This window comes from Schistocerca gregaria, chromosome 5 (assembly GCF_023897955.1).
Source record: "Schistocerca gregaria isolate iqSchGreg1 chromosome 5, iqSchGreg1.2, whole genome shotgun sequence".
In the NCBI taxonomy this organism is placed as follows: Eukaryota; Metazoa; Arthropoda; class Insecta; order Orthoptera; family Acrididae; genus Schistocerca; species Schistocerca gregaria.
This window is the reverse complement of record NC_064924.1, coordinates 414,688,854-414,833,032: the sequence shown is the minus strand read 5'-3', so window position 1 is coordinate 414,833,032 and position 144,179 is coordinate 414,688,854. Positions and strand designations below refer to the sequence as shown.

Genomic DNA, 144,179 nt, shown 5'->3' with positions numbered 1-144,179 from the left:
GCGAAAGGCAAAGGTCCAGAGTTCGAGTCTCGGTCGGGCTCACAGTTTTAATCTGCCAGGAAGTTTCATACCTGAAAGTTCCTAAATGCAATGTAACATATACCGTAAAGTTAAAAGGAAGTCACACTTGATCAATGTCCGCGTCACTTTCCATTTTTAACCAGACTTAACGTCTGAGAAAGAAAAGATAATAATAGTAATAAGGGTTGAAACGACACGACATGTTGCAAAAAATGCTTGACATTGTGCTGTCAGTAATAATATTTGCATGCAACGGGTTTAGTTTTTAAACCATCTTCACGTCTGGTATGTAGACCATATATGATAATGAAAATAAAACATGAAATCCACAAATGAAGTAATAACAACCAAATATTTACGAAAGATATTACAGATGTGGCATATATCATACTGGTCTTGAGATAATGATAACGAGAAATAGAGGCACTACCGCTATGATCAAAAGATATTTGATAAAACAGTGTTAACAAATGTAGCCAATCAGGAAATTAGCGGGAGGACTCAATGGAAAAGTAACAACAAGCGATGTGTAAGCTGAAAGCAAAAGAAGCCAAAGACTAAGAGTCAATAAAGAATTAAGTGCCAAATCCAAGTATGTTGTCATTAAACGATTACGTAACTAACGAATCACATGTCTTGCTATGTACAGTTCTAATTGTAATTAATGTTTCACAATTATGAGAATGAAATAAAATATAAAATTAGTGACGTGTCAGATTTAATAATCATGAAAATACAAAATGGTTTCAACCTTTGAGTAAGCACAAATACAAATTAACTTGATTACAAAAATTTGAGAGGATTATAAATATAGTATAAAACTAGCGTAGTTTTTGAATCGCTTGAAAAAAAAATATAGATCACGTACATGACGACACACACTTAAAATTGTATGGATAAAATAAAAAGCCAGTAATCTGAGAATATCATTTAACAAAAACCTGGTGAGGATTTATTTTGTATTTTTTCCAATCGATGCAAAAGTTATGCAATTTCCTACTACTTCTGTGATCCACTTAAATTTATGTTATCACTTTTAATTAAATATTGAAAATTATATTGTGTTTTCAAGTTCATTAAATCTTATAAATCTGAATCCAAGAAAACAATACCAATCGCCGTAGTCCTACACTCCAGCCAGAAGATGGAGTTACATTCATTATATATCTGTAGTTTTATGTTTTATTTCGTTCTTATTATTGTGAGATATTAATTAAATTTACAACTGTTAGCTAGTGCGATCGATAATTACATAACGCTTTAATGACGACATTCTTAGATCTGGTACGTTATTCTCCTTTGACACGTTGTTGCTTTCAGCTAATATATTGCTTACTATCACTTTCCCTTTCAGTCCTCCTGTTAATTTCACGTTCAATCAAGATATTAACAACTGATTGATGTAATGTCTTTTGAAATTTCATGTCTTTGTCGTTAACTTTATCTCAAGTACTTGTGTGACAGATGAAACACCTTTAATATTTTTCGTGAGCATGTGGATTTCACATTTTATTTTCAGTTTCACATATGGTCTGCCGGCTGCGGTGGGCGAACGCTTCTAGGCGCTCCAGTCCGGAACCGCGCGACTGCTACGATCGCAGGATCGAATCCTGCCTCGGGCATGGATGTGTGTCATTTCCTTAAGTTAGGTTTAAGTAGTTCTAAGTTCTAGGGGACTGATGACCTCAGATTTTAAGTCTCATAGTGCTCAGATTGAACATTTGGTCTATTTTTGGGTGTTACATAGCTTCCTTGAAGATAGTTTAAAACTGATACTGGTTGCAAACAAATATCCTTCTAGACAGCACAACGTCTTGTGTTTTTAACTTTGTACCTGCTGCAGATTATTGCCTAAGCAAAATGTTGAACACGGAAGCCACTAAATTCATTCAAACGCAGTTCGAGCCCATGTCCGGCAGGGATTTAGCCATTATTGCTGCCGGAGGTGGAAGCTTGCTATACTAAAATTTGCACCTGTTGCAAACCCGAAATCACCTACAAATTTAATCATGTGTTCTTACCACTGTGCTACAATCACACAGTAAGTGAAGTTCCGTTATTTGCTATCCTTATTGTCGTTGCGGATTTATTTACAGCAACATGCTTAACAATTCTTTGTTCCGAAAATGTCTCACTAAGGATAAACATAATACAGATGTTAAATCTAACTCCACATTGGGCGCCGTATATTATGTCTACAGTGCACAATGAGGCTTGACTTTTTAGGATAATGAATCCCTACGGCCTTTATTCTAAAGGCGTTAAATTAATAAAGTGGTCTGGGTATCAGGCTGATTACTGCAATTTAGTTAAAACATGTGATGTGACAATTATGAAAGATGAATGGCCATGAATGTGTTATGGAAACATAGCATACCAGGTATTCAGACATTAACACTGACGTTAAATGGTCGAACTGAACCTGTGAAAATAAGTATAAACGGCATAACAATACCTTGAGTTACAAGCCGAGAAAAAACAATTATTGGTGGTTCATATTGGGAACATTAGAGATGCTTGTTATATCCATAAAAATCATTGTATGTGTGTATGTACGTATGTATGTTTCACATCTCCCGTTAATCCAACGTATTGATTTCAGTCAAACGTTGTATACGTATCACTGTCTACATCTACATTTACATTTATACTCCGCAAGCCATCCAACTGTGTGTGGCGGAGGGCACTTTACGTGCCACTGTCATTACCTACCTTTCCTATTCCAGTCGCGTATGGTACGCGGGAAGAACGACTGCGTGAAAGCCTCCGTGTGCGCTCGAATCTCTCTAATTTTACACTCGTGCTCTCCTCGGGGGGTATAAGTAGGCGGAAGCAATATATTCGATACCCCATCGAGAAACCCACCCTCTCGAAACCTGGACAGCAACTTACCAAATATCCCTGTGACAAAGGGCGCCGCTCTTCTTTGCATCTTCTCTATCTCCTATGTCAACCCGAACTGGTACGGATCGCACACTGATGAGCAATACTCAAGTATAGGTCGAACGAGTGTTTTGTAAGCCACCTCCTTTGTTGATGGACTACATTTTCTAAGGACTCTCTCAATGAATCTCAACCTGGTACCCGCTTTACCAACAGCTAATTTTATATGATCATTCCACTTCAAATCGTTCCGTAAGCATACTCCCAGGTATTTTAGAGAATTAGCTGCTACCATTGTTTGTTCCGCTATCATATAATCATACAATAAAGGATTCTTCTTTCTATGTATTCGCAATACGTTTCATTTGTCTATGTTAAGGGTCAGTTGCCACTCCCTGCACCAAGTGCCTATCCGTGGCAGATCTTCCTGCATTTCGCTACAATTTTTTAATGCTGCATCTTCTCTGTATACTACAGCATCATCCGCGAAAAGCCGCATGGAACTTCCGACACTATCTACTAGGTCATTTATATGTATTGTGAAAAGAAATGGACTCATAACACTAACCTGTAGTACACCAGAGGTTACTTTAACGTCTGTAGACGTATCTCCATTGAGAACAACATGCTGTGCCTGTTTGCTAAAAACTCTTCTATCCAGACACACAATTGGTCTGTTATTCTGTAGGCTCTTACTTTGTTTACCAGGCGACAGTGCGGAACTGTATCGAACGCCTTCCGGAAGTCAAGGAAAATGGCATCTACCTGGGAGCCTGTATCTAATATTTTCTGGGTCTCATGAACAAATAAAGCGAGTTGGGTCTCACACTATCGCTGTTTCTGGAATCCATGTTGATTCCTACAGAGTAGATTCTGGGTTTCCACAAATGACATGATACGCGAGCAAAAACCGTGTTCTAAAATTCTACAACAAATCGATGTCAGAGATATAGGTCTGTAGTTTTGCGCACATGCTCGACGACCCTTCTTGAAAACTGGGACTGCCTGTGCTCTTTTCCAATCATTTGGAACCTTCCGTTCCTCTAGAGACTTGCGGCACACCGCTGTTAGAAGGGAGGCAATTCTTTCGCTTACTCTGTGTAGAATCGAATTGGTATCCCGTCAGGTCCAGAGGACTTCCTTCTGTTGAATGATTTCAGTTGCTTTTCTATTCCTTGGACACTTATTTCGATGTTAGCCATTTTTTCGTTCATGCGAGGATTTAGAGAAGGAACTGCAGTGCGGTCTTCCTCTGTGAAGCAGCTTTGGAAAAAGGTGTTTAGTATTTCAGCTTTACGCTTGTCATCCTCTGTTTCAAAGCCATCATCATCCCAGAGTGTCTGGATATGCTGTTTCGAGCCACTTATTGATTTAACGTAAGACCAGAACTTCCTAGGATTTTCTGTAAAGTCGGTACATAGAATTTTACTTTCGAATTCACTGAACGTTTCACGCATAGCCCTCCTTACGCTAACTTTGACGTCGTTTAGCTTCTTTTTGTCTGACAGGTTTTGGCTGGGTTTAAACTTGTAGTGAAGCTCTCTTTGCTTTCGGAGTAGTTTCCTATCTTTGTTGTTGAACCACGGTGGGTTTTTCTCGTCCCTCACAGTTTTACTCGGCACGTAACAGTCTAAAACGTATTTTATGTTTGCCTTGAACTTTTCCATAAACACTCAATATTGTCAGTGTCGGAACAGAAATTTTCGTTTTGATCTGTTAGGTAGTCTGAAATCTGCCTCCTATTACTCTTGCTAAACAGATAAACCTTCCTCCCTTTTTTACATTCCTAGTTACTTCCATACTCAGGGACGATGCAACGGCCTTATGATCACTGATTCCCTGTTCTGCGCTTACAGAGTAGAAAAGTTCGGGTCTGTTTGTTATCAGTAGGTCCAAGATGTTATCCCCACGAGTCGGTTCTCTGTTTCATTGCTCGAGGTAATTTTCGGATAGCGCACTCAGTATAATGTCACTCGATGCTCTGTCCCTACCACCCGTCCTAAACATCTGAGTGTCCCAGTCTATATCTGGTAAATTGAAATCTCCACCTAAGACTATAATATGCTGAGAAAATGTATGTGAAATGTATTCCAAATTTTCTCGCAGCTGTTCTGCCACTAATACTGCTGAGTCGGGAGGTCGGTAAAAGGAGCCAATTATTAACCTAGCTCGGTTGTTGAGTGTAACCTCCACCCATAATATTTCGCAGCAACTATCCACTTCTACTTCACTACAGGATAATCTACTACTAACAGCGACAAACACGCCACCACCGGTTGTATGCAATCTATGCTTTCTAAACACCGTCTGTGTCTTTGTAAAAATTTCGGCAGAGTTTATCTCTGGCTTCAGCCAGCTTTCCGTACCTATAACGATTTCAGCTTCGGTGCTTTCTATCAAAGCTTGAAGTTCCGGTACTTCACCAACGCAGCTTCGACAAAAAAAAAAAAAAAAAAAAAAAAAAAAAAAAAAAAATGGCTCTGAGCACTATGGGACTTAACATCTCTGATCATCAGTCCCCTAGAACTTAGAACTACTTAAACCTAACTAACCTAAGGACATCACACACATCCATGCCCGAGGCAGGATTCGAACCTGCGATCGGAGTGGTCACGCGGTTCCAGACTGCAGCGCCTAGACCGCACGGCCACACCGGCCGGGGCAGTTTACAATTACAATACCGATGGCCGCTCCGTCCCCGCATGTCTTGACTTTGCCCCGCACTCTTTGAGGCTATTGCCCTTTCTGTACTTTTACGAGGCTATCTAAACTAAAAAACCGCCCATTCCACGCCACACAACCCCTGCTACCCGTGTAGCCGCCTGCTGTGTGTAGTGGACTCCTGACCTATCCAGCGGAACCCGAAACCCCACCACCCTACGGCGCAAGTCGAGGAATCTGCAGCCAACACAGTCGCAGAACCGTTTCAGCCTCTGATTCAGACCCTCCTCTCGGCTCTGTACCAAAGGTCCGCAGTCAGTCCTGTCGACGATGCTGCAGCTGGTGAGCTCTGCTTTCATCATGATAGCGAGACTGGCAATCTTTACCAAATCAGATAGCCGCCCGAAGCCAGAGAGGATTTCCTCCGATCCATAGCGACACACATCATTGGTGCCGACATGAGCGACCACCTGCAGATGGGTGCACCCTGTACCCTTCATGGCATCCTGAAGGACCCTTTTCACATCTGGAATGACTCCCCCCCCCCCTGGTATGCACACGGAGTGCACATTGGTTTTCTTCCCCTCCCTTGCAACCATTACGCGCCTGACTTTGGAGCTCCCAACTACCAGTAAGCCCACCCTCTGCGACCGCCCAGATCTTGAAGACTGAGGGGCAACCTCTGGAACAGGACAAAAGCAGCCACGTCCGGCCGAAGATCAGTAATAGCCGGAGACAGAGCCTGAAACCGGTTCGTCAGACATATTGGAGAGGCCTTCAGTTCAGCCCATAGGAATGTATTTCGCCTCCTGCCGCACCTCGAGACGACCTCCCACTTTACCACAAGTGAGGGGTCAACCTCAATGTGGGCAGTATCCCGGGCAGCCACAGTCGTAGTCCGATCGGGGGATGCGTGGGACGAGCTGGCCGTCCCCGACAAACCCCCATCCGGACCCCCACAGTGATGCCCATTGGCAACAGCCTCAAGCTGTGTGACCGAAGCCAACACTGCCTGAAGCTGGGAGCGAAGGGATGCCAACTCAGCCTGCATCCTAACACAGCAGTCGCAGTGATCTGGAAAGAAAGATTGTGGGTCCTAAGCAGCATCTACTTCTTGAAAGAATACGGGCGGGGGTGAAAAAGAGGTGCCACAGAAGCATGATTCAGGAACGCCTGGAGAAAGTTCAACAAAATTGTATACATACGTGATTCATTATTTGTATAAAAATACTATGTGGGTAAGATACCCCTACTATTCCTAATGGTAGAGAACGTTTGAGATGTGAAAATGTTCGGATATGACCTGATGGTATTTCTTTCCTTTATTTACTTGATTTTGAATACTAGAAAAACAAGAAAGACCATTAGTCTCCTATTTGTACTGTTCAGTGCGTCAACAAGGTCGCGAGAAAAAATACTGTAGCAATTCATCGGCTTTGTTAGTTAGCTTAGATGACAAAAATAATGTCACGTCGGTGCATGCCACAGAAATACTTAAAACAACATTTGAAAAAGAAAAGGAAACAATGTGACGGAATGAGAAGAAATGAGATGAAATACGTACCCTGTTGCAAATGTAAAAAGTGTTTCTTCCGCATTCATATCTATAAGGTTCAACAACTCGTTGTCCACGACATTTTGCATAGCTCTTACCCAAGATTTCCTTAGGTTCAAAATGGTTCAAATGGCTCTGAGCACTATGGGACTCAACTGCTGTGGTCATCAGTCCGCTAGAACTTAGAACTACTTAAACCTAACTAACCTAAGGACATCACACACATCCATGCCCGAGGCAGGATTCGAACCTGCGACCGTAGCAGTCTCAGGGTTCCGGACTGCGCGCCTAGAACCGCGAGACCACCGCGGCCGGCGATTTCCTTAGGGATCAGATAAATCGATGGGGTGAAATTTGCTACAGATGTCGATAAAATATGTGTAGAAATATGAGTGAAATAATTTTGTCACGCTTACGCGAGCGCAGGTGCGGACCAAAGGATAGTGGGCTTATAAGTTCTCGACTGTAGCAGAACGAGGCGTAAGAAAAGGAGAAGACTACTTCTGGTTGGTAGAGCACGCAGTGGTGAGACCTCGAGCGAACACCTGACCCCTGACCTAGATCTCCCTTATCTTCTGCTCTCTGCGGCGAAACTCGCGTGACTGGATGTAACTCACAACACCGTCAACGTGGGTGTTCGTGTGCACGAGGAAGCAGTGGTAAGCATTAGCAAGGCTTCCGTTTCAAAACAGCAGCAGTGAGGAAAATTGACTCCTCCAATACCCCAACACAAGACCACTCTGTATAATAAACATTCTCCCAGGTTCCAACAGCACAGAACGCTCTCACCAAGCACTCCCCTGTTCATGCTCTTCTTTTTGCACATAGTTTACTCTCGTATGTTCTCGAGCCAATGGAGTTTCGCGTCAGGAACATATGGTTTGCATTAGGTCTACTTGCTGACATTTTGTTTCGATCATCCGTCGAACAAATTCGTCTAACAAAGAGTTTCTAGCTTTGGCTGCCAAGTGTTTCTTGCCATGGAAAAATCCTTCTAGGTGGGTCATCATCTCATCGACAACGTAGTGCCTAGTAATATGTTTACTGTATTTGAGCTGCATTCGTTCTCCAGAGGCTGACGTTCCCTGTGGCCATTGGATGGTCTAGGATATAGAGCGATATGCCAACACAAATGACGACCAACAACGAGCGGGATGTTTCCTGAAGGAGGAGGAGGAGGAAGTTAGTGTTTAACGTCCCGTCGACAACGAGGTCATTAGAGACTTAGCACAATCTCGGATTACGGAAGGATGAGGAAGGAAATCGGCAGTGCCCTTTCAAAGGGACCATCCCGGCATTTGCCTGAAGTGATGTAGGGAAATCACGGAAAACCTAAATCAGGATGGCCGGACGCGGGATTGAACCGTCGTTCTCCCGAATGCGAGACCAGTGTGCTAACCACTGCGCCACCTCGCTCGGTGTTTCCTGAAAGACCTTTTCTTGTATCAGTTGCATTCATTACTTTCCCTAGCACTGTCGTAGTCATCCGAACAGCATACAGTACCTATATCATTGCATCAAATCATGACATACGCCAGCAGTCTATTATATCACTCCACTCCTAATTTTGTACCACATGCACAGATTTCTGTCTCCGGAGCACGGAATTACTACAAGTTTCTTTCTTACAATCACAGAACGACTGTCGAAACGGCAGATATTAAGAAAATTGATCACTGAACAGAAAAATCAACCCAAATCGCCTAACGGAGGAAAGTCATCTGATGAGACAATATACTGCATATTTGATGAAACACCTATACGATTCTCTTATACGAAGCAAGTATTCGCTTTCAAACAGGTTTATAGTAGGACGCTGGAGGAACAAATCGTAATTCCAATTGACTGAGAGAAGGGGCAATTCATCGTTTTCTGGTCCATTAGCGGAGGTGCGTTATTATAGTGCTCTATATCTGACGTCAGTCTGTTTATGAATTATTGTTTTATGCTGACGATAAGGTATATGCTCAAGTAAAGAAGAGTAATATACAATGTGTGAATCAGGGGAAAAACAGAGATAAAATGCCAAGAGAGTGACTGAATTAAACATGACGCAAACCAGGACGCAATCTTCCTCTTCTGCCGTTCTCCCTTTACATCAGATTCACCGATGAGATTGTTAGAATTATAGCACATGTTGAATGGAATGACAGGCTGCTGAGATCAAATCAAAAAACACGAAAGTATTGAGGAATTGTAAGATACATGTTAGCGATAAATGTAACAAGAAAATTCAAGACCGCGATGGTAGACAAAGTGAGGCATGTCTGCTGACACTTGGCTGGCGAATTAAGGAGGACGCAATAAGTATATTAGCACAAACAAAAACAGGCGGCCGCTGAGGCCGAGCGATTCTAGGCGCTTCAGTCCGGAACCGCGCGACCGCTACGGTCTCAGGTTCGCATCCTGCCTCGGGCATGTATGTGTGTGATGTCCTTAGGTTAGTTAGGTTAAACTAGTTCTACGTTCTAGAGGACTGATGACCTCAGACGTTAAGTCCCATAGTGCTCAGAGTAATTTGAACCATTTTGAAGAAACAAAAACAACATTTTGTCAAAAGAACTCTACTGTTAGGTTGTTGCATAAGTTCGTATCGTTTTTCTTTTGCAAGCTGGTATTGCGGTTGCTATGCGTTTATTCACTGTTGTTATTTCAGAATACATATTGTCATTTTGTCATTTGATGACAGTGTGTGGAGCTTTGGACGCTGGAAGATGGGGAGCCAAGTGGAGAAATCGGAATTTCTTTGAAATATTCTTGTTTAAGTTCAATAGAAGGGCGACGGAAGCGGAGGAAGCCAGAAATATTTGCGCCTTGTATGGAGATAATGAGATTGAACAGAGCACGGCAAAAAAATGGTTTACTCGTTTTCAGGAGGATAGTTTTGACTTTAGTGAATCTCCACTTCCAGGAAGACCTCCCGAATTTGATAAAAAAAGTTTAAACGGATTAATCCACAACTATCCCCGTCAGCGTACTCGCAAATTGGCAAATGCTATGAACTGTGATCATTTCACCATCGTGCTACATCTGCTTGCAATTGGGTTAAAAAGTCGGTATACGAGTACCAAACGCTCTACGCCAAAATCACAGAATTTAGGGGGTGGCCACATTTATGCATATTTGCTTGCTCATCAGTTGGATCGTGAATAATACCAACCATTTCTATCCTGTCGTCGTAATTGGCGACCAGAAATGGTCTCTCTGTGCTAATATAAGAAAAATAAAGGAATGGTTGAAGCCAAACAAAGCAGCAAGTCCTCGTACTAAGAGCTGCGCGGATTCACAAAAGGTTTGTTTGGCTCGTAGATATGCACGCCTGGGCACAATCATGGCTCTGTAAGCAACCGCAAATATTTTGCAGTGAAGGTATTACCAGTAGGATAAATGTATCAACAGTTATGTGATAACTTTTGAAATAAGAAACAGTTTACTTACTTTTCCACCGGCCAGAGTGGCCGAGCGGTTCTAGGTGCTACAGTCAGGAACCGCCCGACCGCTACGGTCGCAGGTTCGAATCCTGCCTCGGGCATTGGTGTGTGTGATGTCCTTAGGTTACTTAGGTTTAAGTAGTTCTAAGTTCTAGGGGACTGATGACCTAAGAAGTTAAGTCCCATAGTACTCAGAGCCATTTGAACTTACTTTTTCCGTCTGTCTTGTTTTCATTTGACTGTCCTTTACATTTGCTCTTCTTTCACGGATAAAACTATGTTAAGCGCATGCTGCTTGGCATGGAATCCCCATCTCCATCTACATCTACGTTCACACAGATACTCAGCAAGCCACCGTACGGTGCGTGGCGGAGGATACCATGTACCACTGCAAATCACTCCCTCTCCTGTTCAACTCGCAAATAAAGCGAGGGAGAAATAACTCTCTATATGCCTCGGTTTGAGCCCTAATTTTTCGTATCTTATCTCCGTGGTCTTAAGCGCAATGTATGTTGGTGGCATTAGAATCGTTCGGCAGTAAGCCTCAGATTCCGGATCTCTGAATTTTCTCAATGATGTTGACATGAGAACTTCTCATATTACAGTTTCCATGTCGTTGCTTAGTAATAATTTCAGATGCGCACACGCAAACATATGTGAGGGTAATACGGAACGCCTTGCTGATCCCAACGGCCTCGTATCACTAGCAGTCGAGATGACAGGCATCTTACCCGCATGGTTGTAACGGATCGTGCAGCTACGTCTCGATCCCTGAGTCAACAGATCGGGACGTTTGCAAGACAACAACCATCTGCACGAACAGTTCGTCTACGTTTACAGCAGCATGGACTATCAGATCGGAGACAACGGCTACGGTTACCATTGACGCTGCGCCACAGACAGGAGCGCCTGCGATGGTGTACTCAATGACGAACCTGGGTGCACGAATCGCAAAACGTAATTTTTTCGGATGAACCCATGTTCTGTTTACAGTATCATGATGGTCGCATCCGTGTTTGGCGATATCGCGGTGAACGCACATTGGAAGCGTTAATTCGTCTTCGCCATACTGGCGTATCACCCGGCGTGATGGTATGGGGTACCGTTGGTTACACGTATCGCTCACCTCTTGTTCGCACTGACGGCACTTTGAACAATGGACGTTACATTTGAGATGTGTTACGACCCCTGGCTCTACCCTTCATTCGATCCCTACGAAACCCTACATTTCAGCAGGATAATGCACGACCGCATGTTGCAGGTCCTGTACGGGTCTTTCTGGATACAGAAAATGCCCTGGCCAGCGCATTTCACTCACCAATTGAAAACGGCTGGTCAATGGTTGCCGAGCAACTCGCTTGTTACAATACGCCAGTCACTACTCTTGATGAACTGTGGTATCGTGTTGTAGCTGCATGGACAGTTGTACCTGTAATTGGCATCCAAGCTCTGCTTGACTCAATGCCCAGGCGTATCAAAGCCGTTATTACGGACAGAGGTGATTGTTCTGGGTACTGATTTTTCAGGAGCTATGCACCCAAATTGCCTGGAAATGTAACCACGTGTCATTTCTAGTATAATATATTTGTCGAATGAAACCCGTTTATCATCTGCATTTCTTCTTGGTGTAGCAGTTTTAATGGCCAGTAGTGTAGCAGCGTGAGACAAATGATAATTGACAGTCTCGTTGGAGTCGTACTAGTACACGTAACAGCAAAACTGCAGGAAATGAAGAAGACAGCTGAATCGGCATCGAAACACTGTGCAAAGTACAGAAACAAAAGGTCAACAGAACACCCGGATGCACACTACCAATGGAGTACTTGCTGCTACCTCCTACGGTACGACAGGATCTCGAAACGCACCAAGTGCTGAACCAAATATGTTTCTTGAACGAAGGCTCCCGGTTTTTCTGATTTTTATTAGCTGAGGACTAGAGCTAGAGTTTTTAGCCGGAGTATTTCAAATAACTTGATAGAATAATAAGTGAAACTGAAAAATATTTCATCTGGCTATAATTTACTGTTATAAAACGGCTTACCTTGAAAAATGTGTAGGTAATTTTGGGGTTCAATAAAGCAGAGGTATTGCTACAGCAGAACCAATTGACGAAATAGCTGCTTTCAAGTCCAGGTGAGAGATTTGATAAAGAGCATTGATACGGCGCCTCATTTCGATATTTTGAAACTTAATTGAAAGTGTGGGTAATGAGATGGTAATGCAAATAATAGTAAAAGCTGGCTGTAAAATTTAGCTATTTTGTCGAAAGAATACGATAACACAACTGATTTACTTCAGTGATATAATAAATGAGTTTTCTTCGCTCGAAGCAAGGAAATGCAAAGTTAGATTACAATAAAAAGTCAGATTGTGGAAAGGGATATTTCTTCACCTCGTAATGCACTATGAACGTTTTATGATGAGCATAAAATACCTTTATTACACAACATACTAAAGCCAACGTAGAGTAGCTGCCACAAATAATGACGTACAGATTTTATTTTATCTAAAATTTGTAATGTATTTACGACAATGATTCATTTAATTTGTTGTGTGCAGTATTTTTCATCATCATCATCTTGAACAGTCTGCAGCCCGAGGCTGGGTCTCTTTGAAACACAAGCCACGCCATCTAGTCCTGTTTCTCCCACCATCTTTCTTTGTCCCTTCTGATCCAGTCCTCGCCCCTTTCTTCAACACACTCCTCCATAGCTTTCACTATTTAATGTATCTTCTTAGAAATCCTCTTGTTTGCCATAGCACATACCATCTTAGCCTTGGTGTTTCTATCCTGCTCTGAAGAGTCATATTTCATTACTTCCCTTATCCTTTCATTCCTCACCCTGTCTGTCCTTGTTGCTCCTCTCGTCCTTCTGAGGAACTTCATGTTTCATGCCTGTAATCTGTTTTCATGTCTTTTCTTCATTACCCATGTTCCAGATGCATTGGTCAGTACTGAGATGTCGTAACGTCTCCGTATTACGTCTTTGCTTTATTGTGGGACTCTTTGTTCCAAACAAGACTCCTAACACTTACTGGGAATGCTTGCGCCTGTCTGTGATGTTCACTGATCTCTTTCCCACTTCTTCCATTTCCTCTATCACATTTTCAAAGTTCTCATTTCGCGAGTTGGTCTATCTTTCTTCGTAGTTGTAACCAGGACCTCACGTTGTTTACATTAAATTTCATTCCACGCTGTCTCAAAGTTTCTTCCCAAGCTTCCAGCTGCTCCCGAATCTCCATCTCTCTGTTTCCCCATATCATGAAGTCTTCCGCGAACACCACTGATTTCATCTTGTCTTCTCCAGTTTTTTCTGCCATCTTGCTCATTACCTCGTCTACGACTACAATGAAGAGGAGAGGTGGCAATCCACTGCCCTTTTTCACACCACTCGTTTGCTGGAACCAATCCGCCCTTTCATTTCCCGCTTTGGTTCAAATGGTTCAAATGGCTCTAGGCACTATGGGATTTAACATCTGTGGCCATTATTCCCCTAGAACTTAGAACTACTTAAATCTAACTAACCTAAGGACATCACACACATCCATGCCTGAGTCAGGATTCGAACCTGCGAGCGTAGCGGTGGCGCGATTCCAGACTGAATCGCCTAGAACCACACGGCCACACCGGCCGGCTCATTTCCCGCTTTCACACAGCTTGGACACCCACAGTACATCTGCTCCATTCTGCTTGTTGTCTCTTTTGCCACCGACTTCTTTTTAGTGCTTTCCAGGCTCTTCTTCTACAGACGCTATCAAATGCCTTCTGTATATCGAGAAAGGCCGTTGAACTCCGTACGCGGTGGTGTCGCCATATAGCGACCCAGCTGGGCCGCTATAGGATTTATATCAGGCGAATTTCGTCGCCGAGAGATCACCGTGAGTTCACTATACTGCTCCTGAAACTATTGTAGCATGGTTCTGGTTCAGAGAGAAGGACCGTTATACTGTTGAAAGATGACATTGCTGTCGGGGAAGACATCAAGCATGAAGGGATGCAGGTGGTTTGTAGCTGTCAGCGTGTCTTCGATCACTACCACAGGTCTCATGCAAGCGCAGTAATACTGTTCCCACCAGAATGCATCCGTTGCGTGCTACACGTTTCAGCCGTCGTTCACCTTAATGCCGGCGTTCAAGGAGGCGACCATTGACCTAGTGGAGCAAAAATGTGATTCACCCGAAGAGCCGAAACGTTTCCATTGATCTACGGTCGTACACCGACGGCCCCATGCCCACAGCAATCGTAAAAAACGATGTCGTTGGGTCAACATGTGAACACGTACAGGTGGTCTGTTGCGGAGCTACACGTTTAACAGTGTATAACGAAGCGGTGCGCTCCGAAACACTTGTGCGTGCAACAGCGTTGTGCTCTTTTGGCGGAAGCGTCACAGACCAGCATCTATTCTACTATACAGAGCGGACAAACGTCCAAACTCTACCTTCTGTGAAGAGTCGTGGACGTCCAACCATTTAGCGCTTAGTGGTAGTTTTACTGCCTGTTTACCTCTTTCCGTAGATGCTCATGACAGGGCACGTGAACATTCGGCCAGCATCGCCGTTTCCAAAGTGTTCACAGAATCTGTGTAATAAAAATCTTCCCTCTGTTAAAGTCGCTTATCTCAACGTATTTCACCATGTGCAGCCCATATATTCGCTAGGATGATCCCCCGTCCGTGTTTGCTCCGCTTACTTCTGTTACCGCGTCACATACCTGCAATGCCACCATGCTCGATCCAACATCGCGTTGGGCGGTGATCTTAATGTTTTGGTGCTTATTACTGGATGTTATGCGTTGACGAAATTATAACCTTATGAAATCATCGATTCTTTTATATACACTGTGCATATTAATAACCGACATTTCGATTACAGCTGCAGACACTCTTCATCAGTATCCTATAAGACCTATACCTTAGTATTCTAGGGTAGTCAAAGCTAGTCATTTTCTCCTTAATTAGGTCCATTTTTAGATTGTGGTGTGCGATGCTCATCAAGTATTTGATAACCATCCAGACTGTGATTAATGAGCAATATTGTTTTAAGATATCGCAGCATAAGTGCATTCCAAACGTATCCAGGTTTATTTCTGAATAATAATCAGACTATTTGTCTACTAACAGAAACAATAATCACATTATCTACTTTCTTTATACAGCTTCTTTCTTTACGAGAAAAATTAATACTAAGTGATATCGGGAATTCGCATTAACTTCACCCGTTGCTAGCAAACGACACCCCCACCACCACCTCCATTCTGGAGCTGGTGTGGCGGATATGTCGATGCTGTTTGCTGTATTTAACACCAGCGTCTACAGTTTGGCTAATTTAGATCTACTGCAGTGTGAAAGATTAATCCTCTCAAAAATGCGTGCGTCGTGACTAATGTATGTGTGAAATCTTATGGGACTTAACTGCTAAGGTCATCAGTCCCTAAGCTTACGCAGTACTTAACCTAAATCATCCGAAGGACAAACACACACACCCATGCCCGAGGGAGGACTCGAACCTCCGCCGGGACCAGCCGCACAGTCCATGACTGCAGTCTTGATTAAAATATTTCTCCGTGATATACTTGTTTCGCGAAGAATACTAACTTGTCGAAGTACGCAGAGGAGCGCCGGTGAAGCTTAGTAAGAAGGAGAGATGTAATGGAGGAAATTAACCTGCAATGGCAGATCATGAGCTGTTCCCGGATAGCTCAGTTGGTAAGAGCATTGGCAGTTCCGTGATCGCTTCCCAGTGAAGCAGTTTTAATCTGGCAGAAAATTTTAGTCAAATATGATTTTCAGGAAGCTGTTTTTTTCCGGCTCTACACAGATCAAAATGAGTCTTACATCACCTCGTTTCTGAGAGTTCCGGAACCTGTTCAGAAAATAGGAACAGAGATCAAGATAAACATCATTTCCGATCTTTTTAATGCTCATGAAAAAACACATTGCATGATGTAGCACCATACAGCGAGACCTTCACAGGTGGTGGTCCAGACTGCTGTACACACCCGTACCTCTAATACCGGTAGCTCTCACACTGACGCATGCCTGTATTGTCGCGGCATACTATCCACAAGTTCATCAACGCACTGTTGGTGAAGACTGTCCCAGTCGTCAACGGCGACGCGGCATGGATCCCTCAGAGTAGTTGGAGGGTCACATCGTCCATAAACAGCCCTTTTCAACCGATACCAGGCATGTTCGATAGGGTTCATGTCGGGAGAAGATGCTTGCCACTCTAGTCGAGCGATGTCGTTATCCTGAAGAAAGTAATTCACAAGATGTGCATAATGGGGGCGAGAATTGTCGTCCATGAAGACGAATGCCTCTCCAATATGCTGCCGATATGGATCCACTATCGGTCGGAGGATGGCATTCACGTATCGTACAGCCGTTATGGCGCCTTCCATGACCACCAGCGGCGTACGTCGGCCCCACATAATGCCACCCCTAAACAGCAGGGAACCTCCACCTTGCTGCACTCGCTGGACAGTGTGGCTAAGACGTTCAACCTGACCGGGTTGCCTCCAGACACGTCTCCGACGATTGTCTGGTTGAAGGCATATGCGACACCCATCGATGAAGAGACCTTGATGCCAATCCTGAGCGGTCCATTCGTCAAGTTATTGGGTCCATGTGTACCGCGCTGCATGGTGTCGTGCTTGCAAAGATGGACCTCTCCATGGACGTCAGGAGTGAAGCTGCGCATGAAGCAGCCTACTGCGCACAGTTTCAGTCATAACACGACGTCCTGTGGCTGCACGAAAAGCATTATTCAACATGGTGGCGTTGCTGTCAGGTAGCGGTCATCCACTGCAGTAGTAGCCCTTGGGCGGCCTCAGCGAAGCATGTCATCGACAACTCCTGTCTCTCTGTATCTCCTCCATGTCCGAACAACATCGCTTCGATCCACTCCGAGAGCCCTGGACACTTCCCTTGTTGAGAGCCTTTCCTGGCGATCGAACCTGGGTATGGTTGAACTACAGGCAACACGAGCCGTGTTCCACCTTCCTGGTGGAATGAACTGATCGGCTGTCGGGCCCCCTCAGTCTAAAAGGCGCTGCTCATGCATGGTTGTTTACATCTTTGAGCAGGTTTAGTGACATCTCTAAACAGTCAAAGGGATTGTGTCTGCGATACAATATCCACAGTCAATGCATATTTTCAGGAGTCAGGGAACAGGGGTGACGCAAAACTTTTTTTGATCTGTGTAATTACAAGAAGTTATAGAGCGGGCAGATGAATTTAAGTGAAGTAAGTTATTTCAATCTAAATAATTTAGAGTACTTGGGGTAATTAAATCAAATAGGCCTGTTACATTCCGAAGGATTTCCAGAAACTACCTCGACTCGGCGTTCTTTGACGACACTAGGCAGCGACCCTCGCGGGGATATGAAAAACGCTTCAACATCTTTTGCTATCTCTACAAACAAAGTGCTCCAAATTTTGGCTTTCAGAAGTCCTGAATATCGAGGAATTTACATTACTTCCAGAATGAATTTTCACTCTGCACTAATGTGTGGCTGATATCAAATTTTTCTGGCAGATCAGATCCGTACGTCGGATAGGGGCTTGGACCACAGATCTTTGCCTTTTGGGGGCAAGTACTCTAATAACTGAGCTATCCAGGCAAAATAAACTGTTGGAAGCAAAGCTGTGAGGGCATGTCGTGAGTCATGCTTGGATAGCTTAGTTGGTAGGCCCCTCCTTCGAATCCCGATCAGGAACACAGTTTTACTTTTCCAGGAAGTGTAATTTATAATCTTTCAAAAATGTTCCAATATGAGAAATCTTATGGGACTTAACTGCTAAGGTCATCAGTCCCTAAGCTTACACACTGCTTAACCTAAATTATCCTAAGGACAAATACACACACCCATGCCCGAGGTGGGACCTGAACTTCCGCCGAGATCAGGCGCACAGTCCATGACTGCAGCGCCATAGACCGCTCGGCTAACCCCGCGCGGCATTTATATTCTTGTTATATACATACTGGCTACGTCTCCTACTGCAAATGATAAAAGTTATGCAGAAAATTACGATTAGGACGACGCCCAAAGTCTCAAAAATCTTTTTCGATTAAGGGACGATGGCTGCTTTTGGTGCGGTATGGAGTGATTGCAACAATACAAATAGCCAAAATGATAATAACCTATCCCACATATAGTTGGAATGAAGGTTAGTAGGTAGCAATTTCTGTGAAAACTGTTTACACAGACGTTTTCTGGATGTAGAGCAAATTCATGCTGTAAAACAACTGTCACTAAACTGTTGAAACCGAATTTTCAGCCATGTTTGCAGGCACGAAAATACTAACCCTTTTCAATGGGAAATAACAGATTCCTATTCTTTCCTCCACAAGAAACCAATAAAATTAATTCTCCTACACCTTCTGCCATAGAAACCCAGCAAAACAAACAATCTTTAGAACTGTGAGCTCATCATAAGAGCCACGATGAAATGTAAATGGACCCTCGTCGACATAGAGCTATAGTTTCTCCGTTAATAGACCCAGACGAAGGTAATTGCAGGTGTACCCTAATCGTCGGTTTCATCCATGTAGTGAAAATTACTTTGTTGTGGAGGTGTAAGTTTAAATTTGATAGGGCACAGAAATTCGATGGTTGGTGAACGAAGAGAAGAAAAATTGTAAAAGGACTTGGCTGGGAGAAACAAATGAAAGGAGAGCACGCCTCGTAGAAATGTTGCGTAGAAGACAATTTGTTCATTGCTAACACCTATTTTAAGTATTATAAAGGTCGTAATTTGGTTGGAAGAGACCTGAGGTTACACCAAGATATCAGAAAGATTTTTATAATGCTAAGACAAATAGATAATAAGACAAATAGAAATCAAAACTGCAAAATGTTTCCAGTGACTGGTATGGATTTTAATCATAATTCATGGTTTATGAACAGCAGATCTAAATTGAATAAACTGCATAAAAATAGGAAACTAAGTAATGGGACTTGCATAAATAAAAGAAGTAGAGCTTATTGAGGGCTTCAAATGGGTTGATTGAAAGGGAATACAATATAAAACCAATAAGTAGCTTTGAGAAAGGAAATAGTAAAGGTAGCAGAGGACCAAATAAGCAAGAAGACAAAGCCCAGTACAAATCCCTGAATCACACAAGAGGCACTGCATAGCACTGGCGGAAGGAGAAAATTTTAAAACGCAGCAGAAGCAGACAATGTGGAATATAGATGCCTAAAAAATAAAACTGACGAAGTACAAAATGGCTAAGCAGGAATGGCTGTAGGACAAATACGAGGCTGTAGAAGAAACTAAGATTAGAGGAAAGGCAGATGTCGAATACAGAAAAATTAAAGAGACCTATGCAGAAAAGTAGACTGGCAATGGCAAGAAAAGCGTTTCTGAAGAAGAGAAGTTTCTTAACATCGAGTATAGATTTAAGTGTCAGGAACTCATTTCTGAAAGTATTTGTATGGAGTGTAGCCATGTATGGAAGTGAATCATGGACGATAAATAGTTTGGACAAGAAGAGAATAGAAGCTTTCGAATTGTGGTGCTACTGAAGAATGCTGAAGATTAGATGGGTAGATCACATAACTAATGAGGAAGTATTGAATCGGATTGGGGAGAAGAGAAGTTTGTGGCACAACCTGACCAGAAGAAGGGATCGGTTGGTAGGACATGTTCTGAGGCATCAAGGGATCACCAATTTAATATTGGAGGGCAGCGTGGAGGATAAAAATCGTAGAGGAAGACCAAGAGATGACTACACTAAGCAGATTCAGAAGGATGTAGGTTGCAGTAGGTACTGGGAGATGAAGAATCTTGCACAGGATAGAGTAGAATGGAGAGCTGCATCAAACCAGTTTCAGGACTGAAGACCACAACAACAACAACATGCAGAAAAGAGATCTACACTCCTGGAAATGGAAAAAAGAACACATTGACACCGGTGTGTCAGACCCACTATACTTGCTCCGGACACTGCGAGAGGGCTGTACAAGCAATGATCACACGCACGGCACAGCGGACACACCAGGAACCGCGGTGTTGGCCGTCGAATGGCGCTAGCTGCGCAGCATTTGTGCACCGCCGCCGTCAGTGTCAGCCAGTTTGCCGTGGCATACGGAGCTCCATCGCAGTCTTTAACACTGGTAGCATGCCGCGACAGCGTGGACGTGAACCGTATGTGCAGTTGACGGACTTTGAGCGAGGGCGTATAGTGGGATGCGGGAGGCCGGGTGGACGTACCGCCGAATTGCTCAACACGTGGGGCGTGAGGTCTCCATAGTACATCGATGTCGTCGCCAGTGGTCGGCGGAAGGTGCACGTGTCCGTCGACCTGGGACCGGACCGCAGCGACGCACGGATGCACGCCAAGACCGTAGGATCCTACGCAGTGCCGTAGGGGACCGCACCGCCACTTCCCAGCAAATTAGGGACACTGTTGCTCCTGGGGTATCGGTGAGGACCATTCGCAACCGTCTCCATGAAGCTGGGCTACGGTCCCGCACACCGTTAGGCCGTCTTCCGCTCACGCCCCAACATCGTGCAGCCCGCCTCCAGTACTGTCGCGACAGGCGTGAATGGAGGGACGAATGGAGACGTGTCGTCTTCAGCGATGAGAGTCGCTTCTGCCTTGGTGCCAATGATGGTCGTATGCGTGTTTGGCGCCGTGCAGGTGAGCGCCACAATCAGGACTGCATACGACCGAGGCACACAGGGCCAACACCCGGCATCATGGTGTGGGGAGCGATCTCCTACACTGGCCGTACACCTCTGGTGATCGTCGAGGGGACACTGAATAGTGCACGGTACATCCAAACCGTCATCGAACCCATCGTTCTACCATTCCTAGACCGGCAAGGGAACTTGCTGTTCCAACAGGACAATGCACGTTCGCATGTATCCCGAGCCACCCAACGTGCTCTAGAAGGTGTAAGTCAACTACCCTGGCCAGCAAGATCTCCGGATCTGTCCCCATTGAGCATGTTTGGGACTGGATGAAGCGTCGTCTCACGCGGTCTGCACGTCCAGCACGAACGCTGGTCCAACTGAGGCTGCAGGTGGAAATGGCATGGCAAGCCGTTCCACAGGACTACATCCAGCATCTGTACGATCGTCTCCATGGGAGAATAGCAGCCTGCATTGCTGCGAAAGGTGGATATACACTGCACTAGTGCCGACATTGTGCATGCTCTGTTGCCTGTGTCTATGTGCCTGTGGTTCTGTCAGTGTGATCATGTGATGTATCTGACCCCAGGAATGTGTCAATAAAGTTTCCTCTTCCTGGGACAATGAATTCACGGTGTTCTTATTTCAATTTCCAGGAGTGTATATGAAAATTTGGAGGTGCGGATTCATATAGAGACACACTAGGCAATACTAAGCCTCTTACTTATCCAAAAAGACAGGATGAAAAAGGTAAACCTGCGTTTATAGAATTTATAGATTTGGAGAAAGCCTTCGACGCTGTTGTCTGGAATACCTAAAATTCCTAAGCTTGCTGAGATAAAATACTGGGAGCGAAAGGTTATCTATAACTTGTATTAAAGGGAACCTGTAGTTAGAAGCGTCGAAGAACATAAAAGGGAAACAATAGTTGAGAAGTGAGTGAGACAGGTTTGTGGCCTGTACCCAGTGTTATTCATTCTGTACATCGACGAAGCTTTGAATGAAAGCAAGGAATAACTCTGGCAGGGAATTAAAGTTCAGAAAGAAGGAATTGATGTTTTGAGCTTGTACTGATGAAATTGTCATTCTGTCGCTGACATCAAAAAACTTGGAAGATTATTGAATGGAACTGATGGTGTACTGAAAAAGAGTTGTAATGTGAACAACAAGAACAGCAAAACAAGAGTAATGGAAAGCGATCGATGCGATGCTGATGGTATTTGATTAGGAAATGAGGCATTAAAAATTGTAGATGGGTCTTGTTATTTATGCCCAAAAGTAAGTGACGACAGGAAATAAAATGCAATGCCCAATAGCAAGGAAAGCGTTTCTCAAAAATACATATTTGTTGAGGTATAAGAGAAATTTGTGTGTTACGAAATCTTTTCTGAAGGTATTTGTATGAAGTGTAGCACTGTAGCCGGCCGCGGTGGTCTCGCGGTTCTAGGCGCGCAGTCCGGAACCGTGCGACTGCTACGGTCGCAGGTTCGAATCCTGCCTCGGGCATGGATGTGTGTGATGTCCTTAGGTTAGTTAGGTTTAAATAGTTCTAAGTTCTAGTGGACTAATGACCACAGCAGTTGAGTCCCATAGTGCTCAGAGCCATTTTTTTTTTTTTTTTTTTTTTTTTTTGTAGCACTGTACTGAAAAGATACTTGGACTTGGACAACAAACAATTCAGACAAAAGTAAATAGAAGCTTTTGCACTTATGTGCTACAAGAAGAAGGCAGAGTCCGCAGCTCGTGGGCGTGCGGTAGCGCTCTCGCTTCCCGGGCCCTGGTTCCCGGCTTCGATTCCCGGCGGGCTCAGGGATTTTCTCTGCCTCGTGATGACTGAGTGTTGTGTGATGTCCTTAGGTTAGTTAAGTTTAAGTAGTTCTAAGTTCTAGGGGACTGATGACCATAGATGTTAAGTCCCATAGTGCTCAGAGCCATTTGAGCCAAGAAGGCAGAACAGTAGATGGATAGAACAAATAACTCAGGAGAAGCAACAAAAGATTCGGGTATTACAAAATAGTGAGGTAATGTGGCATACCAGCATTCCTTCTCTTTCAGGTGCTATTGCTTCGTGGGAACGGCGTGAACTTCTTCTCGGGACTCCCATGATTCTCTGTAATGAGTGCGAGCAGTTTGGTTCGCTCTTGAATAAATTTTGTAATTCAGTTTCTGCAAGTAAGTTTTCAAAATATTGTATTCAATAATACATGTGTGTCTTGGATGCTAAAATCCTGCAGTTTGCGCTGACGAATTTCACCACGAACGCTCCCCTGCCAATGTCCTCAATACTTTACAAGTGTCAGTCGTGGTCAGAAGAGTGTTTTGTGTAGATGTCAGCACGTTATGTCGAAGGTAGCTGAATGCTAACGTGGGCAAATTGTTGCTAATCGTAACCAATGTACTTCCGTAACCAAAGTGTGGTAAGCGAACGTGACTGACGGTGGTTCAAAATGATTATGACGAAATATAAGAGGATAGCAGCTTTAAAATTCGCTACAGAACCGAACATCTCCCTCTCGAATTCTATCATGACCATAACCACACAAAAAGATCTCCATAAGCGCGGTACTGGTTGGCGAGCTAAGGTTCGAAAATTACCCATAAATTATGCAAATGCCCGTAACGTGTTGCGGAAGTCACAAAATCTGGAGTATGGAGCAGCGCAAGAAATTAATTTGGTCACTCGACTTTTGTCTCACATAGTTTCCAACTTCTGGCCGAGTTTATGTCCCAAGAGTGAAACATGCCGGTGATCGGTGATGATTTTTGCACCGCTTTCGCTATGTGCGCTCCGTGGTTCTACTCTGCAAGGACGCATTACTGCCCACGCTGATGAGGTCCATCCTATGTTACACAGTTAGTTCCTCAGTGGTGCTGATGTCTTCCAAGACGACAGGGTTCCTCTTCACATTGGTCGCACCGTGATCTCCTCTGGCCACCATAGTCTCCAGATCTCAGTATTATTGAGCATCTGCTTTCTGTTTTGAAGAGAAGGGGCGTAAACGCTATACGCCACCACCATTACCTGAAAGTGCCTCTGTTTGTCAGGAAGAATGATGATAAAACCATATAGGATCTGTATTTACCCGTTCCGAGACGAATGAAACCTGTTTTGAATGCCGACGGATTTTATACGCTGCATTAAATATGGTGATATGTTGTGATATTGGTATTTCCAAATTCCTGCACTACAGCAACCGAAAAAGATTTCCAGTAGAGGCAGAAGAACTGGGACATCGTTTACACCAAACTATTCTCTAAAAACGGGACTCTTCATTCTTCTGACCGGTCCGATGTGGCTCGCACCGAATTCCTCTCTTGTGTCAACCGCTTCATCCCAGAGAAGCAGTTTTGCCCGAGCGGTTCTAGGCGCTTCAGTCTGGAGCCGCGCGACCGCTACGGTCGCAGGTTCCAATCCTGCCTTGGGCATGGATGTGTGCGATGTCCTTAGGTTAGTTAGCTTTAAGTAGTTCTAAGTTCTAGGGGATGATGACCTCAGATGTTAAGTCCTATAGTGCTCAGAGTCATTTGAACCAGAGAAGCACTAGCACACGACGTCCACAATTATTTGTTATATGTGTTCCAATCTCTGTCTTCCTCACAGTTTTGACCCTCCACAGCTCCCTCCAGTACCGTGAGAATTATTCCCTGACGTTTTAACAAACGTCCTATCATCCTATCCCTTCTTGTGGTGAGTATCTTCAATGTGTTCCTTTCTTCGTAGAATCTGCGACGAACCTTCTCATTTATTCTGGAGCACCACATCTCTGACGCTTGCATTCTCTTCATTTCCGGTTTTTCTGTAAAGTTAGATTCACTGTCATACAATGCTGCGCTCCGAAAGCATATTCTCAGAACTTTCTTCCCCAAATTAAGGCCGATGTTCGATACTAACAGACTTCCATTGCCATGGAATGCCTTCTTTGCCTGTTTTAGTCTGCTTTTCATGTCTTCCTTTTTTCGACTATCATGTGTCATTTTGTTTCCAAGGTAGCCAAATTCCTTACCTTCGTCTACATCGTGGTCACCAATTTCGGTAAGTTTATCGCTACTCATCATTACTTCGTCGTTCTTGCGTTCACTCTTAGTTCATAGTCTGTACTCCTTAGACTGCTCGTTCCATTCAGCATAACTTATTTTTCACTTTCACCGAGGATAGCAATGTCATCAGCGAATCTTATCATTGATATCCTTCCACGCTGTGTTTTAATCGCACTCTTGAATACTTTTTTATTTCTGCCATTGCTTCTCTGACCTAGAGATTGAACAATGGGGATGAAATATTACGTCTCTGACTTATACCCATTTCTGTCTGCGCAATTCTTTCATTGTCTCCCAATATTATTGTTTCTTTTTGGTTCTTGTGCATATGGTACACTATGTGATCAAAAGTAACCGTACACCCATAAAAAATACGTTTTTCATATTAGGTGCATTGTACTTCCACCTACTGCCAGGTACTCCAAATCAGCGACCCCAGTAGTCATTAAACATCACGAGAGAGCAGAATGGCGTTCCGCGGAACTCACCGACTTCGAAAGTGGTCAGGTGACTGGGTGTCACTTGTGTCATACCTCTGTACGCGAGATTTCCACACTCCTAAACATCCCTACTTCCACTGTTTCCGACGTGATAGTGAAGTGGAAACGCGAGGGGACACATATAGCACTAAAGCGTAGAGGCCGACCTCGTCTGTTGACTGACAGAGACCGCCGACAGTTAAGAGGGTCGTAATGTGTAATAGGTAGACATCTATCCAGACCACCACACTGGAATTCCAAACTGCATAAGGATCCACTGCAAGTACTATGACAGTTAGGCAGGAGGTGAGAAAAATTGGATTTCATGATCGAGCGGCTGCTCATAAGCCACACACGACGCCGGTAAATGCCAAACGATAAACGATACCTCGCTTGGTGTAAGGAGCGTAAACATTTGACGATTGAACTGTGGAAAAACGTTGTGAGGAGTGACGAATCACGCTACACAATGTGGATATCCGATAGCAGGGTGTGGGTACGACAAATGCCCGGTGGACGTCATTTGCCAGCGTATGTAGTGCCAACAGTAAAATTCGAGGCTCTGGTGTTATGGCGTAGTCGTGTTTTCCATGGAGAGGGCTTGCATCCCTTGTTGTTTTGATTGCCACTATCACAGAGTAGGCCTACACTGATGTTTTAAGCACCTTCTTGCTTCCCTTTGTTGAAGAGAAATTCGGGGATAGCGACTGCTTCTTTCAACACGACCGAGCACTTGTTCATAATACACGGCCTGTGGCGGAGTGGTCACACGGCAATAACATCCCTTTAATGGACCGGCCTCCGCAGGGTCCTGACCTAAATGCTGTAGAACGCCTTTGGGATGTTTTGGAACGTCGACTTCGTGCCAGACCAACATCGATACCTCTACTGAACGCAGCATTCCGTGAGGAGTGGCCTCCCATTACCCAAGAAGCCTTCCAGCACCTGATTGAACGTATGCCTGCGAGAGTGGAAGCTGTCATCAAGGCTAAGGATGGGCCAACACCATACTGAACTCCAGCATTGGCGATGAAGGTCGCCACAAACTTTTAATACGTTTACAGCCTGGTGTCCGGATACCTTTGATCACATAGTGTACATTACCCGTCTTTCACTACAACGTACTCATGATTTTTTTTCAGAATTTCGAACATCTTACATCTTTTTACGTTGTCGAACGCTTTTTCTATGTCGACAGATTCTATGAGCATGCCTTATTTTTCTTTAGTCTTTCTTCCACTATCAATCGCTACGTTTGACCTGTCTCTCTGGTGCTTTACCTTTCCTAAAGCCAAACGAATCGTTATCTAACAGATCCTCAGTTGTTTCCATTCTTCTGAATATTATTCTTCTCAGCAGCTTGGATGCATGAACCGTTAAGCTCGTTGCGTGATAGTACACGCACTTACCTGGCATTTCCTTGCTGTCTTCTCGACTGCGTGGATGATTTTTTCCCCAATGTTTGACATACGTCCCCAGGCTCACAGTTTCTACGCGTCAACTTGAGTAGTCGCTTGGTTGCCACTAAACCCTGTGACTTCAGAAATTCAGTCTTCCGGATGAGTCTCTTAAACTTCAGCCTCGTCTCAATCATTATTAATTTGTGCTCCTGAGTATGGCTTGCAATCCAATATCTAATTTGGAAATCTGTCTGATCATGATGTAATGCAGCTGAAATCTTTCCATGCTGGATTCTGAAAGCGTTACCTCCTCCTCCTGCGATTTTTGAATAGAGTATTCGCTATAAGTACCTGAAATTTACTGCGCAATTTAATTAGTGTTTCTCCCTTCTCATTCCTACTTTCAATCCCGTATTCGTTAGTAACTCTTTCTTCTGGTACTTTCCATGATATCGCGTTCCAGTCCCCCATCATTATTAGATTGTCATCTTATGATCCGTCATATACTTTCAGTATCTTTTCATTGTCTACCTAAGCTGTTGTTGTTAGCCTTGGTTTGCTCTCGATTCCCAGTTCTGAACTGTTCGCCATACATAAGTGAGTTAGACGTCGAACCAATTGAAGCAACAGCCCAAAGGCGAAAACTGTTCTAAGGCAGAGATCTCCTCGCGAATATACAATTTACTTCGCAGGACGACTCAAATGGCAATGATGGATTTTTCCTTTCTGATGTATCGAATTAGTACCATTCGGAAGACAACGATGCTGAATGTGTGAAGTTAAAGAGAGATTTGGATGAATTGTTTGGCTAGCGCTCTGTGGACCCAGCTTCAGTGTGCATGTGCAGAAAGGAAGACTGCTTCTGTGATTTCTGCAAATTAAAAAAGCAAAGTTTCCTTACTAAACAAGGAAAATGTATTAGGAATCGTTTTACAGATAATATAAGATAATGTCTCTTATTACATCTTGTTTCTCTTCCGAATGTAGTTTTTCTTATTTTATTTTTTTGGGCTGTCTATTCCAAATAACCCGACTGTTTTATTTGACATATTTTTCATTTAATTTATTTTTTAAGACAAAAATATTGCTAAATTATTTTTTTCACAAAACTTAACCAATCAGAGTTGGATTTTGGCTGTGGACGCAAAAGCAACTGAGGCTATAAGCGCTGCAATCAGATTAAGTTTGAGTCTCTGTAAGTTTTGAAGTTGGATATTTTAATGATTCTAGTCTTAAGCTAAGGGGGGTAGGACGTCAAACGGGCCGACTTGGAGCAGGAGAGGCACCACAGGACATTTTAATTTCCACTGTCTATACTTTTAGAAATAAATTCATAAAACTTTGTCAGCATGACAAGGAAGATTCAGGATTGACTCTCATAGCAGTGGAAGTTCAGAAACATAATAAAACAATTTTTTTACGTGTGAAATTTCTACATTTTTCACTTATTATTGGCTGCATTTGTTGCTGTAGGTACACTTTTCTTCATAAGTTAGAGAGATTCTTTGATGAATTTTGCACAGCATACTTACAGGTGTGTGAAACTCTAGAATTTATTTAATTTATGAAAAAATGAATGAGGTGTTACATTTTAAACTTAATGTTCAGAAGAAACTCGAATTTTATAGTTAATTATCTCAATTTTTACCACAGTTTTTTATAGATTTGGAAAATTCCAGAGTTTCATACACATGTAAGTATGGTTTGCATGCTGTGCAAAACTCATCGAAGAATCTCTCTTACTGATGAAGAAGAGTGTACCTACAGCAACAAATGAAGGCAATAGTAAGTGAAAAAATGATGAAATTTCACATGTAAAAAAACTATTTTGTTTTGTTTTTCAACTTCCACTGCTATGATGGTGAATCCTCAATCCTTCCTGGTCATGCCGAGAAAGTTTTATCAACTTATTTGTAAAAGTATAGACAGTGGAAATTAAAATGTCCTGTGGTGCTTCTCCTGCTCCAAATCGGCCGGTTTGACGTCCTACCCCCTTAAGCTCACAAAAGTAAATGGATTTCCATAGTACCCGAATTTCTATATTTGTTCGAATTATGGTAGAAGGAAATTTGTGGCACGACTTGACTGAAAGAACGTGTCTGTTGGAAGGACGCATCTTGAGACATCAAGGAATGGTCAATTACGTAATGGAAGGAAGTGTTTGCGGAAAATATACGGAGTAAAATTGTGGTGGGGGAGCAAAGCTTGAGTACTGGGTGTTACAAAAAGGTACTGCCAAACTTTCAGGAAACATTCCTCACACGCAAATAAAGAACAGATGTTTTGTGGACATGTGTCCGGAAACACTTAATTCCATGTTAGAGCTCAGTTTAGTTTCGTCAGTATGTATTGTACTTCCTCGATTCACCGCCAGTTGGCCTAATTGAAGAAAGGTAATGTTGACTTCGGTGCTTGTGTTGACATGCGACTCATTGCTCTACAGTACTAGCATCAAGCACATCAGTTCAAAATAGTTCAAATGGCTCTGAGCACTATGGGATTTAACATCTGAGGTCATTAGTCCACTAGAACTTAGAACTACTTAAACCTAACTAACCTAAGGACATCACACACATCCATGCCCGAGGCAGGATTCGAACCTGCGACCCTAGCGGTCGCGCGGTTCGAGACTATAGCGCCTAGAACGGCTCGGCCACTACGGCCGGCCAGCACATCAGTACGTAGCATCAAGCGGTTAGTGTTAATCACGAACGTGGTTTTGCAGTCAGTGCAATGTTTACAAATGCGGAGTTTGCAGATGCTCATTTGATGTATGGATTAGCACGGTGCGTGGCACGTTTGTATCGAGACAGATTTCCAGAACGAAGGTGTCCCGACAGGAAGACGTTCGAAGCAATTGATCGGCGTCTTAGGGAGCACGGAACAATATAGCCTGTGACTCGCGACTGTGGAAAACCTTTAACGACGAGGACACCTGCAATGGACGAGGCAATTCTTCGTGCAGTTGACGATAACCCTAATGTCAGCGTCAGAGAAGTTGCTGCTGTACAAGGTAACGTTGACCACGTCACTGTATGGAGAGTGCTACGGGAGAACCAGTTGTTTCGGTACCATGTACAGTGTGTGCAGGCACTATCAGCAGCTGATTGGCCTCCACGGGTACACTTCTGCGAATGGTTCATCCAAAATGTGTCAATCCTCATTTCAGTGCAAATGTTCTCTTTACGGATGAGGCTTCATTCCAACGTGATCAAATTGTTAATTTTCACATTCAACATTTGTGGGCTGACGAGAATCAGCACGCAATTGTGCAATCACGACATCAGCACAGATTTTCTGTGAACGTTTGGGCAGGCATTGTTGGTGATGTCTTGATTGGGCCCCATGTTCTTCCACCTACGCTCCATGGAGCACGTTATCATGATTTCATACGGGATACTCTACCTGTACTGCTAGAACATGTGCTTTTACAAGTACGACACAACATGTGGTTCATGCACGATGGAGCTCCTGCACATTTCAGTCGAAATGTTCGTTCAACAACAGATTCGGTGACCGATGGATTGGTAGAGGCGGACCAATTCCATGGCCTCCACGCTCTCCTGACCTCAACCCTCTTGACTTTCATTTATGGGGGCATTTGAAAGCTCTTGTCTACGCAACCCCGGTACCAAATGTAGAGACTCTTCGTGCTCGTATTGTAGACGGCTGTGATACAATACGCCATTCTCGAGGGCTGCATCAGATCATCAGGGATTCCATGCGGCGGAGGGTGGATGCATGTATCCTCGCTAACGGAGGACATATTGAACATTTCCTGTAACAAAGTGTTTGAAGTCAGACTGGTACGTTCTGTTGCTGTGTGTTTCCATTCCATGATTAATGTGATTTGAAGAGAAGTAATAAAATGAGCTCTAACATGGAAAGTAAGCGCTTCCGGACACATGTCCACATAACATATTTTCTTTCTTTGTGTGTGAGGAATGTTTCCTGAAAGTTTGGCGTACCTTTTTGTAACACCTTGTTTAATGAGCATTTGAAATGACGTATGTTGCAGTAGCTTTGCAGAGGTGAAGAGGCTTACACGAGATGGACTAGCGAGTAGAGGTGAGGGCAGGAACAGGAACAGTTCTAGGGTTCAGGAGGTATATCTTTTAGAGAGACACACTTTAGAGAATTTTGCAGAACAAAACCAATCGTGCCGTTGGGTGCCTGCGGAGGTCAGGAACCTGTGACGGCTGCGATGACGGGTGGCACGTGGCCTGCAGTGCGGGCACGCACGGCGGTGCGTGTGCCGACACCGTGCCTCGGCCACGGCCGGCGCCCCCCCTCGCAGCCGCGGCCGACGCTATATATAGGGCGGCGCGCGGCGGCCGCGGACCCAGTAGTGGGCTGTGTAGCTGCTGGCCGCTGCTGAAGACGCGACATGCGAGTCCTGGTGCTGTTTCTGTGGCTGGCGGCGGCGTGCGCGGCGGCCGGCGTCGGCTCGGGTCTCGAACCCACGGCCGAGCAGATAGACGCGCTGCTCTCCAACAAGCGGCTCGTCTCCAGATACGTGCAGTGCCTGCTGGGCCGCAAGCGCTGCCCGCCGGAGGGCACCGAGCTCAAGAGTGAGTGGCGCGCGCCCAACACACCTCCACTGCACTCGATACTTTCCGGCAAGCGCGAGAGACACACGGGGGCAGGAACGGAGCACTAAGTGTCAAGCGACAGGTCAACTTTGTCTGACAATACTCCACGCATACATAAACTTACGTAAATTTTCTTTTCATCGGTCTCTTGACTGATTTGATCCTATACGCCGCGAATTCGTCTCCTGTGCCAAACATTTCATCTGAGGATAGGACTTTCAATCTACGTCCTGAATTATTTGCTGGATGTATTTCAATCTCTGTCTTCCTCTGAGCCGGCCGAAGTGGCCGATCGGTTCTAGGCGCTTCAATCTGGAACCGCACTACCGCCACGGTCGCAGATTCGATTCCTGCCTCGGGCATGGATGTGTGTGATGTCCTTAGGTTAGTTAGGTTTAAGTAGTTCTACGTTCTAGGGGACTGATGACCTCAGATGTTAAGTCCCATAGCATAGCGCTCAGAGCCATTTGAACCATTGTTTTCTTCTCCTGACATTTTTACCCTCTACAGCTTACTTTAGTACCATGGAAGTTATTCCCTGTTCTTTTTGCAGACATTCTATACTTCTGCCCCTCTTCTTGTGAGTGTTTCTCACGTCTTCTTGTCCTCGACAACTATACAGAGAACCTCCTCGTACCTTAATCACTGCACTAATTTTCAACATCTTTCTACAGCACCTCATCTCAAAAGCTTCGATTCTCTTCCTTTCCAATTTTGCCCACAGTACATAACTCACTTCCACGCAATGCTGCCCTGTGCTCCAAACGTACATTCTCAGAAATTTCTTCCTCAGATTAAGGCCGATGTTTCATACCAACAAGAAGACTTTTTAACCAGAATTTCTCACCACTGCTCTACATAAAATTCCATGTCCAGGCTAAACAAACTGCACAAAATTTCGTTAAAGTCCTTCTATGTGTGTTGCTGTATCTTCTTAAAAATTACTGTAAATTCTGAAATACTGACACAACCGACGCTTCGGTCGTGTTAAAATGGTCTTCTTCCGCGCTGATCTTAAGAATGGCCTCTGCGTCTTGACCAAAATGTAGGTTGTTTTAGTATTTTAAGATTTGGCGAATAAGATGACGCGGCAGCATACCTGGAAGCGTTTTAACGAGCCTGGCACCATCTGAGGCAACCTACATGTTTCCAAACTACAGACAGATGTAATTTTTTCGTACAAATATGACGTACTATGTCAATTTCTCAACAATGTCTTGTTGTCTATGCACTATCTTTCGTTTCACATGGTAGTTTTAAAAATAAATCCGCTACAGGGAGCAACAGAATAAAATAATTCTTTATGAGACATATTTTGGGAATATTGAAAACTAGTTTTGTCAGGAATGTGCAATTTTCGTAGATTTAGTATGTCCCCTGCTCCCCACAATATCGTAAGAACTGATGCATAGTTACACAGTTATCTCTATCACCTGTGACGTAGCTGAAGCCGATGCCGCTTAACATAGTTTCCCTTCTCCTTTCACTTGTACATTATCGAGTTACTCGACGTCCAACGTATTCTCAGTATGTAGTGTCTCCTCCTCTATTACGACTATCGTTTGTCTCTCCTTTCCATCACCAATAAATTTGACGACTTCAGCTGAAAGCCGTCATGTCTGTCTGCGACGAAATACTCCACCACTGTTTTCCTGATTGCACTGCGTGGTAACGAAGCCCACTGTTTTGAAGAACCGCAGTGTAACTAGACCTGAACCCGTCACCAAGTCCCGCTCCGACGGGCACTACAGTTTGCTCCGTCTAGTAATAACTTTTACGCGTGCTATTTTGTTTTGATCCCACCTAGTACCTCTTAAATATTTCAATCTGAAATATAAACGAGTGCTACACGTACAACAGAATTATATTATTAGGAGATAAAATAATGCAAATACGAATCCTCACATCAGTTTTCGAATGTCGTGTGTTACCCTATAGTAGACACTGATTTCGCCTCCGTAGATGCTCCAAAGCTCAGTTGAGCATTATCCTCATATACGGCATTCGAAAAAAGAAATGTTAAAGCTTGCTGTCTGATCTGCACTGTTTTAATTAGAAATCAGTCCCTAAAGAACGATTCACGTTGGAATTTGCAGGGAGTGATCCAAAGTAAACGAAACTAGCGTGATAACACGGGAATTTGGACGGCAGTCCCCCCTCCCCCATGCAAGTTCAATGCATTAATCTATATGTGGGAGCAAGATTAAATTCTAATGGCACCTGCTCTTTACCACTAGAAAATCTCGAAAGACGATCTGCTCGTGCAATGTCTCTATACTGGTAATGGGCTGGTGTAAGACTGTGAATACAGTTATTTACTTTAGAGTCTTGTAAAAAATAGAACTTATAATTTTAAAATCTGTGCATACATACTTCCAGTTACAAAACATATACGCGCATCGACGCAATGAAAAAGCTCTAATGCGTTCCTATTAGCACTGACTTTGCTCTCGTTGGACGCAAAGGCGTACAGCGATATTGGAACATTCATTTCTGGTGGAAATGATTAGGGCAATTTAACTAAATAACTTGTATTATTGGGTTGTAGAGTACAATCGACATATTAGTTTCAAGACTCGGACTAAATTAGTTCGAGAACTAATAGGTACTATTGATTGTACACGTTTAGATAGAATCATTCAGGCACTCACAATAGTTTTAGGAAACTGTTCAAAATCCACATCAAGAACACAACGTTGCCTCTACAGAAGTAGGAAACCGCCAAAACGCCACGTTAGGGTGGACTCTCTATTAACCGCGTTAATTCAGAGTGTTAATTTTGTCCAGGTAAGCCACAACCTGTCTCTTCACTTTCATCTCCTGCTATAAGAGCAGATTTTCTCAAACTGATATAGTGCAACTTACAATTATAGTGACAACGAGAATGAATTTAGAGAATTTCGAGTTGAAAAAGAAAGGTACAGACAATATTTTCTTTCCTCGCACAATGAGCAAATGGTACAGACACCGTGAGGGAACATTAGGAATACAGATCTAGATGAAGACTAAGTAATTTATTTTTCAACGTAAAAGGTATGACGTTTGTTAATGCGCAGTAGACTGCGTATGATCCAAATAATTTTGCCATGTACTTAAATTTTCGAAGTAGAGACCCTAAGTGTGTTACATTTTGGCACACTAGTATATTCACACAGTGACGTAGATTGTCTGTGTGAGAACTACATGAGATCCGTCTTTGCTCCCAAGACAACTCTAATGTTCAAGAAAACAGACTTTGCTTTCACTCCCGTGGTCCCTAAGCGAGAACAATATTATGCATTGAAAAGTGAACTATTGACATCCTGTCAAACCAAGCTTTGAAACGCTTTCACATTTCCGATGCGTGGTAATGTGTTTGACTGCTTATAAACTTACAGGATAGTCCGCCTCCGTAGCTGCGCGGTCAGCGGGCAGTCTGTTGAGCAAAGGGGCCGAGTTCGATTTCTGGCCGAGTCGGAGATTTTTTCGGTTTGAAAACTGAGTGTCCTTACGTTCGTAGCGTTATAAATGACGTTCCACTGTTGAGGTGGCTGTATGGGCACGTCCCGAAAGCTAACAAATTAAAGAAAGGAAACATCCGCGCCAAACTTAAGCTACTATAGAGACTCACGTAAGTGTGGTGAAATATGGATGCTAAAGTGGAAAGCTGTTCAGTTTTGACATCTTCCTTTATCATCTATTTAACCAGTTAGTTCAGTATTTGTGTGATAGTGTCATATAACTGGTAAAAATTGCCGACTGTCCCTTCTGATACGTACATTTTCAATATTTTCATTCAGTACCAGTGCACCACATCAAGAAACCTGATTGCCTTCATCAATTTTCCCCTAAAATCCTCCAGTGCCTAGTGAGAAACAAAAAAATTACGGTTGATTGTGTACGACGGTATTCATGTGAACATTAGGTTTCGTAGCAGCTCATTGATGTTAGACTCGGACTGGATGATGCTGGTATGTTCCAAGAAACACCCCCTTACCGTTATCTCAGTCATAAGACAGAGGCCTGAAGCGGTTCAAAAAATGGTTCAAATGGCTCTGAGCACTATGGGACTTAACTTCTGAGGTCATCAGTCCCCTAGAACTTAGAATTACTTAAACCTAACTAACCTAAGGACATCACACACATCCATGCCCGAGGAAGGATTCGAACCTGCGACCGTATCGGTCGCGCCGCCCCAAACTGAAGCGCCAAGAACCGCTCGGCCACAACGGACAGCCATTCGGATTAAAGGAAGGAAACTAAGCAGTTAAGAGGTGAGTTGCAAGAGTTGTTACAGTTAGCTACGGTCAACACCCAAGTATTCCGAAAATGATCCATGGACTCCAATGAGAATCTCAGAACGGAAAAAGACGTTCCTTTCGCAAAACACTATTGAGAAAGCTTAGAGAACTGGCATTTGCGATCGACTGCAGAACGATCCTACTGCCAACAACGTACATTTCGCGTAAGGAGCGCGAACACAAGGAAAGAGAAATCAGGGCTCGTACGGAAAGCATATTGGCAGTCGCTTTTCCCTCTATCGATCTGCTGAGTGGAACAGCAAAGAGAACGAACAGCCTTGCTGCAAGGCACTATCCATCATGCACCATATGTTGATTTGCGAAATATATATGCAGCTGTAGAGTTATCAGGATCGTACTTATCCGTTCTGAAATATTGCTGATTACGGTGGAAGGTGACTGCTACTCCGAAGACAGCTTTACACCGGAACTCAGAATAATCGTGGAATCCTAATCCAATTAGAGCAATTCGAATTTAGATTAATGTTTTGTGTTGCTATTAATTATCCTAGTTCATCATCAAACATACCTGACATTGTTTGCCATTTCGGGTCTGCAACAACAACCTCGAGATGGCGTATGGACGACAGCATATTCATCAAGTTAAGACGCTTTTACTGAGTTTTCTGACAGAGAGACGAATGGTTTTCCGTTCAATTTTCTCTTGTCTGCACTAAATTTCTCCCGTGGACGTTGCGGTTCTGTGAAACATTGACAGAACGTGAAATGTCTGTGGTTTCCTCGCAGTGCGTTATGTAACGCCACCAACAGCTTCTTCTGATCAGCGATCGAGGCACTGAGCCGTGACACACAACACAGATGCTGGGCTCTTGTTTCAGTGTTTCACAGCGCACCTTACAGTCAAAAGCGACAGAGGTATCGCGACCTTGTCTGGTTGACGAGAACTCGTACCTCCTCATCTTAACATTACAGGTGAAACATGAACGTAGACTATTCATTCGCAGGCTCAAAGAGAAGAAATGATCAAGAAGTCGAATCGAAACTGACGTATTTAAAACACACACATTATGCATAAGTTTTTTTTAAATGTGTGAGCGCAAGCATCGTGAGGTTGTCTTTCAAACTTTCAAACCCTTTTCTTCCCCATAACAATATTACGTCATTACATTCTCGGTTATCAAATGCATATTCGGATGGAAGCTGTCGTATGTGTCGAAATTTTTCCTCAGCAAGTGAAACTTACTGCAAAAGGCACATTATTTTTTGGAATGTTGTTATCGTTCTACAACAGATGTGCTATAATGGATTAGTAGGTGCCTATTTTTGTAAAACCGACATTTGTCCGAACAAATCTGATAAAAAAAGTTTTTCATTAGGTTTTGCCATCCATCCAGAGGGATTACTCGTATTCCTGAAAGTACCGAAAACGAAGACGTTGTAGCGTCAAGATACAGTAATTTCTAATGTTTTACAATGTATATGTTAAAATATTTGACAACCTGTATTTCATCACTTGTCATTTCTTTCATTTTCTAGTTCATGCGGATTGTTGTTTGATAGTATGGTGTGTCATCTGCGACATGAGTTCTTTTAATGTCCTTGAAATTTACGGACTGGAAGTGAGAAATTCTCCAGTGATGATAAACTATAATATTGTCTAATACACTGATTCTTCTTTAATTCCCTGTGTCTGGCCGACAACCTGAAACTTCCCCTTAGAAAATTAACAGTGAGGGCACTGGAAAAGCTCTTACGTTATTTCATTCAGGAACAGCTGAGTAAAACTCAACTTATACAGACAATTTTCTCTTCACTTATTCTGTTCATCACTTAACTGACAAACAATATTTTAGCGCAACGCAGTTTGACTTTCAATAATCCCTAGAAAAGTATAAGGCCTGAGTAACAATAGCTTATACCTTTCATGAATCACTTACTTCACAAAAATCTTTGTTACTGAACTACTGCAATATAGCGAGCGCCAATACTGTCAGCTAAATAAAAGATTCTAACTGCTGAAGGTACTAACTAGTAGTAGGCATAGTTAGCAGATGAAAGATTTTGACAGAGAACAAACAATGTATTTAACTTAATAGTGTTCAAAAGTCTACATCTACGTCTACATTTATACTCCGCAAGCCACCCAACGGTGTGTGGCGGAGGGCACTTTACGTGGCTCTGTCATTACCTCCCTTTCCTGTTCCAGTCGTGTATGGTTCGCGGGAAGAACGACTGCCGGAAAGCCTCCGTTCAAGCTCGAATCTGTCTGATTTTACATTCGTGATTTCCTCGGGAGGCATAAGTAGGGGGAAGCAATATATTCGATACCTCATCCAGAAACGCACCCTCTCGAAACCTGGACAGCAAGCTACCCCGCGATGCCGAGCGCCTCTCTTGCAGAGTCTGCAACTTGAGTTTGCTAAACATCTCCGTAACGCTATCACGCTTACCAAATAACCCTGTGACGAAACGCGCCGCTCTTCTTTGGATCTTCTCTATATCCTCCGTCAATCCGACCTGGTACGGATCCCACACTGATGAGCAATACTCAAGTATAGGTCGAACGAGTGTTTTGTAAGCCACCTCCTTTGTTGATGGACTACATTTGCTAAGGACTCTCCCAATGAATCTCAACCTGGTACCCGCCTTACCACCAATTAATTTTATATGATCATTCCATTTGAAATCATTCCACACGCATACTCCCAGATATATTACAGAAGTAACTGCTACCAGTTTTGTTCCGCTATCATATAATCATGCAATAAAGGATCCTTCTTTCTGTGTATTCGCAATACATTACATGTTAAGGGTCAGTTGCCACTCCGTGCACCAAGTGCCTATCCGCTGCAGATCTTCCTGTATTCGCTGCAAATCTTCCTGCATAATATATACATATCAGTTCATGACACCCAGTCTTACAAATTTCCTTTTTCTGAGGGACACACGTCCAGGTCGTCCGCTCATAGTAACGTCCCAAAACTCTGGCATCTCTCTCCCAACGCTACGCGCTGTTCACATCCAACTGCCCAACACTACATTACCGAATGCTCCAACAATGAGTCCAACCAGCCACAGACTGCACACCGCGCAGTCAGCGATTTTCATACAGAGCACTACGTGGCGTTACCAACATAAAAACCTAAACAGCCTACTTACAAACCTACTTGAAAATACATCAACTGTGAAACTGTTCCTTCAAGCAGTTGTGCGTATCTGCGGATGACAACCAAGAAATATCGGCAAAGTGATACCTCTCAACTTCCTTTCGAGTTCATATCATGTACCCATTACTGCAAGTAATGCATTCTCAGGCTTCTGAGAGTGAGGAGTTGAGCACTTGTGGCGTACGCGATAACAATCTGTATAAATTTACAACTGAGTTGAAGGACATCAGTTGATAATCTCCCACAGAAAATGACGTCATTAGAGACCTCACAGAAGTTTTACCACGGCAAGGGGAATCGCGTACGTTTCAACGAAATCATCCTAGTATTATTCGTCTGAATCGATTTAGAGAAACAGAGGAAAATCGAACCTAAGTGGCATCACGGGGACTGGAACCTGCAAGTCTAACGTCATCCACACACACACACACACACACACAACTTCCTGTGCGCTAACCACTGCTCTACCCCTCTCGAAATGTGAATGCATTTGTTAGTGAGGGTACAAGTAAGTTGGTGAAATTATAGAAATGACCTGTCGCAATGACGAAGTCTGAACGCGCGTATCCCGATGATATTTGTCTGCTCGGCCAGAGAGTAGGACTTTCAAACGGCGGGCCCAGACGGCACGCAAAAGCTGTCAGGCCGCCTGAGCCATGGGCTGACAGTCGTCTCACAGCTGCCGCCGCTTGCTGGCCATTCCGGGCAGCGAGAAGACAACTCCTGCTTCCAATTAGAACCACTGCCTTACTGGGCGCCTCGTTAACCAGAGGCGGGACGGTATTACGAAATAACTCGGGGAACGCACCGTATTTTTTTCCTGGACGAAGTCTTGCTTTCATTACAGAAGTTGAAAGACATGGAGATACAGGTTACGCAATTGAAGATTTTAGTCGAGGAGACGAGCTTCCGTTGCGTTTTGTCTATTGTTCTCATTTTTGCTACACGTATTAATCTCCAGCGTTGTAATCGAAATTGGAATCAAGGCTATGATTGTTTGCTCCTTAAACTTGGTTTGAGAGGATGGTTTAGATGTATGTTTTCCTCCCCATATTAGTGAACAGTTTCTGTAACTAATAATCCTGACAGTGACGTGCTTTCGCAGACGAATAATATTAGTGTTAAGAAACCACCGCAGTCGGCCGGAGTGGCCGAGCGGTTCTAGACGCTACAGTCTGGAACCGCGCGCCCGCTACGGTCGCAGTTTCGAATCCTGCCTCGGGCGTGGATGTGTGTGACGTCCTTAGGTTAGTTATGTTTAAGTAGTACTAAGTTCTAGGGGACTGATGACCTCATAAGCTAAGTCCCATAGTGATCAGAGCCATTTGAACCAAAACCACCGCAACTGTTGTTTTAGGTGTATTTATTAAGCTACGAGCGGTTTCGTTTCATCGGACATCCTTTTGGTTACAAGATTACAGAAATATGCCAGTTCCAGAATTTAAAAATGGATAATCTCCCACTGAAATGTTGAAAGGTACTTGGAATATTTCGTAGACTGCGCTCGGTATAAGTGTAATACTGGGTTGAACGACCACTGTAGCGCTGTTATGTTGTCCTGCACCCAACACATACAGCTGTGGTGTTTTTCTTCTCATTCAGTTTCTGAGCAATTTCTGTCTTTTTATCGACTGATAGACCATGTTCATGAAGGGCGAACGGGAAAAAACAATATCCAGTAGCCTCAGAGCCGTAGCGAAACGTAGTAGTTTACGTAACTGTTCTGTTAAATACAAAGACGTTAACTCAGAACATCCTTTTTATAAAATTCAACCTGTGATATAGATCGTGGTGTTTACATATTCATGGTTGCTATAACGGATATGTTACAACCAATGTAGTTTACCTTTTATGTTATCATAAAACTACGTTACGTTTGCAGATGAAAATGTGTGTTAAGTCTGTGTAACATGTGGCCGAATGCTTGAATTTCAGCTCATTGCGGGAGCACTCTGATAAATAAACACATAAATAAAACAAACACACAAAGCTGACTGACGCTCTATATATTAATGCATATGAACACCACAGGAAAGAATGTAGCTAATGTAAGAGGTTATTTCCCCGCGTTTTTAGCTGCTTACTGCTTTAGGAAACAAGTCATTCTGCGTCTGTGTCTATTGTAATTTCTCTTGTTAGTCCTTTAGCAAAATATGTATAGGAGATAGAAGAACAGTTTTGCGACCTATCTGATTTTGACCAATAGCTTTTAGCTGAAGAACTCCCGATAAAATTACACGTGCACGTGAATAAATCTTCCGTATGAGGACATCCATCTCCGCCCCTAAAGGTCTCTTTAACACCAGGACGTAAAGCCCTAAGAATTCTTCTTTGCTTACTTTGGTCAGCTTCAAACCTAGTGGTACAACTCTGATTTCGATCAATCTCCTGCTTGACTCGGACTTAAGAAGGATTCATACAGTGGAGCAATACTGAAGCAGAGATCGCACGAGAGTTAGGTGTGTTGTGACCTCAGTATCATACACTGCACTGTCTCAGTGTCCTAAATAAACAGAAGTCAGCCCTTCACTCATTTAACAGCCGATTCTTATCCTTGTTACACTGTACATCACTCGCAGTATTACCTGCAGAATTCCCATTAATATCCGGGGCTCTATCAGTAGTAAAATGGAAATGCCGGTGGCTAGGGTCTCCCATCGGGTAGATCGTTCGCCTGGTGCAAGTCTTTAGAGTTGACGTCACTTCGGCGACTTGCGTGTCGATGGGGATGAAATAATGATGATAATGACAACACAGCACCCAATCACTGAGAGGAGAAAATCTCCGACCCAGCCGGGAACCGAACCTCGGCCGTTTGGTATGACATTCCGTCGCACTGACCACTCAGCTACCAGGGTCAGACTCTATGAATAGTGGTATAACTGTATGCTGTAGCACTCTTTACCCTGTTTATACGCATTATCTTCCATTTATCCACAATGAACATAAATTACCACTCCTATATCGGTTAGTTATGATTAAGATGCAGTTACTCACGGAGGTCTAGTGTGGGCTGTCATTATCATATGGCAGCGAAACTTGGTACATATGCTAACGCGTTAATGCGGAACTGATGTACAATAAAAAAATTAATTCCAATTTTGGCCACAAGGTGCAAATATGGCACTGTACACCATCTCGCAAACTTCCCTCTTGCTCATATTGAACAAACTGTGTAAACGGTAGTTAATAACAAAATTAACAATATAACTTTCTCATTTGTTAGACCTTTCCTGCCCACGTCTCGTTCGTAATTCATTACATATGGAAACATTTCTATACGTATTTCTGGTACTCACAGCGTCAGATTTGCAGCTGGTGCCCAAAACTGGAACAATTTTTTTTTCATCGTACATGGAACCGCATTAACGCACTACAATGTCTACGAAGTTACTCTGTCCTATGATAATAACAGCCTACACTGGACTTCTATGTGTAGCTGCACTTTAATTATAACCACCCATTATTTATCGCTCTCTATTATTTTCGTGTATGATTGCTCAGTCTGCTTGACAAAATATTTGTGTTTTTACATAACATTGTTTTCGTCCCCGATGTGCGTTCGCCGTCGAGGTTTCTGAACCAAGTGTTTAAAATGTTTTTTGTTTTTTGCCATCACAGTTACAATTATGTTTACAGGTAACCGGTTTCAACCGCCTGAATGGACCATTCTCGTTACTGAAGCTGTGATACGTCCTCACAGGATTTATGAATATTTGTAACTACCATACCAAACATTCGAAATTCCTGAAAAGTTGGAAACCATAGTTTGAAGAATGTGTACTACTGAAATAAGAATCTTTCCATATTTCCTCTGTCTAGTACTTCGTAGTTGTCTGAGCTTCATATCTAACCAATGCAATCTTTAGGATGTGTTGTGAATGATACATGATGACGTGGATGCAGACGGAATGGCGCGGAGACTGGGTACTTCAAACGATATTTCTTATATGGGATTCAAACCATAGTGTCTCTTACTGACAGACCTTCTCCTTGCTTTCTTGATGTAATTTTTAAATTAAGACAAAACTGGATTTTCATTTAGAGGGTCTTTTCTTTAAAAGCTAAACAGCTGCTTGAAACGAGACCGCAGGTAAATTCAGGAAACGTAAGAGTCCCTCTTTTTTCAGTATACACGAAAGTGTTGCAACAATTTAGGGACATAATACATTGAATTTTTCAAACTGTTTCTTTGCGATTCACACTCTTGGCTACGTAATTCAGACTACAGTTACATATTCTCAGCTCAGCTGCCAAGTAAATTCATATATCGTACGAAAAGCGCTATTTCGTTGGAGTCTCACTTCTTGACAACTTTTTATTCTTGGGGCGAATGATGCTATGATTAACATTTGCTAACAGGGGTCAGTCTAAAAGAGAAAGAATTAAGACAAAGACACTGTTATAGGGATATGAGAAAAATACGAAAAGGATGGGAGGAGGGCGGGAGAAGAGAGGGCACAGAAAAAACTTCATATTGGCAGTAGAAAATTAATTAACTGCATTGTCTTTATTGTTCACTTCAGTTTACTGAATTTAGTGTGATTTTGTTTCTGTGGCAGAATTCAATTCTTCCCGCCACATAATGTTGCAATGAGATGCCACCCGCCTGCGCGTCTTATGATTTTGTATGCAATCAATTCTAATGCAGTCGCAGCATCTCTGCACTTACACAGTCCGTCTAACATCGTTCCATAAGTCGTCACAATAGCACTGGGTCTATAGCGGTACGGCCTCGTTATTGCTTGTTTCTGTTGTTTCTAAGACCAAGCTGAGGAATCAGTCACTCAGTTTGACGGATGTGGAATACCGGCTGAAAACCACAGACCAGTTGTTACATCAGAGCAGCGGACGAGCATTCGATCTGGTGCCGATTGGCTTCACTCTCTCACAATCTCAAGTGCTTCGTGTGACGCCCTGAGGGAAATTGTGAATCACATTTCCTCTACTGAACAAGTGCTCATACGTCTGAAGATATGCTTTTTAGAGCCCAGGTTTGCTGGATATTTTTTTCTTGTTTTGGTCCATATTAACGCCTTCCAAAACATGGAAAACAAAGAGCTTGCCTTAGGAGAGACGTGTTACACATTTCTGAAGATAAGCAAGTGCTCTTAACACTTAAGGAATGCGTTTTAGAGCTCATGTTTACCAGACTTCTTTACTTGTTTTGGTGTAACAAGCCTGTTACCTCAGCTTGTATAAGTATTTTTGAAACACTCCATATATATACAAAATGTCCCTCCTAAGAGGCGTCAGGCTCATTTTCTCTTGAGTGTATGCAGGAATTTGCAATTTCTTTTTCCGGTATGTGGCTGGAGCCGCCCCAAACAAATACTGCTCATCACGTCTTTCATGCGGCGCACACTTTCGACGGAAGACGTCACTCTGTTTCCCTTTACGAAAACAAATCTTTTTAAACGAGAATTTTACATGACCATTCGATAGAGCAATCCAAAATTATGTAGTGCGATATTCGTTTTGTCGAAATGTATTAACAGGGACATTAAAACACGAAGACTAAACCGTAATACAACAGCGACTGAGCAGCACTGTTGCATCACGGTAGCTGTCAGCGCTTTCCGTCGACAGTGGCCATCGCATGAAAGAAGTAAGCAGCAGTATTTGCTTGGGGCTTCTTAAAACGTTATTTTTAAGGTTTTCTGGGCGCATTTTAAAAATGTGAATACAGCGCTGGTACTGGTAAAGAATGAAGTACTATCATACAGCATCTACTTTAGACCGAGCGATTTTCTACCAAAAATTACCTGCATGTTTCGTAGACAGAGCCAAGTAACGTACGTACTATTAATCAAAACAAGTTGTTGCCTCACTGGAGAAAGCGCCAAGGAATTGCGTGGGGTGCGTGACCGAACTTTCGGTTCAGACTGTCGCAATTAATGCCAATGAGCGGCGAGCCAGAGGCAGTTGGCGGTCAGCCATAATGTTATACGGGAACCTGTTGGACCACTGCGATTCCTTTTGCGTTCCAGACTACGTTTTCCTTAAATAAGTCGATTTCTGCACTTGCAGATATGTTACCACCTCTTAAGTGTGGACGCCTGTGCAGTAGCTGTTTGCCGCTTTGGCCGGCCGAAGTGGCCGAGAGGTTCTAGGCGCTACAGTCTGGTGCCGCGCGACCGCTGCGGTCGCAGGTTTCAATCCTGCCTCGGGCATGGATGTGTGTGATGTCCTTAGGTTAGTTAGGTTTAAGTAGTTCTAAGTTCTGGGGGACTGATGACCTCAGATGTTAAGTCCCATAGTGCTCAGAGCCATTTGAACCATTTTTTTGTTTGCCGCTTTGGTTGATTGCTGACAATGAAAAGTTTCAGCGCTGTTAGTTACATGGATTTAGACTTGCGTTTTCTATGTGCACATCATGTGTTTTGTTCCTGAAACGCCTACACGTAACACTGACCACACTACTATGGACGCCTATGGGCTCCCGCTCTGTAAACAGGGTGCCGAAAAGGAGTGGTCAGTAATCATAGTTATGATAGGAACGATCATTAGAAGCAAAACAGTGTAGTAAATATGCGCTTTGAAATTCATAACTTAAGAGCTATGAGCACTTTTTTCGGTGAAAGAGATGGGTCTCACATAGCGTAGAAAAACAAATGTTCATAGCTCTTAATCTATGCACCTTAGAGCCCCCGTTTCCTTTACTTTTTTCTGGTTTTGGTCCATGCCACATCTCATAATGTCGAAAGCAGAGAGCTCGCAGTAAAAGAGATTTGTGTGTGAGCATGAACAAGAAGTGGTTGTAGCTCTTACGGTATGCATTTTAGAGCCCATGTGTATGGTGCATTCTTTTGCTTCAAATTATCGATCCTGTCATATCCTACAACATGGACCAATCCTCCTGGGACATCCTATATAGCGTTGTGATTAGCGCTAATTTCAAGGAAACAGTACAGACTGTAATCACTTACGAAGTCAACTAAAGCTAATTTTACTTTTACCTCAAATAGATGGCGCAGAGCTCTCATTACAGCATAATGCAGATCGTTTCTACAACAGTATAAAATGTGATTGCAGTATAGTGACTTATTATAAATACCAATTCGCTCGAAAAAAGCCAGCTAATACTCGGTTCCTGGTCATCTGTCCATGAGACAGTTTGATGGTAAACAAGAAAAGCTCAGGAGAAGAAGAATGAAATAAAATGTAGTTATTTTTAACAAATATTCATTTTAGGTTGCGCTACATCCAAAGTCCGTCAGGTGAGTAGAATCTATTAATAAATTACGGCTCTACGGCTCTCAAGGTATGATTAGTTAGCACAGAAGCGAAACACTTGCTCTCGAAATTCCGAAAACCTTCACCACCAATCGATTAATGTGTTAAGATATTGCAACCTTTAGCGTAATGAGAAGTGAGAGTAAAATTAGAGAAATTATGACAGTATAACAAAGCCAGTATAACAGCCAGTTTTTAGGCCACAAGTGTTTTTAAATGAGCCAGTCTGATGAATAGCGTTTATAATTCAGCAATTGGTACTTAAAATTGCTTAATTTTTCCATACAAATGGAAAATCCATGGGAACGTGCGTAATGCTTAACAAAGAAGCTCCTTTCTTATTTTAATTCAGGTCTATTTCGCTTACTACCAGAAGAGATTCGTAACATTCGGCGGTTGTTCTTTGCCCTTTTCAGGATGATTAGTAAGACAAATCCATCTTACAGTCCAGTAAATGTTGCCCATACTATTTCTGGCAGATAAAATTGACTTCACTATCGTTTTTGCCAGTTCACCTGCTTCCATCATGTCTCTAACTGTTGATTTGTTTCCGGCGTTAAGTAGTTGGTCGACATATCATCAAGATACTAGTTGTTCAAAAAGTCAAACCATTTGTTTGCGTGTTTTATTTTAATCAGAATTCAATAAATCCTGCATCTGTTTTGCACAGAGTAGTCTCATAAATAATTCTTCATGTAAAATGTACCGCACTCTTCTCCCAATAAAGATATAGAGGCAGGTACTTCATACCCTTAAATTAAGGATCGTACATGATCTTGTGAGCTTCCTCGGAAGGTTTTGTGACGCCCCTTGTTTAGCTCATCAAGACAAAAATAGTAAAACTGAATTCAGCTCTTTATTTCTTAAATATGTTTTCAAAACAGCCACAAATCGCACTTTGTACTTTTTATTATGACCCGTTTCGCTCTTCAAATGAAACGGAGCATTATCAGAACATACGGTTTAAAGTTGGCTGACAGCATTAATGATTGACTTTACAGTTGGCTGACAGCTCTAAAGATTAATTTGGCTGTACTATCGTACTTAAACTTACGTTTAAACTACAGTAGTGAACGATGATACCGGCACTGACAGCGACAAAGATGAAATTGACTCAATTTGAAGGCAATCTTTAATGCTGTCAGCCTACTTTAAATTGTGTATTCTGATGATGATCTTGTTCATTTGAATAGCGAAACCGTTCATAATAAAAAAATACATAGTGTGAGTTGTGGTTATTTTTGAAAAGTTAGTTTTAACAGTGGCTCCCCTGCAGACAATGCCTGCTCTTGGTACGTTTCTTAAATGTTTAATATGGAGAAATAGTCCCATTACAAACCTTTAGTGAGTACGAAGGATGGTAATATTTGTCATGAACACAGGGAATAACAGTATGGGATCAGAATATGTCACTTAGTTGTCAGTCTGACTTGCATATTACTGTTTATTAACGACCAATTTCCGATGGCATTCATCTATTATCAAGTTTCAGATGGTGATAACGTCACTACGTGATCAGAGAGATGTTAAAAAGTCTTTGAATAAGCTGTAACTTCATCACTATTTGAAATTTGATTCTGGATTTATTGGTTTGGTACTCATGATACGTTATTTCGAAATATATATCATCACAACAATTTTTTTTAAAGTACGTATAATGACACGGGATTTTCGTACGTAGTCCCCAATGCCTTGGAATCTAATGCCGTACACAGAGAAGGCAATACACCATTCCGAGATGTCAAAGAGATAACGATCAAATAAAGTGACGAAATGTCACACTGCACGTGTTACTAAGGAAATCACTCACATTTGAAATCAGCTATTTCTAATTTCACTACGCCATTGAAAAGCTATCACAGACAGATTGCGACACAACAGAAAAACAGAGTTTTATGAATTACATGAAATGCGATAATTAATTTTCCGCTTTATTGCAAATACCCCGTCACTCGAACGAAGCGCAGCCTAGCTTAAGCTATGAAATCCGCCTACCGAGAGTCCTGCCTGCAACACGCTTCACAGCACTGCTATGTTGGTGCAGGCGCTGAGACTCGCAGGCACGGAACGCTAATTGTCCTCCGTTCCTTTTGTTTCTGCTCACTCTCACTTCGTATCCTAGTCTCGCATTGTTTATTTTTTGCTTTTATTTATTGCCTGAAGCTAGCGGTAATAGCGACAGTTCGAATTCCTTTTTCACATGAACCTTATTGCGCCCAATCTAGTCACTTCAGCTGTATCTTGTTCACATTGGACCTTACGTCATGCTAACTATAACTCAAACAATTTCTCTTAAGCATCGAGATAACAACTTGGTGTTTCGTATCCCTTGTTTCCTGTTTTCCATAGGTTACGAAACAGTATTAATAAAAAAATATGTCTATTTTCTCAGGAAACTTCTAACAGCGCGATGTTATTTTTGAGATTGGAGTATATAAAAGAGAAAAAAAAGTGGAATTTTTCCAGTCACAACCGTTTCTTCATTGAAATCAAACGAAAGTCGTCCTTTCTTTCTGTAAAAGAGGGCATAATTTATACAAACTCTGTAAGTCCAGTTTAGTAAATGTTAATTACAGCGTTTGTTAAATGGTATAACAGCATTTTTCGAATCATATATCTTCTACATAATTCTGTGTAACAGAGGCTAAAATATAACGTCTCGCACTCAGTGCTATCTTTGTGGGATAGCGCTGTACCTCCGTAGCATGAGGACACAGAAAGAAGTCAGTTGTGCCTTTTTTCAAATAATCATCCCGGCATTCAGCCAAAATGATTTAAGAAATTCAGGGAAAATATAAAATCTCTGAAGAAATCAACGATCATGTGAAACTCAGATCTCTCTGTTAGTCCAAAAACGCAGAATGCAATGGATATCGGCATCCTAGGAGATGCTTCCGGATGTTCTTTACTGTCTGATAATGAAAACAACGCGAGAGTGTAGAATATCAGCCCAGTTTCTTGACTGTATGGAAGAGTTTCTAGGAAACAGAACACATCAGGCTATTCTTAACAGAGGACAAAACGCAGAAGTACTTTCGGGCGTGACTGGTACTGTTCACAAGATACAGCATGGTCCATAGGTAGACAACTACCCTTTTAGACTATTTTTCGACCATGACTGTCTTAAGAAATATGTAAAGGTTTCTTTAAAAAATTACGCCTACCAGCCACAAACTTTGTTGACTATTGTTTTACTTATTTATTTAGCGACATGTTTCGAGGGAATATCGCATCTTCAGGCTAAATGGCATTACAAAAACAACTTTACAATAAGCTCGTACTGATGTTACATAGTCTTTTCGTAAATGCTTTGGTTATCCTGTGGGAGAAGAGAAAACGTAGTAAGAGGCGATGTCGCTTTGGAAGCTGGACTGATGTTTGTATGAAAATGTTTTGTAAGTCAGCGACCAAGGAAGCAAAGAGAGCCGCGAAAATGGAAACACCTCAGCGCATCACAACTAGACTGCCACATCATAAGAACACAGCGAGTGACTTTTACAAATTTTTTCATGCAAATATCAGTTCTGCTTCCAAAGTGAGGTCGCCTCATACTAAGTTTTCTCTTCTTCCACGGGATAACCATAGCATTTACGAAAAGACTATGTAACATCAGTATGACCTTATCGTAAAATTGTTTTTGTAATGCGATTTACCCTGAGGATGAGGTATTCCGTCGAAACATGTTGCTAAATAAATAAGTAATACAATAGTCAACAATGTTTGTGACTGGTAGCGGTAGTTTTAAAAAACCTTTACTTATATAACTACCCTACTAAAACAAACAGAAATTCAGTGTCATGTAATACGAGATTGGAGAGAGAAAATCCTGTGAAGCTGTTTTACCAACATAGTGGTCAATCTTGAAGCCGCATTTAGGACGGGATTATCAGTTTTCAAAGGGACTAATTCCTGAGTATTGCTCTACATTCCTGGATCTTTCGCAGGTATAAATGATACATAAAATATAAAAGATACAAAGGAGATCAGTGCGTTTCGTCACAGGCTTGTTTCGTTTCACAAGAAAGAGTCACATAGATGTTCATCCAAGTTAGTAATAGGTACAACGAAAGGGTCGTTGCGTATAACGTTACGACTTCTTCTAAAATTCCGGAAGGGTACGTTCTTAGAAAAGTAAAGTAACATGTTGTATTCCGCTACATACGCTACAGGCCACTAAAAATATAACAACAGGAAAGAAAATAAATAACGAAATTTTTCTAATCGTGTGTATATACAGGGTATAACGGCTATAAGCAGAGATTTTTCTATTGGTGACCGAGGACGGTGTACTGAACAATATTATATATTTTCTTCATTTGAGGACTAATAATTACACGTCATATGTTTACAGGCTGCATAGTACCTCCAAGAACGCGGCAAAAGAAGCCATTAATGCTGACTTTCCCCTGAGCGGTGGGTACGGTGTTGAAGTGTGGATGCACGGGCACAAAACGGATAGTCTACACTGGCCGTAGTAACCAATTTAGTGGTACAGTTACGGCCATGCACAAAACATCGGGTTGAAAACTATGTGACGTGATTGTGGAAAGACAGTTGACACAGAGAAAAAACAACCAACACATGAGGTGTGTACATTATAATGTACTATATACAAAAACATCTGCAGCTATACCCTTTACTCCTTGTATAACAGAAAGGATGCATGATCCAATCTGTACTTGTGGTTATCGAATACAGAATAAGAAATGTATCTCTGGAGACAACAACAGCTCTAACCAGGTAGTTACTCAGTGTAACAGATCTCTGATGAAAGATATGTGTAGGTCGTATCACACTGCTTCAGCTCTGTGTCAGATTTCATCAATCATAGTACGTGGCCAGAGGTGGAGTGTCAGCCTCTCGGCAACAATAGACCAGACGGTTTCAGTAAGCGAGAGCTTTAGAGAAAGTGCCGGACAGGACAATAGTCGAACACTCTCTGATTCGTGGAAGGTCATGGCAATGAGGGTAACAAGCGGTCTTCTGTTATCTTGTTGAAAGATGATGTCACAAAAATCTCGAAGACAGAGCACAGTCAGCTGCCTTAACAAGTCAGAAATGTTGCAGCGGCCACCAAAATTGAGACCCTGTGTGTCCTTGAGGATGACTCTCCTGAACCCATTGTTACCACACATGTACAACAGTCGAAGGATCCCGACCAATGCGAGCAGGAATATCGTGCAACGATAGACGGCAGACTCCACAGCCTCATCAGTGCTGAGAAAATTTTTATTTAAATTTTTTATATTTTCTTCCATAATTTGCTGATTAGCAGCACCTGAAACACAAGAAAAATGTTTAAAAAATCATTCATTCCTCCTAGTCCAACAAAGGGATATCCCCCACAGGGGACGTTACGTCTCAAGGTACACTGAAGTTCCACAAATCATATTTAATTAAGAACATTATTTTCACTTTTATGGATGCTTTATTTATTTAAATTACTACAAAATTAGCTTTTATTGTTACAAAATTTTACTACTGAACAAAAGAAATGTAGATTAGAAAAAAAATCGGAATACAGTAGGTCTACCATAATCATTTATTTCTGATGACAAATTTAATTCATTTAGTCTTCACAGCTCATGGTAAAGCTTGCAGCAGTTGCATGTATCTTGCAGGCAGACGAATACTTTATAGGTGGAACATCTCATGCGTGCCTTATTAGCTGAATACCCTGGAAATTGACAGCAATTTTTGGTAACCGGTTGAGGAAATTCTTGTATATGGAGAACGTTTTTGGTTCGAAGGGCATCAGGAGGGTGATCAACTCTAGATTTTGAACGCTTTGATGATGTATTTTCGAAGTCAGGATCATCATCAGATATCACTTCAGGTACACGTGTATGCCTTCGATATTCCTCATACTTTTCTCTGAACTGGAGGCAGTCTAGAACGCCATTCTTCAATGTACCCAAGACAGCTTGATCACGTCTGTATTCTACCCATGAAGCACAAATAGCGAAATCAATGAAGTGCATAATCATTCTTATAGTCCATTTCTTAGTTCTGGCACTTATTCTATAATATCGGATCAACCTTTCGAGACTTCTTTTCTTTTCTGCACCAGAGGCAACATTTATCAACTGGATTTACTTTTTTTCTACTGGACACGAACATAGGAGGGCGATTGTGGAACCACTTCACTACACAAACATGGCCATCACTTTTCATTGAGTGATCAATGGATCCCTTACCATTTTCCGTCACATCCTTGTCTATGATAGTTTGGAAGCTTTTACAGTTCTGGAGTTCTGTAATGTTCAGTTGCTTGACACTCAGCTTCACTGTGCAGTTGGTCTAAAAGCGACTCCGATGTGACATAACGGTCCACGTATATGGTCACTCCAGGAGGAATAGTCGCTGTCAGTTTTAGAGCAGTTTTTCCACCTACATCCAAATTCTCATATCGATTGTCGGTCACTATAGTATCACTTTTCCCTTGGTAAAAGAAGAATTCAAAAGGAAGGCCATCAATTGAAGCAAGTACAAAATTCTTTAACCTACAAGGGTTAGGTTTCAATCTTATGACTTGTGTTGCTGGACTGTGACCCCAAAATGGAATCATCTGTTCATCAACAAAAACGTCAGTGTGCTTGGGGTTCAATCTGCAACCATTCCATACACTTTCAAGAATAAGTTGTATTTTCCAAAATTTATTATTTTGTTTTACTTCGGTGGGACACTTCATCATCATCAACAAGTATCAGATGTTTTCTAATTGTAAAATATCTGTCACGGCAAATGTGTTTTAGCAGTACCTTCCACCATAGTCTTTTTGGCCAATACATTCTAATCCTAGGACAGCACATGTATGACATCTCACTTCATCCACAGTACATTTCAGCTCTCTCCCAGCATTTTTAAGATACCTTCTGTTTGTATATTCGGTATGGGTGCTAAAAATATTTTCTGGCAGATATTTACTCACATAGCCATGAGGTGGAACGTTCACACCGGCTGCCACTTGTTCCTCATGTTCAGGTGCAGGCGGTAAAGGGAAAAAATCCAAAGTCCTTTTCCAAAATGTCTTTTCGGTGGTGGATTGACTAGAGCAGATTCTTTCAGATCTGCTATCGTTCCTGTCTTCAGTTTCGTCTTCTTCTTCATTAGCTATATCTAATCCATGTTCATTACTAACATGGTGATCTGGATCTTTACAGATATCATCATCATCATCATCATCATCTTCACCATGATCAGAGAGTTCCAATTCACTAACATCTCCATCAAATGATTCATTTAAAATATCTTCAATGAATCTGAGGAAAAAATTTCCAGACTGGGCCAAAAACTGTAAAATTGTTCACCTGTAAATTACAATTTCCTGGAACATAATTAATATTAATTTATTATTCACCACCGAATACAAAATGAACAATTAAAACATCATTTTTGTAAAAAAAAGATGAAATATATTTTGTTGACAAATCACTTTATACATTCCTCTTAAGTCCTAATGTCCCCTACAGGGTACAGTGGAATTTCAATACATTTTTCAAAGACATAGTCAGAGCGTGGGAGGGGGGAGGGGAGGGGAGAAGGAAAATAAAGAGAAATTATAGTTTTAAATAATTATTATCTGACTATTCATTTACATTCTCCAATATAAATTATACTGAATAAAGTAATAATAAAATGTTTACAAAGAGCCTCTCCTCTGAAAATAAGCTTTCTTCTGTCAGCCATTTTGTATTCTGCCTGGCAACAATGTGATTCAGCACAACGATGACGAACCGCTGTTGCATGAGATGCTGCCACTCTGACCTTCCTAAAAACACTTTTCAGTGTTGCCAACATCATACCAGCTCGGGGTAGAAATTTCGAATAATGCTATGTGTTATGTCCCTCATGGGGGACACAAGGACTGAGGACGATAAGCCACGATCCTGCCGCTGTCGAATTCCAACACTTACTAGTAGAAGCTTTTCCTTATTGCACGAGGCCTAAAACCATTTTCTCACAAAGAACCTACATTCGAACGCCGTTTCTGAATAAGAAACTCACTGTGCAATTTTATCTTACATGTTTTATTTTTTATATTTTTATTTAACACGGTTTGATTAGGGCCATCTCGCCCCTCTCTAACAACGGTCCAGGGTCTCACAAATGCAGCATCCATTATATCACAGTTACCTAAGAAGTAACAATATTACCATGACAACTTGTATCAAAATTATTTGAGTGTCTGAAGTGGCAGTGCGAGTAAATTATTGACTACAGACTAGCAAAGTTATTATGGCATTACTTGTACAACTGCAGTGACAACAACAATAATAACAGTAGTAATAATAATAGTGATATTAATACCAATTGTGACAGAGGTGCATATAAGAAGAACTTGTAAGCGAACAACATAGGTGTTTTCTGATATACCTAGTTCTGAGAAAAGGAAATTTAAGGAGACACCGTGGGCTAAGAAGACTCGATCGGAAAGAAGGATGTACAAAGGTAACAAGTGTGTACAGGAACAATGACAATCCGTGTCGTTACCTTAGTAGATACGTCACTACCTGTCTTTTGCAGCTAGAGATGTTATTTAGTTTTTTAATAAGAGTAATGCGGGTGGTTGTTCCAGAGTCGGATTCCTGATTCTGAGGACGCTTCCGAGAAGGAGGCTGAACGATGAAATGGAAAGAAAGTATTTTTCTATTATGGGAATAGGCGTTACTGCCATTTTGTTCAGACAAGGGCGTTAAGTCTAGGAGAGACATGACAGTGTTCATCAGTAAGACAGTAGAGATGACAGAGGGTATGAAAATATCTGCACTTGCCTGCACACAGTTAGGATAGCTGTCCATGTGATGGTGGAATGTGATCAAAGAACCAAATATCGCAGATATAACGAACACAGGCATTGGTAACCAGTTGCACGCAACGTGACCCTTCTTGAGAAAGGCCTTGCAAGATAAGTAAGTGTTTGTACAAGTTTCTTTTTCAGGTCAAGAGGAAAAGTTTTTTTTTATATTTTTGTTGTGCTTGGAGAAATGCTGATACCGTCTTGCATATTACAGTTAACGTGCCCAGTCCAGCTTAGATTTTCATCTTTCGTTACTCCAACAGTCTTTGCCGAAGAAGAGATGTTCATTATTGTCCCATCTGGGGTTGAAGATGGTAGGAATTCCCGATATGTCGAGCTACTGAAACTAGAGAAAGTATCGCTTTAGTTTTGGATTGGTTGAGCGTTAAATCTTTATTTTCAGCTCCTTTTGACAGTGCACTCAGGTCGGTTCTGAGATTCTCGATAGCTGTTTTCAGTTTTATAAGTCAATATTCGTTAACCTCACCTAATTACTTTTGCTAGCACCAACACTGACGAACGCGTATACAATATAAGAGAAAAAGACCAACGAAGGAATTATCCACATGGGACGAAAATCGGTATAGACAACACATAATTACAATTTAAATTGATGATTTATGCAAGAGAAAGATCTTCACAAATTGAGAAAGTTATTAACGCTTTTGTTTCGCCTCTGGACCTTACGCAGTTGTTCGGCTTGGTATTGGTTGACGGAGTTATTGAATTGCCTCCAGAGGGATTTAGTCCCATATTTTCTCCAACTGCCACGTTAGATCATCACGGTTCTGAGTTGGGGCCCTGTCCATAATGCTCCAAACGTTTCACCTACCTTGCTGGTCAAGGCAGGGTTTGAAAAGGACGAAGACAAGCAGTACGCCACGTCGTTTGGTGTATCTCCAGACACGTCTACGCTGGTCATCAGGGCTCAGGTCGAAGCAGGGCTCGTCACTGAAGACAATCCTACTCCACTGAGATTCCAGGCCGAAGACGGCTGGATATGCTTCGAAAACCAGTGGGATAAGAACCTGACTGTCTATGCCACATGACCCGACAACCAGAAATGATGGTTTAGGGTGCCATTTCATTTCATAACAGGACCTCTTTGGTTGCCAACAGCGGCATCCTTATAGGGCAGCGGTACATCGGCGATATTCTACGATATTCTACATCCAGTTTTGTTGCCCTTTATGGCATGTCATCCAGAGCTTACACTTCAGTAAGATAAAGACCGCCGGCACACGACAGGAGTTTCTGCTATTTTTCGTGCTTGTCAGCCCCTACCGTCACCAGCGAGGTAGCCGTATCTCTCTCCAATTGAGAGAGTTTGCAGCATTATCGACACGGCCATCCAACCAGGTCGAGATTTTGACTATGTAACGCGTATTTGGACACAATTTGGCACTACATCCCGCAGGAGGACATCCAAAAATATCAGTCAGTGCCAAGCCGAATAATTGCTTGCATAAGGGCCAGAAGTGGACTAATGAGATATTGACTTGGTCAATTCGTGAGGGCCTTTTTTTTTTTTTTTAATAAACCATCCAATTTTCCTGAAGTGGTTATCATTTGTTTTTCTGTACACGTAAATCACATCTACCGATTTCCGTCGTGGTATGTCGTTTAGAGTGTAATCACTCACTCGTACTACTATTACGAAAATTTTTGTGTGCATATTTACTATCCATACAGCACCTTTTCCGACCAACTTTTCGTGTCTCTCCCCAACTTCAGGGACGCAGACGAGTCCATTCTTTTGGGCTCATGGACTCAGATTGCGTCTTGCTTTTGTTTTCATCGGAAGTGTATCCATACGCTAGACTTCTACAAGGTACGAGAAGCCACGTTGGCCCCTCCACGTAATACGTCTTCCGCCCACATTAGCGTACCCGCTTCTCGCCTAGGAGCTTCTCCAGTCGCTTTCCGGAACAATGACAAAAATGTTTGCCTCACACTCCCTTGAATTCTGATGCTCCGCTATCTTGAAAACTACAAAGCTATCAGACGACAGGTTCAATTTATATGCGGAACTGTCAATTAACTGAACAGTTTCACGGCATATATTCAAATCGACTAAATGGTTTGTTTTTTTTAATCTTAACTTCAGTTATTATGTAATAGACTCTTACACACACATACACACACACACACACACACACACACACACACACACACACACACACACACACACACAATAAAAAATCTACCCATCACGAAGTAATTATCCGAATGGGATGTAAATAGGTAGACGCTATGTATGTGTACAGGCAAACAGATGATTACATTTTCAGAAGAAATGGATGATATAGTCAAGAGAAATGGCTACACAAATTGATCAAGTCAATAAAGCGATAGTCCACCTCTCGCCCTTAAGGAAGCACTTATTCGGCTTAGCGTCGATTGATATAGCGGTTCGATATCCTGTTGAAGTATATCGTGCCAAACTGTGTGCGACTGGTAAGTTAGAGAGTCAAAATCTTGAGCTGCCCCTAATTCTCCGAACGTTCTCAAATGAGGGCTGATTCGGCAACAAAAAGGCCAGGTAGGGATTCGCGAGCACAAAGACAAGCAGTAGAAACTCTCGCCTTATGCGAGAGGACTTCTCCAGATACGCCTTCGGTCTGGAACCTCACCGACTGGAGTAGAACTGTCTTCAGTGATAAGTCCCGCATCGAAATGAGCACCGATCACCAACGAAGACTTGTCTGGGGACTTCCTGACAGCCCACCATATGGGCCATCAACCAGGAGCGATTATCTCGAGTCCATTTCGTTTCATGACAGGACACCTATGATTGTGATCCGTGGCAACCTTGCAGCACAGAGATACGTCGACGATACTCCTCGCCACGTTTCGTTGTTGCCCGTCATGGCAAGCCATCCAGGACATACTTTTCAACAAGATAATGCCCGCCCACACATGTCGATCGCTTCTCTGCTTATCATCGTGGTTGTCAAACAATACCTTGGCCAGCAGTATCACCACGTCTGTCCCCAGTTGAGAAACTTTGGAGAATTATTGCCGGGTCCTCCAATCATCTTGGGATTTTGACCATTTAACGCGTCAATTGGATAGAGTTTGGCACGATATCCTTCAGGAGGATTCCAATAAGTTTGTCAGTCAATGCCAAGGCCAATGACTGTTTGCATAAGGGCCAGAGGTGGACCAGCGAGTTATCGATCTGCTCAATGTCTGAAGCTCTTTCTCTTGAATAAATGATCCCATTATAGTCAGAGCGTGGTGTTGAGGGGGACGGGGGAGGGAATATCATTGCTACGTCTGAGGGCTGTCAGAAACCTGGATAGAATTGTTAATACTGTGTGTAAAAGTGAGAGAGAGGCGGAGAGACAGATGGACTGACGAAGGTAGTATGTGTCACTTCGTTCTTTTCGATCCATTAGTCCTTTCCTTTTGAGACGAGTAGTAATACAGCCGTTCGATTGTTCGTAGCTCCTGTCTGAGCCCTAGAGAGACTGTTCTAATGGAAGTTGGGCGATCCTGAGAGCCGGATGCGGCGACAGTATAAGGTGGTGTATTTGTACCCGCTGCGCGCCGTTAACACAGGATTTATGGTTGCGGTGCTCGAGAAGGACGACGAGGAAATTGCGGCGCTGTCCTTGGTCGTCTGCGGCCGGCCGGACAGGCGTGGTCTGGTGAAAGGAGCGCCGGGATCGCCCTCCGGACAAACTGCACCGCATTCCGTGGCGCGGCCTGCCTGCCGATCTGTTGCAAGGGCACTTCCTCCGTAGCACACGGCTGCCGCGATCACACCTACATCTGTTCTCCGTAAACCGTCTTACGGTGTGTATCGCAGGGTACTCTTTGTGCCACAGTCCCTACGAAGGTGTCCATCTTAATCGGACAAATATTCTGTTTTTTAAGTAGCTTTATCCCGCGAGTAGTTGAAGGACTTCCGCATATTCTCATCTACCTCCGCTGCACGAGTCTGACTGAGGTTTCTTAGATGAAAGTGGCTTCCACCAATGTGTAGCGAGGACGTGGTCATCACACGTCGCTTGTCGGCTTGGAAGAAAAAAAAGTCAATCTGCGTCAGTGTGCTCCGCTTGGCTTTACTGGAATCAAGGCGTGTTTCGCTCGTGTGTGATACGGTATGATAACGAGCGTGGCTGCATTAACATATACTTAGGGGAAAGCGAGGGAGTCACGCATGAAAGCAGCAAGTGGGTTGTATTGACCAAGTCATCATAACAAGCATATACAGCTAAAATAGTGCAACTACTTTGAACAAAAGGTGACATATGCAGATTCAAGCGACGAATGAAAATCGGTGCCAAGTCCGGGATTGGAACCCGTGTCTCCTGCTCACTAGCCAGATCCGCTGACCACTACACCACCCTGGCACAGTGGGTTTGCACGACTGCACGAAGTACCCTAGCACGCCTCCCTAAACTACCATTCACACCTCAGCTCCCTTGGTGTTCTCCCTAAACTCAAATGCCTTACTGGCCATTAAAATTGCTACACCACGAAGATGACGTGCTACAGACGCGAAATTTAACCGACAGGAAGAAGATGCTGTGATATGCAAATGATTAGCTTTTCAGAACATTCACACAAGGTTGCCGCCGGTGCCGATACCTACGACGTGCTGACATGCGGAACGTTTCCAACCGATTTCTCATACACAAACAGCAATTGACCGGCGTTGCCTGGTGAAACGTTGTTGTGATGCCTCGTGTAAGGAGGAGAAATGCGTACCATCACGTTTCCGACTTTGATAAAGGTCGGATTGTAGCCTATCGCGATTGCGGTTTATCGTATCCCAACATTGCTGCCCGCGTTGGTCGAGATCCAATAACTGCAGAATATGGAATCGGTGGGTTCAGGAGAGTAATACGGAACGCCCTGCTGGATCCCAACGGCCTCGTATCACTAGCAGTCGAGATGACAGGCATCTTATCCGCACGGCTGTAACTGATCGTGCAGCCACGTCTCGATCCCTGAGTCAGCAGATGGGGACGTTTGCAAGACAACAACCATCTGCACGAACAGTTCGACGACGTTTCCAGCAGCATGGACTATCAGCTGGGAGACCATGGCTGCGGTTACCCTTGACGGTGCACCACAGACAGGAGTACCTGCAATGGTGTACTCAACGACGAACCTGGGTGCACGAATGGCGAAACGTCATTTTTTCGGATGAATCCAGGTTCTGTTTACAGTATCATGATGGTTGCATCCGTGTTTGGCGATATCGCGGTGAACGCAAATTGGAAGCGTGTATTCGTCATCGCCATACTGGCGTATCACCCGGCGTGATGGTATGGGGTGCCATTGGTTACACGACTCGATCACCTCTTGTTCGCATTGACGGCACTTTGAACAGTAGACGTTACATTTCAGATGTGTTACGACCCGTGGCTCTACCCTTCATTCGATCCCTGCGAAACCCTACATTTCAGCAGGATAATGCACGACCGCATGTACGGGCTTTTCTGGGCACAGAAAATGTTCGACTGCTGCCCTGGCCAGCACATTCTCCAGATCTCTCACCAATTGAAAACGTCTGGTCAATGTTGGCCGAGCAACTGGCTCGTCAGAATACGCCAGTCACTACTCTTGATGAGCTGTGGTATCGTGTTGAAGCTGCATGGGCAGCTGTACCTGTACACGCCATCCAAGCTCAGTTTGACTCAATGCCCAGGTGTCGTATCAAGGCCGTTATTACGGCCAGAGGTGGTTGTTCTGGGTACTGATTTCTCAGGGTCTATGCACCCAAATTGCGTGAAAATGTAATCACATGTGAGTTCTAGTACAATATATTTGTCCAATGAATACCCGTTTATCATCTGCATTTCTTCTTGGTGTAGCACTTTTAATGGCCAGTAGTGCAGCATTGTAGACGCTCTATAACTGTATTGGGATAACACCTCACAGTCGAACGAAATGAGTGATCTTCCTTGAAATGCAGGGAGAGGTGCTTTAATGAGATGAAACTGTATGGTTCCAGAGACCTTTTCAAGTCTCAAACATGCATGATAGATATATGCAGAGTTAAGAGACGAATGAAAATTTATACAAAGGCGGGATTCGAACCCATATCTCCTGCTCACTAAACAGATACACCAACCAGAACACCACCTTGGCGATCGATGGTGAGGTGCTACTCCAGTACAGCTGGAGAGTCTCCGCAAATGCTTTTGGAGTTCAGTGAAAATATCATGTGGTCTGAAGCATAAATGAGAATTGGGACTGAGGACGGAGGCTTGCTGGGGTAGCCAATACAGTTGTGCGAAGCCACTCGGCTAGGGTGGCGTAGGGATTAGCGCATGGTTAGGTGTTTGAGACTTGAAAAGGTCTCTGGAACCATATAGTTTCATTTGAGAAGATATTACACTCCTGGAAATTGAAATAAGAACACCGTGAATTCATTGTCCCAGGAAGGGGAAACTTTATTGACACATTCCTGGGGTCAGATACATCACATGATCACACTGACAGAACCACAGGCACATAGACACACGCAACAGAGCATGCACAATGTCGGCACTAGTACAGTGTATATCCACCTTTCGCAGTAATGCAGGCTGCTATTCTCCCATGGAGACGATCGTAGAGATGCTGGATGTAGTCCTGTGGAACGGCTTGCCATGCCATTTCCACCTGGCGCCTCAGTTGGACCAGCGTTCGTGCTGGACGTGCAGACCGCGTGAGACGACGCTTCATCCAGTCCCAAACATGCTTAATGGGGGACAGATCCGGAGATCTTTCTGGCCAGGGTAGTTGACTTACACCTTCTAGAGAACGTTGGGTGGCACGGGATACACGCGGACGTGCATTGCCCTGTTGGAACAGCAAGTTCCCTTGCCGGTCTAGGAATGGTAGAACGATGGGTTCGATGACGGTTTGGATGTACCGTGCACTATTCAGTGTCCTCTCGACGATCACCAGAGGTGTACGGCCACTGTAGGAGATCGCTCCCCACACCATGATGCCGGTTGTTGGCCCTGTGTGCCTCGGTCGTATGCAGTCCTGATTGTGGCGCTCACCTGCACGGCGCCAAACACGCATATGACCATCACTGGCACCAAGGCAGAAGCGACTCTCATCGCTGAAGACGACACGTCTCCATTCGTCCCTCCATTCACGCCTGTCGCGACACCACTGGAGGCGGGCTGCACGATGTTGGGGCGTGAGTGAAAGACGGCCTAACGGTGTGCGGGACCGTAGCCCAGCTTCATGGAGACGGTTGCGAATGGTCCTCGCCGATACCCCAGGAGCAACAGTGTCCCTAATTTGCTGGGAAGTGGCGATGCGGTCACCTACGGCACTGCGTAGGATCCTACGGTCTTGGCGTGCATCCGTGCTGCTGTCCGGTCCCAGGTCGACGGGCACGTGCACCTTCCGCTGACCACTGGCGACAACATCGATGTACTGTGGAGACCTCACGCCCCACGTGTTGAGCAATTCGGCGATACGTCCACCCGGCCTCCCGCATGCCCACTATACGCCCTCGCTCAAAGTCCGTCAACTGCACATACGGTTCACGTCCACGCTGTCGCGGCATGCTACCAGTGTTAAAGACTGCGATGGAGCTCCGTATGCCACGGCAAACTGGCTGACACTGACGGCGGCGGTGCACAAATGCTGCGCAGCTAGCGCCATTCGACGGCCAACACCGCGGTTCCTGGTGTGTCCGCTGTGCCGTGCGTGTGATCATTGCTTGTACAGCCCTCTCTCAGTGTCCGGAGCAAGTATGGTGGGTCTGACACACCGGTGTCAATGTGTTCTTTTTTCCATTTCCAGGAGTGTATGTGTCTTTTTTTTACGATCTGCCGAGAGATACTGGAGCAGTGTGGTGGCTTAGGCAATGTCACCGAATAAGTAGTAGAGCGACAGTCGTGGTTATACGTAATTTGATACGTGATCGGATTAGCAAGCCGGTATCTTATTCACCAATGTCTTTTGCATTTTGTATTAAAAATCCACGTTATGGAGCAGGTATTTGCATGACTTTGCTAAGAGGACAATGTAAATAATGTAACACTGATTGATCGTTCTGTGATGAAGACTTGTGTTTTTGGGATCAAGTAGTAGCCCTTAAGCTCAGAAAATAACTCCATGTTTTTACTGCTGTTTCGTTGCTTTCATAAATATAAATATAAGTTATTAAACTACTTTTGCAACACAGTAGCACTGAACAGATTGCCATACGACGGTACCTGCAGAACCGGCTTTTAATTCGTTTGATACCTCAACTGAAACCACTTCGTCTCCGAGCAGTTTGCTCAAATATCATTTTCCACCACCAGTAAATTATTTTCAGATCACAGAAGGTGAGTTTGTGTATATAGTTCCGGGGTAACAGTTGCTGCATCGTCTCTCTATTGTGTTCTCTGACAACGATACATTACTAGGTCACCATAACTAATAGTGGGTCATTTCGGATACCAAGACAGTTTCCCTTGCGTTACGTATGCCTGCATGTGATGAATTATTCCTGAAACAGTCAGACCACGTAGTAGTATCACTTCACTTCCTTTGGGTTTTATTCACTTGTAAAGAGTGAATCTTTAATCAGGGAACTGAAAATGGAACTTTAATGTCTACTGCTATTAGTGAAGTCACATTTAGTGTAACAGGCATCATACATCTTCATCTTTTTCATATTCCAGACGCCAATGGTACTCGGGAAAAGCGATTGATGATAGCCTCCATAAGAGGTTGCATCTTTATAATTTCGTGGGACATGCACTTCCGGCCATTAAACTTGCACCAATAAGAAGGCGCGTTACAAGAATTTTTTTTTCCTTTCTAACACACCTCAAGAACAAGGTTGGTAATGATTGAGGGAACTCTGACTGCATAACTGTTTGTCACGGACATCCTGCAGCGAATGAGTTACCTCTCATGCGACAGTCACGTGGTACCATTTTTCAGCGGGACGGTGCCCGTCCACATATAGCACGTGTCTCTACGAACTATGTGCATGCTGTTAAGGTACTCCAGTGGCCAGCAAGATTCCTCTGTGTGTCCCCGATAAAACATGTGTGGAATCCTCTCAGACATCAACTCAGCCTCAGTTCTACTATCCAAGATATCAAGGACCAGTTGCGGCAGTTGTGGGCCTGCTTTCCTCAGGAGAGGATACAACAGATTTTTGACAACCTTTCCTACAAAATTTGTGCATGCATCGATGGAGAGGTAGTGCATCGTCATACTGTAGGCTCATACCGCCAATTCTTTGTAAATTTGAGCCGATATTGTGGTAATTTGTAAGATACTGGGACTTGGAAGTCGCAGCCTCACTGCGTTCGATAGACATGGAACGCTCGACTCTCGAAGGAGGAAATATGAATATTACTTTCTGCTTTGACAACAGTAGGTCGCATGAGAGTAGTAGAACGTCACATGAAAGTAGTAGAAGTCACGAGTGAATGTAGCGCAATGTCCGTGTCAAATTCTCGTACCTGGAAGCAGCTGATTCCCCGTTTGAGAAGGAGAGTTCCCCAGCGGTGGGATCGACATTTTGAATCAATCTATTCGGTGGTGTACGGTAAGGTGCAAAGAATCGTATCCTGCAACTATTCGCCCTGGTGAGCCCTCATTTGCGAGTAATCGACGAATCAGAATTTCGAAATTTCGCGTAATGCTTATAGCTTTAAAAATAGTTATAACTGAGTGGTATGATAGTGTAATGATTTCACATGCATAAATTTTTTGGTTAGAAACACGTCAGATATATTGTTTTTTTTTTAATTTTTAAAATCTTTATCTACAAGAATTTGATTCAGTTAACTGTTTGAAACACGATTTCTTTAATTTGTATTTCTTTCCACATCAGTTTAACTTCTTCAATATGATTTTGCCCATCACAAATAGTTTTCCTGAAAGCCTGCGAATGTGAAGACAATGGGATTCTTTATAAATAACTTTCTGCTAACAGTCACCGTTTTTTAAATTTATGTTTTACACGACTCGTTTCGGGAAATGATTCCCATTTTCAAATGAGTATTTCTTTCTACTGTTCCATTTTTTCGTAATGCTTTCGATGTGAAAGATATAAATTTCTTTATATATTGTCGTTAAGTCACCAAAACAAAGCAGAACCTCGCACATCGAAAGCATTACGAAAAAATGGAACAACACAAAGAAATCTACGCCTGAAAATGGGAATCATTTCCGAAACGAGCTGTGTGAAACATAAATAAAAGAAAATCTTGACTGGTAGCAGACAGTTAAGAAAGTTATCTATAAACAAATCCAACTTCTTGTATTGCACTTACTTTTTCTATCTTTTTTTGCACTTCGGTTCTTTATGCTTATGAATTTAACTATTTTTTTATCCATAATAATGTTCAAACGTCTTAAAATGCCGACCTGTCGGTTAAAAAACAAAAGATGAAATAATTTATTTATATTGAATGTGCAGTGGTGTTAAGAATGTATGTATATCTATTTGGGTGGTAATCATTATACAATCATTTAAAATATAAATTCTTATTGTGTTGTAGACGAAATAACTGGATGATGATTTAAATGAATGCAGGGATTATAAGTAAAACGAAGTCCAAGCAAAATGAGAAATATAAACAGTGAATTCAATAACATGAACGAAAACGTCAGATGACAAAATGGAAGCAATTAAATCGAAGATAACACATAACACTAATCAAAATAACACGAACAAGCCTTCCAAGTGGAAAAAAAAGTGGTAGCAAGAAAAATGATAGCAAGTGATGTATTTCATACGAAGACAAATATGGCGTGACAACTAAACAGAGAAAATTACATTTAAACCAGGTAACTGAATAAAAATAATGATCAAAGAAAGGCATTGCGATAAAGATTTAAAAACAAAGCAATTGAGTGTACCTGACAAGATTCGAACCGACAACCTTATGAATATGAGGTTAGTACCTTAACAATTACGGTGTGCAGCCAGTCTTCAAATTGTTGCCATATTTAAAGCTATACAACATCACGTGCAAGTCTGGAACTTTTTCATCGTCTACTACACACAAATGAGGGCTAATCATAGTGAAAGGCTGCAGGGTGTGAACCCTCGGACCTTAACCTACATCACCGTACAGAGTGTTTCAAAAAGTGGACCGCAACGCTGCTGATCTCTCCTTGTTAGTGACACACAAAAATGCCTAGAATTCTACTGGCAATTTGGATTGCATCCACATCATAGCGCGAGAAATTTCTTTCACTGTGGCTGCGAAAATTCTGTGACGCTGTCAAAGAGGACAGTGAAAACAAAGAACACGTGGTTTGACAGTACAAAATTAAATATCCACTAGAGCATAACATCTGTTGTGTGCTGGACACGTAATCTTACGTCGGAAGGGAACTGCGTCCTTTAGTCAATACGATTTTTTACTGTTACGGTTTTGTAGGGAGGTGCGTCATATTATTGTTATTTATGATAGTGCCCTCACTGGTTGTCGACAAATTTTTAGAAGTAGATGAATCCCACATCGTCACTAGCAGGTATGGAAGCGGACTGTTACTTCAGAATGGAATAGAACACATCTGGGTTTTTGGAAGAATCGAGTGGAAGTCAAGAAAGTGCTTAATTTTACTTGCGTATACCAGGGGAAAGAAACGTTAGTACCACTCATTAAACATTTTATTTGACCACTTACGAAGCTTTTCTGAGGGAACAGCTTGTGTAAAGTAGACATGGCTTAAAGCCAAAACATCTGCACTTCATAATGGCCTATGGCCGAAACTGCAATAGTGGAAATAAAAAGTTTAACAATCACTAGCGTAAAAGTGACGGTTTTCAAGAAATTGAGGGAACTGATTATGACTTCGTCCAACAACTCATCTGTACACACTGAACACTAAACGTCTTTGGAAGTCACTTAAATCGTCTATTAAGAAGGATGAGAGACCTGGGAATTGAGATGAGCTGTAAATATTTCAGTTTTTTGTATCTTCACAACTTACGACTATCTGGCAAATCTCTCTCCTATGAAACTCTTCCAGCTTTCCTCAAAAAGTGTCAAAGTGTATCCTGGGTACGGAAAAAAAAGGAATAGTACCCATGCCTGCATTGCCCATTGCCTGCAATGCTGTGCACGACAACTATATACCTCATGAGTAATGTACGTGATATTCATTTCTCTAATAAATTTTCCTTAGTGAAAGTACTTTTTACTTCTTTTTTTCTAATGACTTCCTTTCTCAAAACGTTCGTCTTGTGTCGCCTCTGTTGTCAACATCTCGAGAGTCGAGCGTTCGTAGTATGGCTGCGACTTTAACGAGCAACTTTCCTTGGAACTTACCAACATTGTTATTACGGAAATAACATCATATCTTCTCTCAGCCCGTTAAGTATCATTTCATTCATTCTCTCCGTCCAGGTGCTTCACCTTTTTGTCACGCAGTGTATCTCTAGTTTCTCCATAGTCTCTACTGTCCTTGCAGTAACGCCGCTCGCAGTAGTCATTTAACTTCTTGTTGCTTTTGGGTCTTATAACCGAGTTATTATAATTATTTTGTGAAAAACAGGTTTCAGACCATTAGATATTTTCGATTTTAGGCATCAAATTTCACACTGATGTTGAATTTTGTTCAATGATTCCTTGGAGACAACTAACATACTCTGTGTCAATTTGCAGCTGACAGTTTTTGCTATTAATGAGACAAAAATTCTCCCATATAAAGTTATCGTACGCTATATATCTTAGATAATGTGTACATCAATGCCACAGTTGCCGACCAATACGGAAACAACTGCTCGCAATACAGCGTCGTGGTACAGCACACCATTCGCGGTTCTGAGGACAACCTGTCCTGTACTATTAATACTCTTAGCACTGAAAGCGAGTTCCTCGCTAATCGAGCAGGAATTTTATTACGACGTCGTCGTAAGTGAAGCCTCAAGGAACAAAGCGACGACTGCAGTAATCGTAGCTACTCCCCTCCCGTAGCCTTGTGGCCGGCTTAACGGATCGAAGTAACAGCAGCTGCTGCTCCATCTTCCAAGTAAACTGCCAAATCTGTATCACGGAAGACAATCCGAAGGCCGTCAACGGCAAAAACAAACCGGTATTTCGAATTTCATGGCTGACGGCGGGCTTAGTACGGGCTTCGGACCAAGGATGGTGGCACGGTGATGAAGAGGCTGGATTAATAATTCACATCAAATAACTCAGTAAGGTCTAATACGATAATACGATTACTCTACATCACTTAAAGCAATTTTTTAAATGGTTTCTTCCACTGAAGAGCACGGTCGACCAGTCTCTAGTGACCTGGAATTTGACGCACCTTAAATCTTAAAATTCCGTTTCTCCGCTTTAGGTTTTCAGTCAACAGTATTTGAACCACAACAAACTTTCTTACATTTCTTTCATTTATGAAAGTCCTGTATTATTCGTCTGGGCTATCACGAATTGGTAACAGTACATGAATATGTCTTTGGGAATGATTAACTTTTCCGAGAAAAAGAAAATGAAAAAATAGTGGACGTCTCCTGACAAATAGTTCAGCTCGTAGCATTCATGTCTGGTGCCTCGACGTCCTATAGCTTTTTAAAATAATATCGGAATACTCTCGACGCCTAACTAAACGCCATCGTCATCTCCACTGCACAAAATTCTAACTAAACTATCTTTCATAATTTTTAATTTAAGCTTGAATAACAAGTACACTGTTGTTGTTCTACTGACTTTTGATTATTTGAAACTATTTTTCGTCTTATTAGGCAGTCTTTAGGAAACAACTGACTAGTGTCTGAAAGGAGCACTAGTTCTTAGCTTATAAAACAATAGAAGTAAAGATACAGTCACTTTCATAGACTGTTGTGGGTAAAGTTGTTTCTTAACTTCGAAATTACTCTTTACACAGTCGACAATGTTAACCACAATAAATAATCGAACTACACAATATTATAGATTAAATGGTTATAATAGCAAATTTTGTGAGGTCGTAACATTGGATGAGAAACTGTTAAACGGAGCACTTTTCATTTATGTTGTACAACAAACATGTTTTACATTGCGAACAAAACATTTTATGCAATGTGCAATGTTAAACACAGAATGTGGTTGAAACACAGAATATTAAAGTATCGCAAGTTATATTGTTGAAGTTTGTGTGGTAAGGGAGGTATGGAATAGGAAACTAGTAGAACTAAAACAGTGTTCTTGTTGTTCAACCTTAAATATGGAATAGTTTTACCAAGAAGTAGCGGAGGGATCGATAAAATATTTTTTGTAAACTAATTTCATTAGAGAAAAATATAACAAACTTTGCTATATCATAAGCGTGTCGTTGACATCGAGACCAATGGAAGCGAGGCAGAAGGTGTTTCGGATCGATGCAGGGAAGAAATGAGAGATTCTCTTCCGAAGTAACCGTTCAATTGATGACTTTTAACTGATGTTCTTCAGAAAATCGCGGTCGGCCTGTAAGGGACAGCCAAATGAAAACGAGACAGAGAGGAAGAAAAGTAAGTAAACCGTGCAATACTTGGAAGGTAATCGCCATTACTGTTAATAACGGCTCCCTCTGTGAGACAAGACGGTCAGTGCCTCCACGGCAGATGTTTGTGGTGGCCTGCGGAACCAGCATTATATCCGCACGTGCACCTCTTCGTCCGAAGCCTCTTTCTAGGGCTCCAAAAATATGGAAACCGCATGGGGCGAGACCGGATTGCATGGAGGACGTGTAAGGGTTCCCAGTGAAACTTCTACAGCATAGTCGAAACACCTAGAGAACAAATAGGCCGCCAACATGTCGCTGAGTCAATATGTACACTCTAAGATAACAACAAGAAGAAAAGAGACACACAACGAAACAATCATCCTAGAGGAACAGTAATCGGTATGTATGATGTGCATCTACAGGAAAAAGTAAATTTCAGAAAATGTGGACGATTTATTCAAAAGTATGAGCTTCACAAAATGAGCAAGTCAATAATGCGTTGTCAGCATCTGGGCCTTACGGAAGCAGCTATTCGGCTTGGCATAGATTTATAGAGTTGTTGGACGTTATCCTGAGGGTCATATTACCGAATTCTGTCCCGTTGGTGTGTTAGATCGTCAAACTCCCGGGCTGTGGATGTGGCTCTGCCCATAATGCTCCAAATGTTCTCATCTAGGGATAGATCCGGCGACCTTACAAGTCAAGACACGGTTTCACAAGCACGAAAACAAGCAGGAGAAACAATCGCTGTGTACTGGCGGGCATTGTCTTGCTGTAATGTGATCCCAGGATGGCCTGTCAAGGAGGACAACAAAACTAGACGTAGAGTATTGTCGGCGTACCGCTGTGATGTAACGGTGGCGCAGTTGACAACCGAAGAAACCCTGTCGTAATATAAAATGGCACGTCAGACCATTGCTCCTGGTTATCTATCCGTAGGGCGGACGACAATGAATTTGGTATCTCACCAGTGTCATGGGCATTTCCACTCACTTTTTTGCTGGTCATCGGGGCGCAATTCGAAGCGAGTTTCATCACTGAAGACAGTTATGCTTCAGTAAATGAGATTCCAGGCCAGGACGTGTCTGGAGATGCCTGGTACAACCGTGGGAAACGAACTTCACTATCACCCACCACATAGCCGTATTACCACGAGTGGTGGTCTGGTTTACCATTTCTTTTCATATCAAGACCCCTTTGGTTGATATCTGAGGCACCTTTACAAGGCAGCAGTACGTGGACAGTATTTTGCGCCCTGTTCTTATCCCTTCATGGCAATCTGTAGTGGGCTTGCATTTCAGCAAAGAAATGCCCACCTGCACACACCATGTGAATCTACCGCTTGCCTTCCTGCTTGCCAATCCATGCTGTGACTAGCAAGGTCACCGGATATCTCCCCAACTGAGAACGTTTAGAGAAATATGGGCAGCGTCCTCCAAACAGCTCAGAACTTGGGCGATCTAACGCTCCAATTAGAATTTGGCACGATATCTCCCAAGGGAACATCCAACAACTTTGTCAGTCAATGTTAAGCCAAATAACTGTTTGCATAAGGGCCAGATGTAGACCAACGCATTATTGACTTGCTTAATTTGTGAAGTTCTTTCTCCTGAAAAAACTATCCAATTTTTTCTGAAATTGTAAACATTTGTTTGTCCATACGCGTGCACCACATCTACAGATTTCCGTCTCATCTGGATGATTCCTTCTTGGTGCGTAAAGAAAACCAAAGAAAATTTTGGAGTAAGAATTAAAGTTCGGAGACCTGAGGTCTGCCGACGACATTGTAATTCTGTCAGAGAAATTACATGACTTGGAAGGGCAGTTGAACGGAATTTACAGAGCCTTGAAAGGAGGATATAAGATGAACATCGACAGAAAAAAAGGATAATGGGATGTAATAGAATTAAATCAGGTGATGCTTAGATTATTACACAAGGGAACGAGATACTTAAAGTAGAAGATGAATTTTATTATTTGGGCAGGAAATAACTGATGATAGCCAAAGAAGCACTCCGTCTTCAGGCCACAAGTGGGCCATCGGGACCATCCTCAAGGAGGATGCGGATGGGATGGTTCAAATGGCTCTGAGCACTATGGGACTCAACTGCTGTGGTCATCAGTCCCCTAGAACTTAGAAGTACTTAAACCTAACCCTACCTAAGGACATCACACACATCCATGCCCGAGGCAGGATTCGAACCTGCGACCGTAGCAGTCCCGCGGTTCCGGACTGCGTGCCTAGAACCGCGAGACCACCTCGGCCGGCTACGGATAGGAGGGATGTGTGGTCAGCACACCGCTCTCCCGGTCGTAACGATGGTTTTCCTTGACCGGAGCCGCTACTATTCGGTCGAGTAGCTCCTCAATTGGCATCACGAGGCTGAGTGAACCCCATAGCCAAAGAAGAGAGGATATAAAATGTAGGCTGGCAATGGAAAGAAAACCATTTCTGAAGAAATTGATTTGTTAATGTCGAATATACGTTTAAGAGTTAGTAAGTCTTTCCTGGAAGTATAGCCATGTATGGAAGCAAAACATGGACGATAAACGTTTAGACAAGAAGAGAATAGAAGATTTTGAAATGTGATGCTACAGAAGAATGCTGAAGATTATATGGGTAGATTACGTAAGTAATGAGGAGGTACTGAATAGAATTAGGGAGAAAAGAAATTTGTTGCAAAACCTGACTAGAAGAAGGGATCGGTTGATAGTATACATCCTGAGACATTAAGGTATCACTAATTTACTACTGGAAGGAAGTGGGGGGTTTAAAAGAAACCCAGAGATGAATACAGTAAACAGATTCGGAAGGATGTAAGCTGCAGTAGCTATTCGGAGATGGAGAGCCTTGCACAGGATAGAGTGGCATAGAGAGTGGATCAAACCGGTCTTCGGATTGAAGACAACAACGACCACTTCATGTATCGAGAAAAGCAACCAATACGGAACAGCACCCTGCTGAACCCCTCCGCCATTTTGTACGATCCCAGTCAAATTCAACATGTATCGAGAAAAGCAACCAACACGGAACAGCACCCTGCTGAACCCCTCCGCCATTTTGTACGATCCCAGTCAAATTCAACATGTATCGAGAAAAGCAACCGACACGGAACAGCACACTGCTGAACCCCTCCGCCATTTTGTACGATCCCAGTCAAATTCAACATGTATCGAGAAAAGCAACCGACACGGAACAGCACCCTGCTGAACCCCTCCGCCATTTTGTACGATCCCAGTCAAATTCAATATGTATCGAGCAAAGCAACCGACACGGAACAGCACACTGCTGAACCCCTCCGCCATTTTGTACGATCCCAGTCATATTCAACATGTATCGAGAAAAGCAACCAACATGGAACAGCACCCTGCTGAACCCTTCGGCCATTTTGTACAATCCCAGTCAAATTCAACATGTATCGAGAAAAGCAACCGACACGGAACAGCACACTGCTGAACCCCTCCGCCATTTTGTACGATCCCAGTCAAATTCAACATGTATCGAGAAAAGCAACTGACACGGAACAGCACACTGCTGAACCCCTCCGCCATTTTGTACGATCCCAGTCAAATTCAACATGTATCGAGAAAAGCAACCAACATGGAACAGCACCCTGCTGAACCCTTCGGCCATTTTGTACAATCCCAGTCAAATTCAACATGTATCGAGAAAAGCAACCGACACGGAACAGCACACTGCTGAACCCCTCCGCCATTTTGTACGATCCCAGTCAAATTCAACATGTATCGAGAAAAGCAACCGACACGGAACAGCACCCTGCTGAACTCCTCCGCCATTTTGTACGATCCCAGTCAAATTCAACATGTATCGAGAAAAGCAACCGACACGGAACAGCACCCTGCTGAACCCCTCCGCCATTTTGTACGATCCCAGTCAAATTCAAACCTATTCTCTGTTTGTAGTAGCTGAAGGACAGCCTTTCACTTACTAGTTTTCAGACATGATGTGAGCCGCTGTTGTGTTTTTTTTTTTTCGCTAATCTCATAATGTTTCAACTGATGCAAAATTTGAGACATCGCGATCATTTTGTTACACTATAATGTCATTGGTCTTGCCCACGATGACTTATTCACACTACAACTTATGCATTTGAGCATTCCTCATTTCAGAGGTTTGGTTCCAAAAATACGACACAAAGTTTTATAGAGAGCAAAACCAGAATGAATTTGTCCACTATAGCTACACAGTACCTCGTTTATCTTAATGTCACGACATGTAAGCTTTCTTACATCTCAAAGTTAATGTTGATGTGGTACTGTGTATCTATAGTGGACAAATTGATTCGTCTTCTTTTATCCATAAAATATTGCGTCATATTTTTGGATCCTTTGAAAACGGGGTCAAGCCGATACGAGTACGGTGTAATGAAGTCAATAAAATTCTGTAATTAGAACAAATAGTGTTATTATGCCAAAATATTGCACGGTTCATACATTCAATGGTTTTGTTCAGTCAAAGAAAACTGCCATCACCCCATCGTTTGGTCCTGCTAGTGCCTCACACGCAAATTAAAAAATTGTATTTTTTGTGGATTCTCCTTTCCCGAAGCCAAACTGTGGGTCTGTCAATGCATCATCTATGATGAGATACATTACTACTCTCCTGCAGTTGCTTTCTCAAACATTTGAAAACATTCGTACCAAGGGAACTGGCCGGTAATTGCGTTGGTTATGTAATCTCACTTTTTATAAACTGGCTTCACAAACGTGAATTTAAATCTGTCAGTAAACTGAGTCAACCTGATAGTCACATCGCACAGAGACCGAGTGCAGAACTGATACACGGTGCACCACTGATGATCATGATCCTAGTGAAACTTCATCATACACATAAGGGTTTTTACTCTTTAAAGATGTAATAGTTGATTCAGTTTGATGTTTGGTTGTTTCCTATAGCTGCATGTGGTATGTTTGTCTCGGTGCATCAGCTTTCAAGAATTCTGTTTATTTACCTATAACTATGCCGCAGTATGTGTCTCAGTCCCCTCCCACCTTCCCCCCCCCCCCCCCCCCCCCCCCCTCATCCTATTCTGATGATTCCTCCGCGTCATATGCTGATATAGAGGACAGAATTATTACATAATCTTTCGCGAGTGCTTGTTCTCTAAGTCTACCCTGCAGGGTTTTTCTAGAATATATTCGCCTTTATGAAATGCATTCGCAAACTGCAAATATGTTTGTACAACGGCTATACGATTTATTAGTAGCATACGAAGGTTTATGCCGGACAGGGACTCGAACCAGTATTTCCCGCTTTACGCGAGAGGTCGCATTGACCTCCACGGTCATTTGAGCAAATCTCCAGGACCAACCCAAACTTCCATAAGTCGTAGCGTGTGTGTGGATTCCTAAGGGCCCAAACTGTCGAGGGTATCGGTCCCTAGACTTACATACTACTTAAACTAACTTACGCTTAAAACAACACATACACCCGTGCCCGAGGGATAACTCGAACCTGCCCGCATCTCGTGGTCGTGCGGTAGCGTTCTCGCTACCCACGCCCGGGTTCGATTCCCGGCGGGGTCAGGGATTTTCTCTGCTTCGTGATGGCTGGGTGTTGTGTGTGGTCCTTAGGTTAGTTAGGTTTAAGTAGCTCTAAGTTCTAGGGGACTGATGACCATAGATGTTAAGTCCCATAGTGCTCAGAACCATGTGAATTCGAACCTCCGACGGGAGGGGCCAAACAATCCGTGAGATGGCGCCCTAAACCAAGCGGTCACACCCCGCTGCTATGTCGTAGTGTTTGCTTATCATAATGCATGGATACAAATGGTATGCTTTCAGTACAGGTAGAGACATTGTTTTGCTCGCCAGATGGCCTTTATTTGGCGTGAAATACAGTAGGGCTGTGTATATTTCATACTGTAAAACACAGACACTCCGTTACTATATTCGCCTTTGTCCCACAGATTTCCATTTAAGTACACAGTGCATCTTTGTTACGTTTCGTTAGGACTGTACACGCCTCTTACGATTCTAACAGCGCGTGTCAGGATTGTCATCTTATTTGCTGTCATGCCTGCTTCATAAGGACTCCAAATACTGCATAAACTCTAGAAAAGATTGCGATTTCCTTTACAGATGCACTATACTTTTCCAAAGCCTCTCCATCAAATTTGAGTGTCCAGTCATCTTCATTACTAATGATATCACGTCTCAGTTTCATTCTATATCGCTTATTAATATTACTCCCAAGTATTTAAACGATGTGGACCAGTTCAGAAGTTTACAGCTAATTTTGTAATCGGATACTATCGGTTTCTTTCACTGTGACTTGGTCATTATCATATATTTAGCCATATTGAAACAGAACTAGCATTATTTACATTAAAAAGAAGTTCAAAAACGTTCAAATGTGTGTGGAGTCCTAAGGGACCATACTGCTGAGGTCAACGATCCCTAGACTTACACACTACTTAAACTAACTTGACGCTAAGGACAACACTGACACCCATGCCCGAGGGAGGACTCGAACCTCCGGAAATTAAACGGAAGTTCCAAGTGGTTCTGCACTTTCTTAAGATCATTAACCCCAGAATACTAAGCGGGGAGATGTCACATTGTCACTAAAACATCGCAAATTTTACTACTTCATATTTTCTTCAAAGTTGTTGTTAATTGCAGTTATAAGGTTCAAATGGTTCAAATGGCTCTGAGCACTATGCGACTTAACAAAAAATGGTTCAAATGGCTCTGAGCACTATGGGACTTAACATCTATGGTCATCAGTCCCCTAGAACTTAGAACTACTTAAACCTAACTAACCTAAGGACATCACACACATCCATGCCCGAGGCAGGATTCGAACCTGCGACCGTAGCAGTCGCGCGGCTCCGGACTGCGCGCCTAGAACCGCTCGGCCACCCCGGCCGCCGCAGTTATAAGTTCTCCAATGGTATGTCACATACAAAATGTGCTTTTTCACACGCTATAGTGACGACACCAGACTGGCGGGAACCTCGAATTGGTACCAACTGCAACCGTAAATTTAACGAGGATTTAGTACTCCAAAGTTAAACAACAGTACTTTTTTGTAGACAACATGATAGTCTGAAAACCCTCTGAGAGTGCTGTCTGTTGACCTTATTGTACGAATCGTTTACATATACTAAGAAAACGTTTCAGTTACAATGTGCTTATAAGAAATTTGTGCAGTAATGTTTTATCTTAAAGTGAGATATGTGAAGTGTTAGTTATACATACGATGCATTCAGGCAATGTATTGCTTTTCCACGTTGGTTTTTACAAGTGCTTGACAATGACAAGTAGTCGAAATTAGCTGACCGCACGATTAAATAAAAAGCACGTTACAGCCAACTACGGATCGTGTTTACGTTTATTAAACATCTGGATTATGTGGATCCACACAAATACATACAATACTAAGAAAATCATCATTTCTTGGGACACACCATCTGTTACTGCAGTTTCTGTTTGCATCCACCTTTCAGTAAAACTAATTGAGTTATATTAGTAACAAATTCTTTGGGCCGATTATATCTACGAGGATATTCCGTATCATCGTATATTGATCACCAGTCAACAACGTAGCACATTTCCGAATGAGCTGGTGTTATGTCAGGGAAACTGCTACTATATGCACGGCAGACAACTGAAATTAGAGGGCAGTGGGTGTGGCCGAGCGGTTCTAGCGCTTCAGTCTGGAACCGCGCGACCGCTAAGGTCGCGGGTTCGAATTCTGCCTCGGGCATGGATGTGTGTGATGTCCCTAGGTTAGTTAGGTTTAAGTAGTTCTACGATCTAGGGGACTGATGACCTCAGATGTTAAGTTCCATAGTGCTCAGAGCCATCTGAACCATTTTTAACTGAGACTAGAGACAGAACCTACTTACTCAGATGTATCTACTGTTTTTGTTTCCCTGTATGAATTAAGTTAGCTATGATGGTGATATGTGAGTTAAACGAGAATGTCGGCTTGGATAAGGAGCGCGATTTTGTTGATTTTGAAGATGAAACGTGGAAAGTCAAAATGCTATCAGAAGGATCATCTTGTTGCATGATATCGCCAGCCCCCACCCTGCCGATCAGACAGAGGCTATGTTTTAGTGATGTTGGGAAACACTGCAACATCCTCCGCACAGCCAGGATCTTTCACTTCTCATCTCCCAATGGAGTAAATATCTTAACATATGTTGTGATTGCTTTCCAATGGAACCATTCCCTGGTCACGTTGAGCGTGCCTCTCATAGATAGGGTAATGCTGAAAGTTTGAAATCTGGAAGGCTGAATAGGTGACAAGACAGGTTTTTATGGAGGGCATTAAAATATCTTTGGTGGAATTTAAGGAGAAAGTGCTGGCGTGATGTCGATGTAAGCGCTGCTGTAAGTCCGATGGAGCACTGAGATTGGAAACCAGTGGGGGAGGGGGGGGGGGGGCGGGTAGCAATGGTGGTTTCAAGTTTGCCTAAAGTGCAGGAGATACGTAGATGTTTAATATGGAATAGGAGGGTGGCGAATTTATCTGGAAAGCACGGCAGATCGCATTGCGTATGTAAGACACGGTGGACGTGATAGGATTTTGGGGTATTTGAAATCCAGGTGATACTGGCACGTGTTAGACGCTGGCTCTGGGTGACGTATTAATAGGAGCCAAACATAAACAGAGGCCGGGGTGTGAGGCCCAGAGCTCAGCGCTCCGGCACCTGTCGCCCCCGAGGCCAGCTTTTCCACGTCTGGAGCCGCTGCAGCGATCCTGTTTACAGCCCGAACCGGTCCGGCGCTTGCGTAATTCGCAGCAGCGCCATCTGTAACGGGCGCGCTGCCGCCTTTTTCTCGGTGAGCTTTTTATTTTCTTTAAACTTCTGCTTCCCTTCCACACGCTGACCTCGCCGAGACCGCTCCCTTCATCGCCACAACTCCTGGCCCGACGCACGGGAGCTGCGTGTTCTTCGGCTGTCCCCTTCTCTGTGTGTGTGTGAGCGGAATAGTTATTAAATGGCATAAATAATTTCAGGGTTGAGCCACCCACTCAAGGTCAGCGAATAGTGTCAGTGGTCAGCAGCACGTATTTTGCTCTCCTCTCCAATCTCGTCCATTCTCATGTGCGGTTCGACATAAGCGAGCCACGCCCTTGGCTGCGTTGCAGCCAGCAGTGTAGTGTTACCTCTCAGATCAAGGTGGACTGCATGCATGCCAGTGCCGTCTCTTCCCGATTTAGGCACTTGCAAGACTTGAAACGGTTGCGTGTGTTCAAGTCAAACTCCAAACTCAATTTGTCGGGAAAAAATTACGTGGTACCTTCAGTCTGCATCAACGGGTACGTGATCCTGTGCGGCTGGTCCCGGTGGATGTTCGAGTCCTCCCTCGGTCATGGGTGTGTGTGTTTGCCCTTAGGATAATTTAGGTTAAGTAGTATATAAACTTAGGGAGCAGTTAAGGGCCATAAGATTTTACACACATCTGAACATTTGAACAGTGTGTTCTTGCATCCATCTGTCGTGGATGCTTCCATTGATTCGGTCATGAAGAGTATCAAGTATTGAAACTGGACCCACATATCCTGGATACTGGTTGGCACTGGGATGCAACTAATGTTCGAGTTGGTTCCACACATGTTCTACTAGGGACAGATCTGGGGATCACACTGGCCATGGGAAAACTTCAGCATCATGCAGACAGTTCGTCCAGACATGTGCCATTTGTTGACCAGCACTGCTCTGTTGAAAATTGGCACCACGATACTGCCAACTGAGAGGTAACAAATGAGGATGAGGGGTGTTCTTGAGGTAACCTGGTCTTATTAGAGTTGCCTGACTTTACCAGCAGTGACATGAAGATACAACCAATGCTTTACGACACCATGGTGACAGGAGTAACACCGCTGTGCCTGTTCAAAATATTGTAAGAATGGAACGTCTCTACAAATGGCTCTGAGCACTATGGGACTTAACATCTATGGTCGTCAGTCCCCTAGAACTTAGAACTACTTAAACCGAAGTAACCTAAGGACATCACACACATCCATGCCCGAGGCATGATTCGAACCTGCGACCGTAGCGGTCGCGCGGTTCCAAACTGAAGCGCCTAGAACCGCTCGGCACCCAGCGGCCGGCCGTCTCTACAAGTCGACGCCATACTACCCGACGATGTTCGTCCAGGCTAGCGCAGAACCCTGATTCATCACTGAAAGCAATGCGAGTCTGTACATCAGCAGTGGATGCTTCCCGGTCACAGCACTTTTCTAAACGCAGTGGTCTGTGTTGTGTTGTTAACAGCAGCCTACGCATGAGACGACTATCCCTACGCTTCCTGATCCTAATCCCCAACCAATGATGACGGATGACACAAAATGTTGCAGGAAATCCATTTGTCTTCTCGGAGGCAGGCACAGATGTGGAGGGGTTACGAAGTACGTGGCGCACAATACAGTGATCCTTCATGGGGGTAGACATCGTCGACGGGATCCTCGAGGAAGAGTATACCTGACTACACAATCCCATGCAGTTCAACTGTCACATACGGATGATCCACAAATATCGATACTTCACATTCGACTGGCAGCCAAACGGAGATTCCCAATGAGGCCTCCTTAAAACTTCGTCTGATAGCGCCGTCTCACACGAGTAAACGGCATTTCAGTGTCCTTCAAGGCGATCACTTAACATTTTACGCTCTTCACGCCCATTATATAACCTACCAGGGCTGATAAGAACACTAAACAGGAGAAATACCAATGAATGGTGGGCGTTCCACCTGTCACAGAAAATCGCAACTCTTAATCATTTACATACCGGCTGAACGTGTGTACGTGTAGGAAGTAACATCGACATCCGACCATGTATTTTGAGTTCCTGATTTTGCGTGGCAGTGCAGGTAGTGACGTCCATATTGATGCCATGTTCCTTGACTTCCGGGAGGTACTTGAGAAGAGCAGCCTACAAGAGCAGCATTTGTTAAATCTGAGCATCTACTACTGTTACCTGAAGGACGAGTGAAGTCGGTGATATGTTGAGTAAGTCCATTGTAAGTCCCCGAGAGTGGAGAGGATTTTGACGTGATCACCCACCGCCGCCAATAAATATACCTTCTGGTTTTTAGGGTTCCATACCTTAGTCTGTAAAAACGGGACGCTTATAGGTTCACTTTGTTGTCCGTCTGTCTGTCCGTTCGTCTGCCCAACTGTTAAAAATACTTCTCTAGGGATCTAAGCATCTAAGTTCAAATGGTTCAAATGGCTATAATCACTATGGGACTTAACTTCTGAGGTCATAAGTCCCCTAGAACTTAGAACCACTTAAGTCTAACCTAACCTAACATAAGGACATCACATACATCCATGACCGAGGTAGGATTCGAATATGTGACTGTAGCAGCAGCGCGGTCACGGACTGAAGCGCCTGCATCTAAGTCAATGTAACTAAAAGATATGGCCATTTATGTGATTTATTTCGATATTCGCACACAATCATAAAATTCTAAAGAGCTGACCTAGAATTATTAAAATTTTGCAAGAAGTAAATTATCAGACTACAACCAAAGGAAAAATATCCGAAATTTGTTAATTTGTAACTTTATTACAAGAAAAAATTCTTTTGGAATTTGTTATCAGACTGTCTGTGTGTCCGTTGGGCTGTTTTTTCCTTAGAAACGGGTAGATGTGTCAAATACAGAGGGTACATAAAGTCCAGGAACACTCTCAATTATTTGCTGCACAAGAACTAAACATTGAACATATGTCATACATACTGCATTTTGAAGAAAAACTCTAATTTTTTTTTACAAACATTCGATATGCGAACCAAGAGCGACCAAGCAGACGTCAACACAGTTATCAAATTTTTGCCATAGCTGTCCCAGCATGATATCGTCGACTGTGACAGTCGCTTCCCGTATTCTCTCCTGGAGCTCTGCTGCATCACGTGGTAGAGGCGGTACATACACCAGGTCTTTAATGTGTCCCCACATACAAATGTCACACGGACTGAGATCTGGTGACTGGGGAGGCCACTTCGTGAAATAGCTGCCCCCTTTTGTAGCACGACCAACCCATCATTGCAGCAGCTCTGTGTTCACGTACCCATGAACTTCACGATGAAAATGGAGTGGAGACCCATCCTGCTGAAAGATGAACGGAGAGTCTGATTGCATTAGAGGCATCGGCCATTGCTCCAACATCTCCAAATAGCCAGTGACAGTGCTCTTGACGAAGAAGAATGGCCCACACTCTTTTCGACGTGACAAGGCATAAAAAAGATTCACCTTTGGGGAATCACACTCAGATTCAATGCGTTCGTGTGGATGCGTTGTACCCCGATTCGACAATTATGCCTGTTCACTTCGTCGTTAAAAATTAACGTCTGGGGAGTCTGGTGGACAGTGAAAGTATTTAAACGCAGAAGAGTGTTCCTGGAGCCACTCTGTAGAAATTCTCAACTTGTGGGGTGTCACATTGTCTTGCTGGTATTGCCCAAGTCCGTCAAAATGCACAATGGGCGTGACTGGATGCAGGTGATCAGGCAGGATGCTTACGTACGTATCACATGTCAGAGGCGTATCTAGGCATATCAGGGGTCCCATATCACTCCAACTGCACACCCCCCACACCATTACAGAGCCTCCACCAGCTTGAACAGTTCCCCTACTGACATGCAGGGTCATGGATTGATGAGGTTGTCTCCATACCCGTACATGTCCATCCACTCGATACGATTTGGAACGAGAATCGTCTGACCAGGCAACATGTTTCCAATCTTCAGAAGTCCAGTGTCGGTGTTGACGGGCCCAGGCGAGGAGTGACGCTTTTTGTCGTGCAGTAATCAAGGGTACACGACTGGGCCTTCGGTTCCGAAAGCCTGTAGTGATGACGTTTCGTTGAATGGTTCGCACGCTGACACTTGTTGATGGCCCAGCAATGAAACCTACACCAATTTGCGGAATGGTGGCTCTTCTGTCACCTTGAAAGATTCTCTTCAATCGTCGTTGGTCCCGTTTGCAAGATCTTCTTGCAGCCGCAGCGGTTCTGGAGACTTGATGTTTTACAGGATTCCTTATATTCACGGTACACTCGTAGAATGGTCCACTTCATCGCTACCTCAGAGATGCTGTGTCCCATTGCTCGTACGTCAACTATAACACCACGTTCAAGCTCCTTAAACCTTGATAACTTGCCATTGTAGCAGCAGTATCTGATTTGAAAACTACGCCAGACACTTGTATAGGGGTTGCCAACCGCGGCGCCGTATTCTGCCTGTCTACGTACTCTGTATTTGAATACGCTTGCGCATACCAATTTCTTTGGCACTTCAGTGTATATCACAGAAAAATATATTTGTTTTGTTCGAATTTTGGCAACGGCCTTGCCGCGGTGAATACACCGGTTCCCGTGAGATCACCGAAGTTAAGCTCTGTTGTACCTGGCCGGCTCTTGATGGGTGACCATTCAGCCGCCATGCGCTGTTGCTATTTTTCGGGATGCACTCAGCCTCGTGATGCCAATTGAGGAGCTACTAGACCGAATAGTAGCAGATTCGGTCAAGAATACCATCATAACGACCAGGAGAGCGGTGTGCTGACCCCACGCCCCTCCTATCCGCATCCTTCACTGAGGATGACACGGCGGTCGGATGGTCCCGGTAGGTCACTCGTGGCCTGAAGACGGAGTGCTCTTTTTTGTTCGAATTTAAATCTGAAATTAAAATATTCCGGAAAGTCTTGTAATCCGTGGGGCCTATATCTTGCCAGTATCAGTGCCGTCAACAGGGTTGGGTTGGGTTGTTTGAGGGAAGAGACCAAACAGCGAAGTCATCGGTCTCATCGGATTAGGGAAGGAAGTCGGCCGTGTTCTTTCAAAGGAAATCACGGAAAACCTAGATCAGGATGGCTGGACGCGGGATTGAACCGTCGTCCTCCCGAATGCGAGTCCAGTGTGCTACCACTGCGCCACCTCGCTCACCAACAGGGAAAATTCGTGACCTCGAATTCCGGTATGGATAAACTGCTTATAAACCAAATTCATCTTGTAAGGGACCGTCAGTGTCGGAGTCCTGCCCACACCTATACAATTTCATTTTGTGTAGCGATCGACTTAGTTCTTATGGGTTGTCGTTGAAGTGAACTAGATAAGGAAATAAAGGCAGCGGAAGCAGTGCGTGCACGCGAGTAACGGTATCGAGCCAGAGGGCAGAGGTCCGCGTGCGGACAAGTAGCGAGCAGCGATCTGCGGCGCGGGATCAAGGGCGCGGCCCGCGGCCCGCGGAATGCCTGTGCACACTGCCTCCCCTTCCCCAGCGCGCGCCGCAGCGCAGGCCAGGCCACTTTCACCGAGCGGCGAGCATCCGCGGAGCAGAGGCGCGTAATGAGAGCGGGGCATCGGGTTAAATACCGGGGCCCGGCGCACCGCGCCGATCCTCCGCATTGCGCCATACGCAGACCCGTTGCCGCTGCCGCTGCCGCTGCTGCAACCGCGTATCGGTTCTCTCTGTTACGCAACGCGCCGCTCACCTTTGCGTGCACTACTGCCGCAGTTTTTTTGCGGAATGCAGGTACATTTCAAGAATATACGTTTGAAATTTTCCACCCGATTTTCTTTGTTTGCGGTGTTCTTACATTTTTTTTACCGATTTCGGAAGTACCGTGTGATCAGAAAGTCAGTATAAATTTGTAAACTGAATAAACCACGGAGTAATGTAGATAGAGAGGTAAAAATTGACACACAAGCTTGGAATGACATGGGGTTTTATTAGGGAAAAAAAGTTCACAAAATGTCCGACAGATGGCGCTGGACAGCAACTGCTACTATCACGGGTGAGAGGTACGCCGATATGTTACAGAATCGCATCATCCCCAGCCTGGCTGATAAAGACCTGCTGGAACGTACGATGTTTATGCAGGATGGCGCTCCACCTCATATTGCTAGACGTGTGAAAGATGTCTCGCGCGCGTCGTTTGGTGATGATCGTGTGCTCAGCCACCACTTTCGTCATCCTTGTGCCCAGACGTCAGTCCGTGCGATTATTGGCTTTGGGGTTACCTGAAGTCGCAAGTGTATCGTGATCGACCGATATCTCTAGGGATGCTGAAAGACAGCATCCGACGACAATGCCTCACCATAACTCCGGACATGCTTTACAGTGCTGTTCACAACATTATTGTCGGCTACAGCTATTGTTGAGGAATGATGGTGGACATATTGAGCATTTCCTGTAAAGAACATCATCTTCGCCTTGTCTTACTTTCTTATGCTAATTATTGCTATAGATCAGATGAAGCGCCATATGTCGGACATTTTTTGAACTTGTGTATTTTTTTGGTTCTAATAAAACCCCATGTCATTCCAAGCATGTGTGCCAATTTGTACCTCTCTATCTACATTATTCCGTGATTTATTCAGTTTTCAAATTTATACAGACTTTTTGATCATCCGGTAAATGATTAGATGTATATATGCAGGCTGAGGCGAAGAACTGAAATTTGTAGCAAGGTTGGGTCTCCTGGTTACTAGGTAGATGCTCTAAGCACCACGCCATCCTTACACAATGACTTTGTACAATTGCACCACACATCCTAATACGGCTCCCTCCTCAGCCCATTTCGTATTTCCCTAAACTAGAACACCGTTGTATTCGAACAGTGACTCAGCACTGAAGAAACGAGGTCTCCTGTCTGAAATCCGGGCATAGCTGCTTCAATCAGATGTATCAGTACGGTTGCAGAGATTACGCTGATATGCTGTTCCAAAATAGTTGGAGAGCCTCTGCAATGTTGTGTGAGTTTAGGGGAAATACGAAGTGGACAGAGGCATGGATGGGAATTTAGATCAAGTAGGGAGGCGTGCTAGCGTAGTCCGTGCTGTTCCGTAAAGACACTGTGCCAGGGTGGCGTAGGGGTTAGCGCATCTGTGTACTAAGTGGGAGACATGGGTTCAGATACAGGGTTTAGTACAAAGATTCATTCGTTGCTTCAGTCTGCTGAAATACATCATTAATTATTAGAATTACAATTCGCTGTGACATGTAGAACAGCCACCAGTACGTATTAGTGTTCTTCGCATTTAGTGTACCTACAAGATCTGGTCGGATATATGGCGTCTAAGAAAAACATATAGGCAAACATTGAGCAAAACATTCCTCACACATGGAGGCATAAGAAGTTTTATATGGGCATTGGGCTGGAAAGGCCATATTTCCATCGTATAGCTCGTTTTCTACTTTTGTTCATCACCACATTAATCGTAAAAATCATGACGAGCTTTATTCATACTTAACAAACTGGGTGCAAAAATTGTGCTGAAAAATTGAAACAATATTGGAAGAAAAAAAATAGTGGCGAAAGACACATCACGAAGGGACTCTCACAGGGTTAAATTTTGGGTCCAATACTGTTCTTTACTAAAGTCTGTCTGATTTCTCAAATTGTGCAGTCACATAATCAACAAACGTCTTCTATCACCGTTTAGGTTGGCATTGTTGGCGACTGTCAGGGTGTCGTATTCTTCTACCCAGACTCAAAGGAGAAACATACCATACTTTCTTAAAGAATACTCCTACCTATGTCTTATGCTAGAACACGTGCCTCTACGAGTGTGACAGAAGAAGTACCTCATGCACAGTGGAGTTCCTCCTCATTTATAGTGTTAATTCTTGTAACCATCTAAGCAACAGATTCTGTGAAAGATGAATAGGTAGAGGAGGACCAATTCCTTGGTCTCGAGGCTCTCCAGACCTAAGCCCACTAGACCTTTATTTGCGAAGGCATTTGGAAGATCTTTTGTACGAACCCTGAGGCAATATATACAGAATCTTTGTGCTCGTATTGTGGAAGGCTGTGAAATGATACACAGTTCTGAAGGGATTCGTCAAGGATTCAGCGCTACGGCAGATTGATGCATGTATCCTTGCTAATGGAGGACATTCTAAACATTTCATTTAGGGATGTGTTTTTGACACTGTGCTGATAAGTTCGTTTACTGTGTGTTTCCCATGACTGATGCGTTGAAGTATTGTAAAAACTGAGAGCTGACATGGAAATAAAGCGTTTCTGGAATCATGCCCGTATAACGTATTTTCTTCCTCTTCATTTGATTATTGGTTCCTGAAAATTTGGCCATATCTTTTTGTTACCCCCAGTATAAGAGGGTGAGTGTTCACTGTGAAGGAAATGAAGATGCCACGTAAACGTGTGAGAAAGCGTTATCAGCACCTCACACAGTTTGAAACAGGCCTCATTGTCAGTCTCCATTTAGCCAGCTGGTTGAATCGTGCGGTACCCAAGAATACAGATGAGACAGCGTCCTTATGTTGGACTGCATGCAAACGTGAGGTGAGGCACACTTGTCACTGACGTTTTGGTCGACCACATCTTACCGCCGTATTGTGCACTGAGCACATAGTAATCATTTCTCATCTGCACCAGCCTCTTATGACAAGGTATGGGACTTCCCAGAACGTTCTGTGTCGTTCCACACCATTTTCGCAGACTAACAGCTGCCTGACTAGGGAATTAGTGACTTATGCGTAGCCTGCCGCTAAAACAACCAAAACGGCTGCGTTTAGATTGGTGCCATAACTGAGTAGTAAGGACTATTGATGAATGGAGTCGCATTCCGTTCAGCGATGAACTGTGATTCTGCAGTACTCCGGATGCCATAGTTGAGGAGTATGGCGGCGACCAGAGAAGAGAACCCGTTTTGTCATAGTTTTGGAATGGTAAAGCAGTGCTACTCCTGGCGTCATACCACGACGTGTCCTCGGATATGACTTCAGTTCAAGGCAGTTAGTGATTAGGGAACTCTGACGGCACTATGCCGCATCACGAACATCCTGCGTCCTTATGTATCACTTGTCACGTACAACAGTATCGTGGTGTAATTTTTCAACGGGACAATGCTCCCGTGGCGAGACATACCACACTTAGTTGAGTCTTCTCTATCTCTTTTGTTAATCGTACTTTTTAGTCTCCCAGACTTATGAAAAGTACTTAAGAATCGGTCGAACGGTGTAAGCCCCTTTGATGTAAGCCATTCTTTCGTTAATGGTTTACATTTCCTCTTTCAATGAATCGCAGTCTAGTATATGCTTTCTATTCTCCTTGATTTATGCGATCATTCCGCTTTAGGTCGCTCTGGATGTTTACATCTAGTTAAAGGTAGTTGCTGCTTCAGTGATTTGTCAACAGTAGTGTAACAAACCAGTAGTGGATTTCTTCGATTTATGTAGAGTGTTCCACATTTATTTGCAACCAGGGTCATCTGCCAGCCCCTGCATCACTCGTCCATCCTCTGCAGATACACCTGCTTTTCACCACAGTCTTCTGCCATTGCAACCCTCCTATAGAAAAACGGCATCGCTTGCGAATACTCGCACAGAACTCCCAGTGTTATCCTCTGAATCATCAATATAAGCTGTAAATAGTAATTGCCCTATAACAATCCCCTGGCCAATTCTTCAATTATATGTCAATTTGTCCTTTAGAATGACTTGTTCAGTTCTGTCTGCAATGAAGTCCTGTATCTAACCACAAATCTGGTCTGATAGTCGGTAATTAATTCAGATAGCTACAAAAAGAAGTCAGCTTCAGAAGCAGATGAATCAAGAAGATACCAGAAACAGTTTTACTGAAGTCGCGACACGCTCAGTATTAGGCATAAAGCCTGGCTGCTGGTCAGCTGCCGCAGTGACCCAGTGCAGGTCGTTCACTTAAGGAGGCCAATAAAAAACCGGTCCTCTCCCAGATGTCTAAGTCCTTCAATATGCACCACCTAGCAACACTGTAGAAGCGTCTGCAGGAGATGTCATCTTCATCCTGAGCTGTAACAGTAACAGTGGAGGTAGTGCAGTAGCTTAGTGTGTTTGATCAGAGGGGGGCCACTCTCTACACCAAAAATTGAACAAAGCTTTCATTGACAGACTTTGTAAGACGTCATGCGACGTTGGCACAGAACCGACCTCCACGAAGAAGAAAGGAAGAAGAAACAGACTTTTATTTTTTTTTTTTTTAAAAAGGTAACTTCGCATCCGAAGTCCGGAGTTCGTCTCCATCACTTCTCCTGTTGTTTAAACCGGATTTCGGCTGTCTGTTAAAGTTACGAGTTTGATGGAACCTCAAAGATAATTCGCCTCACTTACTAGTCCACCAGTAATAGCAAAAACTTCCAAAAACCTTCCACAGAACAGTTCATGGGCACGCCAAGATCAGAATAGTTCACGCTCGAAAGTCTCCTCGCCGTGCAGCGGCCACAAGCTACCTGCTACCGTTCACATGCCTGGCCCCATCCGGCCGCTGGTGGTCGAGCGATTCTAGGCGCTTCAGTCTGGAACCGAGCGACCACTAGGGTCGCAGGTTCGAATCCTGCCTCGGGCATGGATCTGTGTGATGTCCTTAGGTTAGTTAGATTTAAGTAGTTGTAAGTTCTAGGGGACTGATGACCTCGAATGTTAAGTCCCATAGTGGTCAGAACCATCTGAACCAACCTGACCCCAGGCACCGTCAGACAAAGTGGACCCCGCGTGGCGCTATGAATGTGTCAATCATAATTTTGTTATTTCAAGTTCTAGTATTTATATTGCAGTTAGATATTGGATTCTGCGTACTTGAAGTTTGTGAACATGGTTTAAGTGCTGTAAAATAGTCGTAAACTGAAAAAAAAGTCTCACTTTTTGACGAAACAGGTCAGAAAAGCATTTTCTCTTTTCAAGAAAGATCATTTTACCATGAATGATTTTCCCCATTGAGAAAGTCTCGATAATATACATATGTGATGATTTGAGAGCGTTTATTTGACCGTCATGGGATTTGCATTAAACAGGCAAGGTTCAGAACTTTGGTGTACGAGTGTCGCATGCTCTAATTCAGTGACTATTCCTGCATTTTTGCTTGAGCTTCACTTATTAAGTATCCCTATTCGGTATTGTTATTGGCGAGAAGCTATGTTACCTTTATGTTCACTTCATAAAAATAAATTAATAGCTGAGCCCTGACAAAAAAACATGTATTCGAGCAAAGGGCAGCGTGAACATAATACACTACTGGCCATTACATTTGCTACACCACGAAGATGACGTTCTACAGACGCGAAATTTAACCGACAGGAAGAAGGTGCTGTGATATGCAAATTATTAGCTTTTCAGAGGATTCACACAAGGTTGGCGCCGGTGGCGACACCTACAACGTGCTCACATGAGGAAAGTTTACAACAGATTTCTCATACACAAACAGCAGTTGGCCGGCGTTGCCTGGTGAAACGTTGTTGTGATGCCTCGTGTAAGGAGGATAAATGCGTACCATCACGTTTCTGACATTGATAAAGGTCGGATTGTAACCTATCGCGATTAAGTTTATCGTATCGCGACATTGCTGGTCGCGTTGGTCGAGATTCAATGACTGTTAGCATAATATGGAATCGGTGGGTTCAGGGGGGTAATACGGAATGCCACGCTGGATCCCAACGGCCTTGTATCACTAGCAGTCGAGATGACAGGTATCTTATCCACATGGCTAAAACGGATCTTGCAGCCACGTGTCGATCCCTGGGTCAACAGATGGGGACGTTTCCAAGACAACACCCATCTGCACGAATAGTTCGACGACGTTTGTAGCAGCATGGACTATCAGCTCGGAGAGCATGGCTACGATTACCCTTGACGCAGCATCACAGACAGGAGCACCTGCAATGGTGCATTCAACGACGAACCTGGATGCACGAAAGGCAAAACGTCGTTTTTCTGATGAATCCAGGTTCTCTTTACAGTATCGTGATGGTCGCATCCTTGTTTGGCGACATCGCGGTGAACGCACATTGGACGCGTGTATTCGTCAGCGCCATAATGGCGTAACACCCGGTGTGATGGTGTGGGATGCCATTGGTCACACGTCTCGGTCACCTCTTGTTCGCATTAATGGCACTTTGAACAATGGACGTTACATTTCAGATGTGTTACGATCCGTGGCTCTACCCTTCATTCGATCCCTGCGAAACCCTACATTTCAGCAGGATAATGCACGACCGCATGTTGCAGGTCCTGTACGGGCCTTTCTGGATACAGAAAATGTTCGACTGCTGCCATAGCCAGCAAATTCTCCAGATCTCTCACCAATTGAAACGTCTGGTCAATGGAGGCCGAGCAACTGGCTCGTCACAATGCGCCAGTCACTACTATTGATGAACTGTGATATCGTGTTGAAGCTGCATGGGCAGCTGTACCTGTACACGTCATACAAGCTCTGTTTGACTCAATGCCCAGGCGTGTCAAGGCCGTTATTACGGCCAGAGGTGGTTGTTCTGGGTACTGATTTCTCAGGATCTATGCACCCAAATTGCGTGAAAATGTAATCACATGTCAGTTGTAGTGTAATATATTTGTCGAATGAATACCCACTTATCATCTGCACTTTTTCTTGGTGTTGCTATTTTAATGGCCATTAGTGTATATTGCACCTTGTGGTTCAAAACGTGTGTTGTGCACTACGAACTCCGCCAGTTGGTATTTGTTGTCAAAAACTGATTCTCCTTTCTGTCGAACTATAAAAACGACCGAAAAACCTGCGTCATGTTGTTCTATTCGGCGATAAAACACAGTTTGCTGATTTCATAAGCAGATTTATAGACGAGTCTGTTTGGAAAGTCATCCATCACGGACTTATTCCTCTCGCCTTATGTCCTAAAATTATTACTTTTGCCATTCCTTGTTGAGCAACTGTCAACTCTTTTCCGATCGAAAATACACTGCAGACCTGGTCTGACGATATCTTTAACTCAGAACCAGTAGGTTTGTGCAGGTATGAAACCAGTAAACTGCATGAGCAGTGTCAGATTGTTACAGATAGATTGAGAAAATATATTGTTGATGATTAATTTCTCTATGATATTTCCTGTTAAGTTCAATAAATGAATGCAGAACACTTTTAAAATATGCACTGTACAGACAAAAATGATATACTACTTACCCCGATAATGTTACGACAGAGGTGAATTTTATTGAAACATCTTGTATCTGTACCATGAGTGAACGTATATCGGTACAACTCAATAAAATATTGCTCACTTTGGACTTCAGAAAGGTCTGGGTTTACTGGTTGAAGTAGTATGGAAATATGGCATTTAATAAATAAAATTATGTGTTCACAAATATCAAAAATTATGTCAGCAGAATCCAAAGGGCAGTACCAGCTGTGTAGTATCATAAGTATTTCGCCCTGACACTACGGGTTACTGGAAAGACAGAAACGACTTTTAATGGAGAAATTTTCTTACGAGTAAGATTTGCTTATTGATTTTCTCTCTAGATTCTGTCACAGAATGTTTAAAAACACCGTCTCTGAACTTACTGCACTGACGGGCTGACGGGCTTGAATAGCGCCAGATGTGGAAGTCCCTGAGCGGAAAAAGTCTCCGACCCAGCCGGGAATCGAGCCCGGCCCCTTAGGATTGACATTCTGTCGCGCTGACCACTCAGCTACAAGCGGACATAAAATTAGTGAAAAACGGTCTAGATCGCAATAGTAATTTTATTTAAAATCACTGGTTTCGGCCTAGTCTTAGGCCATCTTAAGAATAGCACCATCAGCTGAAGTTGACGATGACCAGAACGATCAGTAAAACCTCAGTCCCTGAATCTACAGTTCCAGCGACTGAAGACTACTGACTCTTTTGGACATCGTCAGTTTCTGCTGATGGTGCTGTCTTGAAGATTGCCTAAGACTAAGTCGAAATCGGTGACTTTTAGTAAAATAACCATTGCGATCTAGACTGCTTTTCAATCATTTTACCTTACCAATAGCCTCCGTTCAATATTTGAAACCAATAAGTGTGTCGCCATCTGTCTTCATCAGTGAAGTTTTACTCTCGAACGTCGTTCTGGTTATTATCTATAACCTACACATACCTCTTTCCGTGTTTTTCTTATTTTTACATTTACACCAAGATAGCTTCAGAAAATTATCCCCGAAGCCAGGTTTTGTACATCTATGTTTCAAACACTAATATAGAAAGAGTTTTCTGAGGTGGTAGTCTGGGGTCCAACAGGTCCATATCTCACTTCTAGCGTTTCGTCTGAATATGAACTGGATATCTTCATTGAACTTCCGTTCATTCAACAAACAGCTGTTTTTTGGCCACACAAATCACACATGACTATTCTGGCTACAAAACAACGGGATGTGGCGCTTCGAGGAAATTTTAGAGTTTCTATTTTCGGTGATTTGCTCCGTCCAGACATACTTTTCCTTGACTTAAAACAAAGTGCCTTGGAAGGGAGTACTGCTTTCTTGCTATGGCCGTGCAATGTTTCCTCCGTCAAGGATTTCAGTCAGGGTTAGTTCCTTAATCGGAATGTCCCACTTCCAGAGTATGGGGAATTGACTTTCCAGAGTCTGTTCGTCTGATGCTCTCGGCACGTGCCGAGGGCAACCACTGGCATATCCTTAAATAGACGTAACAGTATAATTTAACATTGATTATGGGAAACTTGAGAGCTTGTCCTTAGAGTTCAAAATGGCTCTAAGCACTATGGGACTTAACATCTAAGGTCATCAGTCGTCTAGACTTAGAATACTTAAACCTAACTAACCTAAGGACAACACACATCCATGTCCGAGGCAGGATTCGAACCTGCGACCGTAGCAGCAGTGCGGTTCCGGAATGAAGCGCCTAGAACCGCTCTTCCACAGCGGCCGGTGTCCATAGAGTTCTTAATGCTCCTTTAGCTTACTGCTGCACTCATTTCTCTTTGCAACGTACCGGTCCCTTATCTCTGAATTCCAAATACAGCTTGTTTCGTCAGCATAGGAGCAAGGTATTCCGTACACTGCTGTTGCTTCCACTGTAGCCTCCAATGCCAAGTTTACTACTTCTGGAATACAACATCTGCGACTATGCCCATCTCCTTCAGGTTGCGCATGTTGCGTGGGATTTCTCAGAATTAGTTTTGCGACCTAGTCCTGTTAAGTGATCTTGTCGGTCTTTTGCCAACATGGCCAAGTGCTCCGTCGCTGATGAGGACAGTTAATCCACAGAAACCAAAGTGTTTGCTCGAATGACTGTTCTTCCCGAGTTCTTTAATTCAGTTGCCGTAGCTGTATTTTATTACATTAGTTCATAAGTTTTAATTATGTATTAATTTATTTTTTGTAATATGGTATACGGCCATTAACTGTGGGTATATCAATTTCGCCATCAATTACGTTTTATTGCTCCTTTAACTATTCCCATATCTAAAGAGTGTAACTTGGCCTAATGTTTTCTTCTCCAATATAAATTTTGATCCAAAATATTTCTCGTCATAGAATGTCATTATTAATGTGATGGGGCTTGATTTCTTATAATTTGTTATTTACATGAAAAAAATATATTTGGAAATAACTCGAGTATTTATAAGAATGGAATCATCCAATACTATAAGCTGCGTAATAAAACTATTGCCTTTAATATATAAGCTGTAAGTTGATTTTAATATCTGTTCTTTAAACATAGTCTATATATTGCCTTTATTACACACAATGTATAGTGATTTTGTTATCTGTTCTTTAAAGAGTGTCAATATATATACTCAGAGAAGTGCAAGCTAGAAACTGCATTCACGACCAAGTCCTCGACTTGTAATTTATTTTCTTTTTTTTCCTTCATGCTGGTTGTAGCGTTACAATGTAAATCTGTATTAATTAGTATTGGATTATTAGGCATCACACTAATTTCGACTGGCATCTTTCCTATTTTTCTAAGCAGGAATGAAGCGCCCTAAGTCTACAACATTCCTAGATTTGTTACTGGTAGGTTTGACCATCACGCGAGTGTTACGGAAATGCTTCAGGAACTCGGGTGGGAGTCTCTAGAGGATAGGAGGCGTTGTTTTCGTGAATCGCTACTGAGGAAATTTAGAGAACCAGCATTTGAGGCTGACAGCAGTAAAATTTTACTGCCGCCAACTTACATTTCGCGGAAGGACCACAAAGATAAGATAAGGAAGATTAGGGCTCGTACAGAGGCATATAGGCAGTCATTTTTCCTTCGTTCTGTTTGGGAGTGGAACAGGGAGAGAAGATGCTACTTGTGGTACGAGGTACCCTCCACCACGCACCGTATGGTGGATTGCGGAGCATGTATGTAGATGTACAAAGGCTTTCTGTGGAAATTGAATTTGCTGTTTTTTAAGTATAAATTTTCCTCAGTTATCTTAGAAGTGGTCATCTAAGTAGACTTCGGAACTCAAGTTTTCAATAAATGTTTGCTTCCGGTGGCCGAAGGGTTAAATGACACCAAACAAGACAATCGTATCTTCTTCCGTTGCCAGCATAAACCATTGTGTATTCGATGAACTGTATTGTGTTTTCGGTGTTAACAGCGACTTCCTTCAGCTATCGAATAACGGAGACGGGCGGAATAAGGTCAGTGCTACAGGTTCAGTAAGTGTGGAGTCGCAGCCTTCCACAATTACGCGGCTCGGCTGCCACCTGCCGCAAGCCCACCAGAATCGTTGCACAGTCATTGCGCGCCACGCTTTGCCATTATGTCAGCGCCCGGTTGACCGTGACCGACGTCCTTGCTTCCGAATGGGGACGAAGATAACATCTGAGCAACGTGGCTGCTGTGCTCGCCGACCCAAACGAGGGCAACGGCACGGCTTCCCGTCTGCGTGGACACTGTGGTGCGTAAAATTTGCAAGACACGTTGTTGGAAGTCTCTGGGGCGTTGTTTCAGACCATTGTCGCCTACGAGGTATCTTTTATATAAATGATAAATTACAATGAAGTGGCAAAAGTCATGCGAACCCTCCTAATGTCGTGTCGTACCTCTTTTTCCCCGCATATTTCAGCATCTCGACCTGGCATGGACTCAACAGGTCGTTGGAAGTCACCTGCAGAAATACTGAGTCACGCTGCCCCTATAGGCGTCCATAATCGCGAACTGATCTCTCGATTACGTTCCATAAATATTTCATGGGATTCACATCAGGTGGGCTGGGTGGACAAATCATTCGCTCGAATTGTAAAGAATGTTCTTCAAACCAATCACGAACAACTGCTGCCTGGTGGCATGGGCATCGTTGTTTGGGAACATGAAATCTATGAATGACTGCACATAGTCTCCACGTAGCCCAACATAGCCCTTTCCAGTCAATGATCGGTCCATCTGGACCAGATGACCCAGTCCATTCCACGTAAATATAGTTCGCATTATTATGGAGCCACCATCAGCTTGAACAGTGCCTTATTGACAACTTGCGTCCATGGCTTCGTGGATTCTGCGCCACACTCAGACCCTACCATCAGCTCTTACCAACTGAAATCCTGGCACATCTCACCAGGCCAGGGTTTTTCAGGCGTCTAGGGTGCAACAGATGTGGTCACGAGTACAGGATAGGCGCTGTGGTGACGTCGTGTTGTTAGCAAAGGCACTCGCGTCGGTCGTCTGCTACCATAGCTCATCAATGCCACATTTTGCCTCACTGCCTAACGGATACATTCATCGTAAGTCCGACATTGATTTCTGCGCTCATTTAACCCATATTGGCTTGTCTGTCAGCACTGACAACCCTGTTCAAACACCGCTGCTCTTGGTCGTTAAGTGAAGGTCGTCTGTCACTGCGTTGTCTATTGTATAGGCGATATTACAGCCATCTGTGCATGTGCACATCGCTATCCTATGACGATTGTCACTTCAATATATGACTTCACGTTCCTCAATCTACAGTCCTATATAAGATTATATTTCACTAAAGAGAAGAGAGCTCTGATATAAAACACTGACACCAAAGGTGTTGCTAAAGGTGTGGCTCTGGAAAGCAACGCCCCAAAGAAAAGAAGCGTGGGAGATGGGAAATTTGGAAAAGATTTCAACTTAGGTGGACGGATAAAGAAGAGACTAGATAGATCCAATACAAGAAGAACACTATGGGAAACTGCATAAGCATAGTAGGAGGCAACAGCTACAGCTTCAAGGAGTAGTTAACCCAGCACTGAAAAGTGCTGAAGAAAGGAGTTATGATTAATTATAGGGGGCAAACAAAGATTAGAAATGACAAAAACAGATTATGGAGTGTGCTAAGTATGGTAGATGTGTAGAGATAGACGATTTTTTTTTTGGTCGTCAGTCTTCTGATTGGTTTCATGCGGCCTGCCACGAATTCTCCTCCTGTGCTAACCTCTTCATCTCAGATGTATTCCAATCTCTGTCTTCCTCTACAGTTTTTGCCCTCTACAGCTCCCTCTACCATGAAAGTCATTCCCTCATGTCTTAACAGATGTCCTGTCATCCTGTCCCTACTCCTTATCAGTGTTTCCCACAGGTTCCTTTCCTCTTGGATTCTGCGCAGAACCTCCTCATTCCTTACGTTATTAGTACACCTAATTTAAAACATTCGTCTGGAGCACCACATCTCAAATGCTTCGATTGTCTTCTGTTCCGGTTTCCCCACTGTTCATGTTTCACTACCATACCATACTATACTCCAGACGTTCCTTTCCAGAAATTTATTCCTCAAATTAAGGTCTATGTTTGATACTAGTAGACTTCTCTTGGCCAGGAATTCCATTTTTGCCATTGTTAGTGTGCTTTTGATGTCCTTGCTCCGTCCGTCATTGGTTACTTTACTGCCTAGGTAGCATAATTCCTTAATTTCATCTACTTCGTGACCATCAATCCTGATGTTAAGTTTCTTGCTGTTCTCATTTCTACTACTTCTCATTACCTACGTCTTTCTTCGATATACTCTCAGTCCATACTCTGTACTCATTAGACTGATCATTCCGTTCAGCAGATCATGTAATTCTTCTTCACTTTTACTCAAGATAGCAATGTTATCAGCGAATCGTATCATTTATATCCTTACACATTGAATTTTAATTCCACTCCTGAACCTTTCTTTTTGTCCATTATTGCTTCCTCGATGTCCAGGCTGAACAGTAGGCGCAAAAGTCTACATCCTTGCCTTACACCCTTTTTATTAAGAGTACTTCGTTGTTGGTCGTCCACTCTTATTATTCCTTCTTGGCTGTTGTACATATTTTATATGACCCGTCTCTCCCCATAGCTTACACCTACTTGTTTCAGAATTTCGAAAATCTTGCACCATTTTACATTGTCTAACGTTTTTTCTAGGTCGACGAATCCTACGAACGTGTCTTGATTTTTCTTTAGTTTTGCTTCCATTATTAATCGCAACGTCAGAATTGCCTCTCTCGTTCCTTTACCTTTCCTAAAGCCAAACTGATCATCTAGCACATCATCAATTTTCTTTTCCATTCTTCTGTATATTGTTCTTGTAAGCAACTTTGATGCTTGAGCTGTTAAGCTGACTGTGCGACAATTCTCGCACTTGTCAGCTCTTGCCGCCTTCGGAATTGTTTGGATGATGCTTTTCCGAAAGTGAGATGGTATGTCGCCAGGCTGATAACCTCTACACACCAACGTGAATAGTCGTTTTGTTGCAACTTCCCCTAATGATTTTAGAAATTCTGATGGTATGTTATCTATCCCTTGTGTCTTATTAGATCTTAAGTCCTCCAAGCCTCTTTTAAATTCTGATTCTAATACTGGATTCCCTAGCTCTTCTAAATCGACTGCTGTTTCTTCTTCTATCACATCAGACAAATCATCCCCCTCATAGTCTTTCCTTGTATTCTTTCCACCCATCGGCTCTTTACTCTGCACTTAACAGTGTAATTCCCGTTGCACTCTTAATGTTATCACACTTGCTTTTAATGTCACCGAAGGTTTTGACTTTCCTGTACGCTGAGTCTGTCCTTCCGACAATCATTTCTTTTTCGATGTCTTCACATATTTTTTGCAGCCATTTCATCTTAGCTTCCCCGCACTTCCTATTTATTTCATTCCTCAGCGACTTGCATTTCTGCATTCTTGGGTTGCCCGGAACATTTTTGTACTTCTCCTTTCATCGATCAGTTGAATTATTTCTTCTGTTACCCATGGTTTCCACGCAGTTACCTTCTTTGTACCTATGTTTTCCTTTCTAACTTCTGTGATGGCCTTTTTTAGAGATGTTCATTCCTCTTCAACTGTACTTCCTACTGAGCTATTCCTTATTGCTGTATCTATAGCCTTAGAGAAGTTCAACCGTATCTCGTCATTCCTGAGTACTTCAGTATCCCACCTCTTTGCGCATTGATCCTTCCTGACGAATGTCTTAAACTTCAGCCTACTCTTCATCACTACCATATTGTGATTTGAGTTTGTATCTGCTCCTGGGTACACCTTACAATCCAGTATTTGATTTCGGAATCTCTGTCTGACCATGATGTAATCTAACTGAAATCTTCCCGTATCACCCGGCCTTTTCCTAGTGTACCTCCTCCTCTTGTGATTCTATTACTAGCTGAAACTTGTTACATAACTCAAATAGTCTTTCTCCCCTCTAATTCCTTGTCTCAAGCCCATATTCTCCTGTAACCTTTTCTTCTACTCCTTCCCCTACAACTGCATTCCAGTCCCATATGACAGATTTACATCCCCCTATACACTCTGTATTACCCTTTCAATATCCTCATAGACTTTCTCTATCTGTTCATCTTCAGCTTGCAACGCCGGCATATATACCTGAACTATCGTTGTCGGTGTTGGTTTGCCGTCGATTCTGATAAGAACAACCCGGTCACTGAACTGTTCACTGTAACACATTCTCTGCCGTAACTTCATATTCATAACTAAACCTACTCCCGTTATACCATTTTCTGCTCTTGTTGATGTTACCCTATACTCATCTGACCATAAATCCTTGCCTTCTTTCCACTTCATTTCACTGACCCCTACTATATCTAGATTGAGCATTTGCATTTCACTTTTCAGATTATCTTGTTTCCTTACCACGTTCAAGCTTCTGACATTCCACGCCCCAACTCGTAGAACGTTATCCTATCGTTAATTATTAAATCTTTTTCTCATGGTAACCTCCCCCTTGGAGATTCCCTCCCGGAGATCCGAATGGGGAGCTATTCCGGAATCTTTTGCCAATGGAGAGAACTCATGAGACTTCTTCAATTACAGGCAACATTTCCTGTGGATACACTTTACGTGTCTTTAATGCAGTGGTTTCCATTGCCTTCTGCATCCTCATGCTATTGAACATTGCTGATTCTTCCGCCTTTAGGGACAATTTCCCGCCCCTAGTACAAGACAGTGCCCTGAACCTCTGTCCGCTCCTCTGCTCTCTTTGACAAGGCCATAGGCAGAATCAGGGTGACTTCTTATGCCGGAAGTCTTCGGCCTCCAATGTTGATTATTAATGAAAATTCAAGCAGCGGCGGGATTCGAAGACGTTTTGATTATGAATCAAAGACGCTACACCTTTTTTTCTGATCTAAATTTTTATTACAGAGGGCAGCTAACCCTCTGACCGAACACCCTCTGACACCCTCTGACTACGGATGCTACTGTATAAGAAAAGAAAAGGACTCTGACTGCATTACTAATGAACGATTTGTCATCGTGTATTAATGACATTTACTAAAGACTTATGCCGTACCTAAAAAATGTCATGCCAATATCTGATATGAAATGAAGAAATCTGATGCTAGAAATATGTGCGCTTATCAAAAACATTATCAAAAATACATGGAGACATGTTGGCGGACATGAATGTGGGGGTTGGCGACCTTCACCCCTATGACGGCTTGGATTCATCTAGGGATACTTTCAGTGATATGTCTGGATGCCTGGGGACGAATGCCAGCCCATTCTTCCTCAACAGCCGAAATCATAGAAGCCAGTGACGATAGACTACATGCCGGCCGGAGTGGCCTTGCGGTTCTAGGTGCTACAGTCGCAAGTTCGATCCTGCCTCAGGCATGGATATGTGTGATATCCTTAGGTTAGTTAGGTTTACTTAGTTCGTAGTTCTAGGCGACTGATGACCTCAGAAGTTAAGTCGCTTAGTGTTCAGAGCCATTTGAACCAATTTTTGATCGACTCCATGGTCTCGAGCGAACTCGAAGTTTCGATTCATCCCAAAGATATTCCGTGAGGTTCAGGACGGAGTTCTGGGTAGGGCCAACGCATCAGCAATGTTATTGTCAATAAACCATTGCCTCACAGATGCTGCTTTATGACAGGGAGCTCTGTCATACTGATAAAATACTGTCTCGGAGCTGTTCCTCTCTGCACGCAGAAGACATTGCTGTTAAATATGTTCATATCTTACCGGATCTGACGTTTACTTAACCGCAATGAGGGGACCACACCCTGACTACGAAAACCACCCGTACACCTTAACACCGCCTCCTTCGTATTTCGCTCTCCAGGCATTCGGCAAACACAAACCTTTCCATCGGATTGCCGCAGAGTACAGCGTGATTCATCACTCTTTTTCAGTTATCCATTGTCCTGTGACGTTGCTCATTACATCACCTCAAGCACCGCTTAACATTGACTACAGTTTGTGGGCTTGGTGTCCATGGACGCCCAATGGCGAGGTTATCAGCATCCTCACAAATATTAAAAGAAAGAACTGTACATAAAAGGGCTAGAACCTACAAACTGACACCCATTCACACCCGCTTCACACTCGCTTTGTTACACAGAATCACGCCGTAAGACAACGGAGAAAGAGTGAAAGGTGCTAAATTTGGGATTAAAAAAGAAAGAAAACCACAGAGGAGCCAAAATAGTAGTACACCGAAATGTGACTGGCTGGCTACTTACAGAAAACTTTGTAGAGCCAGTCACCCTATTAATACATTAAGAACATCACCCTAAAATTTTATGGAGCAAAGTGGACATATCACAAAACTTTGAAATACTAACCACATTTGTTTCAATGTCACTTACAATAACGGGAAGATCTTTCAGAAAACCTGCATTGCCCTCTGGTCTAAACATAAAATACAGTCTAGTACGCTACAAGCACCACGCACTTAAGGGACCTCTCGCCGAAGCAAGAAGCCATGCATCATAGCGTTGTGGCCTATGCGATGACAAGTAAGGAGGACGTCATCCCTGTTGCACGGCTGGAAGGAGGTACCCCACAGCCGCGTCGTGGACTTTACTGAACGTGGCTTATTGTATCTCACTTCCATACACTCTTCTCCCATCGGCGTATGATTTTGTACCTCAGCGTAGAGGTGATATCATGCAGGGGAGTGGCACACTGAACTAACTGAGGGTCACGGCACACGACCTTGGCTGCTCTATCCGCCCTTTCGTTCCTCGCTATACCCATGTGTCCTGGTACCCAATAAAAGTGTACACCCTTCCCCAGATTTTGTAAGTTGGGAAGGGCGTACTTGATGTCATGGACGACTTCATGGGCTGGATACATGCGTTTCAGAGGCTGAAAGGCACTCAGACGGTCGGAACAGATGAGGACTTTGGCAAAGCACAGCACATCTTATCTCCTCCAGTGCCCTCAAGATCGCGGATAATTCGGCATCAAAATCAGTGAGGTCTTGTGGCCATCCAACAGAGGATCAAACGAAATCCCACTGTTTAGACCTATCGGTGAATAAACGTACATAGTTGTGGCTCTCCGGTACGGCGTTAATTCTAAAATCAGTCTGGACCTTTGGAGTAAGCAGGGTGGCAACCAGTTAAAACCCGAGATTTGAGCCTGTGCATGGCACACACTTCACTCGGATTCTAAACGATTGGCAAAGAGGCATTCCACAGCCAGAGGAGTAACGGTATGAACTCTGGGGCAGTGGCAGCAGTGAGGAACTTGCACGTCTCACGCACCATGAGAAATTGCCACCGAATGATAAGTGGTGGTGCAGCTCACAGACTGGGTATGAGATTGGTTCTTTGAGCGACTCTGGCCAGCCTGATCCCCTCATAAGAGTACAGCATCAAAGATCTTAAAGTAAGAAGGCTTCGCTGTCCCATACCCTGTCCACCCAAAGTCCAGTTTCTATCACATGTAGGCCCTCGATCACATGTAGACACGACGTCACCACAGCGCCTATCCTGGACTCGTGACCTGTTTTCTCAACAGGACCTATAGCTAAGACACTTCAAGATGAAACTTCCTGGGAAATTAAAACTGTGTGCCGGACCAAGACTCGAACTCGAGACTTTTGCCTTTCGCGGGCAAGTGCTCTACCAACTGAGCTCTCCAAGCACGATTCTCGCCCCGTCCTCACACCTTTACTTCTGGCAGTACCTCGTCTCTTACCTTCCAGACCTTACAAAAGCTCTCCTGCGAATCTTGCAGAACTAGCACTCCTGAAAATCTCAGTCTGGAAACATCCCCCAGGCTGTGGATAAGCCATGTCTCCGCAATCTCGATTGCAGGGCGAAAGTGATAAGTGATTTCATAGTAGATATGAGTATGAATAATTGCACACTGTTAATCCCTTTTGCCGGTAAAGCTCCAAAATTACATGTTCTTCATCCAAAAATAGAGTAAGCATAAGTTTCTCTGGCGGAGATTGAGTGCAGATTTTATTTTAGTTTTTGCGAAGAACTATAGTGTAATTCTTTATTTAAACTTTTCATTTCAGATTGGTGATAGTGTATTCTGGTTCCATTTCCTGTAACAGTTCTGCCAGAATATCATTTCCTTAGACCTAGAAACGGCACAAACGTTCCTCACAGGCAACAACGTGACAATCTCTTCACCAACGTACTTACTGTACTGGTTCTCAGCAATTCTGCGCAATTTTGCACTTAGAACCAACACTAATATTCAAAACAGTGACTATTTCGTTTACAGTAATACGATTGTTTTCCTTCAAATGTTCTTTCACTGTGCCCATGTTTTCGTTCGTGTGTTTGGCCGGGAGTGAGGCGTCCTCCACGGAAGCTGCGTCTCTTTTAATCTTCCAGCACCTATCTCACACCTATTGCAGGACATATACTAATCACCACACCGTAGTGTCTTCCTGCGGCGGATTTCCAAAATTTAACACCTTCACCACTCGAAAACTTTTCGCAGGTCGCTGCTTCAAGGCACTGTAAGTGGGCAAGGGGGCGACCATCTTTGTAATGACACAGTTGGATTTTCTGTGATACAACAAGAGTTGCCAACTGTTGGGCATTTGTCTAAGTGCAAGGGTGACTCCTGCCAAATGCCATATCGAAAGTACAGTTTTTAGAAATATGCACTTTTGTTGTTTCCATTGGAATCATCTTCAAGCCTATGAATCCGGACCATTTAATCTTTGCTTTCCAATATAAGACCTCCTTTTAAGAGCTTACGTCACGTAGACTACAGAATGTAGATCTCGAATTTTTACTTGATAACCACAAAGACTTTGGGAAATCGACTTAAGTCAGAACTTCGTTCTGTGCGGAGAGTAAAATTATATAGTGAAAGTCGGCAATTTTTAAAATATACTCTTGTCAAAAAAGGTTTTTCACCACCACGGTTCCCAGAACTCCTGAAGATAGACGTTGACTGTATATACTGTACCAGAAAGGGTTCTCAACAAGGGAAGTGTCCAGGCATCTCGAAGTGAACTAAAGCAATGTTGTTCGGACATGGAGGAGATACAGAGAGACAGGAACTGTCGATGACATGCCTTGCTCAGGCAGCCCAGGGGCTGCAGTGGATGACCGCTACCTACTATGTCTCGGAGGAACCTTGACAGCAATGCCACGATGTTGAATAATGCTTTTCGTGCAGCACAAGGACGTCGTGTTACGACTCAAACTGTGCACAATAGGCTGCATGATGCGCAACTTCACTCCCGACATCCATGGCGAGGTCCATCTGTGCAACGACGACACCATCCAGCGCAGTACAGATGGGCCCAACAACATGCCGAATGAACCGCCCAGGATTGGCATCACGTTCTCTTCACCGATGAGTGTCGCATATGCCTTCAACTAGAAAATTGTCGGAGACGTCTCTGAAGGGAACCCGGCCAGGCTGAACTCCTTAGGCACACTGTCCAACGAGTGCAACAAAGTTCCCTGCTGTTTTGGGGTACCATTACGTGGGACCGACGTACGCCGCTGTTGGTCATGGAAGACGCCGTAACGGCTGCACAATACGTGAATACCACCCTCTGGTCGATAGTGCAACCACATCGGCAGCATATTTGCGAGGCATTCGTCTTCATGGACGACAATTCGCGCCCCCATCGTGCACATCTTGTGAATGACTTCCTTCAGGATAACGACATCGCTCGAGTAGATTGGCCAGCATGTTCTCCAGACGTGAACCCTATCGAACATGTAATTTATTAGGCTTTCCCGGCGATTTGATGACATCTCGTGGAAATCGGGTTTTCTGCCAGATATCAGCATCTTCCAAACACGATATTTGGACGTCATTACTTGACGCCTTCATCAGGTGTTCCCTGAGACTGGCTGCTTGCTGGACCGGGTCGCATATGTATGGCTGCCCGGTGCCTGGTGTTCTGTCTGCCGTTCCCTAGGCGGCCCGCGCCCGCTAGTCGCGCTATCCTGCCGCTCTAGGTGTTCTCTATTCCGTCCGCGCCCGCTCTGGCCGTCTCCAACTGCGGTCGTGGCCTCCTGGTGTTTCCTTCTCGGTCCGCACCGTCGAGTGGCGCTCCAATGCCGCTCTGGACGTTCCCTATTCCGTCCGCTCCCGCTCTGGCCGTCTCCGACTGCGGCTGAGGCTTCCTGGTGTTCCCTTCTTGGTTCATGCCCGCAGTGTGCGGATGTCTGAGGCTCGTTGTTGGTGTTGGAAACATATTTCTCCGGCATTGCTTCAGCAGTTCAAATGCCGGGTTCCATGCAGTGCTTAGCTGGTATCCTGCTTCCCGGTTAATCAAGTTTTGTGCCATCTTTATCTCTATAGATTCAGTGATGACACTATCCCAGAACCTGGGGGTCTGGACCATGACCTTGGTGTTCTCATAATCCATGGAATGTTCCAATTCTAAGCAGTGTTCTGCTACTGCTGATTTTGTGGCCTGCCTTAGCCTGGTATGTAGCTGGTGTTCCTTACATCTGCTTTCCACCGTTCTAGTCGTTTGGCCAATGTAGGACATACCGCATTCACAAGGAATATTGTAAATGCCAGACTTCCTTAAGCCCAGGTCATCTTTGACTGTTCCAAGTAAAGCCCTGATTTTGCTAGGTGGGCAGAAGACACTCTTGATGTTATGTTTAATTAGTATTCTGCTGATCTTGGCAGAGACAGGCCTGGCATACTGTAAAAATGCCAGTTTCTTGATTTCTCCCTCTTGCTCGTTCTCCGGTGTATCCTGGCGTCTGGTGGGATGTAGAGCTCTGCGGATGTCCCTGGATGAGAATCCGTTGTTAGCAAACACTTTTTGAAGATGTTCAAGTTCCCCTGCCAGGCTGTCAGTGTCAGACAGTGTCTGGGCTCGGTGTACGAGTGTTCTAAGCACCCCGGTCTTTTGTGCTGGGTGGTGGCAGCTGTCGGCCTGTAGGTATAGATCTGTGTGTGTTGGCTTTCGGTACACACTGTGTCTGAAGGTGCCATCCGCCTTCTTCTTCACCAGGACATCCAGAAACGGCAGCTGACCATCCTTTTCTAGCTCCATGGTGAATTTAATATTCGGATGCCTTGAGTTCAGGTGGTCCAGGAAGTCTTCCAGTTTTTCGCGACCGTGTGGCCAAATGACAAATGTGTCATCAACGTATCCTAGGAAGAATGTTGGCTGGTAAGTGGCAGTTGTAAGAGCCTCGTCCTCAAACTTCTCCATAAACAGGTTGGCCACTACTGGTGACAAGGGGCTACCCATTGCCACCCCTTCAGTCTGTTCATAGAATTGACCTCCACAAAGGAAGTAAGTCGATATTAGAATATGCTTAAACAGATCCAGCACAGCTCCATCAAACTTCTCACTGATTAAGTCAAGCGTGTCCTTAAGGGGCACTCTGGTGAACAGGGACGCCACGTCAAAACTGGCCATTAAATCTGCATCTGAGAAACGTAGGTTTTTAAGACGTTCCACAAAGTCTTGTGAGTTGCGAATGTGGTGTGCACACTTCCCCACATATGGTGCCAACATTTTCTTGAGATATGTAGCAGCTGGGTAGGTGGCTGCGCCAATATTGCTCACAATGGGTCGTAGTGGTACACCCTCTTTGTGGATTTTAGGTAGTCCATAGAGTGTGGGTGGGACTGGTGCTTGGATTTCAGTTGTTTGATAACTTTCTCAGGCCAGCCAGTTTCCTTCAGCAGAGACTTGGTTTTTCTGTCCATCCTGTCAGTTGGATCCTGTTCTAGTGGTTTGCAAGCCGGGTCCTCCAGAAGTCGCCGGATCTTCAGGTCATAGTCACCTTTCTGCAGTATGACTGTGGAGTTCCCTTTGTCTGCTAGTAACACCACTATGTCGTCATATTCTCTCCTGAGGGTCATCCTCTCGTCTCTTGAGATGTTAGACTTAGGTGGCCTGGCTCCGGTAAGGGCTCTGCACGTCTCTCTCCGAATCTCTTCAGCCGTACTTGAGGGTAGTGTGTTGACGACTTGTTCCACAGCGCTGATGAAATTGGCTACCGGTAGATCTCTAGGAGTGACAGCGAAATTTAGGCCCCTAATCCGATGAGACCGATGACCTCGCTGTCTGGTGTCCTTCCCCACATAACCAACCAACCATAACCAACTGGAATAGAGTAACAGTTGCAGTTTCGAGAAATCTGCACGAATGCATGTCGAAGAATAAAGGTTCATTGGAAAGTATTCTGTTGTTGATTGTTACTACTTGTTGCACAACTTGTTCGCAGTGAGCGGAAATGAACAGCTAACAAAATAAAACATTATTTTCACAGATATATGTGTTAATATTTCATCACTTGATTTCAACTATGTATTGCAGCTGTGTTATGATGGCTGCATAAATACTTAAACATCTCTGGAATGGGTAACGGGGTGTAGAATAATCTGGGCCAAAGGCAAAGTTTAATTATAAGGTGTTGCACGAGGAAAAACAAATACTTTAAATACTTTAGGAAGAAGTAGTATCGGCTAATTCAAATAAAGCTTTCAATATGACATGTTTTCAGTTTTCATTGGTTGTAGGGAGAGAAAGCTGTTTACGAACACAAGTTTTCAGGTCGTGTGTTGATTCACTAACTGAATGGGAATATTGAGAAATTCCACATGTCCAATTTTTGACAGAACTGAGTTACCTATGATTTTGTACGTCAAACATATAACCCGATCTTGGTACAGAGAAAACTCATACTTTCTGGAATTTTTCGTATTGTTATGCAACTATTGTTTCACCTTAACTGTGGAGAAACACCGCAAGTACAAAGTGTAGGGGCTTTCTAAAAAATTTAAGTTGTCAGCACTGTTTTAAACAGAGAGAGCAGGTGATATTGTCTTTTATTGTTTGGTTTAATCGATTTATATTGTTATTGATGGTAAAAGTCAGGCAATGGTGATGTTAGTGACAAACGTCAGGAAGTAAGGAGAAAAAGAAAGAATGCGTTGGAGTTTCTGAAACATGTAGGCATAAAACGAGAAAAAGTGAAAAATAAAACATATACAAATTGGAAAGGGAATAGAGGTCAACCACAACTTCGTGGATACGATTGCAACTTATTTCTAACCTGAAACATAGTATTGCTTCAAAATTAAGTTTTAATTACCACAGTGAACATACTAATGCAGAAAATTCAATTCAACTGAATACATAATTCTATTTCCAGTTATCGGATGAAATGCATGAGAACTAAGATAACGCAGGGAAGCAAGACAGACTTATACCCTCAAATTACGGACTACCAAACAAATAAATGAACACGATTTATTCCTTCAGAGCTTCATAGAAGTAAAGTCAGTGAAAAGAAAGATGCCTACAAGTGATAAGGAATTTTTGTCACGTCGTTTAACCATGTATCACATAATTACAGATGCTGACTATGCCTATAATATATTTGTGTGTGAGTTTTGTAGTATAAACTCTGCTATTAGAGAATGCTGTAGCGATTTTCTAACGGCAGAGAACCAGATTCAAGAACGTTTACTTGTGTTTTCAAGTATCTGCGTGGGAGTCGTGGAGTACCGAGCAATCATATTTCATCTGAACGTCAAATGGACACATTGAATGGTACTAGAAGACATTATTCGGACAATATAATTTCCTTTAATAAGAACAAGCAAAATTTCTACATGTGTCAGTGCTCCAGAATATGACGGACATTACGTACTGACATCCGTTATCCTTATAATTTACGGAGAATTTAACAGCTGCGAGATGGAGATGAACGTAGACAATTGAAATTTTGTCGTTCATTAATTGCCAATTGCCGAGAAATTAGATAAATACTATTTACTGTTGAAGCCACTTTCAATCTTAACGGTATCAATAACAGTCGTAGCTCATATCGGGAGCACGCTCTTGAAAATATGTAATGTTGTGTGATAGACAACCATTTGACTGGGTCTGTTGTGTCAGTACATCATATCAGAGGACGTCGTTATCTAGAATTTCCTGAAAACGAGCTTCCAGCATTACAGGAAGATATTCCTTTGGCCACACCTATGAGTCGTGGGCCACTGCACATCCTAGTTGTCAGGTGACATATCATCTAAATATAACATTCCATATCATCTAAATCTAACATTCCCGGGTGATGGATAGGCAGAAATTGTCAAATTTCCTAATCACCAAGGCTCCCGGACTTTTTACAGCTTTAATTTTTTTCTTTGTCGATGGACGAAAGGCGAAGGAAAATAAACCCAAGAGACGAACTAATCGTTCGAACTGTGATGTTGGAGGATCAATTTACGAAAAATCTGATCTTAAATCAATTTCCTTTGCTTAATACTTACTGTTGGTCTTTCTTTGGGTTACATTCTAAGAGCGCTCCCTCCTCTCTCTCTCTCTCTCTCTCTCTCTCTCTCTCTCTCTCTCTCTCTCGCTCGCTCTCTCTCTCTCTTACCCGGCTGGTCCCGGCGGAGGTTCGAGGAGGGCATGGGTGTGTGAGATTGTCCTTAGGATAATTTAGGTTAAGTAGTGTGTAAGCTTAGGAACTGATGAACTTAGCAGGTAAGTCCCATACGATTTCACACACATTTTTCTCGCTCTCTAACCAATAAAGATTGTAGACATGTTATATGTACTGTTTGATTCGAATTAGTATATGTTATCATCGGCAATGCTGTGTGTTCCTCATGAAACACGCTTTATACGCTACGATATAAGTGCGCTAAGCGGCGCCGGCGCAGGCGCCAGCTAAGCGCGGACGCGCTCGCGATGGTCCAGGTGAGAGCGGTAGCGGCCGGTGCGCTTGAGGTTTGCGAAACTGGCCGACACTGCTGGCTGCCGGCCGCCGGCTGCATCCGTCATTACAAGCCAACAGACAGGTCGGTCTTGACCTGGCGCTCGCTCGCATTTCCACCGGCTGCTGCTCCAACCTGTTGGAAACGATTTCCAGTCACGCCGCGCTACGAACGATCAGAGATGGAGAGGTCTTCCCTTTGGCCTTAACAATCTGATTTGCACGGATTCCGACGCCGAGGTGAGGAAACACCTGCAAAAACAGCACTTCGATTTCATCGACAGGGGGTTAGGAATTAATAACTGGTTTTCTACGTCATCAGAGAGGGAGAGAGAGACAAAGAAAGAGAAAGAGAAAGAAAGGGGGGAGGGGGAGCAGACAATACACTTCTTCCTTAAAGCGTAACAGAATAAACTCATCACAGTGTTACTGAAGGTGCCGCACACTTTTGAAGTGATGTAGAAACCTAGTAAAACTGTTGCTATGGTAAGAAACTCTCGATTTGAAACTGGAAAGTATTGGCGTTTTCCGACAGAGAAAGTAACAGCAAATTAGTACTTTTCAGGTTTTGTTTCAACAGTCCTTTGAAATTTCCTGAAAAAGACGTTATTTCAACTGAGACTGAGTACACTTATCAGCCAAACATTATGACAGCTGCTCACTGCGACACTGAATGTAGTGTTGTGGCACGTGACGCGGCAGGGAAGATACATATGCGGAGCAGATACGGATCTGAACTCATTCTAGCGACGGTACGGGTTGAAAATGGGTAAAATGGTTCAAATGGCTCTGAGCACTATGGGACTTAACATCTGTGGTCATCAGTCCCCTAGAGCTTAGAACTACTTAAACCTAACTAACCTAAGGATATCACACACATCCATGCCCGAGGCAGGATTCGAACGTGCGACCGTAGCGGTCAAGCGGTTCCAGACTAAAGCGCCTAGAACCACACGGCCACACCGGCCGGCCAAAATGGGGAAATCCATTAACTTAATGGTCTAATGGTCTTTGACAAAGACAGATTTTTTATGCCTCGGCGTCCAGGAACGAGTGTCGGGTAAAGGACGAAACTGGTCGGCTTTTCACGTGCTGCAATCGTGAACAGATACGGAAACTGACTGAACGATGGTGAAACTACGACCCATTACATAACGTGGAGGTCGGAGGCTCGTCCTCTATAAAGAAGGATTTTTGGCAGATCTGGTGACAAAGACCAATGCTGCTAGTGGCACAAATGTTTCCGAGCACGCTGTCCAGCTAACGTTCTTGAAAATGGAGCTCCGCATCAAACGATGCTACTTGCTCCCGTAACAACCCGTCAACAATGGCTATTACAATTACAGTGGGTGTGGTATCATCGCGTCTGAGTCATGAATCAATGGAACCGTGTTGTTTCACTTCGTATCACAAACATAGAACGTCGTATCCGGATACGCTCTCATCCAGGCGAAAAATTTCTGGCAAACCGCATCTTGACACAGGTCACTGAGGACAGTATTATGCTAACGAAGACACTCACCTGTGCTTCCATGGCACCCGTGGTAGTAATGACGGGCACGGTGACAGTTCTGGACTATGTGAACTCGATTGTGGACCACCCTAATCTCTTAATGTTGATGTTTTCCTCTGAGAGCGATGGAATCTTCCAGCAGCGTATATATTTGAACCCTAAGGCCAGAATCGTGGTAAGCGGCTTGAGGAGCATAATACCGAACTCATGTTGACGTCCTGCCCAGCAAATTGGCCTGATCTGAACCCCATGAGTCACATCTGGGATGCTATTCGTTGCCGCCTATGCGCTCTCTAACCACTGGTTCGTAATTTACGCGAACTGCGTGATCTGTGCGTATACACCTCCCGTCACATACCACGAGAACCTCCTAAGGACTTGTCGAATCCGTGATTCTGTTTACCTCCTTATATTGTAAGTAACTCAATATATGTTTACCTCTCCCTTGCTCCTTTCCTTCTGTAATAGTAGCTGTATCCTCATCGCTATGAAGTATTACTTCATTAACTGCAGTTGACAATGTTGCGTATTAAATGTCGATAGTCAGACACTGCATATCTTCATTAAGAAAGAAGAATTATACCCTCATTAACTATCTCTCTCCTCTCGCTCAGAAGCTACGCAAACTAATTAAGAGTGAGCAAATTAGGAAATAGTGTGAGAAATATATTACAACAGCAATAAAACAAGCCTTTATGTGATGTTCAGTTTAGAAAGTTATTCTTCCGCTTGTCACCTATGCACCCTCTTATAAAACTGAAATAATAAGTAAACATGCGTACAGATGATAATGGGCATGATAGGTTAAAGAGTACGTACGACAGCAGCGCACCAGAGCAGTCTCTACTGTCATGCATAGGCTGAAGCACAGCGCCTGCTGGTCAGGCAACCCAGCGAACAGTTACACCGTGCTTGTTCTCTACAAGCAGGCAAGCAGGCGATTGCTATGTCGCGCTTTGTAAATCCAGACAGTTACAGATCAATGGATGTCTACATGCACCGACATCTATCTATATTTACACACCCGAAGCCACCTTACGGCGTGTGGTAGTGCTTTCTTCGTGTAGCACAATCATTGCGATCTCTTCTTTTTGTGACAAATGGCTTCACAAAGGCAAAGACACATTGATCGCTACAAGGAACATTCAACTTTGTGCTTCATTACGTCTTGTTTGCATATTTTTAATTAAAAACAGAAATTCGTGCCATAAGATTAGTTGAACCATGCAGTAGAAATAATGCATGCATTTCCACATTAGCTTCTGCATAAAAACTCCGGAAACCAGGGTACAGAGTATAGCGGTAGGTACATCCTAGCAGTACATCATTCTTCTGTCCTATTGCTTTCAGGTATCGAGCGAACAAAAAATTACTGTGTTTGTGTCTCTGTACGTGCTCTAATCTCTGTTTTACTACTCCTATAGTCTCAACGGGAGACTTGCGATGTTGACGGTTTAATGATCGTGCAGTCTCCTTCGAATCCAGGTTGTCAAAATTTACCCGTAGATTGTCTCGAGAACTACGTCATCTTTATTTCGGAGAATCACACTTAGGTTTCACGAACATTAATGTCACCCTTTCGTAGGTACCATAGCGACCTGTTACAATTCTAGCAACGCGTCTCTGAATAAGTCTGATGTGTATTGTCACGTATACTTGTTAATGACCCCAACAACTGGATCAGTGATCCAAAACTGGTCTCACAGGCGCTTTGCATGCGATTTCCTTTACAGATGCACCGCACACTCCGAAAACGCTTCCAACAAATCTATGCCTTTCATTCGCCTTCCATTACCGCCCAATTTTCTGGCTTCTTAGTACAACCCATAGATAATCATACCCGTGGCGATAAGGTGTTCACTACTAATCTCGTAATATGAATCTATCGAGTTCTTTCTTTTTCTTATAGGCAATATTACTCATTTATCCACACCTAAGGAGAGCTATCATTTATTATACCTGCAGGAATGTTTAGTCGGGACTTTTTACAAATTTCTCACTATCATTAAACGGTAATACCCTCTAATACACAACAGCGTCATCCATTAACAGACTTAAAGTGTCGCTGACCCTGTCTGAGAAATCGCTTATGTATACTGAGAACATCAGAGACGACATTACCCTTCCTTGGGCCACACGGTAATGGAAAGTACTCGAATTAAATCGGGTAGTGCTGTGGAAATTATATTATGAGATGAGAAGCATTACTAAAGGGAGTTTGGTACTTTGGAAGTAAAATAAACGATGGCCGGAGAAGATAGGACATAAACAGAAGACTGACTAAAGCTAGAAAAAACTTCTGAAAGAGACAGATTTCTTAACATTCAGTATAAATTTAAGAGCTTAGAAGCCTTTTTGGAGTAGTTTGTCTGGAGTGTAGCCTTGTACAGAAGCGAAACGTGCACGGTAAATAATATAGACAGGAAGAGAATAGCTGCTTTTCAGATATGCCGCTACAGGAGGTTGTTGAAGATTAGGCGGGTAGACCGGGTAATTAACGAAGAGGTACTGAATAGGATTGAGGAGAAATGAAATTCATGGCACAACATGTGTAACAAAAGGACATATCCTGAAGCACGAAGGAACAGATCCTTCTTGATTAAACATTGTACTGTGGCCTGTGTAAATGCTCACTCGCAAATTCACAATGCCCCGTCACACTTTGGATACCACGACGACAATACCCTTAAATGTGCAGGCTACCAAAGCAACTTTATGTCTGCCCTCAACTACCGTTGGCTTGCAACTCGTTCTCTGTATCTGCGCGCGCTCTTGTGCCTACGATTTTAGTCTCGTGCTCTTAACATTATCTTTGAATTCTACATAATCCAAGCTCCCAGAAATTACCAGAGCAGCTGCTGTATTGTTTATAATTTTGATTTCAAATCGTCTGTCATAAATGCACATTACATTCCTTCAATTGGTTATCATTGACAATAAAATAATAAAATATACACATTTATACTGAGAAAAAACCTAGACCGAAAAATGAAATAGTATCAGAATTATCAAGTACTGTTGTGTTGCAGTGTTATAGTGTGTGTTGTGTATGTTTTGATTCGGGGGGGGGGGGGGGGGGGGGTGCAATATATAGAGAGACCAAGGCTTTACTACATTAAACACGTTCATATGGACGTTGGCTGCAGTAGTTATGCTGGGATGAAGAGGCTTGCATAGGATAGAGCAGCATGGAGGGCTGCATCAAACCAGTTTTCGGACTGAACACCACAACAACAAATTTTCCAACAATAAGATGTCTTTAGCCAGAGTCTATTGGCCACCGTTTGTACCTTTTTATCGGATGTAACTTTTTAGTCGAGAGATTTCAAGTAGCAGTGAGCGTCCCCATTTCATGCTTTCTTTTCAGTTTTGGGTAACGTCTTCAGTTGCAGTATGCGGATTATCGATGACATAGAATTGCTTATTATTCCATAAAATGATGTGGATCCTACATCGTGCCTAATTAGTCTTTTTCTTTTTCATGTACTGTGCAGGAATACTGCCGGAGGCCATCGCTACGCGCTGTGCAAGGTGTACAACGGTCCAGAAGGCTGCTGCCATTCGCGTGATTCGACGCCTGCGGGCAGACTACCCCGCCGAATGGGCCGAGCTGCAGGCACACTGGGACCCCACCGGCGTACACCTCAAGAGCTTCGAGCGCGCCCTGCTCAGGCGGCGCCCCGATCGCCGCCTCCTGCACGCGTAGGCGCCGCCACCTTTACCACACGTAGTCTACAGCACAACTCTTTTCGGATGGTGGAGGAGGAAAGAGACTGATAAACATTCTATACCTTCCTAAATTGTGTAGGAAGATTAGCTCATATTGTTTGTTCGTCATCGTGCCGTAATAATGAGTGTACGGTAGCGAGGCATTTGCGAGAAGCAGAAAGCTGATTGCTGTGTGCGAGGCTACGCCTGCTGTTTATGCAAACCAGCAGACGCTCCTGCGCACGGCCTGCATTCAGGCGCTGTGTGCTCGACGGACAACTACTTTTGAATGCACTGCCTCTCGTCACGACTTCCCTACTTCAAAGTGCAAATTCCACTATCTCTCCCTAACTATTTCTATTTTAGGTACACGTTTTATTACTACTGAACCTTTACTGAAAGAGGTTAGTGATCACCAAATTATAGTAAGCAAATATATTAAGAATTTTATGGGCATTGATAATGCAGGGCATCATATCAGGTGATAACACCGTCCTCCATGTTTAATCTGGTTTCTCATTATCATTGAGGTAATTTGCTAGCAGTGGATTCTTTTCTCCTCATTTTCATTTTCTAACTTTTCTGTCGGCATATTCCTTTCATACAGAACGATCATTACACTACTGAAGGTTTTGGAGGCTTATATACTTTATGTTACAGAATGTGCCCGTTTGGGAACAGTGTAAGAACATTACCAAACAACTATTTTCTTTTTTCAAGTAGATGTGTAAATCGTAAGTCAGACTGCATCTTTCTAAGTCAACACTCAGGCAATGAAACAGTCTGATAGAAAATAGAGACAGAAGCTTTGGTACAGAGCTCAAAAATAATCATTGGCCTAACAGAGGCTCTCATACTTACATTTCATGAGAATATTACATTAGTTTAAGCATTAAATATATCATATGTAGCGCATAAGTCTGCTGAGAGGCAGCAGATAGACAATCCACAGCAGCGTTTACAGTTCAGAAGAACACCAGACATTCGTTTCTATTGGTTAAATACTTGCGACAATATGTGTAAATAAGCGAAAATACTTTATCGTAACTCAGAAGCCTAAACAATGTCTTACATAAACGCTGTTGCTCTATACGTTTTTCCACATAAGGCATACGGTCGATTTTAGATAACTAACCACATATGATTAAGAACACGATATTTATTATGTGTCTTTGTATTCGATTAGCATTCTGGATGTAATAATATAATGTAAATAAAGGCTTTTATACGATAAAGTATGAGACAAAGAAGACGTACAGATTAGTAATTTGTTTTTGTTAAACAGTTCATCTGCATTTCATGTTTAGAAGTTCATATCTTCATGTTCGCTATTACACTACAATTCATGACACTACTTATTTACATTTCACTTCTGTGACATAAACTTTACTATATTTTTATGTCTTTGCAACTGGAAATAATATTTTTGACGAGCGTTTGTTGAAGTTAAATATCTTTCTAGCGCACGAGAAACTGATTTTTCATTTTTTTTTTTTTTATGTATCAGAAAACGGAATCGAAAGGATTATAAAGATAATAATTGATGCAAGGAATATTTTGCACAGAATTCTAGAAGAAAATGTGAATGTACCACATGGAAACATCATAAAAATAGAATACAAAACACACATGCCAATTATTAAAACGAACATTTTATGACTGTAATGACAAACTGCTGAATGGAATCTATGTCTTTCTCTACCATATGACTTGTTGCAAAATGTAAAACACTTTGAAGCAGAGATCGTTGCAGCCGAGAGCCAACCTGGGCCAGAGAGGGTCACTAATTGATGATCAAGTGATTATACATTGTGTTAGTTGGCAAAACCCCAGAGAAATACAAGCTGTTACGTATTATGTCATTTCAGACAAGTACCTAGTTTCGAAATCAATGTAATCGCGAGTAGCAAATGGAAATGAGCTGTTACGGCAACTCCTAAAAATGTACGTCCCTTCAAGGAGTCATTCAAAACACACTGATATATTTATACAATACGAAGTCGGGTAAACGATGGAACACTTTATACCGACGAAATAAAAAATGTCGGTTAGTGTAAATATAGTATAAGCAGTACTGTCGGAAAAGAGAAGAAGCATAAATCAAAGTTCCCATAAAGACTTATTCAATTGTAAAGAACTGCTTTGCGTTGCAAAGTATAATATCTACTTTAGCCTGTAAAGAAAATGTGTGCTGGGGAAAAGTGTTCGTTCCATATAAGACAAACACGTAAACATGTTACGGATACATTTACCGGTGTTATGAGTTCGCGAATACGAGTGTACAGAGAAACGAGAAAACCAACTGAGACACAGCGCAGGAGAAGCGAGACTGTCTCTGAGAGGAAGATAGCATCACAGGAATGTTTGAAATACAGAAAAGAGAGAGGGGAGAGGATGTTAGAAAATGAAAGCAGATAGACACTTCCAAACTTTGCATATGGAGACACTGTAATGATTTTCATAGTTTTTCCCTAACAATGCTCTATTATATTTCAGAATAATTACTAGCTGAGGCAGGTAAAATCATATGGGCTTACTTTGACAAGTAGGAACAGTGAAAAATGGAATATCATGAACAAAATCGCTCTTTTGTCCGAAATATAAGATTTTTGTTTGAAGCTAGTGAGCATTTCAAGAGTTGTTATAAATTTAATGTAAATGGTACTTGTAGTGGAAGTGACATCTACAAAAGAATACTGCAGATTTGAATGTATTAAAGGAAGACGAGGAAGGCGGTATTTTTCATGCTCCTGTTCACCTCTTTCTGTATACCCAGTGCCAGAAGTAATCACCTTTTAGAAAAGAGGGTGTAAGTAAATATAGCCTAAGTGAAAAAATGCCTCTTTCATTTATTACATATATGCCTGCAGCGCTCATTATGGTACAAATTACGTTTCCAAAAGTTATCCCGTTGCGCTGCTTTTAAACTCATATTTGACTGCAGTAAGTATTCGTTGGGAAACGGCTGTCCTGGTTGTTGTACCCAGTGACTCTTTTAGATAAGTGGGTTCTTTGACATTTAGAGGGCAGGTTTCTTACTTCGTAACATATTTTTTATTTTTGGCTTCACCTGTATTGACATAGAATTACGCTCTCAGTCACTCTGAACGGACAGCAGAGCGGCTCTTCTTTATACCTCATCCCCCGCCTCGTGCAACCAACACTGCTTCTGTTCACTGACGAATCCAAATTGAATTTTACCTTTCAGGAAGTTCTCAGATCAGTAGCATCTCTGTTCTTTTGTGCACTAATCCTTGTATGCGCAGACAGCCAATAAATCCACGATAAACCTGATTGTCAGTACCTAAGATATGTTTAAAAATAAAAATAATGAGATGTGGAGCAAACTAAAGCGAAGCACGTAAAGCAGTCCGGAACGGTGCGACTGCTACGGTCGCAGGTTCGAATCCTGCCTCGGGCATGGATGTTTGTGATGTCCTTAGGTTAGTTAGGTTTAAGTAGTTCTAAGTTCTAGGGGACTAATGACCACAGCAGTTGAGTCCCATAGTGCTCAGAGCCAAAGCACGTAGCATTTCATGGCACATAGCAGGATATTCGTCCTGCTACACATCTATATTGCTGACGAATACTGTCAGATCTATGGAACCGTTTTGTGCTCAAGCACGAAGACTTCTTAGAACCGTCTCTGGGGGCCGAACCGCAAAGTAACCCTGGGTTCGGTGTGGGGCGGCGGTGAGGTGAGTGGACTGCTGAAGCCTGTTGTGGGGTCGTGAACCACGGAAGGCTATGGCGAGGACGAAGCCTCTCCGTCTTTCCTAGGTCCCCAGTTCCATACAATACAATACAATGGGATGCTTTGACTTTGATCCCTATTTTATGCGTATCCAATAAAGGAAAAATTAGATAACGCTGTCGAGAGAGAAAAATTGCCTTACAAATGTTCATGATGAATAGCAGAATGGAAGGTACAGTATCCAAACAGATGAAATCGTACTACAAGCGGACCAAGAACTGCTATCAGATCAGTAATTGGCTACTGGTGCTCTGACTGAAGAATTTTCTAGTCTTGATCTCATCACCGCTTACATTATTTACACGTAAACGTTCGGATACAGCAATTGTGCGCAAGATGGGTAGCAAAATTGTTTACCGACGAACATAAACAGCGAAGACTCTCTATCATATTAGCAATTTTGGACCACTTTAAACAGTTATAGACCACCCACCGCTCAATACCGACCTGTTTAGTACTTTTGACAATTGCTTGCTGCATAGCACTTTCATCATGCCAAGAAACTCAAGGCCGTTCAGTTCCCAGGAGGAAAACCTGTGTGTAGACAGGGTGAAGAAGCTGGTGCGACAATCTTCGAAGTAGACACTGAGACTGTAGTAAAAAGTGAGGTAGGTTTTTAAGAAACAAAACCTGCCAATCTTTTCCTATAAAAATGTTCTATGGCCACATGGCCTTAGTTTCGAAATCACGCTCTGCATTACAACCAAGAAGCGACCGTTCACATACTGTCTGCCATGCACCACTCTTTTCTCGTCACCAAGGAATTATAACAATGCCCTTATAAAAACATACTATGTCCTAACGGACAAAATAGTTAGCCGTCCGCTGTGACCGAGCGGTTCTAGGCGCTTAAGTCCGGAACCGCACTGCTGCTACGGTCGCAGGTTCGAATCCTGGCTCAGGCATGGATGTGTGTGCTGTCCTTAGGTTAGTTAGGTTTAAGTATTTCTAAGTCTAGGGGACTGATAACCTCAGATGTTAAGTGCCATAGTGCTTAGAGACATTTGAACCATTTGAACAAAATAGTTAACCGACATCTAGATCCTTATGTGAAAGAACTGCTGATAGGAAACATCAGATTCTCGTCTTTATTAACGGAATGTCATTGTGCGCTCGCTTCGGTCTACACCTGAGACTAATTAACTGCTTCTGCCTCATTTAATACTCTTGACAGACTGTGCCCGTGGGGTTCACTGAATTAAATGAATAAAAGACGGTCGCCACATTAATGTTAATCGACTGCTCCCAGACAAGACATTAATCAAAATACTAATTAGAGACATGCTCTAGATCAAAGGCCTCGGTTATATCAGAATTGCAGCACAGAACACCAATATTGTGACCATGGATTCTGTCCAGACTGCAAGGTGTGTGAGGGTAGCAACAGAGAAGCTACTGCTGGACTGATAATGGATAAGAACTTGTGAACTGTGAAAGTCCGTAAAATAATTTCTGTCTTCTTAATTAATTTCACCTTCCAACAAGATGTGACAAATATACCAACAGAATGAAAAAATTATATGTCTTTTAACGTCGGCAATTCTATCCGAGAGGAGGTTGTGGTTTTTATTTGTTACACCTAATTATTAATACTGGGATCAAACCACACATTCACAAATGCTCTCCACATAGCTACACGTCTTGAGAGAACATACTCTGACTTAAATACGAAGGTTGGAGCTTTAATAGTGGCAACTATTTACTTACAGCTCGTACAAAGTAGATACGTGTTTCAAAGTTTTACTGACCTTCAAAGTAGTCACCAACATTGTGTATAACCCGTCGCCAGCGATGTGGAAGTCCTAGGATACTCTTAGCAGTGCCAGTTGTGTTGACAGTTCGAGCGGCACAGTCTATTGACCGGCGAATTTGTAGCAGTTCTGGAGCGAATGTCGTGAAGTGTTTCCTTAAGTTTAGAAATCGAGTCAACTCACGAGGGCTTAAGTCAGGGGAGTGCAGTAGGTAGTATGGCACTTAACAGGCCCGTCAGTCAAACAAATCAGTAACAGGTTGCACTGTACCTGCTTGAGCATTGTCCTGCAAAATGATGGTTAGGTCCTGCAGAAAATGTCATCACTTCTGTCTCTGAGTTGGTCGTAGGTTGTGCTCCAAAAATGAACAGCGTGGTGGCAGAAGTGATGACTCTTTCTGGAGGACTTGACCCCTTTAAATTAAACAAAATTCGGATGTCAACAATGCAACGTAAGAACGGCGATCGATTACTTTCAATCGAGAACGTTGGCAATACCGGCGATAATCTCGTAGCCCACGTCACGTGATAGACTATGGTGCCCCCTATACAGCTCCGTCGAGCTCTGATTGCAGTTCTCCATTTTACCTCTGAACATGTTTCCCGCAGTCTTAGAGGAAAAGTTAGGAGAAAGTTTTATACATCGACCACGGCCTAGTAGCCCGGAAATTTTGAGTTATGTCAGTACCAGCCGAGAAAGCTTACACTGTATGATATTTTTTCGTCTGTTTTTCTATAGAGCGTCATTCTTTCGAGGGTAACGTATCGAAACAATTTCATCACATCTACACAAAAGACTCCATTATCATATAGAATATTGTTCGCCTATTTGAATGAGATGTGAAGAGCTCTCTCCCAAAGTTAATGGGCGCATCTCTGCTACGATTACTGGAAAATCCGACGATGGTGCTCGTAATAAAACGCAGCTTCGCCAGACGAAACTGATCTCTGACTCACGTTAAAAGCAAAGGAAGAAGATATGATTGCTCTCAATTTTTGCGTTTCCGTCTCCATAGAGATGATTTAGATTAAATAACTGGAACGAATGAAAATGAATTCACAGGAACACCTATTACCTAGTGAGAATTCAACAATACTTTAAACAACTTGGACAACAATAAAGCGACTGGAAAGGATAAAATCTTTCCTGACTATTCAACAGTTTTGTGAGTGCAGTTGAGCTGGTGACTCAGCGAAGATTACTTTTTTGTATCATATTATAACTATGACTAAGTGACTATATTTATTTTTTTAAGTTTTATTTTTGTGGTTTAGAACCAGCAACTATGGTGGTAAGTATCCTTCGCCCCGCCCTTTTGTATTCTATTATGAGTTGCAATTACACAAACTTCTAAATTCCCTTAATGACTCTAAACACCTGTAGAAGGCGACTCGCTGCACCCAGATTTGAAAAGTTGGCGATTTCTGCTCGTTCCCAGGAGTGTACCAATGCACAGCAATTCGCAATAGTGTTTAGTGAAGAAACGAGGTAGTGTGTTCTGACTACACAAGACGAGACAACAGTAGTAGTTTTACGAGAAATAGAAACTGACAGTTGTAGCAGTTCTTATATACCTGATATAGCGTAGGACCACAACACATCAGCCACGCAGTTTTTATTCACGTGTACAGCGTGCTACCATAATATACCAGACACACATATATGTAGTAATACATATTCTCATGAGCGTAGTAAACAATTAATTTGGTCATAAGTATGTTTCCTGCAGTCCAAAAGAAGTAACATTAATCTGAGGCAACTGCACTGAGGTGAAAAAAAGTCATGGAATTCCTGGTAATATCGTGTCGGACCTTCTTTTGTCTGTCGTAGTGTAGCAACTCGACGTGACATGCACTCAACTAGTAGTTGTAAGTCCCCTGCAGAAATATTGAACCTTGCTGCCTCTCCAGCCGTCGACAATAGAGAAGGTGTTGCCGGTGCAGGGTGTTGTGCACCAACAGACCTCTCGAGTATGCTCCATAAGTGTTCGATGGGATTCATGTCGGACGATCTGGGTGGCCAAAGCATTCGCTTGAATTGTCCAGAATGTTCCTCAAACCAATCGCGAACTATTGTTGGCCGGTGACATGACATCATTATTTCGGAACATGAAGTCCATGAATGGCTGCAAATGGCCTCCAAATGGCCGAACATAACCATTTCCAGTCACTTATTGTTTCAGTTGGACCAGAGGACCAAGTTCATTCCATGCAAATACAATCCACACCATTGTGGAGTCACCACCAGCTTGAAAAGTGCCTTGTTAACAACTTGGGTCCACTGCTTTGTGGGGTCTACCCTCCTCTCGAACACTACCATCAGCTCTTACCAACTGAAATCGGGACTCCTCTGACAGGCCAGAGTTTTCTAGTCATCCAGGATCCAGTCGATGTGGCCAGGAGCCCAAGATGGGCGCTGCAGGATATGTCGTGCTGTTACGCCAAATTTCGGCTCACTGTCCTAACGGATACGTTCGTCGTACTTCCCTCATTGATTTCTTCGGTTATTTAAAGGAGTGTTGCTAGTCTGTTATCACTGGTAACTCTAAGCAAACGCCACTGTTCTGGGTCGTGAAGTGAAAGGTGTCGCCGACGGGTTGGCCGAGCGGTTCTAGGCGCTACAGCCTAGAACCGCGCGACCGCTACGGTCGCAGGTTCGAATCCTGCCTCGGCATGGATGTGTGTGATGTCGTTAGGTTAGTTAGGTTTAAGTAGTTCTAATTTATAGGGGACTGATGACCTCAGAAGTTAAGTCCCATAGTGCTCAGATCCATTTGAACCATTTGAAGGCTGTCGTGAGAGGTAATGCGTGAAATTTGGGATTCTCACCACACTGTTGAAACTGTGGATTGCGGAATACTTAATCCCCTAAAGATTTTCTACTTTAAATGTCCCATTCGTCTAGCTCCAACTACCATTCCGCGTTCAAAGTCTATTAATTCCCGCCGTATGGCATAAACACGTCGGGAAACTTCTGACATAAATCACCTGAGTACAAATGACATCTCCATCAATGGACCGCCGTTTTATACCTTGCGTACGCGATGCCACCGCCATCTGCATTTGTGCATATCGCTTTTCCATGTGTTTTGTCATCTCAGTGCACAATTCCCACAGGTCATAGAAAAATTTCTTTGGTAGGAAGCATATTCCCACTGATCTTGATAACAATGGTATTTTGTGATATGTATACTTCTGGCGGCCCATGAAAATCTGAAGAGACATTTCATGGGAATCAAAAAGCTATATTTCGCAACAAACAGAAACTACAACAGGTGCAGCAAATTATCACTAGTTGCCAGAGGTGTACTGAGGTGTCACGACATTTTCCTATGAGTGCAGTAAAGGAATACAGTTGTTGGTAAGTATATGTCCCGCAGACAGTGAAAGGGAATGCTGGAGGTAGGGTGAAAGAACAACTGTACAAATCTGTGTGTGTGTTTACTGTGGGGATAGAACACTATCAACGGGATTAATAAAATATAACAATCTACAATTATCACATCTAAGAAAGGAAACGCCAATTGTCTTCAAATTGAAGAACTTTGGCATTTATAAGCCATGCTTCAAAAATTCTACTCAGTACTGTTAAAGGAAAACTAAAAAATAAAATTATATAACATTTAGAAGAAGACTAATCTAGATTTAGGGAAAGAAAGGGAGAAAGGGAAGCCTAAATTTCACTACGAATAATCTTTGAAAGAATAATTGAGAGAACACGAAAATTTATGCCGCATTCTTTGACTCAGAGTAGGTTTTTGGTAAAGTGAACTTGGAAAACTAAATAGAACTTGGGTTGACTGGAGAGGTACGTTTGTAGATGACTTGAGTCCGAAGACTGGTTTGATGCAGCACTCCACTCTAGTCTAACCTATACAAGAATCTTTATCACTGAATAACTACGGCAACAAACATCCTTTTCAGTCTAATTATTGCATTCTTGGATTGGTCTCACTCTGCAATTTTTAGCGCCCACACTTCCCTTCAGTATAAGCCAGACACCTGCTGAGATCTGTCTTAGCAACTGATCCCTTCTTTTTGTCAAATTAAGTCGAAAATTTCTGTTTTCCTCACTTCTATTCAGTATCCCTTATTAGTTATTTGATCTACCACGTAATCTTCAGTATTATTCTACACACCACCTTTCGAAAGCTTCTATTGTCTGCTTGTCTGAAATGCTTATCGTCCACGCTTCATTTCCGTACAAATCTACAAAAATAGTTCAAATGGCTCTGAGCACTATGGGATTTAATATCTGAGGTCATCAGTCCCATAGACTTAGAACTACTTAAACCCAACTAACCTAAGGACATCAAACACATCCATGTCCGAGGCAGGATTCGAACCTGCGACCGTTGTAGCAGCGCGGTTCCGGACTGAAGCGCCTAGAACCGCTCGGCCACAGCGGCCGGCTACAAATCTACACTCCAGGCAAATACCTTTAGAAAAGATTTCCTGACATGTAAATTTATCTTCGATGTTAACAAATCCCTCTTTATCAGAATTGTGTTTCTTGTTATTAGCAGTCTGCATGCAATATCCTCTCCGGCCACAGCAGTTTTTTTGCTGACCGTATAGGAAAAATTCACACATTACTTTTGGTGTCTCGTTTCCTAATATAATTCCTCCTGCATCGTCTGATGTAATTTGACTGCGTTCACTAATCATAATTTTACTTTCGTTGATTTCAATTTATAATCTTGTTTCTAGACAGTGTCCACTTCGTTCAACTACTCTCCCTGGGTCTTCGCCGTCTCCGACAGAATTGAGACGTCGTCGGCAAACCTCGACGTTTTTATTTCTTCTCCCTCAATTTCAATTTCCTTTCGAAATTTCTCTTTCGTGTCCATACCAGTGAGGGCTCAGTCACATTTAGTACTTACGATCACTGCATATCTTGGAGAGGGATAAATCAGTAAACTGAAGTATTTTGAGCTTTTGCATTTGTTAAGGTCATATAAAATAATGTTCTGGGGTAGCTCATCTTTAAGAAAAAAAGCTTTCATTGCTGAAACACGTGCTCGACGAGTAATGTGTGGTGTCACCCACGATCATCTTCTAGATACCTGTTTAAGTAGTTAATTTTGACTAGTGCTTCAAATACGAGGGCTATTCGGAAAGTAAGGAATTATCGGTCGCGAAATGGAAACCACAGTGAAAATTAAAACTGTTTTATTGGCAACAGTTTTCTACACCTTCCAGCCACTTCTCAACACAGTCGCCGCTCCGACTTAGACATGTATCGTAGCGTTATAACGAATTTACAATACACTTGGCATCGAAGACGCCCTCTGGTACTTTCCGGCATATTTCTACGCTAGACTACAGCTCGTTGTCTGTGTCAAAATGTTGTCTTCATACCTAACGGTTCATATGAGCAAAGATGAAAATCAGACGGAGACAGGTCCGGGCTGTATGGTGGGTTATGAAACACCTCCCATCGGATACTCTGCAGGAGCGTACCCATTCCCCTTTAGTGTGCAGTTTAAGACCAACCATGAAGAAGAAACCACATGACAGTTACGCTATGCTCGGTTGCACGAAAAAGGGACGAGATCTCCAGGCAGGCCACCATATTTGCGGGGGGAGGGGGAGAGGGGGGAGTGGGGAGGGGGGAGAAACTATTTTCTAGGCATCTTTACCCGCTCACTGTGCACTGAGAAATGAGAAGAGCGACTTGATGCGATAAACACGCATGCTAGGGACACTGCCCATCACATCTACGCGAAGCTTCATCGGATTTTCACTGTGGTTTCCATTTCGCTGTCAATCATTCCTTACCTTCCGAATAGCCTTTGTATATTTATTTCCTCTTGAAGTTTGTCGTAAATAACGCACTATATCCAAAAGGAGCAATGATGTAAATAGTTACTACTCGGCAAGAAAGAATGTCATTTATTAACCCACATTAAAGTTGTCATTAGCACAGAAAGGGATGCAAAATGTTGCCACCAATACTTTTTATTACTTACGCAATTATATAGAATGTCTGACAGACAGAAAAGTCATGACTGAAAAAGTTTCCCCTTGACAAGTCCTCCTCTTCCCTAAAATGGATCAAATGGCTCTGAGCACTATGGGACTTAACATCTGAGGTCATCAGTCCCCTAGAACTTAGAACTACTTAAACCTAACTAACCTAACGACATCACACATCCATGCCCGAGGCAGTAGTCGAACCTGCGACCTGACTGAAGCGCCTAGAACCACTCGGCCACTCCGGCCGGCGTTATTATGTAATATGTAAAAGATGGTGGGTGGTAATTACTAACACACATGCTTAAAAGGATATAAATACATTAATTAGACACACCACTCTTTATAACAGGTTCTTAAAAAATGTTAAAAATAAAAATACTGGGGAACAATCCTGAAGCAGGTTCAGATTATCCATATCACGAAATGTTATAGTGAAAAGAACTGCAGCAACTTCATCCAAATGCTACAAACGGCGAAGGAGAGAGAAAAATGGCTGCAATAATGATGATACCCATAGGAACCTTTGTTTCTTAATTGCAACATTCATTATAGCACGATATCGCCGTTGGCAAATGTTCTTAAACTCATCACTCGGAACTCAAGAAATTTTACGAGTCATAAGTATTTTTATTGGAGATTGAGAAATGGATATAATTCCTAGAAAATAATTATGGCATACTGAGGAAACGAACTTGAAGACAATTTTTAGAAAGGGGAGAGATCGTAGATGAAGATGAGATGTGAGAGAAGATACTGCGAGATGAGATTGACAAAGCACTGAAACACCTAAGTAGAAACAGGCCACCTCGGTTAGACGGCATTTCCTCTTCATCACTGAGCCCATGGGAAAGCCAGTCTTTCGTTCGCATCCTATGCAGTAAACACATATGAGTCAAAACATTATGACCACTGCCCACCCCTAGACCGAATGCCCATTGGCAGCACTGCAAGCACTCGACGAGTAACGGAAGTATAGAAGTGGAGGAGAGGAGAATAGGGAATAATTCGATCGACGATCCAGTCACAGATGGGAAAATTCAGATACAAAAGTGACTTAGACGGCAAACTGTCACGGCATCACTCATGTGAACGAGAATCTTGCAAAACGGCGAAACTGGTCGGCTGCTCGTGTCGTATATTGTCGTGAGCATCTACGGAAAATTGTTGAAGGGCGGTGAAACAGGGAGTGAAGATCCACGACCCATCACAGAATGCAGACGTTGTCGGCTTGCCCGCTCTGTTAATCAGGGCATGCGTTGATCTGTGGCAGATCTGAAGCAGAATACAATGCTAGTGCAAGCTCCAGTGTTTCGGAATCCACCGCCCAGCGCGAGGTTTAACACGGGGCATCGTAATAGGCTATCCACGTTGCGTAACAAAATCATTAATTACGGCTTCAGTGGGCACGAGATCGTTGAGAATGGAAAGTGAATTATTTTAAATGTGTATCAGGTCCGACGAATCAAGTTTGTTGTTACGCAAGGTCGACTGCCGTGTTTGGCAAACGGCTGTTCAAACCATGCACCATTCCATGGACGTAAGCCAGCGGGGTCAGTTTTGTGCTATGGGTGGAATTTCTCACGTCCTCCTTGGGATCAGTTGCACCATGGCAGCTGCAATCGTCGACTGTCTTCACGATTTATGACTTCCCGTAAGGTCATGGCATCTTCCAGCAGGGTAACTGTCCGTGGCAAAAGGCCAGAGCCGGCCGGGGTGGCCAAACGGTTCTAGGTGCTACAGTCTGGAACCGCGCGACCGGTCCGGTCGCAGGTTCGAATCCTGCCTCGGGCATGGATGTGTGTGATGTCCTTAGGTTAGTTATGTTTAAGTAGTTCCAAGATCTAGGGGACTGATGACCTCAGAAGTTAATCCCCATAGTGCTCAGAGCCATTTGAAACATTTTTGCAAAAGGCCAGAATCGTCCTAGAATGGTTTGAGGATCGTAATAGTAAACTCACGTTGCTGTCTTGGCCACCCAATTAGCCTAATCTGAACCCGAAGTAACACACCCGGCTCGCTGTAGGATGTCACATCCTCGTCCACGAACTACCAGTCCGTAATTTACTGGAATCATTTGATCTGCGCGTATATACGTGGTGCCACACACTTCCGGAAACCTTGGGGAAGACTAGTGACACGGCACATTGTCGTCCAGAACATGAAGTCCACGAATGGTGGCAAATGGCCTCCAAGCAACCGAACAACCAGAGGACACAGTCAATTCCATGTTAACACAGTTCACGCCTTACAAAGTGACTTGATAACAACTTGGGTCCATGGCTTCATGGGGCCTGCGTGGGGCTCTAACCCTACCATCAAATCTAACAAACTGAAACAGGGACTCATCCGACCAGGCCACGATTTTTCACTCGTCTAGGGTCCAACGAATATGATCATGAGCCAAGGAGATGCGCCGCAGACGCTGTCGTGCTGTTAGCAAATGCACTCGCGTTGGCCGTCTGCTGCCTTAGCCGATTAACGCCACATTACGCCGCATTGTCCTAACAGATACGTTCGTCGTACGTCCCATATTGATTTCTGCGGTTACTTCACGCAGTGTTGCTTATGTGTTAGCACTGACAACTCTACGCAAATGTCGCCGCTTTGGGTCGTTAAGCGAAGGCCGTCGTGTGTATACCGTGTGTATGTCATACTACCGTGATCTGCATATGTGCTTATCGCTATCCCATAACTTTTGCCGCCTCAGTGTATATGTCCGAAGTGTACCATAGTACAAAAGTGAACCGTGGTTGATGAACAGTTTAAACAAGAAAATTTTGAAATGTGAAGACCAGATAGCTAAATCGGATAACGGATGAGAAGGTACTGAACCGAATTGGGGGGACTGGGGGGGGGGGGGGGGATGGAGGAGTTCATGGCAAAACTCGGCTAAAAGAAGGGACAGATTAATGGGGATCGTGGGAGGAGAGGAGATGTCGTGGGAGACCATGACTTGACTACAGTAAACAGGTTATGAGCTTTCATGGTATACAGACTAGCATGGGGAGCTGCATCCAATAATAAAGCATCGCCTAGCAATATCCTTACAGATCGATAAGAGCCTCATTACCCAACTGTAAAGGAGGGTCTTTGGTCTCAAAACAATGAGCACAAAAAAACTTACCATCCCCCATGGGTAGCACGCGCAAAAATTTTAAAATTGCAATTACAAAGACTCTTTTGGACTGTACAACACTGAGCAACTGAGGAGTTACTTAATGGTCGGGGAGAAAATGTGGAGTATCATAATGTCAAAGATGTCAGCAATACGATTTTCTCTAAGTTCTGTTATCTAATTTTCGGTCGAAGGTCCTGTAAATGGGATGAGCTCTTAGAAAATTATAATTAGTTTATGTCTTTAAAATAGAGAGAAAGGGTTATAATATTAGAAAACTAAATTACAAAATAAAAAACAAAAAAATTGTACATAACTACAGGCGTTAAACCGAGCGAGATAGCGCAGTGGTTATCACACTGCATTCGGGAGGACACCGGTTCAATCCCGTCTCCAGCCATCCTGATTTAGGTTTTCCGTGATTTCCCTAAATCGTTTCAGGCAAATGCCGGGATGGTTCCTTTGAAAGGGCACGGCCGATTTCCTTCCCAATCCTTCCCTAACCCGAGCTTGCGCTCCGCCTCTAATGACCTAGTTGTCGACGGGACGTTAAACACTAACAACCATCACCTACAGACGTTAAGTTAGTTATGATGCTACCTGTAGTTTAAAGCAAAGATAACCAAAATACCAGTAATAAGTTCTTTCATATAAGATAGCTTTAATGATATCAGATGTTAAGACAGAATAAGTGAAAGGGCTCAGAATTTACAAGTATGGAAATGAGGTATGGATTATGGAAAAACCACAGCCAGTGAAAGCGAAACATTCTTACTTGTAAAGGCACAGAAGAATGTTAAAAAACTTCATATAACAGAAAATACGAAACGAAGAGGGGCCAGGAAGAATAGGAGTGGAAAGGACCATACTGAAAATCTCTTAGCACGCTAAGGAGTCGAGTAATTATTGGAATGAGTAGCACAGCGAAAATGTGTGATACCAGAAAAAGATGTGAAGCTAATTACCAAGAACGACTAGTGAATCTGATACGTAGAATTGAAATTATTACTACAAGATAGTCAGAGACGAAGGATGTCAGTAGAACAACAGAAAAATTGACGATTTAAACAATAAGCTAAAAACATATTATTAGGTGAGCCTACTTATATTTGCTCATACACTATTTCTGTGAACCCACAATACCTATAAGAAAAAGGCTGCGTCGTTTGTGAAATTATAAACGAAGAGATTAAGTCAGCAAGCAGAGCAATCCAACACGTAGAGACAGAAATTGAAACGAAGGTAGATTAGTGTTTAACACCCCGTGGACGACGAAAACATTGGAGCAGACGCTGCAATAGTGTAGGGATAAAGAAGAAAATCGGCCCACATCGTTTCCAAATGAACCATTGTGTCATTGGACTTAATAATTTCAGTGAAATCACGAAAGATTAAAATCAGAATGATAAATCGGGAAGTGACTCTAGCCCCTTTCCAGAATGGGTCCACGATTTCTAAAGGGTGTTTGAATACAGATCCTCTGGGATGAGAGTCCAGACTAATCGCTACATTTGCGTATTGGCACATTAAATATAATCTACACTTTGTTATAGTTATGTTTCGAATCACCAGCTTGAATGCTGTAATTTTGTTTCCGTGAAAAAAGTTACTCATCTTCTTTCATGGAATTTCACAAAGAGGTGCTACATAAACTAACCTCGCACTACAGTGTGGAAATCCTTCACTCCACTCATTGCGCAACTGAAAATCTGCGCAAGCTTCTGATTCGTATTCATCTCATTTACGAGCGTCATAAACAGACAGAAACTGCGCGCACGCTTATTTACTAAGGTCCATCCGGTGTCCTTCGATAAGAAATGGGGAATTATTCCTGCAGAGTTGGAGCCATGCCAAGGTTACGCGCACAGAACTTGCTCTGTAACAAGGTAGCCGTCTCACGCAATATCCATTACTAGAACACGGAATGCCGCTAGCGGAGAATCATTCGCCGCTGAAAAGCATTCCCATCATTACCGACATACTATCGTAAAATCGCTTCGATATTCCGTGTTCGGTCTCAGTGCAGAGGGCCAATGTACCTTGTACTTTTCCAACCTTCGAAAATTTCATCTCGTACGCAGCAGTGTCTTATTACAGCATTAAGACATCAACACCACGAATACGGAACGGAGCAAACGTCAAATTAGTTTGAGGAGCACCACGGGCTTGGACATGAAAATGATCAGCGTTTCAGGGCAACCGCACAGAGTAGCTAGGAGTAACGCCGTCTGCATTCTGTATATAAGGAAAGATCATCCAACTAATGTGTCAGTCAGAAATGTATTCAGAATGTTGATTGTTAGTGGGAAGGTCGTGTTATGCGTGATGTAAAAATGAGATACGCGTATCCACCATATGTGGAAATTCGATAGCGACAGTCATGGTCTATCAAGACTGGTTTACAGTTCCTCAATATAGCTACTCACGTTGGACGAGCTCCCTCGACTACTATGAAAATTTGCAGTCTACGGGTTCTGAAGAGCTATACTCAACGCTATGGAGGATCTCAAAGATCCCACGACTCTTGTGCATATGAGCACAGAAAGGCGAATGGCTATCTTCGAGGTCTGTAACATTATCTTTCAACAAAATAATGCAAGACCACATTCTGTCCATGCTGTCCTGGCCTATCTCGATACAAAGCGTGTTCGACGTTGCCGTGGCCAGAATATTCGCTGTCTTTCTTAAGCACTGAAATCATCTGCTTGTGGGTTGCCGAGGGACACACTCTACCGTTCACCATCTGTTGTTGTTGTTGTTAATGATGTCTACAAACTGGAAAGTGTTAGATGCAACTCTTTTGCTAGTTTACCCTGTGCAAACCTTTTCAGCTCTGCTTAACTACTGTAAGCTACATACATTTGAACCTGGTTACTGTGTTGATGCCTTGGCCCCTTTCTATAACTGAGCGAGGTGGCGCAGTGGTTAGATACTGGACTCGCATTCTAGAGGACGACGGTTCAATCCCGCGTCCGGCCATCCTGAGTTTTCGTGATTTCCCTAAATCGCTCCGGGCAAATGCCGGAATGGTTTCTTTCAAAGGGCACGGCCGACTTCCTTCCCCATCCTTCCCTAATTCGCTGAGACCGAACACCTCTCTGTCTGGTCTTCTTCCCCAAACAACCCAACCCTCCCCCCCTCAACAATTTCACCCCCCCCCCCCTCCCACCCCTCTTCCTGCCATTATCAAACTGACGAATCTTTGCTGCCTCAGGATGGATCCTATGAATCTATACCTTCTCTTGGTCAGTTTGCGCTGGAAATGAGTTTTCCCTCGTTTGATTCAGTACTTCCTAATTACTTATTTGATCTACCCATCTAATCTTCAGGATGTTTACAAATCATCACTTTTCACCACTTCTGTTCCCTATTGTCTGAACTATTTATCAGCCACGTTTCATTTCTGTACAAGGTTACATTCAAAATACCTTCAGAAGAGACATTCCAACATTTCAATTTATTAAGGTTTTTAATATGGCTGTCAATCAGCGACTGTTGTATAATACAAAATTTTGAAAAACACAGCCCTCAGTCGCGAACACAATTAATTCGCAGAAAAAATTCTTCTCAATTCCTTTTTTAGGTCCAGTGTCATACCAGATTCAAAGGTTACTTTGGATTAAATACAAATGTAACATTGCCTTTCTACAAATAACAACTTGAGATTTCATGTGACACTTCCGGTGCCTATTATATTGGTCAAACAGGACGTGCCTTTTCAATTCGCTGTAAAGAACATTTTCTGAGGAGAAACGGTTCGTGTGCCCCTAATTCTTCTTTTGCAGATCACCTGTTAATCACAGGGCACTCTCCTAAAGGGATCGAGAAGTTGGAAATTTTGCATATGGAAAAAAAGGGCGTAAACTTGATATTTTGGAGGGGCTGGAAATTTTCAAGCATTTACTTTCGAATGACGGACTTTTTCTCAACGAGCAGGTGCAGCTGCGCGGAAGAAGTTATTTCAATGGTATAAAGCCGTTGCTTGACGAGATCTAACAATTCGATGTACCAACCACTTCATGCAGATTCAGAGATACCTTTTCTTTCTACTTTTTACGGCTCATATATGTCAATTAAAATTTTTGTTTTGTTTTTATAACGTATCTATTATAGTAAGCAGTAATGCCATTTAATGGATTATTTCGTATATATCTCCTTTATGCATTTATTCTGGAATTTTTGTACTACAGCCAGTCATTCATTAGTTGTATTTATATCATGCAGTATCCCGCTATTGTAATTACTTCATGTACACTGTTCAGGTGTTTGTTTATTTCCCTCTCTGCAGTCACGAGAGATGTTCACAAAACAGCTCGTTTTACCAATTAGCCACCTAGATGGCGGTATTGTGTTGAAGTTGCCGTGGCGCACAAGTCACATGATGTTTCAGTTGTGTGTTGAGTGTAGCAGAGGACATATGGCAGCCCTTAGTGACTTGCACCTATGTTGCATTTTATTTTAATTCTGACTATCTGACGCTGTCAGGTATGACAGCAGCTTTCGTATTTTTTGGTACGTTATGCTGTAACATTTAGTTTTAATTTTGTCCGAAGAAGGTGTCCCTTGTGACACCGAAACCTAGGTCACAAATTAATTGTGTTCGCGACTGACGACTGTGTTTTTCAAAATTTTTATTTAAATTTATGTTTGATGTTAACAAATTTCTGTTTTTCAGAAACGTTGCTCTTGCTATTGCCAGTGCGCAATTTTGCATCCACCCTTTGTAGCGTAAGCGATTGTGGTGTAGCAGACCGGGAATGCGAAGACTATTAGCGGGTGGTGGGAGCCGTCTTCTTGTTTGTCAGGAATGCATTCTTTCGATGACTTGGGAGAAGGGCGTGATGCTGAAGGCAGCTTTAGAGAAAGTAGCGGTCAACATACACATCTCTTTCTTAATTCGTTAAACCTGGGCAGTCATTCTTGTGCGCCCTGGTCTCCAGCGCGATATGGAGTTGGCTCGTAAGATTACCGCTCAGCGCGGCGGTCGAGGCAGGCAGGCTGCCTGAGCGCTCCGCACACAAGTTTGTGTGGGGCAGGGGGGAGGGAGGGAGGGCAACATGTGTACCAGGGAATGCTGATTCATGCCGATGCTGACATCACGTCTGGGGCTTTGGACAGCAGCTGTCCTTTGGGTGCAAGGCGGACAGAGGGGTCTTCTTACTGGCGTTAGGTCGCGGTACTGATAACTGCTAGCTGGAGGCTGGGGAACAGTGGCGGGCAGCTGCCGGACTCCAGTGATGATGAGTGGTTCCGTAGAGGCAGCGGCAGAGTTTTGGCTGCCAGGACCTGCGCAGTGAGGCAGAGGTCTTTGGGTGACGGCACGGCGATGGCGGCGTCACAATTACGGCATGGTTACGAAGCTGCATCAGCAGAATTTGTGGCGAAGACTGACACACGGCTCGCGCCGTGCGTTATTCTGCCATGCCGAACATGAGCATCTGGGCTGGGCTGGGGTTTAAATGCTTCTGTCCAGTGCTTTGTTTCTGTATCACTGTGATAATGCCTAGAAGAGGATCGATGACCGACGTTCGTATATTGTCATGCGGCAGTATGTCAAACAGTTGAAGATTCCTGGTACAACAGACCGTTGAGATACGGAAGTCCAATAACATGGAGGTGACTGCTGTAGCTGTTGAATTGCCGAACTGGCAAGGATGTCGACTGGTACCGATCAAGGCTCGGTTCCCAGCTCTGACTCCGGCTGTGTCTGTTCTGTTAGAGCACTTACTTGTGGTAGAATTTAACGTTCGTGAACCAGGCTGAATCTGTGGGATAGAAGGTGGATTTCAGTACACGTCGACTGTTGGTTGCTGCAGGCCATATTATCCAGCTAGAAAGAAGTTATTAATTTATCTAAACGTCAAGTTCCGTAGGACAAAACTGAGGAGCAAATCATTAAGTTCATGGAACGTGTCAGTACATGAAAGTACAAAATCATAGTAATAACAGATAAAAACAAAATGTTTATGAACCCACAAAATGTCAAGTCATAACTAAACGCAATCAACAGTGTAACAAAAGACAGCTTAACTTTTCAAGGAACTCTTCAGTTTCCATCTGAAAGCGCGTGGATTACTGCTAAGACTTTTGAATTCTTATGGTTTCTTATTGAAAATGGATGCAGCAGTATCCTGCACACCCTTCGGCACAAGAGTTAAGGAAGTGCGATCGCAATGCAGGTTGGATTTCTGCCGAGTATAAACTGATTGGAAGCTGCTTATTCTTGGGAATAACCTGATATTGATAACAAGAAATGACAGTAAAGATTATCCCAAACTCGTGAACAGAGACCGACAAGAGGTTCGCGAATTTATACCACTTATTGCCCGAAACGCCCGTTTCTGAGCCAAAAATATCCTTTTACAAAGGGAAGAGTTGCCCCAAAATATTATACCATACGACATAAGCGAATGAAAATAAACAAAGCAGACTAATTTTCGTGTCGAACGATCAGTTACTTCAGATACTGTTCGAACATCAAAATTGACAGCATTAGGTCTTTGAACAAGATCCTGAAGGTCGGCTTTCCACGACAGTTTACCATCTATCGGAACACCTAGAAATTTGAACTGCTTAGTTTCACTAATCATATGCCCAATAAGTGAAATTAAATTGTCGGGTTTTGTTGAATTGTGTGTTAGAAACTATAAAAACTGAGTCTTACTGTGATTTAGCGTTAGTTTATTTTCTCAAGCCATCAACTTATGTCATCAACTGCACTATTTGAAACCGAGCCAATGTTGCACGCAACATCATTTACTACCAAGTTAGTGGCATCAGCACATAGAAATATTCTAGAGTTACCCGTAATACCAGAAGGCATATCATTTATATAAATAAGTAACAGGAGTGGCCCCAGCACTGATCCCTGGGCCCTGGGGCACCCCCCCCCCCCCCCACACACACACAAATTGACCCTACCCCAAGCAAACCCCACATCACTGCCATTATCAACACTGTGAATAATGACCTTTTGGTATCTGTTGTTAAAGTAAGAGATGAACCAGTTGTGGGCTACTCCCTGTATTTCGTAATGGTACTACTTCTGGGGCAATATGTGTCATCCATTAATACTACGAAAATTCGGAATCCAAACTTGTACTGATATCAATTACATGAACTCATGAAACTTGAGAGGGGGTAAAGTTATGGCAAATAAACGAAAAAGATCATTACACTGATCAATGAATATTAAATCAGACTTACATCCATATGCCTACAGAGACAAGTACTGCTATCAACAGTACCAATTGACCATAATGACGATTCATTAAGCTGTTCAGATGCTGCAATCATACATTAATCAAAGTCAGTCAGAAAACAGAAATTCAGACATAGACAGATAGTAAGGTGACAGTATGATGTAAGTAAGCGTGTTACCTTTCTTCCTATACGTGTGAACCCCGACGATATCAGATGGATTCCACAGTAAAATTAGGTTTCAATGGAAACAGCGATTACTGTACTTCAGAAGTGGTGTGAAATATGAAAAAGTTTGGTAGCACCACTGAAAAGCGTATTAAAAGCTGCTACAAAATTATATACCGTTTTAATCAGTAGAAAAATGTTTAGGTATGAGTGGTTTGCTTGATGTATTTGTTATCGATTGATAGATTTACCATTTTAGTGACAGAAACTGACTGCAAGATATCGAAATGAGCAGCATGGAAAGACAAAAAACTGTTATAGGTGATGTAATGTAATTAATACCTTAATTTAAATGCATAGTTTTTTCCTAAATATTTCACTGATCGGTTGAAGCAAGGCAATGATTGAGGGAGGTGAATACATTTACGATGGAGGGTCCCATGTCTCACTTTCTAACTCATTCTAGCTCTGGTTGAACACACACTGTGTCAATGACAAGGAAGAAGTTCGAGCTCGGCACTAAGTACAATTATAGTGTGAAACAGGGAATAGAACACAGTTCTAAGAAGCTGGCAGTATCGTTCAACTTGTAAATTTTCGCGAGTGTAGCCGCTGGATATAAATCAGAGCATGGTGCTTGTCTTCTGGTCTCAGATATTTCTGTGAGAAATGAACTTTGTGATAATTTATTGGATCTATTGTTGTGTGGGGTTGTGTGTTACGAGTGGGGTCGATTAGGAGTCACTCATAGCTGCAGCCAGGGAGGAAAGAATTGACTTTTGCTAACAGTGACCTGTAAGCTTTTCTTCAGTCCTGATGACTTATTTGCTGCTGTTAACATGCCCTACGTGCTAGTATACCTCGCTATATGACAACTAATGCGTGTGAACTTTAAGATAGAATGCATTAGGCTTAGGTCCTCGAATACATCGTAAACTTTATGGACTTGTACAAAACCCGTACACGCTAGGTATTTTAGAATAATAATAATCAGAACCCGATACAATCCAATCAAGTTATTACCAGCAGTGTTTGCTATTTTATGATTAGTTAATCAGTTACGATATTCAGTCATCCTATTAAAGCTGCGTCCCTGCACTTCCGCGTTGCGGCTATTATTTGTAGAATAGGTTCCATGACCCATTACCTTAACCTGCAGACTATTACTTGCAAGAACTGGCGTGAATGTAAGCTGTGAAATGCAATCTTACGGCATCAGTTACGAGCCGTCATTATCCAGTCAAGGATCTTTCGTGACTGACCAGCGGTCTTAAGGATGACCTTACGTCTCTAACCCCGGGATGATCCATTGAACAAAGCTACTATCATTTTACTCCTCACTTTCGTTCAATGGGAATCAGCCCTGCATCTCTACTTACGTAATCTAATTTTCCTTCTGATACTACAATCTCGAAAACATTGTCAGTCAAAACGTTTGTCCATCCGTGTAACAATCTCTAACGAAAGAACGCCCAAAAACACTCCATTTCGTTGTTCGAGTGACAATACCATCAGATAAAATAGTCGACGAGCTTGGTGTGACTTGCCTGCTGATCAGTTGTCATCTGTGTGTAACATCACCTCATGTGAGTGGCAATACAATATAGCTTCCTGCATATGCTGGAAATGTCCTGGCTAACAGAAGTTGATGAAGAGCTACGGAATACATAAATAAATAAATACCTCCTGATACAGCAGTCCCTCAAAACCACGATGGAGAAATTACCAGAGAACCGATAGTCTTTCCTGATCGAACAGCATTTCGCTAAAACGTAACGGAATAGAAATCTACTCGTTGTGTTATTTCCTTAAGGCGATCGACACTGAACATTCGCAGGGACCAGAGGCCTTCCCTGTCAGTAGTAAGGAGAAACTACACCTGCAGCTTTCCCAGCATGCGCTCTGGTCATGAACCAGTCTTGGATACGACTCGTAACATGATAGAAGATTCACGTAACACTTGTGGTACACGCACAATATTAAATACCAAAAAGATGAAAATGGAGAAAATGAGGCAAATAAAACAGAGGAAACAAATAAAGAGCGGAAATTTCAAACTTTCTAGGCGCCATTTCTTCACCAAACGCGTGTTCAGTACGTTTTTTAATGTCCCTGAACCCCACTTAAGTGCTAAATCATGGAGAAAATGTTTCAGAGATTCATTACTAGATGACGCATTGTCTTCGTGCCAAGCTGTACTTCCCTCTGGAGCACCAAGTGCAATGGATCTAGGTCTCCTCCATTTAGTCGGTGCATAGTTTGTGTGGTAAGTGTAGTGTCGACTACCACATTTATTTTTTAAAGTGACTGTATGTAAATTTTGCTTATTATTTACTCGTAGACGATCTGCAACTAATATTATAAATGTTATAATGCTGATATTAGCCTTACGCCTAGCATTTATCTTTCCCGATGAGCGACTTTTTCACGTCGAGTATTTATCCTTCCTGACCCGGGTCTTCACACAAGCGGATTGGAGATTTCGCCTGCTCCGACATTCGTACATAAAGAATTCTTATAAATAACAAGGTGTGCCAAGGCATTGACGAACAAGAGACTGATTCTCGTAACGCTGACGTTAATTCAAGTAGATAATTAAATAAGTTAATACTTTTATGTCCCTGATATTTATTTGTAGTTAGCCTTTGTACACGAATTATTACTAATACTGTCTCTGTTTGAGGTAATGCAGAGGCAGAAAAGCTTAAGGTGGCGTCACAAAGATGAACATTGAAGAGCCAAAGAAACTGGTACACCTGCCTAATATCGTGTACGGTCCCTGCGAACAGGCAGAAGTGCCGCAACACGACGTGGCATGGACTCGACTAATGTCTGAAACAGTGATGGAGAGAACTGACACAATGAATCCTGCGCGGCTGTACATAAATCTGTAAGTGTACGAGGCGGTGGAGATCTCCTCTGAACAGCTAGTTGCAAGGCATCCCAGATATGCTCAATAATATTCATATCTGGGGAGTATGGCTGCTAGCGGTAGTGTTTAAACACAGAAGGGTGTACCTGGAGACACTCCGTAGCAGTTATGGACGTGTGGAGAATCTCATTGTCCTGCTTGAATTGCCCAAGTCCGTCGGAATGCACAATGAATATAAACGGATTTAGGTCATCAGACAGGATGCTTACGTACTAACACCTGATAGAGTCGTATCTAGACGTATCAGGTGTCCCGTAACACTCCAATCGTACGCGCCCCAGACCAGTACAGAGCCTCCACCAGCTTGAACATCCCCTGCTGACATGCAGGATTCATGGATTCATGAGGTTGTCTCCAAGCTCGTACACGTCCATCCACTCGATACAAGTTGAAACGAGACTCTTCCGACCAGGCTACATGTTTCCAGTCATCAACAGTCCACTGTCGGTATTGACGGGCCCAGGCGAGGCGTAAAGTTTTGTGTCCAGCAGTCATCAAAGGTACACGAGTGTATTCGGCTCCGAAACCCCATATCAATGATGTTTCATTGAATGGTTAGCACGCTGACACTTGTTAATGGCCCAGCTTGAAATCTGCAGCAATCTGCAGAAGCGTTGCACTTCTGTCACGTTGAACGATTCTCTTCAGTCGTCGTTGCTCCCGTTCCTTTAAAAAAAAAAAAAAAAAAAAAAAAAAAAAAAAAAAAAAAAAAACCTCCGCCCGAACGGGCTATGAAGGTGTGTCATCCTCATCCCATTGCCATCACTGGATGCGGCTGTGGAGGGGCTTGTGCAGAATCTTTGTCCGGCCGCAGCGATGTCGGAGATTTGATGTTTTTACCGGATTCCTGATAGTCACGGTACACTTGTGAAATGGTCTTAAGGGAAAATCCCTAGTTCATCGCTACCTCTGAGGTTCTGGTCCCATCGCTCGTGCCTCGATTATAACACCACGTTCAAACTCACTTAGATCTTGATAGCCTGCAATTGTAGCAGCAGTAACGGATCTAACAACTGCACCAGACACTTTTATCATATGAGCGTTGCCGATTATAGTGCCGTATTCTGTATGTTTACATATCTCTGTAATTGAATACGCATCCCTATAGCAGTTTTTTGTGCTTCAGTGTATTTATGAGAGGTAACTACGAGAGCGTAAGCAAGCACTACGCATGAAATTTTGTCAACGCAGAATGTCTTCCATTGTTGCTAGAAACGTTCCTGAAACACACATGCTTAGAGCATATAAGCTTTTTCACTTCCATACTTCACACCATATTCATTACAAATCTATCTATTTATCGTTATTATACGATATTAATTTTTAATTTTTATATTTATATAATTTATTCAAGACGCAAGATGCAAATGAGTGTTTGTTTGTATCAATAAAACATTTTTATAAAGAAAGAAGATAAATTGAGTTCAAACACAGTAAACAAATGTTAGAGAAGTAAAGATAAAAGTAGGTCTGTATGGAAAAAAGGGAAAGACAAGAGTCAGAAATAGCCTCCGGACAATTTGTTATTAAGTCTTATTAGTGATTCAGTAACATAAACATTGTTGTGAACGCTGGTGTGTAACATCTCGAAATGCAATATGGCCAAAATGTCGCACGCTCACCTATTCGTTGTACTCAAAAGAGGTAAGACTATGGCTGATGTATAGCATACCGTTCTTCTTCTGAAAGACCAGCTAAATTTACCAGTTGCAAAACAGAAAAACTTGTTGACAATGTTACCATTTCTTCCTCAACAGTAGAGGGTTTTCAACGATAAATTTTGGAACGTCTGATCCCAAGAATGGAATTGTGTAATAAACAGAAGTCAACAACTGGACTTGTTTCCTTGAATTTAATTTTGTTATTCTCTTATAAAATATTTAAAAGAAAGTAGAAATGCTTATTGTTGATTACAGCTCTACTAGTTAAAACATTACTCCTGTTTTTGTACTTGTATTGTGGCAAATGAAACGTAGTGCCTCAGTACTAATGGTACCTGAAACAAAATCTTTCTTATTGGCACTTAGTATCAGTATCCCAGAACGTTCTCAATAAATTGCTTATTTTCTAATTTATTTTGTGGAATGGTAAGATGAGCGGCATAAGTGTTTTGCATCAAAACAGCTTCTGTTTTTTGGACACAAACTATTATGTAAAAAAAGAACTACAATGTTTTTAGATTGTCCTTGTAAATTTGAGATATACCACTTACAACGCGTGAATTTTGCACTCTATAATCGACAACGCCTTCAAGTATAGTATATTACGTCTACAGTTTCAAACTTTATTGCAACATTATGAACTATTTATGACTGAAGACGTCGTCCGCTTTAGTTCGCATGTTTTCCATTCAGATGAAATGCGACATAATCACAATGAAGTATTCAACGAGTCTGCGTTTGTAATTTGGGGAATTGAAAACACTCTTCGCCCATAATTTTATTCTTTATTTTATGACCGATTTCGGTCTATGAGATCATCAGATTTGTCTGTCTTCCTATACTTCAGGAAGACAGATGCATATGATGATGATCTCCTACACCGAAATCAGTTATAAAGTAAAGGAACAAAAATTTTGAGATCAAAGACTGATTATAATTCCACAAATTTTCATCCATTCAGATTCATCCACCAGTGTTAAATGAACATAAAATACAGTAACACATCTAAGGTCGCTACTTGACGATATAAACAACGCCGGCCGGAGTGGCCGAGCGGTTCTAGGCGCTTTAGTCTGGAACCGCGCGACCGCTACGTCGGCAGGTTCGAATGCTGCCTCAGGAATGGATGAGTATGATGTCCTTAGGTTAGTTAGGTTTAAGTAGATCTAAGTTCTAGGGGACTGATGACCTCAGATGTTAAGTCCCATAGTGCTCAGAGCCATTTGAACTATTTTGATTTGATACAAACAACTAAAACAAATGGAGGAAGGACCAACAGATATTACTCATTCATCTGACAATCTGTTCTTACTTACCTTAGACATTTGTTTTCTTCTGTTGCTAAAGCCCGCATCTCGTGGTCGTGTGGTACCGTTCTCGCTTCCCACGCCCGGGTTCCCGGGTTCGATTTCCGGCGGGATCAGGGATTTTCTCTGCCTCGTGATGGCTGGGTGTTGTGTGATGTCCTTAGGTTAGTTAGGTTTAAGTAGATCTAAGTTCTAGGGGACTGATGACCATAGATGTTAAGTCCCATAGTGCTCAGAGCCATTTGAACCTTTTTTTTTCTGTTGCTAAATTTTGTTCCACTCAAATTGGTACATCGAATGTATCTTCGAGTCTAGGGTGGTTATGCGAATATAATTCTGATTAATATTTAATTTACAGAAATTAAAAGCAGATATACCACTCATCAGAGTACTACTGATGCGAGATCCCTAAGCTTGCTAAGAATGAATTCGAAGCAAGAAAAATGAGACGTGCAAGATCGACATAGTTTGCTACGTAGAAAAATCTTTTTCTTCCTCTCAGTCTAACTCGTTGTTGCAATTTATGATTTTCATGTTTCGAAGAGGCAGTGTTTAGCGGCGCTTTCCTCATTAGCATACCTCAATATATATATCCTTTGCTACATTGCATGCATGATATCTCGAGCAACTTCCCTTCGTTTTGCCTTTTTTATGATTTATCGATATCTTTTCCTTAAATAAGAGAAAAAACTAGTAAAAATTCAGCCAAGGTAAGTTGTCACATGTGACAATTCCCAAAATTTTTGGAGAGAAACAGACCTTGACCACAGATTCAATGTACATACAAAATAACATTGCAGAACTCTTATAATAGAAGAGAAAAATTCTGCGATATAGACTTCAGTGTATAGTGTGACTAATGAGAGTTAATTATATGAATATATGAACGCTTACATCAGCAAAAACTCAAAAAATACCAATGAAATCTAGAAAACTGTCGACTGTTTCTATAAACTTGGAATATCCTACTGAGAACATTGAAACCTTACCGCTGTTTGCGTTTATACCGTTAGGAAGTGGCAGAGATTGAGAATTGAGACTTGTGACAATCAACCGGTGTGATAACCTGCATGGATATTCCCTACTGAATGAACTGTTGCTGGCACTTCATACTTGTTCCGTGTTTTGTATTCTGAGGCTATGAAATCCAAATTTGACTATTACAGAGTGAGTAGAAAATGTAGTAGCACACCGGTTGCCTCTCCCAAGCGCCCGAAAAAGCTGTCGAAGGCTACGACGGAGTACTTATTGCACAAGGTTTCACGACAGCCTTCGTGCTACGCGCGTTCTGGTGGTAGTGGTGGTGGTGGTTATTGTTTAACGTCCCGTCGACAACGAGGTCATTAGAGACGGAGCGCAAGCTCGGGTTAGAGAAGGATTGGGAAGGAAATCGGCCGTGGCCTTTCAAAGGAACCATCCCGGCATTTGTCTGAAACGATTTAGGGAAATCACGGAAAA

General features: G+C 43.0%; 1 protein-coding gene across 1 annotated transcript; it reads left to right on the top strand.

Moving 5' to 3' along the window:
* The first annotated feature begins 31,447 nt into the window (after window positions 1-31,447).
* LOC126272395 (ejaculatory bulb-specific protein 3-like) lies at window positions 31,448-116,107 on the top strand. The gene is made up of 2 exons (XM_049975219.1): window positions 31,448-31,679; window positions 114,642-116,107. Exons 1-2 carry the CDS (start codon window positions 31,496-31,498, stop codon window positions 114,851-114,853), a joined length of 396 nt encoding a protein of 131 aa, XP_049831176.1. The 5' UTR covers window positions 31,448-31,495; the 3' UTR covers window positions 114,854-116,107.
* The last annotated feature ends 28,072 nt before the right edge of the window (window positions 116,108-144,179 follow it).

Excerpts from the sequence above, each read along its gene's own strand:
- LOC126272395 (XM_049975219.1), top strand. The coding sequence starts at position 31,496 with ATGCGAGTCCTGGTGCTGTTTCTGTGGCTGGCGGCGGCGTGCGCGGCG. Across the intron at positions 31,680-114,641 it reads GGAGGGCACCGAGCTCAAGA|GAATACTGCCGGAGGCCATC; the intron begins GTGAGTGGCGCG and ends TGTACTGTGCAG.